We start from the raw sequence: 144,179 nt of genomic DNA on the forward strand, positions 1-144,179 counted from the left end.
CTCATTTTTCCAGCAAAAACTGACGAATTGCTACACAATCGCTAGCTTGATCTACGCGATTGCTGATGAGCTGCCTCGGATGCTTCAACACATATTACTGAATATTAATTGTACTGAATCTAAGAGGCACGAAACAAGAGACGTTTACAGCTGCGCAAAAGTGTTTTGCGTCTGTAACTATTTCCAAAACAACTGCATGAAAGTTCACGCAGTTCACGTAGATTTTACACCACAGTTTATGGGGAATAAAAATAACTAAAGCAAAAATGCATATCTGATTCACGCACACACAAACTCACACGCGCGCGTGCGCATTTGTAAAAATACATAAGTACATGTATATATGTAGGATTTTTCTGATGTGGGGAAATGTGGGGGAAAAAGCAATTCACACCTGCTCAACTTTTCTTACAACCCAGTGACTGTGAGGACAGCGCAGGTGACAGGATCGAGTTCCAGGTTAGTGAATGTAAGGATCGAGCGCAGTTACTGTGGAAGCTAAACTGGGAACATGGCTAACCGATCTCAGAGCCAGACGAGACCATAGAGCGATGTTGTTGTTCAAGATCAGTTATTTGAATAAGTAATAACTGATCTCGCAGCGGGTTAGTTATTCGAATAACCAATAACTAAACCGGCACCGGGTTAGTTATTTGAATAAATAATAACTAACCAGCAGCGGGTTAGTTATTCGAATAACCAATATCTAACCCAGCAGCGGTGTAGTAATTCAAAATCATTTACTCGAATAACTAATGGCTAACACAGCAGCGGGTTAGTCATACTAACTAGCAGCAGGTTAGTTATTCGAATAACCAATAACTAAGCTAGCACCGGGCTATTTATTTCATTTATATTTATTTATTTGATTGGTGTTTTACGCCGTATTCAAGAATATTGGTTAGTTATTTGAATAACTGATTTGGAATGACTAAAGAGCAGAGAGTTAGTTATTAGTTATTCGAATAACTAACCCGCTGCTGGTTAGTTATTAGTTATTCAAATAACTGATCTTGAACAACAACATCGCTCTATGGTCTCGTCTGGCTCTGAGATCGGTTAGCCATGTTCCTAGTTTAGCTTCCACAGTAACTGGGCTTGATCCTTACATTCACTAACCTGGAACTCGATCCTGTCACCTGCGCTGTCCTCACAGTCACTGGGTTGTAAGAAAAGTTGAGCAGGTGTGAATTGCTTTTTTCCCCACATTTCCCCACATCAGAAAAATCCTACATATAACCCGCTGCTAACTTCAGTGTGCTCCGTGTGAACATGTCTTGAGAGAGGTAGACACCATGTGTCATGTTCAAAGGAACCGTTAAGAATCATGTTATAAAGCTCGACAGGTCGGTATACTGGTACATGTATGCAACATGTCGGAAATGGCATACAGTGTCTTTAAAGGAGAAGAAAACTTAAAATTATGACACTATAGGCTGAAATGAGCGCATTTTTTCTAATTGGTGGTGCCTGCTGCATAATTTTGCGATTTTTCCTCGCCACACACGTAAAGCCTGAAAACGGCAAAGCTGGTATAAATCGCTGAGCCCATCGCGTCCTCCATCTTTAACACCCTGTAATTGGGAGGTTTCCAACGGCAATTCTCCTCCCAACACAGAAGACTTTAGGACTAGTTCTTAGGCAAAATGGAGTCGCCCACAGCGGATTTTGGCGCTGACTTTATTGATAATTTATCAACTTGAGGTACATATTAGAATTTTGTCACCTGTGAGAAAATGCATACTCTTTTCAATGGTATTTGTTTGATATTTAAGTTTTCTCCTCCTTTAGCAAATGGCGGAGAAAGGCACCTTGGCAGACCGTTTGCTGCGGGTTAAAATGTGAATCAGACTCGACTCAGTTCATCTATAAGTACTATCAGTCTGAGGGCTGTGAACTCCGGGAATACGGGCCAGGCACAATGTACCAGCGCACCGAAGATGTTTGGATTGCGCATAAACCAGGGTTCTGCTGGTGGACTAAGCATCTTCGAGGCCTTGTCCCTTTGCATTGTTATAATGTTATAGTATGCCAACAAGGCAGAGATGTTAATTGCGATTTATTCAACGACACTGGTCTAAAGTTTACTAAAATCATATTTAACAATACCACATGTCAAAGGGACCATACCCCGGTAAGACTTACTCCACCAGCAGAACTCTTTGGAGAGATTTTTGACAACTATCGATTATAATTCGATGAAGGGTTGGCTAATTTGTCTGGTGTAGTAAAAGAACTGAAACGTGTGGCTGTGTAGGTTTCTGACTTGCTCAAACGGATTTAGAAATACGGTAGAAAAAACTCATGATGAATTTTTTGGGGTAGTGGTGTGACACCAATTCTAATTCATAACCTATGTAGCATGTAGATGAGCAAGCTGTCATAACAAAACAAAAAAAAAATCCTTCGTCGTAAGAATCCATTAAAGACGGATTAAAGAGGTTTGCTGCTAAAGAAAACAGATTTTGGTGGAATCAATAATTTTAATGAGGTTTATGCCAAATACGAAACCAGCGTCTTTGACAATCGCTCTAGAAAGCAAGACTACGTCGTTCCTTAAAGCCGGAATATCAACAGCAAATACGTGCCGGCTCTGTATTTTAATTAGTTTTCGGTGTACAATAAAACCTTCAAACAGTTTTAATTTTGGTTAAATTTTTTTCTGAAATAGGAAAAAAGGCCAAACAACGGCTGGCTTGATCTATCTCCGAGCTTGTCCGTACTTCTTGGGATGCCACATGTGATTGTTTTGGGAACTGCTTCAACACACATTATCGCCTTGAATACAATCTAAGGCGAAGAAAAATGTGACGTGTACAACTGCTTGGAATTATTTAACTTTCTGAAATTATATGTCAAAACTTCAAGTAAAATTCAGACATGCACTCTTCATCATCACTGTGGGTTTTTTTTTTCATGCGGGTTGTTTTGTGCGATTAGACACTGTAGAAGGGAAGCATTCTCTCCATAGTAATCACCGAATCGCTAATAACTTTCAACGTATATCCCGAAATTAGAACATAAAATCAAACAAAGTTTTCTCATCTGACCTTTCTTGTCACACGACAACGGCTATGAAGTAAAGCGATATTACCCGTAGTAATTTACTCGAAGTCGGATTTAATCCCGGGTCTCCCGACTTCGAGGCGCATGGTCTAACCATTAGACCAAAGAGGTCTTAGTTCTTCAGCTTAGACAGAATATACATATCTGTCGGAGTTTGCCGAAACTGTACGTCTGTTGCACACGTACGATACGGTGCATGTACTTTCATTAAGGGATTTCTAAATCTCCTAAGAATGGTTACAAATTATATAACGTTTACCCTGAATTGTTCCAATCAGTTTACAATAGTAACATTTATATGAAAATGACTTCAAGCAAGGTGATTTGGTTCGGCCCTGTTAACTTATCAATGCGTCGAAACAGACATTCGTATTCCAGCCGTCAACCAATAACAACGTTCCACGGTCAGCTTTCCTCCGCTCATTCGATCCTAATCAATGGCCAGCTTGGGTCAAGCTTGACGTTAGGAGGTGTGTCAGGTATATGGGGAAATTTTGTGTCTTAGACGGGTATTCTCCGAGCTTTATTCATTCACAAATTTTGCCGTCGACGTATACATGCTAAAATAAAAAAGTCGTAATTTCCTACCGCGTTAAATACCAGTCAAACAAAAATATGGCTAGAACACAAAACACCTACAAACATGGGTTTGCTGAATTTCATAGTTACACAAGCATTCGGCTTTTTCCTCACCAGAAAAACGCGCTCTTTCACATTTCAGGTCTGTGAATTGTCTAAGATGTCTGAAGTGTATCTAAAGAATGGATTCGTTTAAAAAATGTGCACGAGGGGATTAACTATCGACTTTCTCATTTGGGGAAAGAACACTTGGGCAGTAAAGTTAAAACTGTTTTTAGGCATTTATCTCATAGATTTATTTTGTCTTTTCTGAGGAAGTATCGTTTTTTTACATTATATGTAAATTTACATATAATGTCACGTGATAGGAATCAAGAGGCCTGGGGAAATTTCAAATGAATGTGCCGTGAAAGAAACTGGCGACATACATCAGCCTCACTATAAGAATATAGAAAGTTTTCCCTCTGGATGGAATTCTGAAGAATATTATTTAAAAAAGGGCATCTGGTGTATCATGTTTTAAGTTGTATGTATATATGTATTAAACGTGTTATTGATTATCGGCCTTTGGACAAGCACACGATTTTATCACACTTGAAACCTTAAAGCCCAGAGCAAATCGGAATCACGCGTGTATTTTTCACTAGAATTTAGGCCATCCATAAAACAGAAATCAGTATTTCGATAACCTCTAATAAACTGGGTATATCAGTTTGTCTCTGCCTGAAATTTAACACTGCGTTTTGCATTATTGCGGTTATAAAGGATTGTGTTACAAAATGTTCCATGACACGCTCTATAAAGCAGCAAGGCAAATTTGAAATCACCTGCTGTTTTTCCACAAAACATTAACATATTATTATACCATTATTCCATAATGGTATACGTACATGCATATTCATTAAACCCTTATTTAAAAATGCTTGCGGAATACTACAAGGTTTTCGGACACCATCACAACATTACACGGATTCATAAATCCCACCGAACGTTTTGTCTTACAAGTTGAATGGATGATGTAAGGTATGATTTGATTTGATTGGTTATTTATTTATTTATTTGATTGGTGTTTTACGCCGTACTCAAGAATATTCCACTTATCCGACGGCGGGCAGAATTGTGGTGGGCACATTATAGTGTACGGATTGCTTTTGAAGATTATGATATTATGGTCAATCAAAGAAATAGATTACATGTACATTCTTTTTTTATTTTGGAACAAATTGGAGAGCACAAATAAAACAAAAATAATGCAATAATAATTACTTTGTTGGAATCGGAAAGTTTTTTAACCTGTCCATAATCAAAAATACTGAGGGCATGGTCAGTGGATGCCCGTATCACTGCACACTGCCCACGTTTTTCGACAATTCCCGACATTCAAGAAAATCACCATTATGATGTGCTATCACTCCCTGGGTCCATCACTCTGGCAATGCCCACCGCCCAGCCATTCTGGAAATTTTGTACATACATGCTACATGGTTTGAGCACTGAAAACTTTTAATTTTCTAAAAAATATCCTTGTAGTAACTGTCACTGACTTGTGACTAGTACGTTACCGAATGTGAATCGGTCAATAGTGTAATAAAGGCAACAAGGTACCAGTCAACATCATCGGGGATCGTTTCTTAAGCAGTTTATAAAAACATACATTAGAATATAAGTTGTCTAATACCCGTGGTGATTTCCATTGATGCGACAGATAAGTCACCGGTAAAATTCAGCCTAGTGTCTCATGGTCATGTAAAGTTTTAATCAAAATTTTCATGTATATGCTGAAAACGTAACAACGTAGCCCGCTCCCTCCACCCAAAATGGCATAAGGAGTGTTAGGTGAAAAAGGCGTTGTTAGACCTTTATTAGAATTCACCGATCGGATAACGGATAGCACCGCCACAGTGAACCACGACAACAAAAATTTTGCTAGTCTTGACTCCGGGGTATTTTTTTTTCAGCTACGATCTTAACATGCTGCGCAGACACAAGAATGACACGACTGGCTCACATAGTATAATTTCCTGCTCATAGCTGTAATCAGAATTTCCAAAGATTTAATGTTTTGCATAACTTAGACTAATAAACCGGGTTTTCAGGCTGATCCGACGCTCCACGATGTTGTCGTTGTACATGTACTGGTGGTCTCAATGGTATGCACTGGATGCACATTTCCACGTTACTGGCGGGTTCGCATAATGCAAGAAATAATACCCCATCAACTAAACATTGAATTCTCCACAGTGATGAACTGTTATTAAACGGGCTGTTTGTCGGACAGCAAAGACCTGGCGGAGTCATTGCGCTTCCCGATACGCCTGAGATAATTTAGAAAATCGGAGGTCAGTCGATGAATAGAGCAGTGAGAACCGAAGATAACTGAAAATATCCAATACCTATTTGCAACTCGCTATCAAATGTTTCCCCCAGGCACGTCGATAAAGTGACATGCAAAAAAAGTTGCACAAAACAAGAATGGCTTCTGCCTATCTTGTAGAATATTCCATGTCTCAAGATAGAAAACACATTGAACTGATCGACGATCTGGCTAAACTCTGCTGTGTTTTCTTTTTATTTCTTTCAAAACAGTGTTTTTTATTCAAGGCAACAAAACATTTGCTCTTCATAAAGTGTGAACAGGCTAGAATATTTTGTTATCAGTTTCTCTTGCTAATCTTTCTTGTTGTACAGCTTCATCTGACAACCACATTACTTCACTCAAATTTTTTAGCTTTCCGTCTGCTTTGGATACAACTTCTTTTGTTCTTGTTAGCTACTTCCACATTCCACAGATGTAGTTCTGAGATTTTCTTTTCATATGCAGTTTTCTTCAGTGCTTTAATCTTTTTCCTTGTGGTTGGCAACCCCGTCATTTTGCTCATTTTTGAGAGATAATTTTCTTGCGTTTGTCAGATATAATTGCTCGCTGATGGACATTTGGCAAATTTGCCACATGCCTTTTCAAACGGCATTAAAATAAGTTTATATAATCTGGCACGTTTGCTGGTAACCTGTTCGGAAATGCCTGCACAGGCTTCCACCTCCATGGATCAGCTATGTCATCTAGATGCTTCGATCCATCTTCTTAAAGAAGACGAGTTTGACACCAATGACTAGAACTCTATTGGCCCCGAGGCTCATGTACCTCGTGTGAAGCCTTAAAAGTCGATAACTACACAGCACCTTATTTATCTAACTGTTGGTTGACCGGTTTGTGGGCAAACCTAACACTAATGAATCCAAGCTGTAGCTGTCGTAGCTGTTGAAGGGCAAAGGCTAGCGGCTCCCTACAGTTCGTGACACAGCTTGCTGTTTCAAACAAACAAGTAACTAAATTTCTGCATACCGGGAGTGAAAATTTCATTTTCTTTTTGGGTTGGCTGTTTTTTTGTTGTTTTTTTTTTTTTTTGGGGGGGGGATGTAAAAACCTCGTCCATCGGACTTTTATTTAGTAAGCATGGCTGAATTCATTTATTTATTTCATTGGTACGCCGTACTCCAGAATATTTCACTTATACGACGGCGGCCAACATTATGGTGGGAGGAACCGGGCACAGCCCGGGGGAAACCCACGACCATCCGCAAGTTTCAACGTTTTAAACGATCGATATGGATTCAAGGAACACAAACGCATCTATATGCATTTTGGAAGGTCCATCGCCGTATTTTTTAAAAATAATTGTGCTGACGCCATGGTGCTAGGGGGCGTGTACATTGCAACTATTTATACATTTACATAAACAGTTAGAATAAAACCCTGACTGAGGTGAAGTGAAAAGACCGTATTTCACCGGTTACGTGTGACCATTTGCCAGCTATCACACTGCCCTCCCTGCTATGGTTTTACTCTCTATGCTGTACATCCTTAATTACATTAAGATCATAAACCGTACAGGTAGATTCCCATGGATCCAATGGACACAAATTGATGTAAACTGCGTTTTAGCAACAGCAATTGGACGAGAGAAATCAACAGAAAGAAATTATAGCATTCAGTTTACAGTATCAGCTGTCTTTTCGTGTGAATAAATGTAGAATATTTTGTTTTATTAGTTTGGCATTACGCGGCACACAAGGATATAGTTACGTCTTGACACAATAGGACGTGAGCAAGGTGGCAGTTTACAAATTAAAATTAAAACGAAACCAACAAAAACGATGATTCTGTAACATACTGACATAAGCATAAACTGGACAAATTTTCGGTGTTTACTGAACGTACATGGTGTCTCCTAAACTAGGATTTACAAGTAGCCTGGAACGGATTATGAAGATTCCTAAACATGGGAGAACTTTTCGGTTTGTGCATGTGTAATGCATGTTTTACATTGAGCATAACACAGATATCAGTCCTTGGGTAAAATAGGTGAATTGTTAATCGCCGGTGTGTCGTCTGGTCAGTAAACCTGCCGTCACGATGTCGACTTGATTCCGAGAAAGTGTTCACCCTGAGTTGTCTTTGAACCTCTTTCATGATCACGGGATTCCACTGTAGCGAAGGCCATATATGTGACAGATATATTCACGTTTCGGAACGATGCTAACCTATTCTGTATCCAATACTTGTGTAATCAGTCTGAGAGGCAGAATATAATTATGCCCTCGCTTCTGTTGAGAAATGAGAAATATAGCTTTTCTTGGAAAAAAAAACATTTACAGAGATGCCTGTGGCAAGTTAGCAGCCAGGTGTTATCCAACAAAGCATTGTTTCGTCTGGAAACAACAAACGAATCGAGGTATCTATAAATAAGACGACACTTTGCATTTAACACTACGTAGTTGCTACTGCTTCCGTTATATCAATATGTTTGCGTCTGTGTAGTAGTTTTTCTCATAAACAAAATACGTGTTAAAATTGGTGTACTTCTGAGTCTTGATTAGTGTAATAGAGAGTTTTTGTGACAAGGCGAATAGGTTCATATTTCACATTGTAAATTGTAATTACTTGGACAGCAAGATACATATCTCAGTTTGTAGCGTTTGTTAGATCCTATGTGCCGTGTGACAATTTCATTCAACGTCAGTAGTTGTCGCTTGAAAAGTGTAGTGTGTCAAGGCTATTCCATCAAGCTTCACTCCAAGTTTCTTAAATTTTACAATGAGTATAATTCTCTTGTAAGTAAATATGGACAGAGCGTCTCGAATCTCCAACGTTCTGCTTCAGTATTGTGTCTAATTCAGCTTAACTCGGGACAGATTGCATGGTTGGATATCTGAACAGTTGCAATCAAAACGCAACTGAGATACACCTTATACTCTATCATGGTATTCGATTTGAATTCTGAATTCACTCTGTCTGTTAGAACATATCTTGCGTCTTTCCAACATCACTGAAAACTGTTGACTGCTTCACTTTGCATGAATCCGTCGAATTTTCGTACTGTGTATACTTTCTTCGTTTCTTCGTAGGTTTGTAGCAAATACACTGATCAGGCAATCCAGTACATATTTATACATACATGCGTATTCAAGTGAGCTTTTAAAGTCAAGCTAATATCATATACCTATAAATTTTTGTCAGCTTACATACACCTAGATATTACCGAATACGGCGTAACCAACCCAATCTATAGGACTTCAGTCTCGTGACAATTGTTCAGTAACACGGCATGGTATAGTTCTCGCACGCTACGGTATCACTGAGAAGTCATCTAAAAAACACAGGGCTGGGTCATCAAAGTCTTTAAAAGTGAGATTTGTTTCTGCTTCGCTTGGCGCTCAGCGCCGAGAGGTTAACCCGAGGAAACTTGACTGAAAAAAAAGGCAAGAAAAAGGAATTTTTTCCAGTTCTCAGTGTAAATACCGTTTTGTCCGAAACCCTCTACTTGTTTAAAACATGGGGCTAGAGTCATTGTCTCTGGTCACTAGTCCGTTTTATCCATGCATACTTTATGTAATACAATGCGGTCATTCGAATTCCGTATGTTGGATCAACTCTATTGCCTACAAGTTTACCTCAGTCCAGAACCCATTCAGATGATGAAGCTAGTTTAGCTTTGAATCTGTAAGGGTACAGCATAGAGAGAGAAAAACCAGATCAGCGACGACAGATTGAATCAAATGGAATCAAACTGCTTTGACTTTCCCAATTTTCATGTTCTTTTTTTAAATTATTTTTCTTGTCTCTATAAAGACAATAAGTGTTACGAGCTCCAAGGAGCATAGGTCTGATACTGTGAGGCTCCACATACATTTAAACCGAGAAAGAATAATTTTTTGTTTAAATTACAAATAATTACTTTATAAAGAGCATTACTTGTCACCCGCAGTGTATCCCTTTGGCCGATAGTTCCTCTATAAGTTTGTTTTGTTACGGCGTAACAAGATGAAAACACATTGTTTTCAACATATCTTTTGCGATCAGTCACATAAATGCCTTTGGAAACTCTTGGTTAGTCATTTACATGAATTTTCCCCCTAAAAATAGAGAAAAATGACCAAGAAGGTGAATCTATATTTCCTTGTTAAATTGCCCCGGGGTCATGTACTGTCCTTTTATATGATGCATGACTAGCCAAGTGTTACTTCGACCTACTAAAAATGTAAGACATGTCAGCATTTCACCGTGAGGCTGTTCTGAACTCTTGGTATGTAGGCTTACAATTCTGATAGGAGACTGGTCCATTTGCCTGGTACCTATCTTCTTTGGATGTTCTACGGATATCATTTGCTAGCCAGAATTTGTAATGGAACGTCAATATGAAGCGGAAGAGAGACGGCAAGCTCCGTGATATCGCCGACAAGTGGGAACATACAGAGGATGAGGCCATGCAGAACAACGCACTAAAGGCTTTGGCAGACTATACAAAAACTTTTCCTGAGCCGTTTGAAAAAACCTGAGATTCAATCGTCCAAGAGGGAACATTGGCCATCAGCTTCTTCAAGCCGTGGTAATGAGGTCAACGGTAGATCTGAAATTTCAATACCACATCGTTTCAACCCAAGTATTCAGTTTCAAAATGAAGGAAGCAGACAAACTAAAAGGTTAGAAAGCATAATGCAGATGGAAATGACCCACTAAGATTAGAGGAGTTAATACGTGTGTTTGACCAGCACGTTGTACGCTCAGGTAAGCGTCATTTAATGTGTTCAGACAAACTTGATCATTAGAAATTACATCTTGCTTGTGTTTTAAGTCATCAACCACGTCCTCACACTGATTCCTCACACAGATTTAAATGATAGAAGGCTTGTCAACAACCTGCGGATGGTCGTGGGTTTCCTCCCAACATACTGCTGGCCGCTCGAGTATAAATGAAATATAAGTGAGTACGGCGTGAAACACCAATCAAATAATAAATAACAAATGATAGTATTTTAACACTAAATGTATCGGTGTTTAATAATACTGTTTATCGCTACATTAACGGTCAAGCCAACAAAGCCTTCAGTTCACCTACAGACAAGGGTAACCATTCATAGGATGTTTCGTTGTTCATCGAGTTGCTTGAGTTTTTCATTAATAACATCTGTGCAAAATTTGGGGAAACCATATACGAACACTGTATAGGTCTTCCAATGGGTACAAATTGCACCCCCCACCATTGCCCTATAGGTTGACCTACACCTGTTCTCGTACGTTCTCCTCACCAGACCCATTAACATTAACTAAACGGTATATAGATAATCTGATAGCTTTAAAATAAACATAAAGCTAGCCATTAAAGCAGAATTAATTCATAAAGCAGTATTCCAGAAATGTTTAAAACATTTAAACAAAATATTTTCAAAAATTCTACACTCCTTATTAACAAAATAAATAGCAAACAATCTTCAGTACCTACCCACTCGTTTGGTGACCTCATTTTGCCATGTTATATCTATCTAGAGTGACGTCACAAAAACTAAGATCTCTTCCGTAACATCGGTATTAAACAATGTGACAATGAGAAAATACAAACAAAAACGCCTGATACCCAACCAAAGTGTGTCAGCTCTGCTGCGTGTTCGAAGGGCCAGTGTTTCTTTTAGTGCGGCGCGAGGCGATGTTCGTGTTTTAGCCGTCCTGCTGCTTTTCGTCCTGCATGGGTGGAGGTATTTGGTATAGGTGGCTGTACGGACTTACGGGAATTTACTCAACATAGCAGGACCTTCTGATTGATTGAGTGAGGGTTTTGGGTTTAACGTCGCAAGTAACAATTTTTCAGTCAAATGACGACAATGGAACCCTTAGAGTACATGTAATGTTCCTCCTTGTTGCGGGACGGAGTTCCACTGCTATTTTATCTAGTGCTGCTTTACTGACACGCCTTACTTAAGGCAAGTAAGCTGCCCCACTCAAGCCATTATACTGATAAGGGTCAACCAGTCGTTGCTGAACACCAAGCCAGGAAGTGACAACTTCCTCTTTTAAGGCCTTAGGTGTGACTCGACCCTGGACTGACCCTAAATCTACTGTTCCCGAAGCGAACCCTTCTGATTGATAACAGATTTGACTCATTCATTCGGATTTTGGAAGAAATTTTAGTAATAAATCTAACTTTACTAAGGCAAAATAACGCAAAGTCATAATACTTTTCTTCAAGCAATTATTCTCTCGAGGCAGTTTTCTTGCCAGCTCACCCTGACAAGTTAAATCAGTATCCAGCCCATCTTGTACGCATTGTGGAACGGCCATCCGTTCTCAGTCCCCTGCTCATAACTGTGCATCAGCTTAACACTTAAACTAACCGCAAAATCCAATTTATTGCATGGATATCTGTCTATCCGCTATAAGAAACCATACTGACAATCGAAAGCTAATAGGTTTTTCGACGTGATAGCTAATTTTCACGTGAGGCTTTCACCGCCTTTCCTACTATTTCAGCGTTTAAGTGAACAGTTAGAAAAAAAGACTGTTGGTCAGGTAAATTAACAAAGAGGCCTTATTGCACCGATTACATGTGGCCATTTTTTAACTATCACACAGTTGACGCTATCCTGCTTCTAATTTTTATACTGTTGTTGTTTATGCTAAAGACAATTATCAGTTTGTTCTTCTTACCAGTTTTTTTGCTAAATGCTTTTGTGTCAAGGGCGTATTTAACAATCGTATCCAGAGTACGTGTGGGAGGTATTAGGTTTATGTGTGAATGAAGCTATTCCAGACCCGGGTCAACTGTTTTCAATTTGTCAAGCAGCTGGACTTGGTCTGGTCTCTCGCTTGCCCTCATTAGCTATAATTTGTCCTGGAAACCAACTTAGCGAATCAGTGTCGATCTCACTTAAGATTTCTGGCTTAAAAATTCACCTTAACTTAACCCCGCAATCGCCTCTCCGTTTTTAAGCTGAACAATAGCTCTGCCCACAAAAAGGTATATAAAGTAACAGTCCAGACTTACAACTATTTTACGTGGGAAAACTTCCGCAATGCGTATCATTCTGACCTTCCGCCTTTGTTTGTTGTAGGTGTAGATATGAGCCACCCAACCTTTTTCGGTTTAGTATCAGGATCCGGACATCTCCTCTATTCAGTTTCAGAGTATCTGGCCAGCATCGCACATATTCTACAACTAGCCCCATTTGTAAGCCCAGGTAAAACTTTCAGTCTTTTTGATTTTCTCAAAAACATGCAACAGCCTTGCATGGAAAAAAGACCGGTTTCACAAAGGGCACCTATTTGTTTTACGCTCTGGGGTCTGTTTTACAATGCAGTCGCATACGAAAATAACAAGCTGGGAGATACGTCACCATGGTAAATGCGCTGATGGCATAGTGTGCCGATAGTTTGTAAACTCGACCCCGGCTCGCAGTGTTTACTGGGGTCTTGACCACTGAGTTCACGCTCAAATGTAGTTCTCGCTGTTTCGGCTGGGGCGAAATTGTTTATCCGGTACAGCTGTATCTGGCAAATGGTCAGTGGGCTACTCCGGGCACTCCATAAATTTGACCAGTCAATCAAGTAAAAATGGCTCGATCAGTCAATTAATAGATTGTAAACAATAGAGATGTAAACCCACATATACAAATATGTTTCAATTGGTTGAATTGATTGATTGGTGTTTTACACCGTACTCAAGAATATTTCACTTATACGACGGCAGCCAGCATTATTGTGGGTGGAAACCGGACACAGCCCGGGAGAAACCAACGACCATCCACAGGTTGCTGCCAGACCTTCCCACTTACGGCCGGAGAGGAAAGCATCATGAGCTGGACTTGAACTCACAGTGACCGCATTGGTGAGAGGCTCCTGGGTCATTACGCTGCGCTAGCACGCTAACCGACTGATCCACGGAGGCCCTTCAATTGGTTGATTATTTTTCGGTATTTCGGATTCGAACATGGTTCAGTTTCGTGAAAAAGCCGACCTTTCCTCGACCGATTGACTAGAACATAAAACTGAATTAACGGGTGACATAGATATTCATCGATGCATAAATTAGCAAGGTCAGGGTAACGGTTTAATTTTTATAATGGTAGATACGGTCAGGGGTGAATGAAGCTACCGAGTTATATACAGGTACGTGGCAGTTTATTTTACCTTATTATTTACGTAGAAAATTTATCAATTTTATCAATCCCAAAGACATATATATATATCTCCCCTTTCGTGTGGTGCACTGCCATATCAGCACGCGCAGCTTGCACTTTTCCCCACAGCATATCAAAAAAGCAGCCTAGCATGACCGCCATGTGTTTTGTTTAGTTTTTGCTGCTCAAGCGAAGAATTTTGTTACTTTAAAGGGATAAATAGTTTTCAGCTCTACCCAATATAGAGAAATTTCTGATATATACTGAAACGCATTAAAACGAACAAGAGGTGAAAAGTGAAACTGACGCTGAACTAAATATGGTGTTGGCTGTGTATTACATTCACACTCATATATATCAGTTACGCACTAGTTATGACAACTGTCATTGGAAGGTACAATATTTTAATGAAGAGGAAATGGAAAACACAAGAGGTCCAAAGATAAAGTCATTACTGGTATGACCACTTCTGTCTGCATTGTAAACAATGCAAATTGCCTTTTTGCCTGAATTGTCTTAAAATTGCATTGCCTTTCTTATGGACACGATCGGTAGATAACAGTTATTCATGTTGTAGCCTATGGTAAGTGCGAGATCTGTAAAGCTGGCAATTTGGGGTCGCCGTCCCATTAGTGCTCGTCGGGCGAAAGATCGGGAAATAATATAATTAAAGACGTACAGCTTAGAGAGCAAAACTTGAGCAGCGACGACAGCGTGCTAGGTGGTAAATGGTCACACGATACCAGTGAAACAGGCGTCTTATTAGGTTATCTCAGTCGGGGTTTTATTCAAACTGTTCATGTCAAAGCATACGTAGTGGCAAATTACACGCCCCACCCCCAGCACAAAGGCTTAAGGAGAATTAGGTAAAAACATGCAGTGATGTCACCATCTCATCACATTCAATATACAATCACATTAATACAAGGCAGGTGATGGATTAAAATTTATCCCTCAGTACTCTGCTCTTCAATAGACAACAACGGGCAGGTGAGTTACAGATATTAATTACAAGGTCTCTCAGTGAAAGGATACGCAAATATATGGTGTTAATAATTGAGCGAGACCTCTTTGCAGGATAAATTCGTACGCCTCGCCCAATGTGACGATTGCTGACGCCATGTATTTGTGTATCTTATCACTGAGTCACCATGTAACGAATTTATCCTGCAAGGGCCCATCAATTCAGTGCAGAAAACCGAATTGCTTCAGCGATGTGACCATCGATGGATCGAAACAAAGGGAGATAACCTACTCAGCAGACACAATTGACGTCACCTGCAGGATTCGAGAATATGTCTGTACCCAACGTGACCTTGACTGTCCAGTGAAAAGCGGAGTATTTTGTCTGACACGGCATAAAATCTGGAATCCTGCAGACGACGTTAAATGTGTCTGCTGTGTTGGGTTCTGAATACAGTTCACACATCACTGAATCGATTCACCTATACATCCATCTTCTGCATTGAATTGACTGTGTCTTTGCAGGATAAATTCATATTGGCCCAATATGAGGATTAATGACACCATGTATTTGTGTATTTTATCACTCAGTAACCATGTAACTACAAGTACATCATTCTGTGGCAGGAAGCCCTGCTATTTGGGCTCTGATGTTGTCCTGTTAGAAAGTAAATGTATGCAACTCCTGGTGTTGTCCTGGTAGAAAGTATGCAACTCTTGGTGTTGTCCTGTTAGAAAGTATGCAACTCTTGGTGTTATCCTGTTAGAAAGTATGCAACTCTAGGTGTTGACCAAACTATGGTACAATGCGACGTTTGAAAATGACGTTCCTGTAGTAAACCGCATAACACGGCCAATACATATATGGAGATGCGTTCTGTAATGAAACCATCGCCTCAAACCATCACACTTTCGATTTCCACCCCATCGATTAGCTTGCACAACACAATTTTCAAGATAGCGTTCACCACGGCATCGCCAGAAACGCATAGGTCCGTAGGTGTTCCTGACGTGAAATTCGTAAGAGAAGAGAACGCCATGAATTGGTCGAAATAACCATAGTGTGTTCGGTCTTGTGATAATACTGTGCTGACACCCAAACCGTGCTGCTCTGCCCCTTGTAGTCAGTTCAACTTCAATCAAGGTGATGGCATCATCACTGCTGCAATAGCGATTGTGCTGACAGCCTTTGAGTGGCCTTTCACACAAAGACTATCAAACCTGACAACGTTTTTGGCGCTTCTTTAATTTCTAACCGTCAATATTTCTGTTCTTATTCTCAAATTATCATGATATTTTCATGGATTCATGTTGGTGCGTTTTTAAAGCGTGTCAGTATATTTAACCTGTCAGTAAAATAACAGTGCAGAAATTCATTTGTGTCATGTCTATCTGGCATTATTACCCAACCCATGCTCCCTCAGTTGGGAGGCAAATCTAGGGTCTAATTGCCCGTATTGCGGACTTGTATATAGCAACCTGCTTTACAACTACTCATTGTACATCTAATTTGGTACATTTGGTTGAATGTCCTCTGCAGGTGGCTGTGACATTGAACTGCGTGTACTAAGATGGGTGAGTGACATCATCGGATATCCCGAGCAAGCCCGAGGATGCACAGTCTCCGGAACCTCCATAGGGATTATAGTGGCTTTCTCCACAGCCCGCCATGTTAAACTGGCGGACAGCAGCCAGTTCCGTAGGTACGTAGTTGCAGTGAGAAATATAAGTTATTGGAGCATTTTCTGCTAAAATGGGTCTAATGGAAATGGGATGGGCTGTAAAAATTATCTCTGTGAAACTCGAATCAATTTTGCAGAATACGAAATAGTCTGTAGGCTATAGCCCACAAGTAGCATGATGCATTTTGTTGGCAATAGTCTCAACGAGCCACGTATTAGAGTTGTTGAGCACTTTTTACATAATAAATTCACCAAAGCCCTAAGCTCTATCTTACAGAACACGTTTCCAAGTAAGACGTAATTATTCTTCGTTAATAGATCGGTGGTGTACATGACAGACCTAGCACACTTTTCCCATACAAGAGCTCTGCGAGTTGTTGGCCTGGCGGACGTTATTGTAAGACACGTGCCTACCGTGAAATACAGAATGGATTCCAGAAAACTGGAAAAGCAGATAATTGAAGACCGAGAGGTACATATCACCACAAAGAAAGGAATAGCTTCAGTATGATTCTATATAGCAAAATTTCACATAGGATATAGACAAATTTAATATTTTTTATGCTAATTTATAGGTTGCTGTATTTCTTACCCAGCTAAAGTAGTAATGCAGTGAAATGTAGTATTCAGCAAGAACGTACACAAATTGGTAGATGTATATATAAAATTAGTTTTCCTACTGAAATCTTACATAATGAGTTACATCGATGTATTTTTTTATGTGTTTGGTGTTTGACGTCGTTCTCAAGAATATCTCATTTACACGATGACGTCCAAGTCTATGGTGGGAGGAAAACGCAGAATCCTGACAGATCTCCGCCCTGTATAAACGGAAACGAAGCCAGCATGAACTGGAGTTGAACTCACATCGACCACATTGGTGAGGTCCATCTGAATAATTGTGCTGCGAAATAGTGCAAACACTCGGCCCTGGTGGACCCATCAGTCACAGTTACACATACATGAATACATGGTGTTTAACGAACTAGACAACCTAATCTCGTTAACATATAACGGACACAACACTAGTTACTGACCTCAAATGCGTTCTAGCAAAACAAATGTACCTATAGCCACACCAGTAGAAACTAATGTTCAAATGTTCTGTGTTCCAGGCCGGGTTGTATGGTGGTTGGCACAGTCGGCACTACCGGCCTGGGAACGATCGACCCACTGGGAGATATCAGCGAGGTGGCCCAGAAACACGGTCTGTGGTTTCACGTGGATGCTGCTATTGGAGGGTGCCTGATGTTAGACGAGGCTGTGAAGAAGCGATGTGAAGGTGAGAATACAAAGTACTTTTGAAGGTGGATGCTATGACAGCTGAAAACAGCAGATGTGGCTATCTATACACGACGCTAAAAATCCCGCACAAATAAAAGTGAGAATGTCGACAAGATTTAAGGATACTGCCACACCTCTAATGCAAAATATAAAAAATATAAAATATAAAAAATAATTCTCACCAATCCCTTAGTCCCTTAATCCTTTAGTCACCAACTGAAGTGTAATTCCATGCACATGTGGAGCTGGGGATTCCAGGTACAGGCGTTAGCTTTCCAAGTATATAAGTAGTGTAACATTTCAAAACATTTTAAGGATCGTTAAGGAGATTAATGATCGTTTTCATTCTATTACTTCACCGTTTTGGCATTTTGGGAATTACATGTTTCTTAAAAAGCTTTCCTATGGTCAGCCTTAAAGGATACCTTGTCAAGAGTTTGAGTTTTTGTTATACAAATAAGATATAAAGATAGGGAAAAACACACTAAACGATTAAATCCCTAATGACGTCTTCTCCTCTTTCTTCAGGGATAAACATGTCCGACTCTGTGGCATTGGATTTCCACAAATCCCTCTCGACCCCATATGGATCGGCCGCCGTGCTTGTACGGGATGGGAAACTTTTGAAGTGGGCAATGGCAAGAGACAGCGCCCCGTTTATTGCAGATTCAACTGACGAGGACGGTTATTCACCGACTGACCTCGGTTTCGAGTTGACCCGGCCCTTCAGAGCATTTCCGGTGTGGTTTATGTTGAAGAGTCTGGGCACAGAGATGATTAAAACGGCGTTGCGAGAAAAAGTGCGACTAACGAAATACGCCTTCAAGTCAATTCGTGATATGGCCGATGTTGTCACGTGCACGGAGCCCGATCTGACTGTCATCGCCTTCCGGTACTTTCAACCTGGCAGTGAAGACGGAAATGACGTCACGCGCAAATGGCACGAGCTGATAGCCAAGGAGGGACAAGTCTGTATGACACCGACAACAGCAGACGGCTTGTTCTACATCCGGTTATGCATTTTGTCCTTCCGTTCCCACATCGAGGATGTTGACATCGCATTGTCCGCCATCAGGAGGAACTTAGATGTCATTTTAAGAGAAAAAGACATTTTCATTACAAGACTTTAAATGATCAAGAAGACACACAGTGGCTAAAATATTTATACATGAATTTTCTCAGTTACTTACTGCAAAAGCTTGTCTGAAAGACAGTGTAAAGACAGACAATTTTCAGAATGTACAGTTACGATTACAATTAAGCACATGTCAGCGTAACTCTGATATGATATTTATAATAAGTCGCTGTAGTGTGCTGCAGACTAACGTGTTATTTTTCTTATTTATTTGAATGGTGTTTTACGCCGTACTCAAGTATATTTCACTTATACGACGGTGGCCAGAATTATGGTGGGAGGAAGCCGGGCAGAACTCGGAATGACAACGACCATCTGCAGGTTGCTGGAAGACCATACCACGTACGCCAGGAGAGGAAGCCAGCATGTGCTGCACTTGAACTCACAACGACCGCATTGGTATTATATAATATAAATGGTAAACATTGGTAGTGTCTAGTAATGACAGTCTTATTTTGAACAGCGATATTACAAACCATTATAAACGTACAGCCTTTAAACTTTGGGTAACATACTCTATCAGTACATGTTCTCATTTGGTGCTCTCTTTATTTTGGCACCGATGATAATAATTAAAAATAAGCAAGAGCCATAAGTATATAAATTTACATAAATATAAGCATAAGATAATAGCCATGATCGATGTCACTTCAAAGGATATCGATTCCGATGTCGAACGGAAACTCCGTGATCGAAAACTATTTTGGATGGCAGAGCTTGCAGTCCAGTTTTCCCATTAATTGACAACGTCACATCTCGTCAATCACAGGATTCTAACACAATGCAATTGTTTATAGGAGTCAACGCAACAATGGTTGGAGGAAGTTTAATAAGATGTCTTAAACAAGTAATCACGCGAAAGCAGTCAAATATTTTGAGATGTGTGATTATACATCTTGTAGATACAGTTGTGATTGTGAATTGTGAGACCTCATTTACCATCCATGTCAACACGTCATGACCGGTAACCTTGATACTGTAAACAATTATGACTTACTTTGTCTGCTTTTGTGGTTTCCGAAGTATACAGAGTCCAGAAAGTTAAACATGTGAGCTAATAAAAAATATCTTTTCAGCGCTTGAAAACTTTGCCAAAGGTGGTCTAAAGCCGAGAAGGCCGAATCTTCAGGCATTGAAACTTCCCTGGAACTAGCTAAGAAAAGGGTTGTGTATGCAATCCACCATATTAATACTAATACTCATTTGAAAGTCAAACAACGTATACTCTGGAGGAACTATTTGAAAATAGACCACTTCTTTCCCAAACAGAAACGTATATCCGTACCTTCCCGTCACACCAACATACCACAACTTTACTGGATTCCAAACCATGCATAAATCATCATGCAAACATCCACTGCAGGGTCAAAAAGGTGCACAACCAAACTTGTATCGACTCTCTTAACGATGGTACTACAAGAAGAACAGTCATTTTGGGGAAAGGAAAAGTTTAAGGCGTCAACTATATGCGGATAAATAAAAACTCTAAACGCCTCACCGAAGAACTAGACGCTCAAATACCTGTACCGTACAAGGACATACCTACTTGGGATTTCTCCACTTTCTATGCTACTATTCCTCACACGGATTTTATGGATAGAATTCCGTCACTTATTCTTTCAGTATTTAATAAAACCGGCCACTACTATATTAACCTCAAAGACATCAAGGCCTTCTTCTGTTCCACTGCACACAAAAGTTACGAGTCATGGGATCAACAGTGTATATGTATTTCTATGGGTACAAAATTGGCCGGCCTATGCCTGTTCTCATATGAATTCGACTATATGTAGAAACTATATCAGATTCGATATTTCTCATTCACTGAACTGCGTATTGATGATCTGTTAGCTTTGAACAATCCGTATCTAGCAAACTCTATGAAAGATAAATACACACGCCACTGGACGGAAACCACAGATTCTGTTGATGGTACATCTTATCTGGACCTATATTTGTACAAAGTCCAAAGAGGTTTCCTTTCTCCCAAACTTTACAAAAGGGATAGTTTTAATGTTGACATTTTAAATTATCCTTACTTGAACACCAATATACCAAAGTGTTCTGGATATCGCGTGTATATATCTCGCCTTGTAGCGTTTGTTAGGTCATGTGTGTTGTGTGACGATTTCTATCAACGTTCCAAGTTATTACAACAAAAACAAGCTTGTCAAGGTTATTCCGCCAAGTGTCTTCACTCTAAGTTTCTAAAGTATCACAATTAGTATAATGTTCTTGTGAGTAAATATAAACAGACCGTCCAGAATCTCTGGCGCTCTGATTGCTGATTTTGTCTAATGTCGCTTAACCCGGGGATAGGGGAGTCTATTCAATGTGTTGAATTAGATCGCCACACTGGATATATGAACAGTTAAAATCAAAGGCGTGTTCTCCGTGGCCGAAGGGGTTCGCACGAAATGACCCAGAAGCCCCTCACCAATGTGGTCACTGTGAGTTTAAGTCAACCTCATGCTGGCCTATCATCCGGTCACACGAGGCGAAAGGTGTTTAGCAACCTGTAGATGGTCGTGGGTTTCCTCCCATCATAATGCTAGTTGTGGTATAAGTGAAATATTCTTTAGTCCGGCGTAAAACACCAATCAAATAAATAAAAAAAATATAAATGCAATCAAAGCACAACTGAGATACACATTTTGTTATCGACAACTTCTATTCTAGCATAATACACGCTTTAATCGCCTGGATAATACAGTTTAAGTAACACCAATACCTATGTACATCCACATATGTACAGACAATTGCTATAAATCAATTTGAACAGCCTGCATATATATGTGTGATATGGTTTTGCAGAAATCATTTTTAAGTTTTACAACGTGGTTATGGGAAACGTATGTGATCTCAATTTCCGTTGAAGTCCTTACATGCGAATCCGGTTCTACGCATGTTCGAAAATGTCATTTATCATGCCCTCTTTCCATTGTATTCAAGACGATCATACGTGTTAATGAAGCTTCTGTGCCGCCACACGGGACATGCAAGAGCATCTGGGACAAACGTGGAGTTCTTCCACTCATCAGCGATCGCTCAGATCCATCCAGAGGGGGCATTTCATCGACTTGCAGCACGGACAGGAAAACATATCTATCTATTAAATATATATAGGGAAGCTGGCAATGTTGTAATCATGACAAGCGTAGAAATGAGCAAGTGTGAGTCGCGACACACCGTTATCTGTGTATGTATGGGTAGGAGAAGAGTTAAATCCCTTGGATACATTTGTACAATTTGTGAAGAGTTTTTGTCTGTAAAACTTTTTGGACATGTTTTGCTGATGATCAAGTTCGTTTAGAAAACCCACGGTATTGGGGCAATTCAAACTACGCTGTGTTTGGACAGAAACGACTTTTGTGGAAATTTATTTTCCCCGCCCCTTCCCTCTGCAATAAAATGTTCTTTTAAATCTTGACCAGAGTTATGTTTCTCGATTTTCCCTTTGTTTATTATTGTCATCATTAAGTTTCATGTCCGTAATGTTTGAGTTCCGCTCTGTTGAGCAGGCTCGAATTGGTGCGAACCGTATTTCACGCGGTTTGGAATCTTAATCCATGACACTATGTGACCAGGATTCCAGTATGACGACTGGAATAAATCATGACATATGCGTACCTAATTCTGAGAGAACCTTTGCAGATGTGGACTCGGCACGAAGGTCTAGTAGGGGTGTACAGTTTCAAAACACTGGTAGGAATTGGGAAGAAGACGCTGGATGTAAAAAGTCGCAAAAGAAGCGTAGGAATATGGGCAGTGGATTAGTGTTGCTTAGCAATAGGAACCAATCGGTAGACCAACAGGTCGCCACGTGGAATGATCGGAATTCTACTGAAATGGCACAACAGCAATGTGCCTGCGAGGAGATACACAAAAGCTCCGTGTGGATCTTTCCAAAGATTGCATTAAAAATTATGTACTTGAAGTCAGTATTGGTTGAAAGGTTTGACCCACAGGAGAGGAACATGGCTCACCGGTGTTCTTTTCGGTCACAAGTGGGTTCTGCAGCAGAGCCACCAACTGCCTTTGGATATGCGCTACGACGTTTGGGATGCTTGGCATTCCCGGATATGCCCAAGGAGTATGGGGAAGAAAATGTATTGGAACAATTTTTGACTGGTATTGGAGGCACAGAAGTGATTAAGCATATTATGTTTAATCATCCAAAGACCCAAAAAGCTGCCACATCTCATGCGGTTGAGCACGAAACTGGGAAGGAACTGAACAGCTTTTTCTCAAGCCACACTTCGGCACAAAGACTGACATGGGGTGTATGAGAGCTGTGGGTTTGGATACTTGGTAGAGCAGATTCGGGAGCAAATTCGTAGGCTGACTGTTTCTATAGAGCAGCAACTTGAAAATTTGAAAAAGAATGTTAAGAAATATACCCTCTTTAGAAAAGGGAACCCTTTGATGCCAAAAACACGGGCATTTGTGGTATAATTGTGCTGACATGGTTGTTGGAGAAACACAGGTTGATCAATAAAATGATATGGGGAATACGATTTTAAACTAGATAGTGTTGTGTCGGAGGCCATTGATACAGCCCTTCTCAAATTGGCCACATGTTAGCGTTAGTGTAGTTAGGGTATCCTGTCTCTTTGGAAAGGTAGACTTGGCCGAAAGAACTGCAGAGATGTCGTTAGAGACAGGGTCTGTCGTGAGTTTAATGTCGTCCTCCACTGGACCACTTGTAGGCTTGACCAGAAAAGCAGTGAGGTTTCGATGGGACCACGACTGTCAGTTGATATTTGATAGACTGAAAGAACAATTGACATATTCCCCTATATTAGCGCACTCTTTGCTAGAGGAAGAGTTAATCTTAGATACAGATACCAGTGCTACTGGAATAGGAGCTGTACTATTGCAGGTTCAGGGTGGTAAGGAACGTGTTATATTTTACGCAGGAAAAAACACTCAATAAACATCACCGAAGGCACTACGAATAAGGAGTTGTTGGCAGTAGTTTCTTTTATCAAACACTTCCACCATTATCTTTGTGGCAGATGGTTTGTGTTAAGGACTGATCACTCCTCGTTGCGGTGGCTTAGAAATTTTATGTACCCGGCAGGGATGGTTGCTAGGTGGATTGCTGTGTTGTACACATATGACTTTTTGATCGAACATCGGAAACGTTGTATGCATGTCAATGCTGACTTCTAGGAAGTTCAAACGGGTATATTGCGACGATTATTATGCTAGTCTTAAGAGTGACAAAGATGACGTCGGTGACAATAATGTGTCCTCTGTCAATCAGGTACATGTAGTTACGAGGGTGAGCTAGTGGATTGTTCTCTACGTACTGCTGCTGATTGGTTTCGCAATTGGTCAGTGGGCGAGTTACGTATGTTGCAGGGAGGTGATCCATGTCTAGCCAAGATTCTAGAGCTTAAAGGGAAATATGGAAAAGCCACGAAAGACAGTTACAGCTGGAGAACCTGGAAGCGTAGGAACACTCTGGGCTTTGTGGGAAGTTTTAGAGATGAAATAAGGTGCACTCAACTGTCGTTGGTACGAGAAGGTGTACCCGCAAAGTAGATTCCTTCTGGTCGCAACCTAAGCCCAACGCAGCCAGCATGGCAAATGTAGACCTTTCCTCACCCCTAACCTCTTCTGTAAATGTTCCCTGGGGCATGTGGGAAGCCACATAATTGTTCTTTTAGGTCTTGACCAGAGTTATGCTATGTTTCTTAATTATCACTTCGTTTTACAAACCTGGTGTTTGAGCTCCACTCCTTGCACAAAGTTTATTTCACGCCGTTTGGAATCTTAACCTACGAACCTGGGTATTTTCCCATTACATACGTATCCTCCAAAACTTAAAATACTACGAAGGAAACAGGCACAGCTATAGCCCGGACACGAACTCCTATCTATTTACACTGTATACATAAGGAAAATGGATATCTGGTTACCATAACAACCACGGAAATTGACAACTGTGAGTTGCGACACATTCTTATCTGTCTATCTATGCATCCACTAAAAATTAAAATTTTACGTGGAAATCTGTTAGAGTAATAGCCCGGACAAGAAATCATATCTATCTGTATACTATACATTGGGAAATGGCAATCTGGTAGCCATGACAACCGCGGAAATGGCCGTATGTGCATGGACACATCGTCATCTGTGTATGTATGTACCAACCAAAAATTAAAACTGTAGATAAAAAATTGAGTTCTTGAACGGGCAGGAATTCTTATCTATTTATATAGTATACATGGGAAAAATGGCAATCTGGTAACCATGACAACCGCGGAAATAACAAAAATGAGTCGCGACATATCCCAATATGTTTATGTATGTATCCACCTAAAAGGAAATCTCTTCGCAGAAAACTGTTGGAGTTGTAATCCGGACAGGAAATCATATCTATCTGTATAGGATATATCGGGAAACTGGCGGTCTGATAACCTTGTCAACCGCGGAAATGAACAAATGAGGGTCGCGACAAATCGTCATCTGTGTATTTATGTATCCACGAAAAATAAAAACTCTACACAGAAAACAGTTGCATTTATAGCCTGGACACGAAACCATATCTATTTATATAGTATACACAGTGAAATGGCAATCTGGTAAACGTGACAATCGCGGAAATAGGCAAATGTGAGACGCGACATATCGACATCTGTGTATGTATGTATCCACCAAAATGAAAACTATACGCAGAAAACAATTGGAGATATAGCTTGGACACTAATACGAAGGGACAGAAAAACAGACGGACAAAATCGCTATGATATAATACGCTCCGCCTAATGTCGGGGCGTATAACAATAGCGAAGAAGTTGAATCTATATCTCCATTTTGAAATTGTTTACTGAATGTAATAGGAACCTCTGCCACGTAGCAGCGTCTAGAACGCTCAGCGAATCACAGTTATGCACTAAAACTTTTGACATTCTGAAAACAGTGGGTAAATATCTAGGTCACTAATTAGTTGAGAGTGATTATGTTTAGCAGAAAAAGTGAAAAATGGTTCTTCAAAGCCGGATTCGAGACCTCGCGTTCCGAGTCAAAAAGCTCCATCACAATGCCCGCGTTCTTTCTTCGCTTTGTTTCAGGGAATTCATTTGGTTCATTCAACACTATAACTGGCTAGACCCACATGGTGTTTTCTCTGACGTCCGCGACGGCTATCTCAGGAAGGAAGATTATCTTTGGGGCCAACATGGCAGAATTAACTCAGGTGATGGCGTCCTTAAAGTACACGTAAACATGTTACCTGTAATAATGATAATCTTTCATACCTATATGTTTGCTATGAGAATCTGTCATGCCCGTATGATTGCTTTAAGAATTTATCATGCACGGATGTTTGCTATAAGAATCTGTCATGCCCGCATGTTTGCTCTGGAAAACCAACGTACTTTGTTATATCTGTCACCCTTCTATGTTTGCTGCGGGTATACTCTAGTCGTAGACAGACTCAGTCGTCAACAAAAAGGGGACGTTTCAGGACAATAATTTCAATAACAACGTTCAACGCAAACCCCTTAAGATCTACGAAAGTAAATTATGGAAGAAATAATTTAAAAAAAGTGGACTGCTTGACAGTAAGAGTACTGGTCCACCTCTGTCATTTTATATGCCCGTGAACAACATTATACAAAAACTAGTCAGACTGTCGACAATGAGAGGAAACAAATTATAATTATTTTCGGATTATCTAAGTTTAAAAACACTGTAATTTTAATCTTTTATGTACAGGTGTGGATTGAGTCACCATACAACCCACGGCAATATACGAACCCTAGTGAACCTCATGTGGGTTGCGGGAAAAGCAGACTAGCAGTTATATAGATTAAATATACAGTGAATAAGTTTTCATTGTAAGTAAACATGAACCAAGTGTTGCCTAAACCGAGCGTGGTTTTGTTAAATCGTTCCAATTTTGTTTCACCACAGGTGGCGACCCGCCCCATATGTGGGTCGCAGGAAAAACAGACCAGCATATATATAGATTAAATATACAGTGAATACCACCGGCCCGCGACCCACCGCATATAGTGTGTTGTCAGTCCCTGTTTGCAATAGTCTAGTATCCCTTAATATCGTGCACGACTAGGCTATTGTTACGACGACTTTCTAAAAAGGATAAGACATGTCAGCATTTACTGACTGATGGATTGATGGGATCTATCGGTATATAGGACTACAATTCAGATAAAAGACTGGTTCCATTTTGCCTTTGGATGTTCTATGTATATCATTTGCTAGGCAGCATTTGCAATGGAGCGTCAGCACGAAACAAAAGAGAGAAGAGACAAATGGGAATGCACCGAGGTTGAGGCAGAAGAAAGAAGGCAGCTCCGTGATATCGCCGACAAGTGGGAACGTACCGAGGATGAGGCCACTCAGAACAACACACTAAAGGCTTTGGCAGACTATACAAAGCTTTTTCTCAGCCGTTTGAAGAAACCAGGAACTGAATCTTCCAAGTGGGAACATTGGCCATCAGCTAGGTCGAACCACGATAGTGAGGTCAAGTGCACATCTGATAATGCAATACCACATCGTTTTAACCCAAGCATACATTTTAAGAACAACGAAAATGAAGAAACCGGACAAACTGGAAGACTAGAAAGCATAATGCAACTAGGACATGATCCAATTAGATTAGAGGAGTTGATATGTATGTTTGACCAAGACGTTGTACGCTCAGGTAAGCGTCGTTTAATATGTTCAGATAAACTTAGTCCTTAGAATTACATCTTGTTTTCCTTTCATCAACCTCTCCCTACTCCCTACAGCTTATGCGTCGTTTTCTATACATCACTGCCCTTGTACAGAAATCAGCATACTTACGGTGATGAGGCCTAAAGGTATGTCAAATAAAGAAAAAAGTCTGTCTCAGCCTTTGTTTCTATTAACACTTGACACATACATGTGCGCATTCTCTTTACGTAAAGTGTGCACAGCATTATTCCGCGCAACATCGGAAACAGTTTAATTGATGGATGCTGATGATACTTGTAGGCCAGTGCAAAAACGTGAGGTTAAACGTTAACACCATAGAATAACACCATAACTCAAGTAAATTGACGTGACCGTATTTCACAAGTCATGTGTGACCATTTGCCAGCTATCACACTGTCGTCGCTGCTCAAGTTTTTCTCTCTATGCTGTACGTTTCAATTATATTGGTATCCGTTTATTTGTGAGCCCAACCGTTTGGGTTTGGATCTCATCAGAAATAATAAGTGTTTTAAGGCTTTAAAGGCATGGATAAAATATTACACACGAAGTTTAAAAAGCCTGATTTCTTATTTTTGTGATGCTGCGTTAAAAATGAACAAAATCGCGCCCATTGAAAAAATCGAAATGTCATCATATTATGAAATTTAACCAGTCTGACGCGAGTTAATTTATTTCTACACCCTAAGAAGACACTGTTTGTGATGACGCCACCCAACCCTCCTTTGTTATTTTGTCTTGTTATAGTCTATTTCTTTTAGCAACTCGCCTATATTCAACTCTCTGAAAAATGAGCCATACCCACTACCAAAATTACCTTTAGTCAGCGACAAGTTAACAACACGAGCTCCACACATGGATAAGTTGGAAGTCTATATTAGGAAGGAAACTGAAGCTTGAACACCTTTTCTAATTCATAATGTTAAAGTCCATAAGCATGGTTTCGACGGCAAGAACCATTGCCTTTTTTGAGGTCATAATTATTCAAAACCATGATGAATATTGGGCTGAGATTAACATTTTTTGGCGGAGGTTGACATCAGTTACAGAAACTGATATCGGTTTAACTGTAAACCCTGTTACTGACACTGCCATAATTGCAACCGTGTAGTGTATGGATCCATACGGCGGTATGGATTTAGAGATGGATGTTAGGAAACTACAACCATGTAGTCTATGAGCAGAGGCAGAAGTGTAGTCAACCGCTTGTTGGTGCAGTCATTATAAACAAATTACTCCCCAACGCCTGTTTTCTAGCATGCAAATTGTTTTTGAATAATTATGACGTTACCCGAGGCAATGAGCTCTTGGTGTCGAAACCAAGCTTGTGTAGTTTAACTTTATGAATTAGACTTATGTTATATTGACGGGAGGCAAGTGATCTTTAATGAACGTTGGATTGCACAAATTGCCACATGAGCGTCGTGGACACCCAATGAGAGAGGGATAATCTATAACTACCCTGTCTAGGGTTGGAGTTGAATCTGTACCTCGTGTGTCCTAGATAATTGAAAGATAAACAAAGCAAACCTCTACATGTAGACCACGGCCTCATTTACATGAAATAACTCTAACGACCCAAGCCCTGGGAAATCTTTGTCCACCAGCAGAATATGTTTTTTATACAGGAACAAAGCACACAAAAGAAAAACAAAGCATGGAGAATAAAAGTCAAGGAGGTGACGACAATTGGCAAAAGATCCCACATAGCTGATCAAATTCGACCTCTCTTCAGTACATCTGACTTAGGGTTTTATTTAAACTGTTCATGCAGGTGTTTAAAAAATTTGGAACTTAAAACCTTTCTAACACCACTGCTTAAGCAGAATTAGGCAAAATGATAACGAAATGATGCAGAGATGTTAATTTTAATTTATTACCCGCCGCCATGTGAATAATCAACACCCTATGTTGTCATTTAATAAACATTTGGCAACATTCCTGTATGTTGTAGGTGTGGACAGAAGTCACCCGACCTTTTTCGGGTTAATTCCAGGATCCGGTCATTTGCTGTATTCATTTGCGGAGTATCTGGCCAGCATTGCACACGTAGTGCCACTAAACAGAGACCTGAATGCAGGTAAGTTTTTTTGTTGGCTTTTCCCCGTAGAACATTCATTAGCGTTGCGTGGCAAAAGCTGGTTGGTGTCTTCGTCGTTCTGGCTTTTGACCACGAGGCAGTTTCAGATTGTGTTAACTAGAGACTAGAAGGATTCAGTGTGAAGAAGAGAACAGCCATTTTCCCAACTGCATTTACTAGAAAACGATGTTGAAGGTGTAGGCTCCACCGTTTTGGGCATGGCCGAAATGTTTAGCGTGCCAGTGTGGCGCAATGATCCAAGAGGCTCTCACTAATGCGCGTCCTGTGAGTTCACCTCCATCCTGGCTTCCAACCTGCGGATGATCGTAGGTTTCCCCCGGCTTCAGCACGGTTTCCTCTAACCAAAATGCTAGTTGCCCTCCTGTGAGTGAGATTTCCTTGAGCACATCGAAAGGCAACTATACCATAAACAAATAACCTCACACCTAGTTGTCACATAGTGGTTTTTGCGGCAGTTGACATCCTCACTGATGCGTGTTTTCTTCCTTACAATATTTTTATTTAACTCTTGTCGATAATTGGTGTATGATTACTAAATTCTGTTGGGTTTTCTCTGCAGGTGCTTGTGATATGGAAGCGAGTGTACTAAGATGGGCGAGTGACATCATCGGATATCCAGAGCAAGCCCGGGGATGCACAGTCTCCGGAACCTCCATGGGGGTGATAGTGGCTTTCTCTACTGCCCGCCATATCAAGCTCGAAAACAGTAGCCAGTTTAACAGGCAAGAAGTTGCAGTGCACAATACGTGTATAAACTTTTTTGCTCAGTATTTGCTATCACAAAACGTAAATGTCTTTCCCCTTTTACACACTTTCACATTACTTTATAATATTATTTTAGACGTGCAGCATAGAGATTAAAACCAGAACAGCGACGACAGTCTGATACTTGGCACACGTAACCGGTGAAATACGACCTTTTGTTAGTTTACCTCAGTCAGTGTTTTATTCTAACCGTTCATGTAATTTATAAAAGAACAAAATTTATACGCCCCTTTGCACCATGACTAAAGTAAAATTGAGTTAAATAATAGTCACTGATCTAGAATTCCTCGAAATGCTGTGTTGTCATCACATTTAACATACAATCACCACAAAACAATGCAAAAGGACACTTTGTTATCCGCAGGCACATGTAACAAACGGCTCATTTTTCTTGCCCTAAACTTGAATGCGCCATTATATGGTTGTTAAGCGCCCCACAGAGGTTCATATTCACATTCACGCGGTCATATTCGTAGCAATGGCCGGAGGTCAAAGTAATCCGCCGCTTTGATTGGTTTGCGATGGGGGTAGGAAGCACCCACCAGACGGTTTTTGTTTTTTTATTTCGTCTTTTGCGTTTTTGTTTTCCTTCGAAACCGTTAACATCCATGCACGGACATACTGGCGTTGGAATTTGTAGCCTTAGCTCAAAACCGCCTCACAACCGCCCCGTCTCAGCGCAACACGAAATCAAGCCATCGCACTACTTTTGTTCTTTACTAGATCTGTGGTCTACTTGACGAACGATGCACATCCTTGTCATACACGGGCTCTCCGTATTGTCGGACTGACGGACGTGGCCCAGAGGCGAGTGCCTACTAGAAATCACAGAATGGATGTCGGTAAACTTCAGGAGATGATAGCAGAAGACCAAGAGGTTCGGGGGATTGCACCAGTTTCTGTCTTCATTATCATTGTTGTATAGTATAATATAATAAAAAAAACTTAACGCATAGAAAGTAAAACGAGGACAGCGATGGAATGCGGTGTGATCACTGGCAAGTGGCAAGACGTAACCGGCAACCTCGTGTTAATTTACCTCAGTTATTTACAGACGTGTATGTCAAAATTTTAGATATAAATGTAATGCGTGCTAATGGAATAAAATACTGTAGCATTTTGGTTTATACGTGACAAGGCTTGAGATATCGACCAGGAGGTCCAAATGTGGATAATTTGTAATAAGGTCTAGATAAGCGCAACTTGTTTTATTAACCGGATGAATGTAATGCGGCTGATTATTAATAATATCTAGGTGTCTGCACCTTGAGTTAATGAAACAGAAGACCGTAATGCGAATAACGTCCAGCACCACCTGAACTTGCATAGCATGTGTTTCAAGGAAAAGGTGGTAACGTAGAGAATTTTTAGTAAAAACTAGTTTTATACGTTTTCTTATTAGACTATAGGTAGTTATAAATTTTGTTATTAAATTAAAAGTCGTAATACATATTTGTTTTGATGACTATTTTCTAACTGAGTCATACAAACCGTCATCCACAGACAGTGAATAGTTTTTAAAACATTTTTACTCATTACAAAAAAGACTAAAGTTGAAACCGGTATAAACTAGATGCAAATGCTATGTTTTCCAGGCCGGATTACGTCCATTTATGGTTGTTGGTACGGCTGGAACCATGAACCTTGGAGCGATCGATCCATTGGGAGCAATCGGCGAGGTGGCCCTGACGAATGGTCTGTGGTTTCACGTGGATGCTGCCGTTGGAGGGTTTTTAATATTGGACGATTCTGTAAAGAAAACATGTGAAGGTGAGACTATCCATCAGATATGCAGGTGTCCGGTGGAGGGGAGTGTTTGGGTAGGGTATTGAGGGGGAGGCGAGTAGATATGAGGGTGTAAATATCGACAGACAGAGCGTGAGTATTGTGGCCAGACGTAGGCCTGGAGCTTTATCATATCCCTAAAGATGAAAAAAAATGACATTTGGCATTATTTTTCAGCTTGTCGCCTTTTATTTATCTATGACGCAAATTAATAACGGCGCAAATTAATAACCCATACCTTATTAGTCAAGATCTCTTAGTGGAAAAAAATTTGCTGGAAACGAGAAAATACACTAAATTGTTAAGATCAAAATGATGTCTTCGCTGTATGCTTCAGGTATAAACATGGCCGACTCAGTTGCAATGGATTTCCACAAAGCCCTCTCAGCCCCATACGGAACTGCGGCTGTGCTCGTACGGGACGGGAGTCACCTGAAGAGTTCGATGGCGAGAGAGAGCGCCACCTACATGTCTGATGCAGCCGAGGGAGGGAAGTATTCACCAGTAGACTTCACCTTTGAATTTACTCGCCCATGCAGGACATTTCCAGTGTGGTTTATGTTAAAGATTCTTGGAGTAGATATGATTAAAGCCGCGTTAGAGGAAAAAGTGCGGCTGACGAAATATGCACTCAAGTCAATACGTGCCATAACTAATGTAGTCACTTGCATGGAACCCGATCTGACCGTTATTGCCTTCCGGTATGTCTCGCCGGATGCTAAAAACGAAAATGACGTCACACGCAAATGGCACGAGCTGATAGCCGAGGAGGGACAAGTCTGTCTGACACCAACAGAAGAAGACGGCTTGTTCTACATCCGGTTATGCATTTTGTCCTTCCGGTCCCACATAGAAGATGTAGACACCGCCCTGGCCTCTATCAAGAGGAATTTACATGCCATCATCAAACAAGACATTTGCGACTAACGTGATTTTGAAGAATGACAAGGTTATTATATGATGAGCGGCACAGTAAAATAAAGAGCAAGTAGCGTTCATTTAATTACTTATTCCCTTTTATCTGATACTTTCACATCCGCCTTTATTCTAGGCTTCTGTCAGAAAAATCACGCCGTTGATCCTTTGCAAACAACTACAGAAAGTTCGTCCTGATTTAATGAAAGTTTGTGTCCGGGTTTGTTTTGCGTAACGTCGCAGCCACTTTGATAACCTCACCAATCTGCGCATAAACTTTGCTTCCTTATCAAATTCTGTGAATCTTAATCGTGATACAAGTTATGAATGTTTGACCATTATTATTCTGGTTATTCATTAATTGTGTGTGCACTATCTGCTTCAAATATTGTACGATTTCAATAAAAAAATATTACCACATATTCTTTTTTGTGATTCAGTAAAGTCTTCCTCCACGCATAAAAATTTACAAATCTTGCTTGGGATATACATTCTCTGAGTTTGATTGTTTATTACTAAAGGATGAGGTATTTTTCAGCTTAATGCCCACTGTACATACAGGCGATTATAAATTCAGCGATAGAACAACTGTATGACGATAAAACAAATTGAAGTCAATCTACATACGAAGTTAGCCAGCTGGATGTTCAAGAGTTAAATGAAATTTGTGGCTAATCACTTGTTTACTGGGATATAATAATCAAAGTATATAGATTCGGCTAAACATTCTTTGTCCAAGTTAACAGCATTATGACGGGAAAGGCATTGTATTAGTCATGAATGAAGTCATACACCCAATTTGGGAGAACTTTGTTAATTTTATAAATATACAATACTATATTATATATATATATATATATATATAATATACATATATATATATATGAGATCATATATATATATATATACTCATTACAAAATATAAACTCACAAACAAAAATGTTATGTTAAAAGGACTTTTCATGAAACATGTCCCCAAAATGTTATTGATTTACTCGTCAGTCAGCCTGACCAGTACACGGACAGTCCATACAGTAGGGACAATAAAAGGGCACCCAAAAAGTGGGCTCTTGCCACTTGTTAACATGCCACAAATGTCCCAACTATGAGGGAGCGTACCATCGACATATGTCAAAATGTCAGTACCAGCAGTGATGGCACACTTGGATGCAAGCGCTATGCAGACATATGCCATGGATGGCGCACTCTTCTCTGTTTTATCAACGGCAAGTTGTATGGGCAGCGGTACAGTGTCGAAATCATGAGGCCCATTGTCGTGCCTTTTGTGCGCCTCCATCATGTAATATTTGAGTGTGACAATGCTCGCCCTCACATGGCCGGGATCTGCAGGGAGTACCTGGATGACGACAACATTCGACATCCTGGACTAGTCCCCTTATTCCCCCGACATGTCGCCTATGGAACTATCTGGATCGGTGTATACAGCAACGTGTTCCAGTTGTAGAGAACGTCCAGCAGCTGTGTGTGGCAATCCAGGAGGAACGGGACAACATTCCACACGCTATCATTGACAATTTGGAGATGTACCGCTCTTCGTGATGCTAACGATAGATACCCTCAGTAGTGGGTGGATTATTGCCCTAAAATGTGAACGTCTGGTGGAAATTCAAGCCACAACTGATAATCAATACTTACCCTGATTTTTAGGTATTCCATTCTTTAGTACACAATTGCTTCGTGCGTTTATATTTTTGTTGCGTGTATATATACTGAGATCATTCAGAATTGAACGCAGAGCGAGTGAGACAATTTCAGTTCAAGTGAGGAGTCATACATGTGTCCTGCGGTTAGCACATTCATGAAAATGGTAGAAAAAAGTAATTATTATCATATGGAACTATATAGTAAAATGACAAGGACAATTTCCATTAAAGCTACACTTAGAAATACCCGAAGAATGCTCAGTCCCACTATCATTCTACGCTTGAAACTGGATGAAAAGACATCAAAACTTGTGTACGTGGTTACCAAATGCTTTGGGGTACTATTTAGTAGAGGAGGTTTTCTTCTTTTATGGATAAATGTAGGACGTTTCCAGGTAAATCAAAAAAAAAAAAACATTTTACCATACCACAACTGCTTCTCTGTTTTGTCCTTTTGGAATAGCGTAGAATGCATAGAGACCAGTATGGCCTCCATCAAGATAGATTTGAAAGTCATCTTGGAAGAGTTTTTGTCATTTGTTGCTAAAATTATTCAATTATGATTTCTTCAGTCAAAATATGTTAAAACACATTGCCAACATACATGTGAGGGCAGGTGTGAATACGAATGAAAATTCAAAAAATAATGTTAGAAGTGAACTTTCACAATATTTTTTCTTTACTGTGTACACGTACTGCTTTCATAAGTTACAAACCAGATTTACAATTAAGAATACAACAGACTTATGTATCTGTACATTATAAGTCACTTAATATTTATTTATTTATTTGATTTGTGTTTTACGCCGTACTCAAGAATATTTCACTTATAAGACGCCGGCCAGCATTATGGTGGGTGGAAACCGGGCACAGCCCAGGGAAAACACACAACCATCCGCAGGTTGCTGACAAACCTTCCCACGTACGGCCGGAGAGGAAGGCAACATGAGCTGGACTTGAACACACAGCGACCGCATTGGTGAGAGACTCCTAGGTCATGACGCTGCGCTAGCGCGCTAACCAACTGAGCCACGGATGCCCCAAAATCACTTAATATAAACCACACTAAACAGAAATTTAGAATATTCGGTCAGTAATAATTTCATTTAAACAGAATTTTCTACACATGAAACGTATAAGAGAGCACTGCTTTGATGTTCGCGACGAATTCGACATTTGTATACCATTTTCCAAAACAACCAGAACACAAGTTTCTAAATATGTAATATGTAAAGAAATCATATATCAATGAATAAAGCTGATATCATGTTAGAGAGAGGCAGTCATTGGTTGTCAGTGCTGCAGGCAAGACAGTTCCTGTTCTACGAAACTATTTCAATTCCAATTTCATACTACACTGTTGACCATAAAGTTGGAATAAAATATTTTAGCCACAATCCCAGAAGTTTAATATTATTTTTCGCCTCAAAAATAATATAAGCCGACACGAATTGATGCATAATCTCTCTCTACCACGTGTACAAAAATGTTTTATTCTATGCTAATATGAGAATTACATAAGAGGCTCTGACGGTAGTGATAAAAAGCCCTGTGCCTGGTGCTTCTCCAGTGATCTTCATTCAGAGAGAGGTCAAATTACCTCGCGCATAACGGAGTTCTCGGTTTCGCATGGAACAAAAAGTAGTGTAGCGGGGATTCCGGCTATGCCTCGTGCTAAATACGCCGTAGAGTGATTGCCCTCCATCAAGAAGGCTACAAACAGTCCGATGTTGCCGATTTTGTAGGCATATCGCAAAGTACAGTCAGCAAAATCATCAGACGTCATCGAGACGTGGGTCATTTGCGGCCACGTCAAACTCCAGGACGACCACGACTGACTACGAGACGGGATGACCGCCGACTGCTCAATCTCTCTCACACAAACCTGAAAATGTCTGCGAACCATCTTCGCCGTTTGTGGCGGAGGCATTACGGAATCAATGTTTCCCGAACAACGGTGAATCGCAGATTACTTCAGCATGGTTATCGAGCAAGACGTATGACCAAATGTCCCCGCCTAACCGCCCAACATAGTCCAAAGGCTTCGCTGGGCTAGGGGGCACAGACAATTGCAGTTAGGGCATTGGCGACATGTGGTCTTCACGGATGAGAGTCGCTTCTTCCTGAAACCTGTGGACGGAAGGCAAAGGGTTCGTCGTTTGCGAGGAGAAAGCCTTCGAGATAACTGTGTGCAGGAAAACAATCAAGGGGGTGGCGGTTCAGTAATGGTTTGGGCCGGTATTCACTATGGTGGAAAAACGCCGTTGGTGGTGCCCGACGAAAACGTCAACGCCCTCGTGTACATTGATTTCCTTGAAAACCATTGCCTTCCATACGCACGAAGGGTTTATGGAGACAATTTTCGTTTGCAAGACGACAACGTTACAATACACAGGGCCGCTGCAACACGAGAATTTCTTCGGGCACAATTGGTGGAGCAGTTACCTTGGCTATCGTGTTCCCCTGATATGAACCCAACAGAACATGCCTGGTTCAAGTTAGGGCGAGCCATCAACGCACGTGACAATATTGCTGAAAATCTGCAAGAACTGGCACAGGCTCTGATCAATGAGTGGAACGTTCTGCCCACTGAATTCATTAACAATCTGGTCGACAGCATGCAACGACGTCTTGACGCATTGATTCGTGTCAGGGGTGGTCATACGAGATATTAATGACTGTTTCTCTTACAAACTGTATTGTCTGTAACTTATAATACGAAGGGAAGAAATACGTTTATGTTTGTGATATGGAGACATTGCAGTAAAGCCTTCAATCCTTACGCCTTGAAATGCCAGTTTTTGTTTTTACGCCGTTCTACAGCCTATAATCGATCCATTAAAGATTACAATAGGCTGATATGTGTAGAAAAGACCAACATTTGGCGTTATGCTGATATCTACGCCATAATCAAGCATTCAATACCGCGTACAATTAGAATAACTCCGAATTCAGTCGTCGAATTAATTTTTTCCAACTTTATGGTCAACAGTGTATCAGTATGTTAATAACCTCTAGGTGGATTACAAATATATGTCTGTTTCCGTGTTACCATGAAGCGGTAGAAGAACAAAACGAAAACAGTTAATTAAGCCTCTTGTAACCTGTGACGTATTTCCTACATATGACTTACATTCATGGTTGGGACCCTCGTGCCCGAGTGGGATAGCGCGCCAGCACGGCGCGATGGCCCAGGTGCCTCCCGCCATTGCGTTCACTGTGAGTTCAAGCCCAGTTCACGTTGGCTTTCTCTCCGGTCGTAAGTGGGAAGTCCTGCAGCAACTTGCGGACGGGCTTTGCCCAGTTTTTTCCCACCATAATACTGGCCACCGTCGTGTAAGTGAAATATTCTTGAGTACGCCATCAAACACCGATCAAATAAATACACTAATGACCTAGCTTTAAACAATCCATATAAAGCAAAGCTTGTGAAAGATATATATCCGCCTTTGCTAGATTGAAAGAAAATTACTCTTTCCAGATTGCACATCCTACTTGGATCAATATTTGTACAAAGACCGAAACGGTCTTATTTCTCATACGCTTTAGCGCAAGATGGATGGTTTCAATTTCAACATTGTAATCTATCCTTTCTTGGACAGCAATGTACCGAAGGATCCTGCATATGACGTGTACATATCTCTCCTTGTAGCATTTGTTACATCCTGTGTTTTATATGACGATTTCGTATATCAACGTCAGAGGTTACTACTGCAAAAAAAAAAAAAATAAAAAATAAGATAGGGTGCCAAGGTTATTCCGTCAAACGCCTTTACTGTGAGTTTCTCTAAATCCTCTAAAGCCTCTAGCAGTAGCTTGTAATTGTTTTCAGAACTGTTATAACGTGGTGCAGGATAAGGGATGTGTAAATAAAGCAGGCATTTTGTTTCCAAGGGAAGGCAAATCAGTAATATTGTTCATCCCAAACTAGATTTTTCTCACACCGTACACAAACCCTTTCTTCTTTTGGTACATTTGCCCATTTATACATTTAATGTTGGGTGAGGTGTCCGTCACGTTAAACTCAGACCAAACCGCCGGTATAGTTGATAAGGTTTGGTTTCCTCCGCTACATCTAACAATCCGTGCTTCCATTGAATAAAGCATTCTGACGGATAGTGCCGTGGCCAGTGGTTAAACGTTCTTGCCTTTCAAAAAGTAGGATATCTGAACATCTATCCTTGGAAAGTTGCTTACGTTGTGTGGTTTGTCCCGGGCACTCCTGTTTAACTCGCCCGTAAAACTGATCGTATTTCGGTCAAAATTTATAAACTATAGCTTTAAAAATAATATATAAATAAATAGAAACCATTTATACCACAGTATAGATCTGTTTTTCATAAATTTTCATGTCTGGTGATTTGGCCATGATACTTCAGTAGCGGCAGCACTTTGGCGGCATGGACTCGTTTTATACATACGTGTATAGTATATAACCAATGGCAGTCACCCACCGTTGCTCAAGCATTTAAATGAGAGTCAACGTATTTCGGAAAAACGAAGAGATACCAGTATAGAAGAAAAATAACAAAATATAATGTAAAATCAGAGTGGAGGGGAGTGTGAAATAGTTAAAAATTGTCAGACGTAATTGGTAAAAACTCTTTTTTTCGGTTTAATGCTTGAAGGCTGCAGCTTAACACACTGCCTAGCACCATAGGTTAAGCATAACGAGCTTTAAAAAGAGCAATTTCTAAAACATGGTAGAGTTGTTATTATTGAGAGGAATCTGTAACTGAGGGCTATATTGATTCATAAGTATATAGCTGACCTGTTTGCGAAAACGAGGTTATCATAATTTAAAGGAGAGATTTGCCAATAGCCAACAAGAAAGCTACCCCGGAAGCAATGGCGGAAAAGTGTGCTTGACCCTACATGTCTACCGGGTCAAGCGTCAAGACTAGTGCTTTTCGCATCTCGTTCCCGGCCGGAGAAATGAATGAGTGAAAATCCCGTGATACATTTTGACAATGAAAACCTCGTTCTCGTGTGGGAACAGCAATTCGAATACGCCCAATGGTGATAAAACGCTAAAACTGTGGTCAAAGTCAAAGGTAAATCCGACAAAACGCGTACAACCAAACAAATCGTGCAGGATTACCTCCCTTTATAATTATCGGCACAGCAGGCATCAGGAGAGCGATCGACCCCATCCGATTCCAGGCGGATGCTAATGTTAGAGCCTTCCTGCCGTTAAACGATAGTGTGAATTATGGATGAACAGTGTGGATGAACATTAAGAGTGCTGAGGGATAATATTAATTTTCTTCATTTTCTTCAACATTTCAGAATATTTCCGGCCATTGGTGGAGAATGTGCATAAAACAGATCGGTTATTAAAAAATATAAAATTTGTCTTAAAAATAAAAGTTTTGTTTTTTGTTATGTTCCTTGAATCCATATACCCTTTGATTTATAGTACCTTTTTTGTGTCCTTTAAATCGAAACGTTAAATCCATCATTTGCGGACTGTTCTTTAACGATGAATGGGCGCTGCAAGCGATTCCATTGGCTTGTTACTGGGAGCAACGCATGAGATAAAGAAAACGTATCAACTGCTTTACATGCAAGTGAACAGTATAAATTTAGTAATTTTTAATTACAATGAATGTCATATATGTAACAGATTCGTCACGGTCTGTGTATTAAACTATATCAGGAAAACTACAGCGCACTCATATGCTCCATATTCAGTTTGATCTTCTCTGCAGTTAACATTGTCTACAGAACTGAAGCATTTGCTATTGCATACACAGTGGTTTGCCATGGATTGTCAGCTCGAAGAAGAGGAAAAAAAGCAGCTGACTTATATCGCAGAGCAATGAAGACAGACGGAGAACGAGGTTACCCAGAACATCATGCTACAGTGTCTAACAGATTATGCACAACTCTTTCACAGCCGTCTGGAAAAAACAGAAAGTGTTTTGGACAAGGACGGTCGTGAGTTTATGTCTCACACCAACGGCAAAGTGAAGCCTGAAATGACCAAGTTGGAGAAGAGAACACGCCTGGATGAAGAAAACCTTTCCGCACCTCGAGTTTTAAGGCCACATGCGTTTAATCCATCTATTGACTTTAAAAAGGTCGAAACCGAACAAATTACACTTAGTGGGGAAAAGGAAGAAAACCTGAAAAAGATACTGCATATAGAAAAAAAACACTGTCAGACCAGAGGAGCTGATACGTGTTTTTGACAGAGACGTTGTACGTTCAGGTAAGCGTTATGTAAAGAATGATCTCAAATTTTCGGAATAATCAATTCGCGCTTACTTTTCCACTTGTCCACCTATGCGCATTCAGGAATTGTTTACTTCGGCATCTTGAAATTTTCTTTTCTTTTTTTCTTCTTAGTAGTTACATTTCGACACAAACACTTAAAGTTAATGTATACACGGAACTTAATCGGCCTTACCATATGCGGAACGCAACTGGGCAAAATTCGTGCAAAATGGAGATTTCACATTGTGACATTTCATTTCATTCTCGGCGAACGCAATTTTCACTTCATATCACCTAAAGACTGAACAGGTGTCACCTATACGTGCAACATCCGGTAGACTAACAATATTGAATGTTCTCTTTGCATGAACCTATGGTGGCTGATAGCATTCATTTAGACCGCGAACTTACCGATCCAGCGAATAGCGCGAAAAACACGAAACAAGGAGAATGGTGTTAAATTAAAGGTCCCTCAGGTCGCGATCAAAAATGGACGCTATCAGACACTACATAAACCAGTCCTATTTTTATATTTGCATACGTTCTTGGTACTTTAAGTGTTTGTGTTGGAATATTGTTTCGGAAATCGGCCTCGGGATCATTTACCCTTAAGATCCATTTTCGTGAACGGCAGGTATACTAATATAATCAAAGGCGCACAACATAGAGAGTAAAACCAGAGCGGCAACGACAGTGTGATATTATCACGCGTAACCCGAAAAATAGGGCAACCTGTCAGTTTACCTCAGTCAGGCATTTATTCTACTTATGTAAATGTAAAAATAGTAGCAATTCACGCATCTAGCACCATGCCTTAGGCGGAATTAGTTAACAAAAAATGCAATGTTGTTAAGTGCAATTTATTAGATGTGACTCCGGGCGAACGAAGTCAGCTTCTTTACATAATTCATCTTCAAATACTGAATACTACAACATACAAAACCACTGTATTAATATAAGATACACATGTATAAACGTCACGATACATAAATTATCCGGTATATTCTCTCTATGGGAAACAATCACGACACGAAACGTCAGGTAAAACTGTGCCAAAAAAATTTTATGTACGTTTTAAGAAAGCTTAATAATTTGGATAAAACAAGGTAGATTTTCCCGACTAAAAGAGGACGTCAGATAAATTACTTGGCCATGACTTCGACGTATAACATATTTGGTGATTTTTTACTAATCACCTGTGTGGCAAAAGCTATTATTGTCGCAAAGTAGACTCCGGCAACATTTTCGAATATAAGTAGTGACAAAAGATGTCTGTCGAGCATACCACTTAAACTTTGAGCATTTTCGTTGAAAATATTTCTTCGCAGGTCATCCTTGACCCTTATTTTTCTCAACAGTAACTACCATTCAACTTTAATCACAAGTTTTCGGCTCCACATTCTTTCACAAGTCCACCCGCTTCAAAGTGAACGGCCTATATGCCAGTGAGGATGCGCGTCACACTGTGACATCACAGCTCGCCTGAGCTATAAATACACTTCATTCGTATCGGGTGGGTGTGAGACATCTGAATTGTATAAGAAAACACTAACCATCGGTTTAGTCATACATTTGAAGCTCTTTGGGACAATACATTCATTATCATGTGCGGCCTCCGTGGCTCAGTTGGTTAGCGCGCTAGCGCAGCGTAATGACCCAGGAGTCTCTCACCAATGCGGTCGCTGTGAGTTCAAGTCCAGCTCATGCTGTCTTCCTCTCCGGCCGTACGTGGAAAGGTCTGCCAGCAACCTGCGGATGGTCGTGGGTTTCAACCGGGCTGTGCCCGGTTTCCACCCACCATAATGCTGGCCTGCGTCTTATAAGTGAAATATTCTTGAGTACGGCGTAAAACATCAATCAAATAAATAAATAAATCATTATCATGGTTGGTTGAGCGGAGATTCGAAATACTTACATTGGGAATGTGAAAATTAAAAGCGGTGGAGTCGACAGGCAATTTCCACGCTCACCATGTAAATACTACGTATCACCACTCAACCAACCATGATAATAAATATTGAGCCTCTTCTTCGTAAGGAAAAAAAGTAAAACTAAATGGGATTGAGACACAATGTCTGATCAAAATTCTCCACTACCTTTCTCTCAGAAACAGGTATATGAAGACTTCAATGTTTTCATAAAAGCTCATTTTTATGACCAGAGTTACGTCTTGTTTTCATGCAGAGTCCCTCAACTCCATTGATTTATATTATAGTCGATGGACCCAACTCGTAGATAACTGCGTTTTAATGACACATGACTTACACGGTGTTGGGGGGTGGGGGTGGAGATGGCGTGTCTTTTCCTTCTATTTCAGCACTTGCTTTTGAGCAGTTAAAAAAATGCTGTAACTCAGGTAAATCAACAAGACGCCTGATTGCACCGATTACGTGTGGCCATTTGTTAACTATGACACAGTTGCCGCTTTCCTGCTTAAAATCTTAATGCTGCTGTTTTTTATGCTAAAGACAATTATGAGTTTATTCTTCTTACCAGTTTTTGCTAAATACTTCTGTGTCAACAGCGTATTTAACAATCGTATCCAGAGTACGTGTGGGAGGTTTTAGATTTATGTGTGAATGAAGCTATTCCAGACCCGGGTCAACTGTTTTCAATTTGTCAAGCAGCTGGACTTGGTCTGGTCTCTCGCTTGCCCTCATTAGCTATAATTTGTTCTGGAAACCAACTTGGTGAATCATTGTCGATCTCACTTAAGATTTCTGGCTTAAAAATTCACCTTAACTTAACCCCGCAATCGCCTCTCCGTTTTTAAGCTGAACTATTGTTCTCACCCAACGGATGAGTATATACCTTACCGCTCTGCAGACGTCTGCAGTTAGGGTATAGTTCAGCTCCAGACTGATTAGCGGTCGTAAATCGACTATTTCCCGAAGTATGCCCGTGACCGTAACCGCCAATGGTGTTTAACAAAGTTTAACTTGTCAGGTACATTTTGTTCATCCTGAATTTAAAATCTTAATTATCTATTAAAAGCTATGTAATATGAAATGAGAATTGCATTAGGGTTAAAGGCCCACAGCTTTAATATGTTGAGGGCAGCACTTTGTAAAAGAGTTCCAGGTTTATAAATGGAAGAGTACAGATTTGCATTTCTGAAAAGCAGGCTAAGAAGAATGAAGCAAATTACAGATCTAGATAATGTGGAACCCTGAAGCCAGGATGCCGTAAGAAGACACGCGTTGACTTTCTATTTTGCATTATTTTTCCGTGGATCATAAAGCCTTCAAACAGATTAGATTTCAGTCTCAATTTTCCAGCAAAAACTGACGAATTGCTACACAATCGCTAGCTTGATCTACGCGATTGCTGATGAGCTGCCTCGGATGCTTCAACACATATTATTGCCTTGTACTGAATCTAAGAGGAACGAAACAAGAGACGTTTACAGCTGCGCAAAAATGTTTTGCATCTGTAACTATTTCCAAAACAACTGCATAAAAGTTCACGCAGTTCACGTAGATTTTACACCACAGTTTTATGGGGAATAAAAATAACTAAAGCAAAAATGCATATCTGATTCACGCACACACAAACTCACGCGTGCGCGTGCGCATTTGTAAAAATACATATGTACATGTATATATGTAGGATTTTTCTGATGTGGGGAAATGTGGGGAAAAAAGCAATTCACACCTGCTCAACTTTTCCTACAACCCCGTGACTGTGAGGACAGCGCAGGTGACAGGATCGAGTTCCGGGTTAGTTATTCGAATAACCAATAACTAAACCGGCACCGGGTTAGTTATTTGAATAAATAATAACTAACCAGCAGCGGGTTAGTTATTGGAATAACCAATATCTAACCCAGCAGCGGTGTAGTAATTCAAAATCATTTACTCGAATAACTAATGGCTAACACAGCAGCGGGTTAGTCATACTAACTAGCAGCAGGTTAGTTTTTCGAATAACCAATAACTAAGCTAGCACCGGGTTATTTATTTCATTAATATTTATTTATTTGATTGGTGTTTTACGCCGTATTCAAGAATATTGGTTAGTTATTTGAATAACTAATTTGGAATGACTAAAGAGCAGAGAGTTAGTTATTAGTTATTCGAATAACTAACCCGCTGCTGGTTAGTTATTAGTTATTCAAATAACTAACCCGCTGCTAACTTCAGTGTGCTCCGTGTGAACGTGTCTTGAGAGAGGTAGACACCATGTGTCATGTTCAAAGGAACCGTTAAGAATCATGCTATAAAGCTCGACAGGTCGGTGTACTGGTACATGTATGCAATATGTCGGAAATGGCATACAGTGTCTTTAAAGGAGAAGAAAACTTAAAATTATGGCACTATAGGCTGAAATGAGCGCATATTTTCTATTTGGTGGTGCCTGCTGCATAATTTTGCGATTTTTCCTCGCCACACACGTAAAGCCTGAAAACGGCAAAGCTGGTATAAATCGCTGAGCCTATCGCGTCCTCCATCTTTAACACCCTGTAATTCGGCGGTTTCCCACGGCAATTCTCCTCCTAACACAGAAGACTTCAGGACTAGTTCTTAGTCAAAATGGAGTCGCCCACAGCGGATTTTGGCGCTGACTTTATTGATAATTTATCAACTTGAGGTACATATTAGAATTTTGTCACCTGTGTGAAAATGCATACTCTTTTCAATGGTATTTGTTTGATATTTAAGTTTTCTTCTGCTTTAGCAAATGGCGGAGAAAGGCACCTTGGCAGACAGTTTGCTGCGGGTTAAAATGCGAATCAGACTCGACTATAAGTACTACTAGTTCATCTATAAGTACTATCAGTCTGAGGGCTGTGAACTCCGGGAATACGGGCCAGGCACAATGTACCAGCGCACCGGAGATGTTTGTATTGCGCATAAACCAGGGTTCTGCTGGTGGACTAAGCTTCTTCGAGGCCTTGTCCCTTTGCATTGTTATAATGTTATAGTATGCCAACAAGGCAGAGATGTTAATTGCGATTTATTCAACGACACTGGTCTAAAGTTTACTAAAATCATATTTAACCATACCACATGTCAAAGGGACCATACCCCGGTAAGGCTTACTCCACCAGCAGAACTCTTTGGAGAGATTTTTGACAACTATCGATTATAATTCGATGAAGGGTTGGCTAATTTGTCTGGTGTAGTAAAAGAACTGAAACGTGTCGCTGTGTAGGTTTCTGACTTGCTCAAACGGATTTAGAAATATGGTAGAAAAAACTCATGATAAATTTTTTGGGGTAGTGGTGTGACACCAATTCTAATTCATAACCCATGTAGCATGTAGATGAGCAAGCTGTCATAACAAAACAAAAAAAAATCCTTCGTCGTAAAAATCCATTAAAGACGGATTGAAGAGGTTTGCTGCTAAAGAAAACAGATTTTGGTGGAATCAATAATTTTAATGAGGTTTATGCCAAATACGAAACCGGCGTCCCTGACAATCGCTGTAGAAAGCAAGACTACGTCGTTCCTTAAAGCCGGAATATCAACAGCAAATACGTGCCGGCTCTGTATTTTAATTCGTTTTCGGTGCACAATAAAACCTTCAAACAGTTTTGATTTTGGTTAAATTTTTTTCTGAAATAGGTAAAATGCCAAACAACGGCTGGCTTGATCTATCTCCGAGCTTGTCCGAGCTTCTTGGGATGCCACATGTGATTGTTTTGGGAACTGCTTCAACACACATTATCGCCTTGAATGCAATCTAAGGCGAAGAAAAATGTGACGTGTACAACTGCTTGGAATTATTTAACTTTCTGAAATTATATGTCAAAACTTCAAGTAAAATTCAGACATGCACTCTTCAGCATCACTGTGGGTTTTTTTTTCATGCAGGTTGTTTTGTGCGATTAGACACTGTAGAAGGGAAGCACTCTCCATAGTAATCACCGAATCGCTAATAACTTTCAACGTATATCCCGAAAATAGAACATAAAATCAAAGAAAGTTTTCTCATCTGACCTTCCTTGTCACACGACAACGGCTATGAAGTAAAGCGATATTACCCGTAGTAATTTACTCGAAGTCGGATTTAATCCCGGGTCTCCCGACTTCGAGGCGCATGCTCTAACCATTAGACCAAAGAGGTCTTAGTTCTTCAGCTTAGACAGAATACACATATCTGTCGGAGTTTGCCGAAACTGTACGTCTGTTGCACACGTACGATACGGTGCATGTATTTTCATTAAGGGATTTCTAAATCTCCTAAGAATGGTTACAAATTATATAACGTTTACCCTGAGCTGTTCCAATCAGTTTACAAAAGTAACATTTATATGAAAATGACTTCTAGCAAGGTGGTTTGGTTCGGCCCTGTTAACTTATCAATGCGTCGAAACAGACATTCGTATTCCAGCTGACGTTCCACTGTCAGCTTTCCTCCGCTCATTCGATCATAATCAATGGCCAGCTTGGGCCAGGCTTGACGTTAGGAGGTGTGTCAGGTATATGGGGAAAGGTTGTGTCTTAGACGGGTATTCTCCGAGCTTTATTCATTCACAAATTTTGCCGTCGACGTATACATGCTAAAATAAAAAAAAAGTCGTAATTTCCTACCGCGTTAAATACCAGTCAAACAAAAATGTGGCTAGAACACAAAACACCTACAAACATGGGTTTGCTGAATTTCATAGTTACACAAGCATTCGGCTTTTTCCTCACCAGAAAAACGCGCTCTTTCACATTTCAGGTCTGTGAATTGTCTAAGATGTCTGAAGTGTATCTAAAGAATGGATTCGTTTAAAAAATGTGCACGAGGGGATTAACTATCGACTTTCTCATCTGGGGAAAGAACACTTGGGCAGTAAAGTTAAAACTGTTTTTAGGCATTTATCTCATAGATTTATTTTGTCTTTTCTGAGGAAGTATCGTTTTTTTACATTATATGTAAATTTACATATAATGTCACGTGATAGGAATCAAGAGGCCTGGGGAAATTTCAAATGAATGTGCCGTGAAAGAAACTGGCGACATACATCAGCCTTACTATAAGAATATAGAAAGTTTTCCCTCTGGATGGAATTCTGAAGAACATTATTTAAAAAAGGGCATCTGGTGTATCATGTTTTAAGTTGTATGTATATATGTATTAAACGTCTTATTGATTATCGGCCTTTGGACAAACACACGATTTTATCACACCTGAAACCTTAAAGCACAGAGCAAATCGGAATCACGCGTGTATTTTTCACTAGAATTTAGGCCATCCATAAAACAGAAATCAGTATTTCGATAACCTCTAATAAACTGGGTGTATCAGTTTGTCTCTGCCTGAAATTTAACACTCCGTTTTGCATTATTGCGGTCATAAAGGATTGTGTTACAAAATGTTCCATGACACGCTCTATAAAGCAGCAAGGCAAATTTAAAATCACCTGCTGTTTTTCCACAAAACATTAACATATTATTATCCAATTATTCCATAATGGTATACGTACATGCATATTCCTTAAACTCTTATTTAAAAATGCTTGGGGAATACTACAAGGTTTTCGGACACCATCACAACATTACACGGATTCATAAATCCCACCGAACGTTTTGTCTTACAAGTTGAATGGATGATGTAAGGTATGATTTGATTTGATTGGTTATTTATTTATTTATTTGATTGGTGTTTTACGCCGTACTCAAGAATATTCCACTTATCCAACGGCGGGCAGAATTGTGGTGGGCACATTATAGTGTACGGATTGCTTTTGAAGATTATGATATTATGGTCAATCAAAGAAATAGATTACATTTACATTCTTTTCTTTATTTTGGAACAAATTGGAGAGCACAAATAAAACAAAAATAATGCAATAATAATTACTTTGTTGGAATCGGAAAGTTTTTTGATTGTCCATGATCAAAAAGTACTGAGGGCATGGTCAGTGGATGCCCGTATCACTGCACACTGCCCACGGTTTTCGACAATTCCCGACATTCAAGGAAATCACCATTATGATGTGTTATCACTCCCTGGGTCCATCACTCTGGCAATGCCCACCGCCCAGGCATTCTGGAAATTTTGGACATACATGCTACATATTTTGAGCACAGAAAACTTTTAATTTTCTAAAAAATATCCTTGCAGTAACTGTCACTGACTTGTGACTAGTACGTTACCGAATGTGAATCGGTCAATAGTGTAATAAAGGCAACAAGGTACCAGTCAACATCATCGGAGATCGTTTCTTAAGCAATTTATAACAACATACATTAGAATATAAGTTGTCTAATATCCGTGGTGATTTCCATTGATACGACAGATAAGTCACCGGTAAAATTCAGCCTAGTGTCTCATGGTCATGTAAAGTTTTAATCAAAATTTTCATGTATATGCTTAAAACGTAACAACGTAGCCCGCTCCCTCCACGCAAAATGGCATAAGGAGTGTTAGGTGAAAAAGGTGATGTTAGACCTTTATTAGAATTCACCGATCGGATAACGGATAGCACCGCCACAGTGAACCACAACAACAAAAATTTTGCTAGTCTTGACTCCGGGCTATTTTTTTTTCAGCTACGATCTTAACATGCTGCGCAGACACAAGAATGACACGACTGGCTCACATAGTATAATTTCTAGCTGTAATCACAATTTCCAAAGGTTTAATGTTTTGCATAACTTAGACTAATAAACCGGGTTTTCAGGCTGACCCGACACTCCACGATGTTGTCGTTGTACATGTACTGGTGGTCTCAATGGTATACACTGGATGCACATTTCCACGTTAGTGGCGGGTTCGCATAATGCAAGAAATAATACCCCATCAACTAAGCATTCAATTCTCCATAGTGATGAACTGTTATTAAACGGGCTGTTTGTCGGACAGCAAAGACCTGGCGGAGTCATTGCGCTTCCTGATACGCCTGAGATAATTTAGAAAATCGGAGGTCAGTCGATGAATAGAGCAGTGAGAACCGAAGATAACTGAAAATATCCAATACCTATTTGCAACTCGCGATCAAATCTTTCCCCCAGGCACGTCGATAAAGTGACATGCAAAAAAGTTGCACAAAACAAGAATGGCTTCTGCCTATCTTGTAGAATATTCCATGTCTCAAGATAGAAAACACATTGAACTGATCGACGATCTGGCTAAACTCTGCTGTGTGTTCTTTTTTTTCTCTTTCAAAACAGTGTTTTTTATTCAAGGCAACAAAACATTTGCTCTTCATAAAGTGTGAACAGACGAGAATATTTTGTTATCAGTTTCTCTTGCTAATCTTTCTTGTTGTACAGCTTCATCTGACAACCATATTACTTCACTCAAATTTTTTAGCTTTCCATCTGCTTTGGATACAACTTCTTTTGTTCTTGTTAGCTACTTCCACATTCCACAGATGTAGTCCTGAGATTTTCTTTTCATAGGCAATTTTCTTCAGTGCTTTAATCTTTTTCCTTGTGGTTGGCAACCCCGTCATTTTGCTCATTTTTGAGAGATAATTTACTTGCGTTTGTTAGATGTAATTGCTCGCTGATGGACATTTGGCAAATTTGCCACATGCCTTTTTAAACGGCATTAAAATAAGTTTGTATAACCTGGCACGTTTGCTGGTAACCTGTTCGGAAATGCCTGCACAGGCTTCCACCTCCATGGATCAGCTATGTCATCTAGATGGTTCGATCCATCTTCTTAAAGAAGACGAGTTTGACACCAATGACTAGAACTCTATTGGCCCCGAGGCTCATGTACCTCGTGTGAAGCCTTGCTGTTTCAAACAAACAAGTAACTAAATTTCTGCCTACCGGGAGTGAAAATCTTATTTTCTTTTTGGTTGGTTGGTTTTTTTTTTTTGGGGGGGGGGGTAAAAACCTCGTCTATCGGACTTTTATTTTAGTAAGCATGGCTGAATTTATTTATTCATTTGATTGGTACGCCATACTCCAGAATATTTCACTTATACGACGGCGGCCAACATTATGGTGGGGGGAACCGGGCACAACCCCGGGGAAACCCACGACCATCCGCAAGTTGCTGCAAGACCTTCCCACTTACGGACGGAGAGGAAACCAGCATGAGCTGGACATGAACTCACAGCTAGCACACTAACCAACTGAGCGAAGGAGGCCACGAGTGTTTTTGATGAGATCCAGTCAATATTTTCTCAGCGTGTGGCATTTTCAGGAAATGTATGTAACTTTACAGTACCCTGCATTGAGTTACTGCAGTCGCAAAGCCACACTTGGGCATGGAATAATCTCGAAATTGGCTGTAAAAGTATAGCGATTGTCTCTTATGGTCTGTGTTGTACACATAAAGAAGGCTCACAAGCCTGCTGGAAAAGTATCTCCATGACGTCAGGTAGTCAATGGTGACTCTATTGTAGTGAAGTAGATTTTCTGATGTTTGATCACCAAATTCTTCCGTTTTTCTTAAGATTTCGACGTTTTAAACGATCGGTATGGATTCAGTGAACACAAACGTATCTATATGCATTTTGGAAGGTCCATTGCCGTATTTTTTAAAAATAATTGTGCTTACGCCATGGTGCTAGGGGGCGTGTACATTGCAACTATTTATACATTTACATAAACAGTTAGAATAAAACCCTGACTGAGGTGAAGTGAAAAGACCGTATTTCACCGGTTACGTGTGACCATTTGCCAGCTATCACACTGCCCTCCCTGCTATGGTTTTACTCTCTATGCTGTACATCCTTAATTATATTAAGATCATAAACCGTACAGGTAGATTCCCATGGATCCAATGGACACAAATTGATGTAAACTGCGTTTTAGCAACAGCAATTGGACGAGAGAAATCAACAGAAAGAAATTATAGCATTCAGTTTACAGTATCAGCTGTCTTTTCGTGTGAATAAATGTAGAATATTTTGTTATATTAGTTTGGCATAACGCGGCACACAAGGATATAGTTACGTCTTGACACAATAGGACGTGAGCAAGGTGGCAGTTTACAAATTAAAATTAAAACGAAACCAACAAAAACGATGATTCTGTAACATACTGACATAAGCATAAACTGGACAGATTTTCGGTGTTTACTGAACGCACATGGTGTCTCCTAAACTAGGATTTACAAGTAGCCTGGAACGGATTATGAAGATTCCCAAACATGGGGAACTTTTTCTCTATTGCTGTTTATCTGCGACTTTAAGTCGCTGTACATTCGGTTTGTGTATGTGTAATGCATGTTCTACATTGAACATAACACAGATATCAGTCCTTGGGTAAAATAGGTGAATTGTTAATCGCGGGTGTGTCGTCTGGCCAGTAAACCTGCCGTCATGATGCCGACTTGATTCCGAGAAAGTGTTGACCCTGAGTTGTCTTTCATGATCACGGGATTCCACTGTAGCGAAGGCCATATATGTGACAGATATATTCACGTTTCAGAACGTTGATAACCTATGCTGTATCCAATACTTGTGTAATCAGTCTGAGAACCAGAATGTTATTATGCCCTCGCTTCTGTTGAGAAATGAGAAATATAGCTTTTCTTGAAAAAAAAAAAACATTTACAGAGATGCCTGTGGCAAGTTAGCAGCCAGGTGTTATCCAACAAAGCGTTGTTTCGTCTGGAAACAACAAACGAATCGAGGTATCTATAAATAAGAGGACACTTTGCATTTAACACTACGTAGTTGCTACTGCTTGCGTTATATCAATATGTTTGAGTCTGTGTAGTAGTTTTTCTCATAAACAAAATACGTGTTAAAATTGGTGTACTTCTGAGTCTTGATTAGTGTAATAGAGAGTTTTTGTGACAGGGCGAATAGGTTCATATTTCACATTGTAAATTGTAATTACTTGGACAGCAAGATACATATCTCAGTTTGTAGCGTTTGTTAGATCCTATGTGCTGTGTGACAATGTCATTCAACGTCAGTAGTTATCACTTGAAAAGTCTAGTGTGTCAAGGCTATTCCATCAAGCTTCACTCCAAGTTTCTTAAATTTTACAATGAGTATAATTCTCTTGTAAGTAAATATGGACAGAGCGTCTCGAATCTCCAACGTTCTGCCTCAGTATTGTGTCTAATTCAGCTTAACTCGGGACAGATCGCATGGTTGGATATCTGAACAGTTGCAATCAAAACGCAACTGAGATACACCTTATACTCTATCATGGTATTCGATTTGAATTCTGAATTCACTCTGTCTGTTAGAACATATCTTGCGTCTTTCCAACATCACTAAAAACTGTTGACTGCTTCACTTTGCATGAATCCGTCGAATTTTCGTACTGTGTATACTTTCTTCGTTTCTTCGTAGGTTTGTAGCAAATACACTGATGAGGCAATTCAGTACATATTTATACATACATGCGTATTCAAGTGAGCTTTTAAAGTCAAGCTAATATCATATACCTATAAATTTTTGTCAGCTTACATACACCTAGATATTACCGAATACGGCGTAACCAACCCAATCTATAGGACTTCAGTCTCATGACAATTGTTCAGTAACGCGGCAGGATATAGTTCTCGCAGGGTTGGGTCATCAAAGTCTTTAAAAGTGAGATTTGTTTCTGCTTCGCTTGGCGCTCAGCGCCGAGAGGTTAACCCAAGGAAACTTGACTGAAAAAAAGGCAAGAAAAAGGGAATTTTTTCCAGTTCTCAATGTAAATACCGTTTTGTCCGAAACCCTCTACTTGTATAAAACATGGGGCTAGAGTCATTGTCTCTGGTCACTAGTCCGTTTTATCCATGCATACTTTATGTAATACAATGCGGTCATTCGAATTCCCGTATGTTGGATCAACTCTATTGCCTACAAGTTTACCTCAGTCCAGAACCCATTCTGATGATGAAGCTAGTTTAGCTTTGAATCCGTAAGGGTACAGCATAGAGAGAGAAAAACCAGATCAGCGACGACAGATTGAATCAAATGGAATCAAACTGCTTTGACTTTCCCAATTTTCATGTTCTTTTTTAAAATTATTTTTCTTGTCTCTATAAAGACAATAAGTGTCATGAGCTCCAAGGAGCATAGGTCTGATACTGTGAGGCTCCACATACATTTAAACCGAGAAAGAATAATTTTTTGTTTAAATTACAAATAATTACGTTATAAAGAGCATTACTTGTCACCCGCAGTGTATCCCTTTGGCCGATAGTTCCTCTATAAGTTTGTTTTGCTACGGCGTAACAAGATGAAAACAGATTGTTTTCAACATATCTTTTGCGATCAGTCACATAAATGCCTTTTGCTCTTGGTTAGTCATTTACATGAATTTTTCCCCTAAAAATAGAGAAAAATGACCAAGAAGGTGAATCTATATTTCCTTGTTAAATTGCCCCGGGGTCATGTACTGTCCTTTTATATGATGCATGACTAGCCAAGTGTTACTTCGACCTACTAAAAATGTAAGACATGTCAGCATTTTCGTCGTGAGGCTGTTCTGAACTCTTGGTATGTAGGCTTACAATTCTGATAGGAGACTGGTCCATTTGCCTGGTACATATCTTCTTTGGATGTTCTACGGATATCATTTGCTAGCCAGAATTTGTAATGGAACGTCAATATGAAGCGGAAGAGAGACGGCAGCTCCGTGATATCGCCGACAAGTGGGAATATACAGAGGATGAGGCCATGCAGAACAACGCACTAAAAGCTTTGGCAGACTATACAAAACTTTTCCTGAGCCGTATGAAAAACCCTGAGATTCAATCGTCCAAGAGGGAACATTGGCCATCAGCTACTTCAAACCGTGGTAATGAGGTCAACGGTACATCTGAAATTTCAATACCACATCGTTTCAACCCAAGTATTCAGTTTCAAAATGAAGGAAGCAGACAAACTAAAAGGCTAGAAAGTATAATGCAGATTGGAAATGACCCACTAAGATTAGAGGAGTTGATACGTGTGTTTGACCAGCACGTTGTACGCTCAGGTAAGCGTCATTTAATATGTTCAGACAAACTTGATCATTAGAAATTACATCTTGCTTTTAAGTCATCAACCACGTTCTACCCACGACAGCTTATGCTGAGCCAAACGTCTCACTGAAGAACAAGACGCTAATATACACGTACAGTATAAGGACATCTCTACTTGACATTTCTCCACTATCTATACTACAAGTCCTCACACAGATTTAAATGATAGAAGGTCTGTCAACAACCTGCGGATGGTCGTGGGTTTCCTCCCAACATACTGATGGCCGCTCGAATATAAATGAAATATAAGTGAGTACGGCGTGAAACACCAATCAAATAATAAATAACAAATTATAGTATTTTAACACTAAATGTATCGGTGTTTAATAATACTGGTTATCGCTACATTAACGGTCAAGCCAACAAAGCCTTCAGTTCACCTACAGACAAGGGTAACCATTCATGGGATGTTTCGTTGTTCATCGAGTTGCTTGAGGTTCTCATTAATAACATCTGTGCAAAATTTGGGGAAACCATATACGAACACTGTATAGGTCTTCCAATGGGTACAAATTGCACCCCCCACCATTGGCCTATAAGTTGACCTACACCTGTTCTCGTACGTTCTCCTCACCAGACCCATTAACATTAACTAAACGGTATATAGATAATCTGATGGCTTTAAAATAAACATAAAGCTAGCCATTCAAGCAGAATTAATTCATAAAGCAGTATTCCAGAAATGTTTAAAACATTTAAACAAAATATTTAAAAAAAATTCTACACTCCTTATTAACAAAATAAATAGCAAACAATCTTCAGTACCTACCCACTAGTTTGGTGACCTCATTTTGCCATGTGACGTCACAAAAACTAAGATCTCTTCCGTAACATCGGTATTAAACAATGTGACAATGAGAAAATACAAACAAAAACCCAACCAAAGAGTAATACCCAACCAAAGAGTGTCAGCTCTGCTGTGTGTTCGAAGGGCAAGTGTTTCTTTTAGTGCGGCGCGAGGCGATGTTTGTGTTTTAGCCGTCCTGCTGCTTTTCATCCTGCATGGGTGGAGGTATTTGGTATAGGTGGCTGTTACGGACTTACGGGAATTTACTCAACATAGCAGGACCTTCTGATTGATTGAGTGAGGGCTTTGGGTTTAACGTCGCAAGTAACAATTTTTCAGTCATATGACGACTATGGAACCCTTAGAGTACATGTAATGTTCCTCCTTGTTGCGGGACGGAGTTCCACTGCTATTTTATCTAGTGCTGCTTTACTGACACGCCTTACTTAAGGCAAGTAAGCTGCCCCACTCAAGCCATTATACTGATAAGGGTCAACCAGTCGTTGCTGAACACCAAGCCAGGAAGTGACAACTTCCTCTTTTAAGGCCTTAGGTGTGACTCGACCCTGGACTGACCCTAAATCTACTGTTCCCGAAGCGAACCCTTCTGACTGATAACAGATTTGACTCTTTCATTCGATTTTGGGAAGAAATTTTCGTAATAAATCTAACTTTACTAAGGAATAATAAGGCAAAGTCACAATACTTTTCTTCAAGCAATTATTCTCTCGAGACAGTTTTCTTGCCAGCTCACCCTGACAAGTTAAATCAGTATCCAGCCCATCTTGTACGCATTGTGGAACGGCCATCCGTTCTCAGTCCCCTGCTCATAACTGTGCATCAGCTTAACACTTAAACTAACCGCAAAATCCAATTTATTGCATCGATATCTGTCTATCCACTATAAGAAACCATACTGACAATCGAAAGCTAATAGGTTTTTCGACGTGATAGCTAATTTTCACGTGAGGCTTTCACCGCTTTTCCTATTATTTCAGCGTTTAAGTGAACAGTTAGAAAAAAAGACTGTTGCTCAGGTAAATTAACAAAGAGGCCTTATTGCACCGGTTACATGTGGCCATTTTTTAACTATCACACAGTTGACGCTATCCTGCTTCTAATTTTTATACTGTTGTTGTTTATGGTAAAGACAATTATCAGTTTGTTCTTCTTACGAGTTTTTTTGCTAAATGCTTTTGTGTCAAGGGCGTATTTAACAATCGTATCCAGAGTACGTGTGGGAGGTATTAGGTTTATGTGTGAATGAAGCTATTCCAGACCCGGGTCAACTGTTTTCAATTTGTCAAGCAGCTGGACTTGGTCTGGTCTCTCGCTTGCCCTCATTAGCTATAATTTGTCCTGGAAACCAACTGAGCGAATCAGTGTCGATCTCACTTAAGACTTCTGGCTTAAAAATTCACCTTAACTTAACCCCGCAATCGCCTCTCCGTTTTTAAGCTGAATTATTGTTCTCATCCAACGGATGAGTATATACCTTACCGCTCTGCCCACAAAAAGGTATATAAAGTAAAAGTCCAGACTTACAACTATTTTACGTGGGAAAACTTCCGCAATGCGTATCATTCTGACCTTCCGCCTTTGTTTGTTGTAGGTGTAGATATGAGCCACCCAACCTTTTTCGGTTTAGTACCAGGATCCGGTCATCTCCTCTATTCAGTTTCAGAGTATCTGGCCAGCATCGCACATACTCTACCACTAGCCCCATTTGTAAGCCCAGGTAAAACTTTCAGTCTTTTTGATTTTCTCAAAAACATGCAACAGCCTTGCATGGAAAAAAACACCGGTTTCACAAAGGGCACCTATTTGTTTTATGCTCTGGGGTCTGTTTTACAATGCAGTCGCATACGAAAATAACAAGCTGGGAGATACGTCACCATGGTAAATACGCTGATGGCATAGTGTGCCGATAGTTTGTAAACTCGACCCCGGCTCGCAGTGTTTACTGGGGTCTTGACCACTGAGTTCACGCTCAAATGTAGTTCTCGCTGTTTCGGCTGGGGCGAAGTTGATTATCCGGTACAGCTGTATCTGGCAAATGGTCAGTGGGCTACTCCGGGCAGTCCATAAATTTGACCAGTCAATCAAGTAAAAATGGCTCGAGGACTGTACAGCAGTACATTAGTCAATTAATAGATTGTAAACAATAGAGATGTAAACCCACATATACAAATATGTTTCAGTTGGTTGATTTGATTGCTTGGTGTTTTACGCCGTACTCAGGAATATTTCACTTATACGACAGCGGCCAGCATTATGGTGGGTGGAAACCGGGCACAGCCCGGGAGAAACCCACGACCATCCGCAGGTTGCTGGCAGACCTTCCCACTTACGGCCGGAGAGGAAGGCATCATGAGCTGGACTTGAACTCACAGCGACCGCATTGGTGAGAAGCTCCTGGGTCATTACGCTGCGCTAGGGCGCTAACCGACTGATCCACGGAGGCCCCTCAATTGGTTGATTATTTTTCGGTATTTCGGATTCGAACATGGTTCACTTTCGTGAAAAAGCCGGCCTTTCCTCGACCGATTGACTTGAACATAGAACTGAATTAACGGGTGACATAGATATCATCGATGCATAAATTAGCAAGGTCAGGGTAACGGTTTAATTTTTATAATGCTAGATACGGTCAGGGGTGAATGAAGCTACCGAGTCATATACAGGTACGTGGCAAAAATTTATCAATTTTATCAATCCGAAAGACACACACACACATATATATATATATATATATATATATATATATATATATATATATATATATATATATATATATATATATATATATATATATATATATATATATATCCCCTTTTGTGTGGTGCACTGCCATATCAGAACGCGCAGCTTACACTTTTCCCCACAGCATATCAAAAAAGCAGCCTAGCATGACCGCCATCTGTTTTGTTTAGTTTTTGCTGCCCAAGCGAAGAATTTTCTTACCTTGGTAAACTTTAAAGGGATAAATAGTTTTCAGCTCTACCCAATATAGAGAAATTTCTGATATATACTGAAACGCATTAAAAACGAACAAGAGGTGAAAAGTGGAACTGACGCTAAACTAAATATGGTGTTGGCTGTGTATTACATTCACACTCATATAAATCAGATACGCACTAGTTATGACAACTGTCATTGGAAAGTACAATATTTTAATGAAGAGGGAATGGAAAACACAAGAGGTCCAAAGATAAAGTCATTACTGGTATGACCACCTCTGTCTGCATTGTAAACAATGCAAATTGCCTTTTTGCCTAAATTGTCTTAAAATTGCATTGCCTTTCTTATGGACACGATCGGTAGATAACAGTTTATGGTATCTTATGCCATTTATGTTGTAGCCTATGGTAAGTGCGAGATCTGTACAGCTGGCAATTTGGGGTCGCCGTCCCATTAGTGCTTGTCGGGCGATAGATCGGGAAATAATATGATTAAAGACGTACAGCTTAGAGAGCAAAACTTGAGCAGCGACGACAGCGTGCTAGGTGGTAAATGGTCACACGATACCAGTGAAACAGGCGTCTTATTAGGTTATCTCGGTCGGGGTTTTATTCAAACTGTTCATGTCAAAGCATACGTAGTGGCAAATTACACGCCCCACCCCCAGCACAAAGGCTTAAGGAGAATTAGGTAAAAACATGCAGTGATGTCACCATCTCATCGCATTCAATATACAATCACATTAATACAAGGCAGGTGATGGATTAAAATTTATCCCTCAGTACTCTGCTCTTCAATAGACAACAACGGGCAGGTGAGTTACAGATATTATTAATTACAAGATCTCTCAGTGAAAGGATACGCAAATATATGGTGTTAATAATTGAGCGAGACCTCTTTGCAGGATAAATTCGTACGCCTCGCCCAATGTGACGATTGCTGACGCCATGTATTTGTGTATCTTATCACTGGGTCACCATGTAACGAATTTATCTAGCAAGGGTCCATCAATTCAGTGCAGAAAACCGAACTTGCTTCAGCGATGTGACCATCGATGGACCGAAACAAAGGGAGATAACCTACTCAGCAGACACAATTGACGTCGTCTGCAGGATTCGAGAATATGTCTGTACCCAACGTGACCTTGACTGTCTGGAATCCTGCAGACGACGTTAAATGTGTCTGCTGTGTTGTGTTGTGAATGCAGTTCACACATCACTGAATCGATTCACCTATACACCCATCTTCTGCATTGAATTGACTGTGTCTTTGCAGGATAAATTCCTGCGCTTGGCCCAATATGAGGATTAATGACACCATGTATTTGTGTATTTTATCACTCAGTAACCATGTAACTACAAGTACATCATTCTGTGGCAGGAAGCCCTGCTATTTGTGCTCTGGTGTTGTCCTGTTAGAAAGTAAATGTATGCAACTCCTGTTGTTGTCCTGTTAGAAAGCATGCAACTCTTGGTGTTGTCCTGTTAGAAAGTATGCAACTCTTGGTGTTGACCAAACTATGGTACAACGCGACGTTTGAAAATGACGTTCCTGTAGTAAACCGCATAACACGACCAGTACATATATGGAGATGCGTTCTGTGATGAAACCATCGCCTCAAACCATCACACTTTCGCCACCCCATTGATTAGCTTGCATAACACAATTTTCAAGATAACCTTCACCACGGCAACGCCGGAAACGCATAGGTCCGTAGGTGTTCCTGAGGTGAAATTCGTAAGAGAAGAGAACGCCATGCCTTGGTCGAAATAACCATAGTTTGTTCGGTCTTGTGATAATACTGTGCTGACACCCAAACCGTGCTGCTCTGCCCCCTGTAGTCAGTTCAACTTCAATCAAGGTGATGGCATCATTACTGCTGCAATAGCGATTGTGCTGACAGCCTTTGAGTGGCCTTTCACACAAAGACTATCAAACCTGACAACGTTTTTGGCCCTTCTTTAATTTCTAACCGTCAATATTTCTGTTCTTATTCTCAAATTATCATGATATTTTCATGGATTCATGTTGGTGCGTTTTTAAAGCGTGTCAGTATATTCAACCTGTCAGTAAAATAACAGTGCAGAAATTCATTTGTGTCTCAACAGCCTGTCATGTCTATCTGGCATTATTACCCAACCCATGCTCCTTCAGTTGGGAGGCAAATCTAGGATCTAATTGCCCGTATTGCGGACATGTATATAGTAACCTGCTTTATAACTACTCACTGTACATCTGATTTGGTACATTTGGTTGAATGTCCTCTGCAGGTAGCTGTGACATTGAATTGAGTGTACTAAGATGGGTGAATGACATCATCGGATATCCCGAGCAAGCCCGAGGATGCACAGTCTCCGGAACCTCCATGGGGGCTATAGTGGCTTTCTCCACAGCCCGCCATGTTAAACTGGCGGACAGCAGCCAGTTCCGTAGGTACGTAGTTGCAGTGAGAAATATAAGTTATTTGAGCATTTTCTACTAAAATGGGTCTAAGGGAAATGGGATGGGCTGTAAAAATTGTCTCTATGAAACTCGAATCAGTTTTGCAGAATACGAAATAGTCTGTAGGCTATAGCTCACACGTAGCATGATGCATTTTGTTGGCGGTAGTCTCAACGAGCCACGTATTAGAGTTGTTGAGCACTTTTTACATAATAAATTCACCAAAGCTCTATCTTACAGAACACGTTTCCAAGTAAGACGTAATTATTCTTCGTTAATAGATCGGTGGTGTACATGACAGACCTAGCACACTTTTCCCATACAAGAGCTCTGCGAGTTGTTGGCCTGGCGGACGTTATTGTAAGACATGTGCCTACCGTGAAATACAGAATGGATTCCAGAAAACTGGAAAAGCAGATAATGGAAGACCGAGAGGTACATATCACCACAAAGAAAGGAATAGCTTCAGTATGATTCTGTATAGCAAAATTTCACATAGGATATAGACAAATTTAATATTTTTTATGCTAATTTATAGGTTGCTGTATTTCTTACCCAGCTAAAATAGTAATGCAGTGAAATGTAGTATTCAGCAAGAACGTACACAAATTGGTAGATGTATATATAAAATTAGTTTTGCTACTGAAATCTTACATAATGAGTTACATAATAAAGTTATTTATTTATGTGTTTGGTGTTTGACGTCGTTCTCAAGAATATCTCATTTACACGATGACGTCCAAGTCTATGGTGGGAGGAAAACGCAGAATCCTGACAGATCTCCGCCCTGTATAAACGGAAACGAAACCAGCATGAACTGGAGTGGAACTCACATCGACCACATTGGTGAGGTCCATCTGAATAATTGTGCTGCGAAATAGTGCAAACACTCGGCCCTGGTGGACCATCAGTCACAGTTACACATACATGAATACATGGTGTTTAACGAACTAGACAACCTAATCTCGTTAACATATAACGGACACAACACTAGTTACTGACCTCAAATACGTTCCAGCAAAACAAATGTACCTATAGCCACACTAGTATAAACTAATGTTCAAATGTTCTGTGTTCCAGGCCGGGTTGTATCCCTTTATGGTGGTTGGCACAGTCGGCACTACCGGCCTGGGAACGATCGACCCACTGGGAGATATCAGCGAGGTGGCCCAGAAACACGGTCTGTGGTTTCACGTGGATGCTGCTATTGGAGGGTGCCTGATGTTAGACGAGGCTGTGAAGAAGCGATGTGAAGGTGAGAATACAAAGGTACTTTTGAAGGTGGGATGCTATGACAGCTGAAAACAGCAGATGTGGCTATCTATACACGACGATAAAAATCCCACACAAATAAAAGTGAGAATGTCGACAAGATTTAAGGATACTGCAACACCTCTAATGCAAAATATAAAAAATTCTTCTCACCAATTTCTCCAAAAATATTTAAAACATTTAGTCACCAACTGAAGTGTAATTCCATGTACATGTGGAGCTGGGGATTCCAGGTACAGGCGTTAGCTTTCCAGTATATAAGTAGTTAACATTTCAAAACATTTTAAGGATCGTTAAGGAGATTAAGGATCGTTTTCATTCTATTACTTCACCGTTTTGGCATTTTGGGAATTACATGTTTCTTAAAAAGCTTTCCTATGGTCAGCCTTAAAGGATACCTTGTCAAGAGTTTGAGTTTTTGTTATACAAATAAGGTATAAAGATAGGGAAAAACACACTAAACGATTAAGTCCCTAATGACGTCTTCTCCTCTTGCTTCAGGGATAAACATGTCCGACTCTGTGGCATTGGATTTTCACAAATCCCTCTCGGCCCCATATGGATCGGCCGCCGTGCTTGTACGGGATGGGAAACTTTTGAAGTGGGCAATGGCAAGAGACAGCGCCCCGTTTATTTCAGATTCAACTGACGAGGACGGTTATTCACCGACTGACTTCGGTTTCGAGTTGACCCGACCCTTCAGAGCATTTCCGGTGTGGTTTATGTTGAAGAGTCTGGGCACAGAGATGATTAAAACGGCGTTGCGAGAAAAAGTGCGACTAACGAAATACGCCTTCAAATCAATTCGTGATATGGCCGATGTTGTCACGTGCACGGAGCCCGATCTGACTGTCATCGCCTTCCGGTACTTTCAACCTGGCAGTGAAGACGGAAATGACGTCACGCGCAAATGGCACGAGCTGATAGCCAAGGAGGGACAAGTCTGTATGACACCGACAACAGCAGACGGCTTGTTCTACATCCGGTTATGCATTTTGTCCTTCCGTTCCCACATCGAGGATGTTGACATCGCATTGTCCGCCATCAGGAGGAACTTAGATGTCATTTTAAGAGAAAAAGACATTTTCGTTACAAGACTTTAAATGATCAAGAAGACACACAGTGGCTAAAATATTTATACATGAATTTTCTCAGTTACTTACTGCAAAAGCTCGTCTAAAAGACAGTGTAAAGACAGACAATTTTTAGAATGTACAGTTACGATTACAATTAAGCACATGTCAGCGTAATTCTGATATGATATTTATAATAAGTCGCTGTAGTGTGCTGCAGACTAACGTGTTATTTTTCTTATTTATTTGAATGGTGTTTTACGCCGTACTCAAGTATATTTCACTTATACGACAGTGGCCAGAATTATGGTGGGAGGATGCCGGTCAGAACTCGGAATGACAACGACCATCTGCAGGTTGCTGGCAGACTATACCACGTACGCCAGGAGAGGAAGCCAGCGTGTGCTGCACTTGAACTCACAACGACCGCATTGGTATTATACATGTATAATACAAAAGGTAAACATTGGTAGTGTCTAGTAATGATAGTTTTATTTTGAACAGCGATATTACAAACCATTATAAACGTACAGCCTTTAAACTTTGGGTAAGATACTCTTTCAATACATGTACTCATTTGGTGCTCTCTTTATTTTGACACCGATGCTAATAATTAATAATAAGCAAGAGCCATAAGTATATAAATTTACATAAATATAAGCATAAGATAATAGTCATGATCGATGTCACTTCAAAGGATATCGATTCCGATGTCGAACGGAAACTCCGTGATCGAAAACTATTTTGGATGGCAGAGCTTGCAGTCCAGTTTTCCCATTAATTGACAACGTCACATCTCGTCAATCACAGGATTCTAACACAATGCAATTGTTTATAGGAGTCAACGCAACAATGGTTGGAGGAAGTTTAATAAGATGTCTTAAACAAGTAATCACGCGAAAGCAGTCAAATATTTTGAGATGTGTGATTATACATCTTGTAGATACAGTTGTGATTGTGAATTGTGAGACCTCATTTACCATCCATGTCAACACGTCATGACCGGTAACCTTGATATTGTAAACAATTATGACTTACTTTGTCTGCTTTTGTGGTTTCCGAGTCCAGAAAGTTAAACATGTGAGCTAATAAAAAATAATCTTTTCAGCATTTGAAAACTTTGCCAAAGGTGGTCTAAAACCGAGAAGTCCGAATCTTCAGGCTTTGAAACTTCGCTGGAACTAGCTAAGAAAAGGGTTGTGTATGCAATCCACCATATTAATACTAATACTCATTTGAAAGTCAAACAACGTATACTCTGAAGGAACTATTTGAAAATAGACCAGTTCTTTCCCAAACTGAAACGTATATCCGTACCTTCCCCTCACACCAACATACCACAACTTTACTGGATTCCAAACCATGCATAAATCATCATGCAAACATCCACTGCAGGGTCAAAAAGGTGCACAACCAAACTTGTATCGACTCTCTTAACGATGGTACTACAAGAAGAACAGTCATTCTGGGGAAAGGAAATGTTTTAGGCGTCAACTATATGCGGATAAATAAAAACTCTAAACGCCTCACTGAAGAACTAGACGCTCAAATACCTGTACCGTACAAGGACATACCTACTTGGGATTTCTCCACTTTCTATGCTACTATTCCTCACACGGATTTTATGGATAGAATTCCATCACTTATTCTTTCAGTATTTAATAAAACCGGCCACTACTATATTAACGTCAAAGACATCAAGGCCTTCTTCAGTTCCACTGCACACAAAAGTTACGAGTCATGGGATCAACAGTGTATAAGTATTCCTATGGGTACAAAATTGGCCGGCCTATACCCGTTCTCATATGAATTCGACTATATGTAGAAACTATATCAGCTTCGATCTTTCTCATTCACTGAATTGCGTATTGATGATCTGTTAGCTTTGAACAATCCGTATCTAGCAAACTCTATGAAAGATAAATACACACACCACTGGATTTGACGGAAACCACAGATTCTCTTGATGGTACATCTTATCTGGACCTATATTTGTACAAAGTCCAAAGAGGTTTCCTTTCTCCCAAACTTTACAAAAGGGATAGTTTTAATGCTGACATTGTAAATTATTCGTACTTGAACAGCAATATACCAAAGTGTTCTGGATATCGCGTGTATATATCTCGCCTTGTAGCGTTTGTTAGGTCATGTGTGTTGTGTGACGATTTCTATCAACGTTCCAAGTTATTACAACAAAAACAAGCTTGTCAAGGTTATTCCGCCAAGTGTCTTCACTCTAAGTTTCTAAAGTATCACAATTAGTATAATGTTCTTGTGAGTAAATATAAACAGACCGTCCAGAATCTCTGGCGCTCTGATTGATGATTTTGTCTAATGTCGCTTAACCCGGGGATAGGGGAGTCTATTCAATGTGTTGAATTAGATCGCCACACTGGATATATGAACAGTTAAAATCAAAGGCGTGTTCTCCGTGGCCGAAGGGGTTCGCACGAAATGACCCAGAAGCCCCTCACCAATGTGGTCACTGTGAGTTTAAGTCAACCTCATGCTGGCCTATCATCCGGTCACACGAGGCGAAAGGTGTTTAGCAACCTGTAGATGGTCGTGGGTTTCCTCCCATCATAATGCTAGTTGTGGTATAAGTGAAATATTCTTTAGTCCGGCGTAAAACACCAATCAAATAAATAAAAAAAATATAAATGCAATCAAAGCACAACTGAGATACACATTTTGTTATCGACAACTTCTATTCTAGCATAATACACGCTTTAATCGCCTGGATAATACAGTTTAAGTAACACCAATGCCTATGTACATCCACATATGTACAGACAATTGCTATAAATCAATTTGAACAGCCTGCATATATATATGTGTGATATGATTTTGCAGAAATCATTTTTAAGTTTTACAACGTGGTTATGGGAAACGTATGTGATCTCAATTTCCGTTGAAGTCCTTACATGCGAATCCGGTTCTACGCATGTTCAAAAATGTCATTTATCATGCCCTTTTTCCATTGCATTCAAGACGATCATACGTGTTAATGAAGCTTCTGTGCCCCCACATGGGACATGCAAGAGCATCTGGGACAAACGTGGAGTTCTTCCACTCATCACCGATCGCTCAGATCCATCCAGAGGGGGCATTTCATCGACTTGCAGCACGGACAGGGAAACATATCTATCTATTAAATATATATAGGGAAGCTGGCAATGTGGTAATCATGACAAGCGTAGAAATGAGCAAGTGTGAGTCGCGACACACCGTTATCTGTGTATGTATGGGTAGGAGAAGAGTTAATTCCCTTGGATACATTTGTACAATTTGTGAAGAGTTTTCGTCTGTAAAACTTTTTGGACATGTTTTGCTGATGATCAAGTTCGTTTAGAAAACCCACGGTATTGGGGCAATTCAAACTACGCTGTGTTTGGACAGAAACGACTTTTGTGGAAATTTATTTTCCCCGCCCCTTCCCTCTGCAATAAAATGTTCTTTTAAATCTTGACCAGAGTTATGTTTCTTGATTTTCCCTTTGTTTATTATTGTCATCATTAAGTTTCATGTCCGTAATGTTTGAGTTCCGCTCTGTTGAGCAGGCTCGAATTGGTGCGAAGCGTATTTCACGCGGTTTGGAATCTTAATCCATGACACTATGTGACCAGGATTCCAGTATGACGACTGGAATAAATCATGACCTATGCGTACCTAATTCTGAGAGCAGCTTTGCAGATGTGGACTCGGCACGAAGGTCTAGTAGGGGTGTACAGTTTCAAAACACTGGTAGGAATTGGGAAGAAGACGCTGGATGTAAAAATTCGCAAAAGAAGCGTAGGAATATGGGCAGTGGATTAGTGTTGCTTAGCAATGCGAACCAATCGGTAGACCAACAGGTCGCCACGTGGAATGATCGGAATTCTACTGAAATGGCACAACATCAATGTGCCTGCGAGGAGATACACAAAAGCTCCTTGGGGATCTTTCCAAAGATTGTATTAAAAATTATGTACTTGAAGTCAGTATTGGTTAAAAGGTTTGACCCGCAGGAGAGGAACATGGCTCACCGGTGTTCTTTTCGGTCACAAGTGGGTTCTGCAGCAGAGCCACCAACTGCCTTTGGATATGCGCTACGACGTTTGGGATGCTTGACATTCCCAAATATGCCCAAGGAGTATGAGGAAGAAAATGTATTGGAGCAATTTCTGACAGGTATTGGAGGCACAGAAGTGAGTAAGCATATTATGCTTAATCATCTAAAGACCCAAAAAGCTGCCACAGCTCATGCGGTTGAGCACGAAACTGGGAAGGAACTGAATAGCCTTTTCTCAAGCCACACTTCGGCACAAAGACTGACATGGGGTGTATGAGAGCTGTGGGTTTGGATATTTGGTAGAGCAGATTCGGGAGCAAATTCGTAGGCTGACTGTTTCTATAGAGCAGCAACTTGAAGGTTTGAAAAAGGAAGTTAAGAAATATACCAGCTTTAGAAAAGGTAGCCCTAAAATGCCACAAACGCGGGCATTTGTGGTGTAATTGTGCTGACAAGGTTGTTGGAGAAACACAGGTTGATCAATAAAATGATATGGGGAATACGATTTTAAACTAGATAGTATTGTGTCGGAGGGCATTGGTACAGCCCTCCTCAAATTGGCCACATGTTAGCGTTAGTGCAGTTAGGGTGTCCTGTCTCTTTGGAAAGGTAGACTTGGCCGAAAGAACTGCAGAGATGTTGATAGACACAGGGTCTGTCGTGAGTTTAATGTCGTCGTCCACTAGACCACTTGTAGGATTGACTAGAAAAGCAGTGAAGTTTCGATGGGACCACGACTGTCAGTTGGTATTTGATGGACTGAAAGAACAATTGACATCTTCCCCTATATTAGCGCACTCTTTGCAAGAGGAAGAGTTAATCTTAGATACAGATACCAGTGCTACTGGAATAGGAGCGGTGCTATTGCAGGTTCAGGGTGGTAAGGAATGTGTTATATCTTACGCAGGAAAAACACTCAATAAACATCAGAGAAGGCACTACGAATAGGGAGTTGTTGGCAGTAGTTTCTTTTATCAAACACTTCCACCATTATCTTTGTGGCAGATGGCTTGTGTTAAGGACTGATCACACCTTGTTGCGGTGGCTAAGAAATTTTATGTGCCCGGAAGGGATGGTTGGTAGGTGGATTGCTGTGTTGTAGACATATGACTTTTTGATCGAACATGTGTCCTCTGTCAATCAGGTACATGTAGTTACGAGTCCGAGGGTGAGATAGTGGATTGTTCTCTAGGTTCTGCTGTTGATTTGTTTCGCAATTGGTCAGTGGGCGAGTTACGTAGGCTACAGGGAAGTGATCCATGTCTAGCCAAGATTCTAGAGCTTAAAGGGAAATATGGAAAAGCCACGAAAGATAGTTACAGCTGGAGAACCTCGAAGCGTAGGAACACTCTGGGCTTTGTGGGAAGTTTTAGAGATGAAATAAGGTGCACTCAACTGTCGTTGGTACAAGAAGGTGTACCCGCAAAGTAGATTCCTTCTGGTCGCAACCTAAGCCCAACGCAGCCAGCATGGCAAAATCTAGACCTTTCCTCACCCCTAACCTCTTCTGTAAATGTTCCCTGGGGCAGATCGGAAGCCACGTAATTGTTCTTTTAGGTCTTGACCAGAGTTATGCTATGTTTCTTAATTATCACTTCGTTTCACAAACCTGGTGTTTGAGCTCCACTCCTCGCACGAAGTTTATTTCACGCCGTTTGGAATCTTAACCTACGAACCTGGGTAGGCTCCCTTTACATACGTATCCTCCAAAACTTAAAATACTACGAAGGAAACAGGCACAGCTATAGCCCGGACACGAACCCCTATCTATTTACACTGTATACATAAGGAAAATGGATATCTGGCTACCGTGACAACCACGGAAATTGACAAATGTGAGTCGCGACACATTCTCATCTGTCTAATAACCATGGGCAAACACCCCTGATGGAAGCCACTAAAAATTAAAATTTTACGTGGAAATCTGTTAGAGTAATAGCCCGGACAAGAAATCAAATCTATCTGTATACTATACATTGGGAAATGGCAATCTGGTAGCCATGACAACCGCGGAAATGGCCATACGTGCATGGACACATCGTCATCTGTGTATGTATGTACCAACCAAAAATTAAAACTGTAGATAAAAAATTGAGTTATTGCACGGGCAGGAATTCTTATCTATTTATATAGTATACATGGGAAAAATGGCAATCTGGTAACCATGACAACCGCGGAAATAACAAAAGTGAGTCGCGACATATCCCCAATATGTTTATGTATGTATCCACCTAAAAGGAAATCTCTTCGCAGAAAACTGTTGGAGTTGTAATCCGGACAGGAAATTATATCTATCTGTATAGGATATATCGTGAAACTGGCGGTCTGATAATCTTGTCAACCGCGGAAATGAACAAATGAGAGTCGCGACAAATCGTCATCTGTGTATTTATGTATCCACGAAAAATAAAAACTCTACACAGAAAACAGTTGCATTTATAGCCTGGTCACGAAACCATATCTATTTATATAGTATAAACAGTGAAATGGCAATCTGGCAAACGTGACAATCGCGGAAATAGGCAAATGTGAGACGCGACATATCGACATCTGTGTATGTATGTATCCACCAAAATGAAAACTATACGCAGAAAACAATTGGAGATATAGCTTGGACACTAATACGAAGGGACAGAAAAACAGACGGACAAAATCGCTATGATATAATACGCTCCGCCTAATGTCGGGGCGTATAACAATAGCGAAGAAGTTGAATCTATATCTCCATTTTGAAATTGTTTAATGAATGTAATAGGAACGTCTGCCACGTAGTAGCGTCTAGAACGCTCAGCGAATCACAGTTATGCACTAAAACTTTTGACATTCTGAAAACAGTGGGTAAATATCTAGGTCATTAATTAGTTGAGAGTGATTATGTTCAGCAGAAAAAGTGAAAAATGGTTCTTCAAAGCCGGATTCGAGACCTCGCGTTCCGAGTCAAAAAGCTCCATCACAATGCCCGCGTTCTTTCTTCGCTTTGTTTCAGGGAATTCATTTGGTTCATTCAACACTATAACTGGCTAGACCCACATGGTGTTTTCTCTGACGTCCGCGACGGCTATCTCAGGAAGGAAGATTATCTTTGGGGCCAACATGGCAGAATTAACTCAGGTGATGGCGTCCTTAAAGTACACGTAAACATGTTACCTGTAATAATGATCATCTTTCATACCTATATGTTTGCTATGAGAATCTGTCATGCCCGTATGATTGCTTTAAGAATTTATCATGCACGGATGTTTGCTATAAGAATCTGTCATGCCCGCATGTTTGCTCTGGAAAACGAACGTACTTTGTTATATCTGTCACCCTTCTATGTTTGCTGCGGGTATACTCTAGTCGTAGACAGACTCAGTCGTCAACAAAAAGGGGACGTTCCAGGACAATAATTTCAATAACAACGTTCAACGCAAACCCCTTAAGATCTACGAAAGTAAATTATGGAAGAAATAATTTTAAAAAAGTGGACTGCTTGACAGTAAGAGTACTGGTCCACCTCTGTCATTTTATATGCCCTTGAACAACATTATACAAAAACTAGTCAGACTGTCGACAATGAGAGGAAACAAATTATAATTATTTTCGGATAATCTAAGTTTAAAAACACTGTAATTTTAATCTTTTATGTACAGGTGTGGATTGAGTCACCATACAACCCACGGCAATATACGAACCCTAGTGAACCTAATGTGGGTCACGGGAAAAGCAGACTAGCAGTTATATAGATTAAATACACAGTGAATATGTTTTCATTGTAAGTAAACATGAACCAAGTGTTGCCTAAACCGAGCGCGGTTTTGTTAAATCGTTCCAATTTTGTTTCACCACAGGTGGCGACCCGCCCCATATGTGGGTCGCAGGAAAAACAGACCAGCATATATACAGATTAAATATACAGTGAATACCACAGGCCAGCGACCCACCCCATATAGTGTGTTGTCAGTCACAGTTTGCAATAGTCTAGTATCCCTTAATATCGTGCATGACTAGGCTATTGTTACGACGACTTTCTAAAAAGGATAAGACATGTCAGCATTTACTGACTGATGGATTGATGGGATCTGTCGGTATATAGGACTACAATTCAGATAGAAGACTGGTTCCATTTTGCCTTTGGATGTTCTATGTATATCATTTGCTAGGCAGCATTTGCAATGGAGCGTCAGTACGAAACAAAAGAGAGAAGAGACAAATGGGAATGCACCGAGGTTGAGGCAGAAGAAAAAAGGCAGCTCCGTGATATCGCCGACAAGTGGGAACGTACCGAGGATGAGGCCACTCAGAACAACACACTAAAGGCTTTGGCAGACTATACAAAGCTTTTTCTCAGCCGTTTGAAGAAACCAGGAACTGAATCTTCCAAGTGGGAACATTGGCCATCAGCTAGGTCGAACCACGATAGTGAGGTCAAGTGCACATCTGATAATGCAATACCACATCGTTTTAACCCAAGCATACATTTTAAGAACAACGAAAATGAAGAAACCGGACAAACTGGAAGACTAGAAAGCATAATGCAACTAGGACATGATCCAATCAGATTAGAGGAGTTGATACGTATGTTTGACCAAGACGTTGTACGCTCAGGTAAGCGTCGTTTAATATGTTCAGATAAACTTAGTCCTTAGAATTACATCTTGTTTTCCTTTCATCAACCTCTCCCTACTCCCTACAGCTTATGCGTCGTTTTCTATACATCACTGCCCTTGTACAGAAATCAGCATACTTACGGTGATGAGGCCTAAAGGTATGTCAAATAGAGAAAAAAGTCTGTCTCAGCCTTTGTTTCTATTAACACTTGACACATACATGTGCGCATTCTCTTTACGTAAAGTGTGCACAGCATTATTCCGCGCAACATCGGAAACAGTTTAATTGATGGATGCTGATGATACTTGTAGGCCAGTGCAAAAACGTGAGGTTAAACGTAAACAACCGAATGTATGCATGGTTTTGAACGTCGTAGGCGCACTTAAAAAATTCTAGTCATATGACGACGAGGAGTCATTAGGTGTAAATCTTTTCCAGTAGTGACAGTGGCGTTAAGGAGAACTACATAGGAAACCAATGGTTACTAGAGCACAGTTCCCAGGTGTGTTGTTGATTGTCTTTACCGAATGATTTTCAGTGCAATTTTACTGAATAATTTTTACTTTGTATGTGACAGGAGTTTGCAGTTAACATCATTGCATTTTTTACACCTAACTCTGCTTAAGCCATTGTGCTAGGGGGCGTGTAATTTGCTATTATTTATGCATTTTCATGAACAGTTAGAATAACACCATAACTGAAGTAAATTGACGTGACCGTATTTGACAAGTCATGTGTGACCATTTGCCAGCTATCACACTGTCGTCGCTGCTCAAGTTTTTCTCTCTATGCTGTACGTTTCAATTATATTGGTATCCGTTTATTTGTGAGCCCAGCCGTTTGGGTTTGGATCTCATCAGAAATAATAAGTGTTTTAAGGCTTTAAAGGCATGGATAAAATATTACACACGAAGTTTAAAAAGCCTGATTTCTTATTTTTGTGATGCTGCGTTAAAAATGAACAAAATCGCGCCCATTGAAAAAATCGAAAGGTCATCATATTGTGAAATTTAACCAGTCTGACGCGAGTTAATTTATTTCTACACCCTGAGAAGACACTGTTTGTGATGACGCCACCCCAACCCTCCTTTGTTATTTTGTCTTGTTATAGTCTATTTCTTTTAGCAACTCGCCTATATTCAACTCTCTGAAAAATGAGCCATACCCACTACCAAAATTACCTTTAGTCAGCGACAAGTTAACAACACGAGCTCCACACATGGATAAGTTGGAAGTCTATATTATTGCAAGGAAACTGAAGTTTGAACACCTTTTCTAATTCATAATGTTAAAGTCCATAAGCATGGTTTCGACGGCAAGAACCATTGCCTTTTTTGAGGTCATAATTATTCAAAACCATGATGAATATTGGGCTGAGATCAACATTTTTTGACGGAGGTTGACATCAGTTACCTAAACTGATATCGGTTTAACTGTAAACCCTGTTACTGACACTGCCATAATTGCAACCGTGTAGTGTATGTATCCATACGGCGGTATGGATTTAGAGATGGATGTTAGGAAACTACAACCATGTAGTCTATGAGCAGAGGCAGAAGTGTAGTCAACCGCTTGTTGGTGCAGTCATTATAAACAAATTACTCCCCAACGCCTGTTTTATAGCATGCAAATTGTTTTTGAATAATTATGACGTTACCCGAGGCAATGAGCTCTTGGTGTCGAAACCAAGCTTGTGTAGTTTATCATTATGAATTAGACTTATGTTATATTGACGGGAGGCAAGTGATCTTTAATGAACGTTGGAATGCACAAATTGCCACATGAGCGCCGTGGACACCCAATGAGAGAGGGATAATCTATAACTACCCTGTCTAGGGCTGGAGTTGAATCTGTACCTCGTGTGTCCTAGATAATTGAAAGATAAACAAAGCAAACCACTACATGTAGACCACGGCCTCATTTACATGAAATAACTCTAACGACCCAAGCCCTGGGAAATCTTTGTCCACCAGCAGAATATGTTTTTTATACAGGAACAAAGCACACAAAAGAAAAACAAAGCATGGAGAATAAAAGTCAAGGAGGTGACGACAATTGGCAAAAGATCCCACATAGCTGATCAAATTCGACCTCTCTTCAGTACATCTGACTTAGGGTTTTATTTAAACTGTTCATGCAGGTGTTTAAAAAATTTAAAACCTTTCTAACACCACGGCTTAAGCAGAATTAGGCAAAAAGATAACGAAATGATGTAGAGATGTTAATTTTAATTTATTACCCGCCGCCATGTCAATAATCAACACCCTATGTTGTCATTTAATAAACATTTGGCAACATTCCTGTATGTTGTAGGTGTGGACAGAAGTCACCCGACCTTTTTCGGGTTAATTCCAGGGTCCGGTCATTTGCTGTATTCATTTGCGGAGTATCTGGCAAGCATTGCACACGTCGTGCCACTAAACAGGGACCTGAATGCAGGTAAATTTTTTGTTGGCTTTCCCACGTAGAACATTCATTAGCGTTGCGTGGGAAAAGCTGGTTGGTGTCTTCGTCGTTCTGGCTTTTGACCACGAAGGCAGTTTCAGATTGTGTTAACTAGAGACGAGAAGGATTCAGTGTGAAGAAGAGAACCGCCATTTTCCCAAGAGCCTCTCACTAATGCGGTTGCTATGAGTTCACCTCCATCCTGGCTTCCAACCTGCGGATGATCGTAGGTTTCCCCCGGCTTCAGCACGGTTTCCTCTAACCATAATGCTAGTTGCCGTCCTGTGAGTGAGATTTCCTTGAGCACATCGAAAGGCAACTATACCATAAACAAATAACCCCACACCTAGTTGTCACATAGTGGTCTTTGCTGCAGTTGACATCCTCACTGATGCGTGTTTTCTTCCTTACAATATTTTTATTTAACACTTGTCGATAATTTGTGTATGATTACTAAATTCTGTTGGGTTTTCTCTGCAGGTGCTTGTGATATGGAAGCGAGTGTACTAAGATGGGCGAGTGACATCATCGGATATCCCGAGCAAGCCCGGGGATGCACAGTCTCCGGAACCTCCATGGGGGTGATAGTGGCTTTCTCTACTGCCCGCCATATCAAGCTCGAAAACAGTAGCCAGTTTAACAGGCAAGAAGTTGCAGTGTACAATACGTGTATAAACTTTTTTGCTCAGTATTTGCTATCACAAAACGTAAATGTCTTTCCCCTCTTACACACTTTCACATTACTTTATAATATGATTTTAGACGTGCAGCATAGAGATTAAAACCAGAATAGCGACGACAGTGATAGTTGGCACACGTAACCGGTGAAATACGACCTCTTGTTAGTTTACCTCAGTCAGTGTTTTATTCTAACCGTTCATGTAATTTATAAAAGAACAAAATTTATACGCCCCTTTGCACCATGACTAAAGTAAAATTGAGTTAAATAATAGTCACTGATCTAGAATCCCTCGAAATGCTGTGTTGTCATCACATTTAACATACAATCACCTCAAAACAATGCAAAAGGACACTTTATTATCCGCAGGCACATGAAACAAACGGCACATTTTTCTTGCCCTAAACTTGAATGCGCCATTATATGGTTGTTCAGCGCCTCACAGAGGTTCATATTCCCATTTACGCGGTCATATTCGTAGCAATGGCCGGAGGTCAAAGTAATCCGCCGCTTTGATTGGTCTGCGATGGGGGTAGAAAGCACCCACCAGCCGGTTTTTGTTTCTTTATTTCGTCTTTCGCGTTTTTGTTTTCCTTCGAAACCGTTAACATCCATGCACGGACATACTGGCGTTGGAATTTGTAGCCTCAACTCAAAACCGCCTCACAACCGCCCCGTCTCAGCGCAACACGAAATCAAGCCATCGCACTACTTTTGTTCTTTACTAGATCTGTGGTCTACTTGACGAACGATGCACATCCTTGTCATACACGGGCTCTCCGTATTGTCGGACTGACGGACGTGGTCCAGAGGCGAGTGCCTACTAGAAATCACAGAATGGATGTCGGTAAACTTCAGGAGATGATAACAGAAGACCAAGAGGTTCGTGGGATTGCACCAGTTTCTGTCTTCGTTATCATTTTTGTATAGTATAATATAATAAAAAAACATAACGCATAGAAAGTAAAACGAGGACAGCGATGGAATGCGGTGTGATCACTGGCAAGTGGCAAGACGTAACCGGTAACCTCGTGTTAATTTACCTCAGTTATTTACAGACGTGTATGTCAACATTTTCGATATAAATGGAATAAAATTGCGTGCTAATGGAATAAAATACTGTAGCATTTGGATTTATACGTGACAAGGCTTGAGGTATCGACCAGGAGGTCCAAATGTGGATAATTTGTAATAAAGTCTAGATAAGCGCAACTTGTTTTATCAACCGGATGAATGTAATGCGGGTGATTATTAATAATATCTAGGTGTCTGCACCTTGAGTTAATGAAACAGAAGACCGTAATGCGAATAACGTCTAGCACCACCTGAACTTGCATAGCATGTGTTTCAAGGAAAAGGTGGTAACGTAGAGAATATTTAGTAAAAACTAGTTTTATACGTTTTCTTATTAGACTATAGATAGTTATAAGTTTTGTTATTAAATTGAAAGTCGTAATACATATTTGTTTTGATGACTATTTCCTAACTGAGTCATACAAACCGTCATCCACAGACAGTGAATATTTTTTGAAACATTTTTACTCATTACAAAAAAAACTAAAGTTGAAACCTGTATAAACTAGATGCAAATGCTATGTTTTCCAGGCCGGATTACGTCCATTTATGGTTGTTGGTACGGCCGGAACCATGAGCCTTGGAGCGATCGATCCATTGGGAGCAATCGGCGAGGTGGCCCTGACGAATGGTCTGTGGTTTCACGTGGATGCTGCCGTTGGAGGGTTTTTAATATTGGACGATTCTGTAAAGAAAACATGTGAAGGTGAGACTATCCATCAGATATGCAGGTGCCCGGTGGAGGGGAATGGTGGGGTAGGGTATTGAGGGGGAGGCGAGTAGATATCAGGGTGTAAATATTAACAGACAGCGCGTGAGTATTGTGGCCAGACGTAGGCCTGGAGCTTTATCATATCCCTAAAGATAAAAAAAAATGACATTTGGCATTATTTTTCAGCTTGTCGCCTTTTATTTATCTATGGAACCCTTTGCTACGGCGCAAATTAATAACCCATACCTTATTAGTCAAGATCTATTAGTGAAAAAAAAATATGCTGGAAACGAGAAAATACACTAAATTGTTAAGATCAAAATGATGTCTTCGCTGTATGCTTCAGGTATAAACATGGCCGACTCAGTTGCAATGGATTTCCACAAAGCCCTCTCAGCCCCATACGGAACTGCGGCTGTGCTCGTACGGGACGGGAGTCACCTGCAGAGTTCGATGGCGAGAGAAAGCGCCACCTACATGTCTGACGCAGCCGAGGGAGGGAAGTATTCACCAGTAGACTTCACCTTTGAATTTACGCGCCCATGCAGGACATTTCCAGTGTGGTTTATGTTAAAGATTCTTGGAGTAGATATGATTAAAGCCGCGTTAGAGGAAAAAGTGCGGCTGACGAAATATGCTCTCAAGTCAATACGTGCCATAACTAATGTAGTCACTTGCATGGAACCCGATCTGACCGTTATTGCCTTCCGGTATGTTCCGCCGGATGCTAAAAACGAAAATGACGTCACACGCAAATGGCACGAGTTGATAGCCGAGGAGGGACAAGTCTGTCTGACACCAACAGAAGAAGACGGCTTGTTCTACATCCGGTTGTGCATTTTGTCCTTCCGGTCCCACATAGAGCATGTAGACACCGCCCTGGCCTCTATCAAGAGGAATTTACATGCCATCATCAAACAAGACATTTGCGACTAACGTGATTTTGAAGAATGACAAGGTTATTATATGATTAGCGGCACAGTAAAATAAAGAGCAAGTAGCGTTCATTTAATTACTTATTCCCTTTCATCTGACACTTTCACATCCGCGTTTATTCTTGGCGTCTGTCAGAAAAATCACGCCGTTGATCCTTTGCAAACAACTACAGAAAGTTCGTCCTGATTTAATGAAAGTTTGTGTCCGGGTTTGTTTTGCGTAACGTCGCAGCCACTTTGATAACCTCACCAATCTGCGCATAAACTTTGCTTCCTTATCAAATTCTGTGAATCTTAGTCGTGATAGAAGTTATGAATGTTTGACCATTGTTATTCTGGTTATTCATTAATTGTGTGTGCACTATCTGCTTCAAATATTGTACGATTTCAATAAAAAAATATTACCACATATTCTTTTTTGTGATTCAGTAAAGTCTTCCTACACGCAGAAAAATTTACAAGTCTTGCTTGGGATATACATTCTCTGAGTTTGATTGTTTATTACTAAAGGATGAGGTATTTTTCAGCTGAATGCCCACTGTACATACAGGCGATTATAAATTCAGCGATAGAACAACTGTATGACGATAAAACAAATTGAAGTAAATCTACATACGAAGTTAGCCAGCCAGATGTTCAAGAGTTAAATGAAATTTGTGGCTAATCACTTGTTTACTGGGATATAATAATCAACGTACATAGATTCGGCTAAACATTCTTTGTCCAAGTCAACAGCATTATGATGGGAAAGGCATTGTATTCGTCATGAATGAAGTCATACACCCAATTTGAGAGAACTTTGTTGTATATATATATATATATATATATATATATATATATATATATATATATATATATATATATATATATATATATATATATATATATATATATATATATATATATATATATATATATATTATATATTGGCACATATATTATATATTGGCACACTTGGATGCAAGCGCTATGCAGACATATGCCATGGATGGCGCACTCTTCTCTATTTTATCAACGGCAAGTTGTATGGGCAGCGGTACAGTGTCGAAATTATGAGGCCCATTGTCGTGCCTTTTGTGCGCCTCCATCATGTAATATTTGAGTGTGACAATGCTCGCCCTCACATGGCCGGGATCTGCAGGGAGATCCTGGACTAGTCACCTTATTCCCCGGCATGTCGCCTATGGGACGTTCTGGATCGGTGTGTGCAGCAACGTGTTCCAGTTCCAGAGAACGTCCAGCAGCTGTGTGTGGCAATCCAAGAGGAACGGGACAACATTCCACACGCTATCATTGACAATTTGGAGATGTACCGCTCCTCGTGATGATAACGATGGACACACTCAGTAGTGAGTGGATTATTGCCCTAAAATGTGAACGTCTGGTGGAAATTCAAGCCACAACTGATAATCAATACTTACCCTGATTTTTAGGTATTCCATTCTTTAGTACACAATTGCTTCGTGCGTTTATATTTTTGTTGCGTGTATATATACTGAGATCATTCAAAATTGAACGTAATTATTATCATATGGAACTATATAGTAAAATGACAAGGACAATTTCCATTAAAGCTACACTTAGAAATACCCGAAGAATGCTCAGTCCCACTATCATTCTACGCTTGAAACTGGATGAAAAGACATCAAAACTTGTGTACGTGGTTACCAAATGCTTTGGGGTACTATTTAGTAGAGGAGGTTTTCTTCTTTTATGGATAAATGTAGGACGTTTCCAGGTAAATCAAAAAAAAAAAACATTTTACCGTACCACAACTGCTTCTCTGTTTTGTCCTTTTGGAATAGCGTAGAATACATAGAGACCAGTATGGCCTCCATCAAGATAGATTTGAATGTCATCTTGGAAGAGTTTTTGTCATTTGTTGCTAAAATTATTCAATTATGATTTCTTCAGTCAAAATATGTTAAAACACATTGCCAACATACATGTGAGGGCAGGTGTGAATACGAATGAAAATTCAAAAAATAATGTTAGAAGTGAACTTTCACAATATTTTTTCTTTACTGTGTACACGTACTGCTTTCATAAGTTACAAACCAGATTTACAATTAAGAATACAACAGACTTATGTATCTGTACATTATAAGTCACTTAATATTTATTTATTTATTTATTTATTTATTTGATTTGTGTTTTACGCCGTACTCAAGAATATTTCACTTATAAGACGCCGGCCAGCATTATGGTGGGTGGAAATCGGGCAGAGCCCAGGGAAAACACACAACCATCCGCAGGTTGCTGACAAACCTTCCCACGTACGGCCGGAGAGGAAGGCAACATGAGCTGGACTTGAACACACAGCGACCGCATTGGTGAGAGACTCCTAGGTCATGACGCTGCGCTAGCGCGCTAACCAACTGAGCCACGGAGGCCCCAAAAATCACTTAATATAAACCACACTAAACAGAAATTTAGAATATTCGGTCAGTAATAATTTCATTTAAACAGAATTTTCTACACATGAAACGTATAAGAGAGCACTGCTTTGATGTTCGCGACGAATTCGACATTTGTATACCATTTTCCAAAACAACCAGAACACAAATTTCTAAATATGTAATATGTAAAGAAATCATATATCAATGAATAAAGCTGATATCATGTTAGAGAGAGGCAGTCATTGGTTGTCAGTGCTGTAGGCAAGACAGTTCCTGTTCTACGAAACTATTTCAATTCCAATTTCATACTACACTGTTGACCATAAAGTTGGAATAAAATATTTTAGCCACAATCCCAGAAGTTTAATATTATTTTTCGCCTCAAAAATAATATAAGCCGACACGAATTGATGCATAATCTCTCTCTACTACGTGTACAAAAATGTTTTATTCTATGCTAATATGAGAATTACATAAGAGGCTCTGACGGTAGTGATAAAAAGCCCTGTGCCTGGTGCTTCTCCAGTGATCTTCATTCAGAGAGAGGTCAAATTACCTCGCGCATAACGGAGTTCTCGGTTTCGCATGGAACAAAAAGTAGTGTAGCGGGGATTCCGGCTATGCCTCGTGCTAAATACGCCGGAGAGTGATTGCCCTCCATCAAGAAGGCTACAAACAGTCCGATGTTGCCGATTTTGTAGGCATATCGCAAAGTACAGTCAGCAAAGTCATCAGACGTCATCGAGACGTGGGTCATTTGTGGCCACGTCAAACTCCAGGACGACCACGACTGACTACGAGACGGGATGACCGCCGACTGCTCAATCTCTCTCACACAAACCGGAAAATGTCTGCGAACCATCTTCGCCGTTTGTGGCGGAGGCATTACGGAATCAATGTTTCCCGAACAACGGTGAATCGCAGATTACTTCAGCATGGTTATCGAGCAAGACGTATGACCAAATGTCCCCGCCTAACCGCCCAACATAGAGTCCAAAGGCTTCGCTGGGCTAGGGGGCACAGACAATTGCAGTTAGGGCATTGGCGACATGTGCTCTTCACGGATGAGAGTCGCTTCTTCCTGAAACCTGTGGACGGAAGGCAAAGGGTTCGTCGTTTGCGAGGAGAAAGCCTTCGAGATAACTGTGTGCAGGAAAACAATCAAGGGGGTGGCGGTTCAGTAATGGTTTGGGCCGGTATTCACTATGGTGGAAAAACGCCGTTGGTGGTGCCCGACGAAAACGTCAACGCCCTCGTGTACATTGATATCCTTGAAAACCATTGCCTTCCATACGCACGAAGGGTTTATGGAGACAATTTTCGTTTGCAAGACGACAACGCTACAATACACAGGGCCGCTGTGTGTGACAATATTGCTGAAAATCTGCAAGAACTGGCACAGGCTCTGATCAATGAGTGGAACGTTCTGCCCACTGAATTCATTAACAATCTGGTCGACAGCATGCAACGACGTCTTGACGCATTGATTCGTGTCAGGGGTGGTCATACGAGATATTAATGACTGTTTCTCTTACAAACTGTATTGTCTGTAACTTATAATACGAAGGGAAGAAATACGTTTATGTTTGTGATATGGAGACATTGCAGTAAAGCCTTCAATCCTTTCGCCTTGAAATGCCAGTTTTTGTTTTTACGCCGTTCTACAGCCTATAATCGATCCATTAAAGATTACAATAGGCTGATATGTGTAGAAAAGACCAACATTTGGCGTTATGCTGATATCTACGCCATAATCAAGCATTCAATACCGCGTACAATTAGAATAACTCCGAATTCAGTCGTCGAATTAATTTATTCCAACTTTATGGTCAACAGTGTATCAGTATGTTAATAATCTCTAGGTGGATTACAAATATATGTCTGTTTCCGTGTTACCATGAAGCGGTAGAAGAACAAAACGAAAACAGTTAATTAAGCCTCTTGTAACCTGTGACGTATTTCCTACATATGACTTACATTCATGGTTGGGACCCTCGTGCCCGAGTGGGATAGCGCGCCAGCACGGCGCGATGGCCCAGGTGCCTCCCGCCATTGCGTTCACTGTGAGTTCAAGCCCAGTTCACGTTGGCTTTCTCTCCGGTCGTAAGTGGGAAGTCCTGCAGCAACTTGCGGACGGGCTTTGCCCAGTTTTTTCCCACCATAATACTGGCCACCGTCGTGTAAGTGAAATATTCTTGAGTACGCCATCAAACACCGATCAAATAAATACACTAATGACCTAGCTTTAAACAATCCATATAAAGCAAAGCTTGTGAAAGATATATATCCGCCTTCGCTAGATTGAAAGAAAATTACTCTTTCCAGATAGCACATCTTACTTGGATCAATATTTGTACAAAGACCGAAACGGTCTTATTTCTCATACGCTTTAGCGCAAGATGGATGGTTTCAATTTCAACATTGTAATCTATCCTTTCTTGGACAGCAATGTACCGAAGAATCCTGCATATGACGTGTACATATCTCTCCTTGTAGCATTTGTTACATCCTGTCTTTTATATGACGATTTCGTATATCAACGTCAGAGGTTACTACTGCAAAAAAAAAATATATATATATAGGGTGCCAAGGTTATTCCGTCAAACGCCTTTACTGTGAGTTTCTCTAAATCCTCTAAAGCCTCTAGCAGTAGCTTGTAATTGTTTTCAGAACTGTTATAACGTGGTGCAGGATAAGGGATGTGTAAATAAAGCAGGCATTTTGTTTCCAAGGGAAGGCAAATCAGTAATATTGTTCATCCCAAACTGGATTTTTCTCACACCGTACACAAACCCTTTCTTTTTTTGGTACATTTGCCCATTTATACATTTAATGTTGGGTGAGGTGCCCGTCACGTTAAACTCTGATCAAACCGCCGGTATAGTTGATAAGGTTTGGTTTCCTCCGCTACATCTAACAATCCGTGCTTCCATTGAATAAAGCATTCTGACGGATAGTGCCGTGGCCAGTGGTTAAACGTTCTTGCCTCTCAAAAAGTAGGATATCTGAACATCTATCCTTGGAAAGTTGCTTACGTTGTGTGGTTTGTCCCGGGCACTCCTGTTTAACTCGCCCGTAAAACTGATCGTATTTCGGTCAAAATTTATAAACTATAGCTTTAAAAATATATATATAAATAAATAAAAACCATTTATACCACAGTATAGATCTGTTTTTCATAAATTTTCATGTCTGGTGATTTGGCCATGATACTTCAGTAGCGGCAGCACTTTGGCGGCATGGACTCGTTTTATACATACGTGTATAGTATATAACCAATGGCAGTCACCCACCGTTGCTCAAGCATTTAAATGAGAGTCAACGTATTTCGGAAAAACGGAGAGATACCAGTATAGAAGAAAAATAACAAAATATAATGTAAAATCAGAGCGGAGGGGAGTGTGAAATAGTTAAAAATGGTCAGACGTAATTGGTAAAAACTCTTTTTTTCGGTTTAATGCTTGAAGGCTGCAGCTTAACACACTGCCTAGCACCATAGGTTAAGCATAACGAGCTTTAAAAAGAGCAATTTCTAAAACATGGTAGAATTGTTATTATTGAGTGGAATCTGTAACTGAGGGCTATATTGATTCATAAGTATATAGCTGACCTGTTTGCGAAAACGAGGTTATCATAATTTAAAGAGAGATTTGCCAATAGCCAACAAGAAAGCTACCCCGGAAGCAATGGCGGAAAAGTGTGCTTGACCCTACATGTCTACCGGGTCAAGCGTCAAGACTAGTACTTTTCGCATCCCGTTCCCGGCCGGAGAAATGAATGAGTGAAAATCCCGTGTTACATTTTTACAATGAAAACCTCGTTCTCGTGTGGGAACAGCAATTCGAATACGCCCAATGGTGATAAAACGCTAAAACTGTGGTCAAAGTCAAAGGTAAATCCGACAAAACGCGTACAACCAAACAAATCGTGCAGGATTACCTCCCTTTATAGTTATCGGCACAGCAGGCATCAGGAGAGCGATCGACCCCATCCGATTCCAGGCGGATGCTAATGTTAGAGCCTTCCTGCCGTTAAACGATAGTGTGAATAATGAAAAAGAAACATTAGATAAGAACACACTGTGGATGAACATTGAGAATGCTGAGGGATAATATTAATTTTCTTCATTTTCTTCAACATTTCAGAATATTTCCGGCCATTGGTGGAGAATGTGCATAAAACAGATCGGTTATTAAAAAATATAAAATTTGTCTTAAAAATGAAAGTTTTGTTTTTTGTTATGTTCCTTGAATCCATATACCCTTTGATTTATAGTACCCTTTTGTGTCCTTTAATCCATCATTTGCGGACTGTTCTTTAACGATGAATGGGCGCTGAAAGCGATTCCATTGGCTTGTTACTGGGAGCAACGCATGAGATAAAGAAAACGTATCAACTGCTTTACATGCAAGTGAACAGTATAAATTTAGTCATTTTTAATTACAATGAATGTCATATATGTAACAGATTCGTCACGGTCTGTGTATTAAACTATATCAGGAAAACTACAGCGCACTCATATGCTCCATATTCAGTTTGAGCTTCTCTGCAGTTAACATTGTCTACAGAACTGAAGCATTTGCTATTGCATACACAGTGGTTTGCCATGGATTGTCAGCTCGAAGAAGAGGAAAAAAAGCAGCTGACTTATATCGCAGAGCAATGAAGATAGACGGAGAACGAGGTTACCCAGAACATCATGCTACAGTGTCTAACAGATTATGCACAACTCTTTCTCAGCCGTCTGGAAAAAACAGAAAGTGTTTTGGACAAGGACGGTCGTGAGTTTATGTCTCACACCAACGGCAAAGTGAAGCCTGAAATCACCAAGTTGGAGAAGAGAACACGCCTTGATGAAGAAAACCTTTCCGCACCTCGAGTTTTAAGGCCACATGCGTTTAATCCATCTATTGACTTTAAAAAGGTCGAAACCGAACAAATTACACTTAGTGGGGAAAAGGAAGAAAACCTGAAAAAGATACTGCATATAGAAAAAAACACTGTCAGACCAGAGGAGCTGATACGTGTTTTTGACAAAGACGTTGTACGTTCAGGTAAGCGTTATGTAAAGAATGATCTCAAATTTTCGGAATAATCAATTCGCGCTTACTTTTCCACTTGTCCACCTATGCGCATTCAAGAATTGTTTACTTCGGCATCTTGAAATTTTCTTTTCTTTTTTTTCTTCTTAGTAGTTACATTTCGACACAAACACTTAAAGTTAACGGAAATTAATCGGCCTTACCATATGCGGAACGCAACTGGGCAAAATTCGTGCAAAATGGAGATTTCACATTGTGACATTTCATTTCATTCTCGGCGAACGCAATTTTCACTTCATATCACCTAAAGACTGAACAGGTGTCATCTATACGTGCAACATCCGGTAGACTAACAATATTGAATGTTCTCTTTGCATGAACCTATGGTGGCTGATAGCATTCATTTAGACCGCGAACTTACCGATCCAGCGAATAGCGCGAAAAACACGAAACACGGAGAATGGTGTTAAATTAAAGGTCCCTCAGGTCGCGATCAAAAATGGACGCTATCAGACACTACATAAACCAGTCCTATTTTTATATTTGCATACGTTCTTGGTACTTTAAGTGTTTGTGTTGGAATATTGTTTCGGAAATCGGCCTCGGGATCATTTACCCTTAAGATCCATTTTCGTGAACGGCAGGTATACTAATATAATTAAAGGCGCACAACATAGAGAGTAAAACCAGAGCGGCAACGACAGTGTGATATTATCACGCGTAACCCGTAAAATACGGCAACCTGTCAGTTTACCTCAGTCAGGCATTTATTCTACTTATGTAAATGTAAAAATAGTAGCAATTTACGCATCTAGCACCATGCCTTAGGCGGAATTAGTTAACAAAAAATGCAATGTTGTTAAGTGCAATTTATTAGATGTGACTCCGGGCGAACGAAGTTAGCTTCTTTACATAATTCATCTTCAAATACTGAATACTACAACATACAAAACCACTGTATTAATATAAGATACACATGTATAAACGTCACGATACATAAATTATCCGGTATATTCTCTCTATGGGAAACAATCACGACACGAAACGTCAGGTAAAACTGTGCCAAAAAAATTTTATGTACGTTTTAAGAAAGCTTAATAATTTGGATAAAACAAGGTAGATTTTTCCGACTAAAAGAGGACGTCAGATAAATTACTTGGCCATGACTTCGACGTATAACATATTTGGTGATTTTTTACTAATCACCTGTGTGGCAAAAGCTATTATTGTCGCAAAGTAGACTCCGGCAACATTTTCGAATATAAGTAGTGACAAAAGATGTCTGTCGAGCATACCACTTAAACTTTGAGCATTTTCGTTGAAAATATTTCTTCGCAGGTCATCCTTGACCCTTATTTTTCTCAACAGTAACTACCATTCAACTTTAATCACAAGTTTTCGGCTCCACATTCTTTCACAAGTCCACCCGCTTCAAAGTGAACGGCCTATATGCCAGTGAGGATGCGCGTCACACTGTGACGTCACAGCTCGCCTGAGCTATAAATACACTTCATTCGTATCGGGTGGGTGTGAGACATCTGAATTGTATAAGAAAGCACTAACCATCGGTTTAGTCATACATTTGAAGCTCTTTGGGACAATAAATTCATTATCATGTGCGGCCTCCGTGGCTCAGTTGGTTAGCGCGCTAGCGCAGCGTAATGACCCAGGAGTCTCTCACCAATGCGGTCGCTGTGAGTTCAAGTCCAGCTCATGCTGTCTTCCTCTCCGGCCGTACGTGGAAAGGTTTGCCAGCAACCTGCGGATGGTCGTGGGTTTCAACCGGGCTGTGCCCGGTTTCCACCCACCATAATGCTGGCCTGCGTCTTATAAGTGAAATATTTGTAATACAAGTGAAGTAATTGTTGTCAATACTACGTATTACCACTCAACCAACCATGATAATAAATATTGAGCCTCTTCTTCGTAAGGAAAAAAGTAAAACTAAATGGGATTGAGACACAATGTCTGATCAAAATTCTCCACTACCTTTCTCTCAGAAACAGGTATATGAAGACTTCAATGTTTTCATAAAAGCTCATTTTTATGATCAGAGTTACGTCTTGTTTTCATGCAGAGTCCCTCAACTCCATTGATTTATATTATATTCGATGGACCCAACTCGTAGATAACTGCGTTTTAATGACAAATGACTTACACGGTGTTGGGGGGTGGGGGTGGAGATGGCGTGTCTTTTCCTTCTATTTCAGCACTTGCTTTTGAGCAGTTAAAAAAATGCTGTAACTCAGGTAAATCAACAAGACGCCTGATTGCACCGATTACGTGTGGCCATTTGTTAACTATGACACAGTTGCCGCTTTCCTGCTTAAAATCTTAATGCTGCTGTTTTTTCTGCTAAAGAAAATTATGAGTTTATTCTTCTTGCCAGTTTTTGCTAAATACTTCTGTGTCAACAGTTTTATTTAACAATCGTATCCAGAGTACGTGTGGGAGGTTTTAGATTTATGTGTGAATGAAGCTATTCCAGACCCGGGTCAACTGTTTTCAATTTGTCAAGCAGCTGGACTTGGTCTGGTCTCTCGCTTGCCCTCATTAGCTATAATTTGTCCTGGAAACCAACTTGGTGAATCATTGTCGATCTCACTTAAGATCTCTGGCTTAAAAAATTCACCTTAACTTAACCCCGCAATCGCCTCTCCGTTTTTAAGCTGAACTATTGTTCTCATCCAACGGATGAGTATATACCTTACCGCTCTGCAGACGTCTGCAGTTAGGGTATAGTTCAGCTCCAGACTGATTAGCGGTCGTAAATCGACTATTTCCCGAAGTATGCCCGTGACCGTAACCGCCAATGGTGTTTAAAAAAGTTTAACTTGTCAGGTACATTTTGTTCATCCTGAATTTAAAATCTTAATTATCTATTAATAGCTATGTAATATGAAATGAGAATTGCATTAGGGTTAAAGGCCCACAGCTTTAATATGTTGAGGGCAGCACTTTGTAAAAGAGTTCCAGGTTTATAAATGGAAGAGTACAGATTTGCATTTCTGAAAAGCAGGCTACGAAGAATGAAGCAAATTACAGATCTAGATAATGTGGAACCCTGAAGCCAGGATGCCGTAAGAAGGCACGCGTTGACTTTCTATTTTGCATTATTTTTCCGTGTATCATAAAGCCTTCAAACAGATTAGATGTCAGTCTCAATTTTCCAGCAAAAACTGACGAATTGCTACACAATCGCGAGCTTAATCTACGAAATTGCTGATGTGCTGCCTTGGATGCTTCAACACATATTATTGCCTTGTACTGAATCTAAGAGGAACGAAACAAGAGACGTTTACAGCTGCGCAAAAGTGTTTTGCGTCTGTAACTATTTCCAAAACAACTGCATGAAAGCTCTCGCAGTTCACGTAGATTTTACACCACAGTTTTATGGGGAATAAAAATAACTAAAGCAAAAATGCATATCTGATTCACGCACACACAAACTCCCACGCGCGCGTGCGCATTTGTAAAAATACATATGTACATGGATATATGTAGGATTTTTCTGATGTGGGGAAATGTGGGGAAAAAAGCAATTCACACCTGCTCAACTTTTCCTACAACCCCGTGACTGTGAGTTCCAGCGCAGGGTCGAGTTCCAGGTTAGTGAATGTAAGGATCAAGCGCAGTTACTGTGGAAGCTAAACTGGGAACATGGCTAACCGATCTCAGAGCCAGACGAGGCCATAGAGCGGTGTTGTTATTCAAAATCAGTTATTCGAATAAGTAATAACTAATCTTGCAGCGGGTTAGTTATTCGAATAACCAATAAGTAAACCGGCACCGGGTTAGTTATTTGAATAAATAATAACTAACCAGCAGCGGGTTAGTTATTGGAATAACCAATATCTAACCCAGCAGCGGTGTAGTAATTCAAAATCATTTACTCGAATAACTAATGGCTAACACAGCAGCGGGTTAGTCATACTAACTAGCAGCAGGTTAGTTATTCGAATAACCAATAACTAAGCTAGCACCGGGTTATTTATTTCATTTATATTTATTTATTTGATTGGTGTTTACGCCGTATTCAAGAATATTGGTTAGTTATTTGAATAACTGATTTGGAATGACTAAAGAGCAGAGAGTTAGTTATTAGTTATTCGAATAACTAACCCGCTGCTGGTTAGTTATTAGTTTATTCAAATAACTAACCCGCTGCTAACTTCAGTGTGCTCCGTGTGAACGTGTCTTGAGAGAGGTAGACACCATGTTCAAAGGAACCGTTAAGAATCATGCTATAAAGCTCGACAGGTCGGTGTACTGGTACATGTATGCAATATGTCGGAAATGGCATACAGTGTATTTAAATGAGAAGAAAACTTAAAATTATGACACTATAGGCTGAAATGAGCACATTTTTTCTAATTGGTGGTGTCTGCTGCATAATTTGCGATTTTTCCTCGCCACACACGTAAAGCCTGAAAACGGCAAAGCTGGTATAAATCGTTGAGCCCATCGCGTCCTTCATCTTTAACACCCTGTAATTCGGCGATTTCCCACGGCAATTCTCCTCCTAACACAGAAGACTTCAGGACTAGTTCTTAGGCAAAATGGAGTCGCCCACAGCGGATTTTGGCGCTGACTTTATTGATAATTTATCAACTTGAGGTACATATTAGAATTTTGTCACCTGTGAGAAAATGCATACTCTTTTCAATGGTATTTGTTTGATATTTAAGTTTTCTTCTCCTTTAGCAAATGGCGGAGAAAGGCACCTTGGCAGACAGTTTACTGCGGGTTAAAATGTTAATCAGACTCGACTATAAGTACTACTAGTTCATCTATAAGTACTATCAGTCTGAGGGCTGTGAACTCCTGGAATACGGACCAGGCACAATGTACCAGCGCACCGGAGATGTTTGTATTGCGTATAAACCAGGGTTCTGCTGGTGGACTAAGCTTCTTCGAGGCCTTGTCCCTTTGCATTGTTATAATGTTATAGTATGCCAACAAGGCAGAGATGTTAATTGCGATTTATTCAACGACACTGGTCTAAAGTTTACTAAAATCATATTTAACAATACCACATGTCAAAGGGACCATACCCCGGTAAGACTTACTCCACCAGCAGAACTCTTTGGAGAGATTTTTGACAACTATTGATTATAATTCGATGAAGGGTTGGCTAATTTGTCTGGTGTAGTAAAAGAACTGAAACGTGTCGCTGTGTAGGTTTCTGACTAGCTCAAACGGATTTAGAAATACGGTAAAAAAAACTCATGATAAATTTTTTGGGGTAGTGGTGTGACACCAATTCTAATTCATAACCCATGTAGCATGTAGATGAGCAAGCTGTCATAACAAAGCAAAAAAAAATCCTTCGTCGTAAAAATCCATTAAAGACGGATTGAAGAGGTTTGCTGCTAAAGAAAACAGATTTTGGTGGAATCAATAATTTTAATGAGGTTTATGCCAAATACGAAACCGGCGTCCCTGACAATCGCTCTAGAAAGCAAGACTACGTCGTTCCTTAAAGCCGGAATATCAACAACAAATACGTGCCGGCTCTGTATTTTAATTCGTTTTCGGTGTACAACAAAACCTTCAAACAGTTTTAATTTTGGTTAAATTTTTTTCTGAAATAGGTAAAATGCCAAACAACGGCGGGCTTGATCTATCTCCGAGGTTGTCCGAGCTTCTTGGGATGCCACATGTGATTGTTTTGGGAACTGCTTCAACACACATTACCGGCCCGGATAGCACAGTTGGTAGAGCGTCCGCTTCGGGACCGGTAGATCCAGGATCAATCCTTGGTCGAGTCACACCTAAGACTTTAAAAGAGGAAGTTGTAACTTCCTCGCTTGGCGTTCAGCATGAAGGAGATAGTGCAACGACTGGTTGACCCGTATCAGTATAATGGCTCGGGCGAGACGGCTTACTTGCCTTCGATAAGTCGTCTAATTTTTTGCACCCTAATGATTCCTTCGTCGTCATATGACTGAAAATTGTTGAGTACGACGTTAAACCCCAAGCACTCACTCACTTACTCAACACACATTATCGCCTTGAATACAATCTAAGGCGAAGAAAAACCAGTGGTACAACTGCTTGGAATTATTTAACTTTCTGAAATTATATGTCAAAACTTCAAGTAAAATTCAGACATGCACTCTTCATCATCAGTGTGGGTTTTTTTTTTCATGCAGGTTGTTTTGTGCGATTAGACACTGTAGAAGGGAAGCATTCTCTCCATAGTAATCACCGAATCGCCAATAACTTTCAACGTATATCCCGAAAATAGAACATAAAATCAAGAAAGTTTTCTTCATCTGACCTTCCTTGTCACACGACAACGGCTATGAAGTAAAGCGATATTACCCGTAGTAATTTTACTCGAAGTCGGATTTAATCCCGGGTCTCCCGACTTCGAGGCGCATGATCTAACCATTAGACCAAAGAGGTCTTAGTTCTTCAGCTTAGACAGAATATACATATCCTGTCGGAGTTGCCGAAACTGTACGTCTGTTGCACACGTACGATACGGTGCATGTGTTTTCATTAAGGATTTCTAAATCTCCTAAGAATGGTTACAAATTATATAACGTTTACCCTGAGCTGTTCCAATCAGTTTACAAAAGTAACATTTATATGAAAATGACTTTAAGCAAGGTGGTTTGGTTCGGCCCTGTTAACTTATCAATGCCGTCGAAACAGACATTCGTATTCCAGCCGTCAACCAATAACAACGTTCCACGGTCAGCTTTCCTCCGCTCATTCGATCCTAATCAATGGCCAGCTTGGGTCAGGCTTTACACATTAGGAGGGTGTGTTAGGTAAGGTTGTGTCTTAGACAGGTATTCTCCGAACTTTATTAATTCACAATTTTGCCGTCGACGTATACATGCTAAAATAAAAAAAAATCGTAATTTTCTACCGCGTTAAATACCAGTCAAACAAAAATGTGGCTAGAACACAAAAAACACCTACAAACATGGGTTTGCTGAATTCATAGTTACACAAGCATTCGGCTTTTTCCTCACCAGAAAAAACGCACTCTTTCACATTTCAGGTCTGTGAATTGTCTAAGATGTCTGAAGTGTATCTAAAGAATGGATTCGTTTAAAAATGTGCACGAGGGGATTAACTATCGACTTTCTCATTTGGGGAAAGAACACTTGGGCAGTAAAGTTAAAACTGTTTTTAGGCATTTATCTCAAAGATTTATTTTGTCCTTTCTGAGGAAGTGTCGTTTTTTTTTTACATATGTAAATTTACATATAATGTCACGTGATAGGAATCAAGAGGCCTGGGGAAATTTCAAATGAATGTGCCGTGAAAGAAACTGGCGACATACATCAGCCTCACTATAAGAATATAGAAAGTTTTCCCTCTGGATGGATTCTGAAGAATATTATTTTAAAAAAGGGCATCTGGTGTATCATGTTTTAAGCTGTATGTATTTATGTATTAAAGGTATTATTGATTACCGGTCTTTGGACAAACACACGATTTTACCACACTTGAAACCTTAAAGCCCAGGGCAAATCGGAATTACGCGTGTATTTTTCACTAGAATTTAGGCCATCCATAAAAAAGAAATCAGTATTTTCGATAACCTCTAATAAACTGGGTATATCAGTTTGTCTGCGTTTTGCATTATTGCGGTCATAAAGGATTGTGTTACAAAATGTGCCATGACACGCTCTATAAAGCAGCAAGGCAAATTTGAAATCACCTGCTGTTTTTCCACAAAACAATTAACATATTATTATCCAATTATTCCATAATGGTATACGTACATGCATATTCCTTAAACCCTTGTTAAAAAATGCTTGGGGAATACTACAAGGTTTTTCGTACACCATCACAACATTACACGAGATTCATAAATCCCACCGAACGTTTTGTCTTACAAGTTGAATGGATGATGTAAGGTATGATTTGATTTGATTGGTTATTTATTTATTTATTTGATTGGTGTTTTACGCCGTACTCAAGATATTCCACTTATCCGACGGCGGGCAGAATTGTGGTGGGCACATTATAGTGTTACGGATTGCTTTTGAAGATATGATATTATGGTCAATCAAAGAAATAGATTACATTTACATTCTTTTTTTTTATTTTGGAACAAATTGGAGAGCACAAATGAAACAAAAGTAATACAATAAGAATTACTTTGTTGGAATCGGAAAGTTTTTAACCTGTCCATAATCAAAAAGTACTGAGTGCATGGTCAGTGGATGCCCGTATCACTGCACACTGCCACGTTTTTCGACAATTCCCGACATTCAAGGAAATCACCATTATGATGTGTTCTCACTCCCTGCGTCCATCACTCTGGCAATGCCCACCTCCCAGGCATTCTGGAAATTTTGGACATACATACTACTTATTTTGAGCACAGAAAACTTTTAATTTTCTAAAAAATATCCTTGCAGTAACTGTCACTGACTTGTGACTAGTACGTTACGAACGTGAATCGGTCAATAGTGTAATAAAGGCAACAAGGTACCAGTCAACATCATCGGGATCGTTTCTTAAGCAATTTATAAAAACATACATTAGAATATAAGTTGTCTAATACCCGTGGTGATTTCCATTGATACGAATACCGTAAAATTCAGCCTAGTGTCTCATGGTCATGTAAAGTTTTAATCAAAATTTTCATGTATATGCTTAAAACGTAACAACGTAGCCCGCTCCCTCCACGCAAAATGGCATAAGGAGTGTTAGGTGAAAAAGGTGATGTTAGACCTTTATTAGAATTCACCGATCGGATAACGGATAGCACCGCCACAGTGAACCACAACAACAAAAATTTTGCTAGTCTTGACTCCGGGCTATTTTTTTTTCAGCTACGATCTTAACATGCTGCGCAGACACAAGAATGACACGACTGGCTCACATAGTATAATTTCTAGCTGTAATCACAATTTCCAAAGGTTTAATGTTTTGCATAACTTAGACTAATAAACCGGGTTTTCAGGCTGACCCGACACTCCACGATGTTGTCGTTTGTACATGTCTGGTGGTCTCAATGGTATACACTGGATGCACATTTCCACGTTAGTGGCGGGTTCGCATAATGCAAGAAATAATACCCCATCAACTAAGCATTCAATTCTCCATAGTGATGAACTGTTATTAACGGGCTGTTTAGTCGGACAGCAAAGACCTGGCGGAGTCATTGCGCTTCCTGATACGCCTGAGATAATTTAGAAAATCGGAGGTCAGTCGATGAATAGAGCAGTGAGAAACCGAAGATAACTGAAAATATCCAATACCTATTTGCATCTCGCGATCAAATCTTTCCCCCAGGCACGTCGATAAAGTGACATGCAAAAAAGTGCACAAAACAATAATGGCTTCTGCCTATCTTTGTAGAATATTCCATGTCTCAAGATAGAAAACACATTGAACTGATCGACGATCTGGCTAAACTCTGCTGTGTGTTCTTTTTTTTCTCTTTCAAAACAGTGTTTTTTATTCAAGGCAACAAAACATTGCTCTCATTAAAGTGTGAACAGACGAGAATATTTTGTTATCAGTTTCTCTTGCTATCTTTTCTTGTTGTACAGCTTCATCTGACAACCATATTACTTCACTCAATTTTTAGCTTTCCATCTGCTTTGGATACAACTTCTTTTGTTCTTGTTAGCTACTTCCACATTCCACAGATGTAGTCCTGAGATTTTCTTTTCATAGGCAATTTTCTTCAGTGCTTTAATCTTTTTTCCTTGTGGTTTGGCAACCCCGTCATTTTGCCTCATTTTTTGAGAGATAATTTACTTGCGTTTGTTAGATGTAATTGCTCGCTGATGGACATTTGGCAAATTTGCCACATGCCTTTTTAAACGGCATTAAAATAAGTTTGTATAACCTGGCACGTTTGCTGGTAACCTGTTCGGAAATGCCTGCACAGGCTTCCACCTCCATGGATCAGCTATGTCATCTAGATGGTTCGATCCATCTTCTTAAAGAAGACGAGTTTGACACCAATGACTAGAACTCTATTGGCCCCGAGGCTCATGTACCTCGTGTGAAGCCTTGCTGTTTCAAACAAACAAGTAACTAAATTTCTGCCTACCGGGAGTGAAAATCTTATTTTCTTTTTGGTTGGTTGGTTTTTTTTTGGGGGGTGGGGGTGGTAAAAACCTCGTCTATCGGACTTTTATTTTAGTAAGCATGGCTGAATTTATTTATTCATTTGATTGGTACGCCATACTCCAGAATATTTCACTTATACGACGGCGGCCAACATTATGGTGGGGGGAACCGGGCACAACCCCGGGGAAACCCACGACCATCCGCAAGTTGCTGCAAGACCTTCCCACTTACGGACGGAGAGGAAACCAGCATGAGCTGGACATGAACTCACAGCTAGCATACTAACCAACTGAGCGAAGGAGGCCACGAGTGTTTTTGATGAGATCCAGTCAATATTTTCTCAGCGTGTGGCATTTTCAGGAAATGTATGTAACTTTACAGTACCCTGCATTGAGTTACTGCAGTCGCAAAGCCACACTTGGGCATGGAATAATCTCGAAATTGGCTGTAAAAGTATAGCGATTGTCTCTTATGGTCTGTGTTGTACACATAAAGAAGGCTCACAAGCCTGCTGGAAAAGTATCTCCATGACGTCAGGTAGTCAATGGTGACTCTATTGTAGTGAAGTAGATTTTCTGATGTTTGATCACCAAATTCTTCCGTTTTTCTTCAGATTTCGACGTTTTAAACGATCGGTATGGATTCAGTGAACACAAACGTATCTATATGCATTTTGGAAGGTCCATTGCCGTATTTTTTAAAAATAATTGTGCTTACGCCATGGTGCTAGGGGGCGTCTACATTGCAACTATTTATACATTTACATAAACAGTTAGAATAAAACCCTGACTGAGGTGAAGTGAAAAGACCGTATTTCACCGGTTACGTGTGACCATTTGCCAGCTATCACACTGCCCTCCCTGCTATGGTTTTACTCTCTATGCTGTACATCCTTAATTATATTAAGATCATAAACCGTACAGGTAGATTCCCATGGATCCAATGGACACAAATTGATGTAAACTGCGTTTTAGCAACAGCAATTGGACGAGAGAAATCAACAGAAAGAAATTATAGCATTCAGTTTACAGTATCAGCTGTCTTTTCGTGTGAATAAATGTAGAATATTTTGTTATATTAGTTTGGCATAACGCGGCACACAAGGATATAGTTACGTCTTGACACAATAGGACGTGAGCAAGGTGGCAGTTTACAAATTAAAATTAAAACGAAACCAACAAAAACGATGATTCTGTAACATACTGACATAAGCATAAACTGGACAGATTTTCGGTGTTTACTGAACGCACATGGTGTCTCCTAAACTAGGATTTACAAGTAGCCTGGAACGGATTATGAAGATTCCCAAACATGGGGGAACTTTTTCTCTATTGCTGTTTATCTGCGACTTTAAGTCGCTGTACATTCGGTTTGTGTATGTGTAATGCATGTTCTACATTGAACATAACACAGATATCAGTCCTTGGGTAAAATAGGTGAATTGTTGATCGCGGGTGTGTCGTCTGGCCAGTAAACCAGCCGTCACGATGCCAACTTGATTCCGACAAAGTGTTGACCCTGAGTTGTCTTTGAACCTCTTTCATGATCACGGGATTCCACTGTAGCGAAGGCCATATATGTGACAGATATATTCACGTTTCAGAACGATGATAACCTATTCTGTATCCAATACTTGTGTAATCAGTCTGAGAGACAGAATGTAATTATGCCCTCGCTTCTGTTGAGAAATGAGAAATATAGCTTTTCTTGGAAAAAAAAACATTTACAGAGATGCCTGTGGCAAGTTTGCAGCCAGGTGTTATCCAACAAAGCGTTGTTTCGTCTGGAAACAACAAACGAATCGAGGTATTTATAAATAAGACGACACTTTGCATTTAACACTACGTAGTTGCTACTGCTTGCGTTATATCAATATGTTTGAGTCTGTGTAGTAGTTTTTCTCATAAACAAAATACGTGTTAAAATTGGTGTACTTCTGAGTCTTGATTAGTGTAATAGAGAGTTTTTGTGACAAGGCGAATAGGTTCATATTTCACATTGTAAATTGTAATTACTTGGACAGCAAGATACATATCTCAGTTTGTAGCGTTTGTTAGACCCTATGTGCTGTGTGGCAATTTCATTCAACGTCAGTAGTTATCGCTTGAAAAGTCTAGTGTGTCAAGGCTATTCCATCAAGCTTCACTCCAAGTTTCTTAAATTTTACAATGAGTATAATTCTCTTGTAAGTAAATATGGACAGAGCGTCTCGAATCTCCGACGTTCTGCTTCAGTATTGTGTCTAATTCAGCTTAACTCGGGACAGATCGCATGGTTGGATATCTGAACAGTTGCAATCAAAACGCAACTGAGACACACCTTATACTCTATCATGGTATTCGATTTGAATTCTGAATTCACTCTGTCTATTAGAACATATCTTGCGTCTTTCCAACATCACTGAAAACTGTTGACTGCTTCACTTTGCATGAATCCGTCGAATTTTCGTACTGTGTATACTTTCTTCGTTTCTTCGTAGGTTTGTAGCAAATACACTGATGAGGCAATTCAGTACATATTTATACATACATGCGTATTCAAGTGAGCTATTAAAGTCAAGCTAATATCATATACCTATAAATTTTTGTCAGCTTACATACACCTAGATATTACCGAATACGGCGTAACCAACCCAATCTATAGGACTTCAGTCTCGTGACAATTGTTCAGTAACGCGGCATAGTATAGTTCTCGCACGCTACGGTATCACTGAGAAGTCATCTAAATAACACAGGGCTGGGTCATCAAAGTCTTTAAAAGTGAGATTTGTTTCTGCTTCGCTTGGCGCTCAGCGCCGAGAGGTTAACCCAAGGAAACTTGACTGAAAAAAAGGCAAGAAAAAGGGAATTTTTTCCAGTTCTCAATGTAAATACCGTTTTGTCCGAAACCTTCTACTTGTTTAAAACATGGGGCTAGAGTCATAGTCTCTGGTCACTAGTCCGTTTTATCCACGCATACTTTATGTAATACAATGCGGTCATTCGAATTCGAAGCCTACAAGTTTATCTCAGTCCAGAACCCATTCTGATGATGAAGCTAGTTTAGCTTTGAATCCGTAAGGGTACAGCATAGAGAGAGAAAAACCAGATCAGCGACGACAGATTGAATCAAATGGAATCAAACTGCTTTTTTCATGTTCTTTTTTTAAATTATTTTTCTTGTCTCTATAAAGACAATAAGTGACACGAGCTCCTATAGCATAGGTCTGATACTGTGAGGCTCCACATACATTTAAACCGAGAAAGAAAAATTTTTTGTTTAAATTACAAATAATTACTTTATAAAGAGCATTACTTGTCACCCGCAGTGTATCCCTTTGGCCGATAGTTCCTCTATAAGTTTGTTTTGCTACGGCGTAACAAGATGAAAACAGATTGTTTTCAACATATCTTTTGCGATCAGTCACATAAATGCCTTTTGCAAACTCTTGGTTAGTCATTTACATGAATTTTTCCCCTAAAAATAGAGAAAAATGACCAAGAAGGTGAATCTATATTTCCTTGTTAAATTGCCCCGGGGTCATGTACTGTCCTTTTATATGATGCATGACTAGCCAAGTGTTACTTCGACCTACTAAAAATGTAAGACATGTCAGCATTTTCACCGTGAGGCTGTTCTGAACTCTTGGTATGTAGGCTTACAACTCTGATAGGAGACCGGTCCATTTGCCTGGTACATATCTTCTTGGGATGTTCTACGGATATCATTTGCCAGCCAGAATTTGTAATGGAACGTCAATATGAAGCGGAAGAGAGACGGCAGCTCCGTGATATCGCCGACAAGTGGGAACATACAGAGGATGAGACCATGCAGAACAACGCACTAAAGGCTTTGGCAGACTATACAAAACTTTTCCTGAGCCGTTTGAAAAAACCTGAGATTCAATCGTCCAAGAGGGAACATTGGTCATCAGCTACTTCAAACCGCGGTAATGAGGTCAACGGTACATCTGAAATTTCAATACCACATCTTTTCAACCCAAGTATTCAGTTTCAAAATGAAGGAAGCAGACAAACTAAAAGGTTAGAAAGCATAATGCAGATTGGAAATGACCCACTAAGATTAGAGGAGTTGATACGTGTGTTTGACCAGCACGTTGTACGCTCAGGTAAGCGTCATTTAATATGTTCAGACAAACTTGATCATTAGAAATTACATCTTGCTTGTGTTTTAAGTCATCAACCACTTCCTCACACAGATTCTTCACACAGATTTAAATGATAGAAGGCCTGTCAACAACCTGCGGATGGTCGTGGGTTTCCTCCCAACATACTGCTGGCCGCTCGAGTATAAACGAAATATCAGTGAGTACGGCGTGAAACACCAATCAAATAATAAATAACAAATGATAGCATTTTAACACTAAATGTATCGGTGTTTAATAATACTGGTTATCGCTACATTAACGGTCAAGCCAACAAAGCCTTCAGTTCACCTAGACAAGGGTAACCATTCATGGGATGTTTCGTTGTTCATCGAGTTGCTTGAGTTTCTCATTAATAACATCTGTGCGAAATTCGGGGAAACCATAAACGAACACTGTATAGGTCTTCCAATGGGTACAAATTGCACCCCCCCACCATTGCCCTATAGGTTGACCTACACCTGTTCTCGTACGTTCTCCTCACCAGACCCATTAACATTAACTAAACGGTATATAGATAATCTGATAGCTTTAAAATAAACATAAAGCTAGCCATTAAAGCAGAATTAATTCATAAAGCAGTATTCCAGAAATGTTTAAAACATTTAAACAAAATATTTTCAAAAATTCTACACTCCTTATTAACAAAATAAATAGCAAACAATCTTCAGTACCTACCCACTCGTTTGGTGACCTCATTTTGCCATGTTATATCTATCTAGAGTGACGTCACAAAAACTAAGATCTCTTCCGTAACATCGGTATTAAACAATGTGACAATGAGAAAATACAAACAAAAACCCAACCAAAGAGTGATACCCAACCAAAGAGTGTCAGCTCTGCTGCGTGTTCGAAGGGCCAGTGTTTCTTTTAGTGCGGCCCGAGGCGATGTTTGTGTTTTAGCCGTCCTGCTGCTTTTCGTCCTGCATGGGTGGAGGTATTTGGTATAGGTGGCTGTTACGGACTTACGGGAATTTACTCAACATAGCAGGACCTTCTGATTGATTGAGTGAGGGCTTTGGGTTTAACGTCGCAAGTAACAATTTTTCAGTCATATGACGACTATGGAACCCTTAGAGTACATGTAATGTTCCTCCTTGTTGCGGGACGGAGTTCCACTGCTATTTTATCTAGTGCTGCTTTACTGACACGCCTTACTTAAGGCAAGTAAGCTGCCCCACTCAAGCCATTATACTGATAAGGGTCAACCAGTCGTTGCTGAACACCAAGCCAGGAAGTGACAACTTCCTCTTTTAAGGCCTTAGGTGTGACTCGACCCTGGACTGACCCTAAATCTACTGTTCCCGAAGCGAACCCTTCTGACTGATAACAGATTTGACTCTTTCATTCGATTTTGGGAAGAAATTTTCGTAATAAATCTAACTTTACTAAGGAATAATAAGGCAAAGTCACAATACTTTTCTTCAAGCAATTATTCTCTCGAGACAGTTTTCTTGCCAGCTCACCCTGACAAGTTAAATCAGTATCCAGCCCATCTTGTACGCATTGTGGAACGGCCATCCGTTCTCAGTCCCCTGCTCATAAATGTGCATCAGCTTAACACTTAAACTAACGGCAAAATCCAATTTATTGCATCGATATCTGTCTATCCACTATAAGAAACCATACTGACAACCGAAAGCTAATAGGTTTTTCGACGTGATAGCTAATTTTCACATGAGGCTTTCACCGCTTTTCCTACTATTTCAGCGTTTAAGTGAACAGTTAGAAAAAAAGACTGTTGCTCAGGTAAATTAACAAAGAGGCCTTATTGCACCGGTTACATGTGGCCATTTTTTAACTATCACACAGTTGACGCTATCCTGCTTCTAATTTTTATACTGTTGTTGTTTATGCTAAAGACAATTATCAGTTTGTTCTTCTTACTAGTTTTTTTGCTAAATGCTTTTGTGTCAAGGGCGTATTTAACAATCGTATCCAGAGTACGTGTGGGAGGTATTAGGTTTATGTGTGAATGAAGCTATTCCAGACCCGGGTCAACTGTTTTCAATTTGTCAAGCAGCTGGACTTGGTCTGGTCTATCGCTTGCCCTCATTAGCTATAATTTGTCCTGGAAACCAACTTAGCGAATCAGTGTCGATCTCACTTAAGATTTCTGGCTTAAAAATTCACCTTAACTTAACCCCGCAATCGCCTCTCCTTTTTAAGCTGAACTATTGTTCTCACCCAACGGATGAGTATATACCTTACCGCTCTGCCCACAAAAAGGTATATAAAGTAACAGTCCAGACTTACAACTATTTTACGTGGGAAAACTTCCGCAATGCGTATCATTCTGACCTTCCGCCTTTGTTTGTTGTAGGTGTAGATATGAGCCACCCAACCTTTTTCGGTTTAGTATCAGGATCCGGACATCTCCTCTATTCAGTTTCAGAGTATCTGGCCAGCATCGCACATATTCTACCACTAGCCCCATTTGTAAGCCCAGGTAAAACTTTCAGTCTTCTTGATTTTCTCAAAAACATGCAACAGCCTTGCATAGAAAAAAGACCGGTTTCACAAAGGGCACCTATTTGTTTTACGCTCTGGGGTCTGTTTTACAATGCAGTCGCATACGAAAATAACAAGCTGGGAGATACGTCACCATGGTAAATGCGCTGATGGCATAGTGTGCCGATAGTTTGTAAACTCGACCCCGGCTCGCAGTGTTTACTGGGGTCTTGACCACTGAGTTCACGCTCAAATGTAGTTCTCGCTATTTCGGCTGGGGCGAAATTGTTTATCCGCTACAGCTGTATCTGGCAAATGGTCAGTGGGCTACTCCGGGCACTCCATAAATTTGACCAGTCAATCAAGTAAAAATGGCTCGAGGACCGTACAGCAGTAAATCAGTCAATTAATAGATTGTAAACAATAGAGATGTAAACCCACATATACAAATATGTTTCAATTGGTTGAATTGATTGATTGGTGTTTTGCGCCGTACTCAAGCATATTTCACTTATACGACGGCGGCCAGCATTATGGTGGGTGGAAACCGGACACAGCCCGGGAGAAACCAACGACCATCCACAGGTTGCTGCCAGACCTTCCCACTTACGGCCGGAGAGGAAAGCATCATGAGCTGGACTTGAACTCACAGTGACCGCATTGGTGAGAGGCTTCTGGGTCATTACGCTGCGCTAGCGCGCTAACCGACTGATCCACGGGGGCCCTTCAATTGGTTGATTATTTTTCGGTATTTCGGATTCGAACATGGTTCACTTTCGTGAAAAAGCAGGCCTTTCCTCGACCGATTGACTAGAACATAGAACTGAATTAACGGGTGATATAGATATTCATCGATGCATAAATTAGCAAGGTCAGGGTAACGGTTTAATTTTTATAATGGTAGATACGGTCAGGGGTGAATGAAGCTACCGAGTTATATACAGGTACGTGGCAGTTTATTTTACCTTATTATTTACGTAGTAAATTTATCAATTTTATCAATCCCAAACACACACACACATATATATATATATATATATATATATATATATAATATATATATATATATATATATATATATATATATATATATATATATCTCCCCTTTCGTGTGGTGCACTGCCATATCAGCACGCGCAGCTTGCACTTTTCCCCACAGCATATCAAAAAAGCAGCCTAGCATGACCGCCATGTGTTTTGATTAGTTTTTGCTGCTCAAGCGAAGAATTTTGTTACTTTAAAGGGATAAATAGTTTTCAGCACTACCCAATATAGAGAAATTTCTGATATATACTGAAACGCATTAAAAACGAACAAGAGGTGAAAAGTGGAACTGACGCTAAACTAAATATGGTGTTGGCTGTGTATTACATTCACACTCATATAAATCAGTTACGCACTAGTTATGACAACTGTCATTGGAAAGTACAATATTTTAATGAAGAGGAAATGGAAAACACAAGAGGTCCAAAGATAAAGTCATTACTGGTATGACCACTTCTGTCTGCATTGTAAACAATGCAAATTGCCTTTTTGCCTGAATTGTCTTAAAATTGCATTGCCTTTCTTATGGACACGATCGGTAGATAACAGTTATTCATGTTGTAGCCTATGGTAAGTGCGAGATCTGTAAAGCTGGCAATTTGGGGTCGCCGTCCCATTAGTGCTCGTCGGGCGATAGATCGGGAAATAATATAATTAAAGACGTACAGCTTAGAGAGCAAAACTTGAGTAGCGACGACAGCGTGCTAGGTGGTAAATGGTCACACGATACCAGTGAAACAGGCGTCTTATTAGGATATCTCAGTCGGGGTTTTATTCAAACTGTTCATGTCAAAGCATACGTAGTGGCAAATTACACGCCCCACCCCCAGCACAAAGGCTTAAGGAGAATTAGGTAAAAACATGCAGTGATGTCACCATCTCATCACATTCAATAAACAATCACATTAATACAAGGCATGTGATGGATTAAAATTTATCCCTCAGTACTCTGCTCTTCAATAGACAACAACGGGCAGGTGAGTTACAGATATTATTAATTACAAAGTCACTCAGTGAAAGGATACGCAAATATATAGTGTTAATAATTGAGCGAGACCTCTTTGCAGGATAAATTCGTACGCCTCGCCCAATGTGACGATTGCTGACGCCATGTATTTGTGTATCTTATCACTGAGTCACCATGTAACGAATTTATCCTGCAAGGGCCCATCAATTCAGTGCAGAAAACCGAATTGCTTCAGCGATGTGACCATCGATGGATCGAAACAAAGGGAGATAACCTACTCAGCAGACACAATTGACGTCGTCTGCAGGATTCGAGAATATGTCTGTACCCAACGTGACCTTGACTGTCCAGTGAAAAGCGGAGCATTTTGTCTGACACGGGATAAAATCTGGAATCCTGCAGACGACGTTAAGTGTGTCTGCTGTGTTGGGTTGTGAATGCAGTTCACACATCACTGAATCGATTCACCTCTACATCCATCTTCTGCATTGAATTGACTGTGTCTTTGCAGGATAAATTCGTGCGCTTGGCCCAATATGAGGATTAATGACACCATGTATTTGTGTATTTTATCACTCAGTAACCATGTAACGACAAGTACATCATTCTGTGGCAGGAAGCCCTGCTATTTGTGCTCTGGTGTTGTCCTGTTAGAAAGTAAATGTATGCAATTCCTGGTGTTGTCCTGTTAGAAAGTATGCAACTCTTGGTGTTGACCAAACTATGGTATAATGCGACGTTTGAAAATGACGTTCCTGTAGTAAACTGCATAACACGACCAATACATATATGGAGATGCGTTCTGTGATGAAACCATCGCCTCAAACCATCACACTTTCGCCACCCCATTGATTAGCTTGCGCAACACAATTTTCAAGATGACGTTCACCACGGCAACGCCAGAAACGCATAGGTCCGTAGGTGTTCCTGACTTGAAATTCGTAAAAAAAGAGAACGCCATGAATTGGTCGAAATAACCATAGTGTGTTCGGTCTTGTGATAATACTGTGCTGAAACCCAAACCGTGCTGCTCTGCCCCTTGTAGTCAGTCCAACTTCAATCAAGGTGATGGCATCATCACTGCTGCAATAGCGATTGTGCTGACAGCCTTTAAGTGGCCTTTCACACAAAGACTATCAAACCTGACAACGTTTTTGACCCTTCTTTAATTTCTAACCGTCAATATTTCTGTTCTTATTCTCAAATTATTATGATATTTTCATGGATTCATGTTGGTGCGTTTTTGAAGCGTGTCAGTATATTTAACCTGTCAGTAAAATAACAGTGCAGAAATTCATTTGTGTCTCAACAGCCTGTCATGTCTATCTGGCATTATTACCCAACCCATGCTCCTTCAGTTGGGAGGCAAATCTAGGATCTAATTGCCCGTTTTGCAGACTTGTATATAGCAACTTGCTTTACAACTACTCATTGTACATCTAATTTGGTACATTTGATTGAATGTCCTCTGCAGGTAGCTGTGACATTGAATTGAGTGTACTGAGATGGGTGAGTGACATTATCGGATATCCCGAGCAAGCCCGAGGATGCACAGTCTCCGGAACCTCCATGGGGGTTATAGTGGCTTTCTCTACAGCCCGCCATGTTAAACTGGCGGACAGCAGCCAGTTCCGTAGGTACGTAGTTGCAGTATGAAATATAAGTTATTTGATCATTTTCTGCTAAAATGGGTCTAAGGGAAATGGGATGGGCTGTAAAAATTATCTCTATGAAACTCGAATCAGTTTTGCAGAATATGAAATAGTCTGTAGGCTATAGCCCACACGTAGCATGATGCATTTTGTTGGCGGTAGTCTCAACGAGCCACGTATTAGAGTTGATGAGCACTTTTTACATAATAAATTCACCAAAGCCCTATCTTACAGAACACGTTTCCAAGTAAGACGTAATTATTCTTCGTTAATAGATCGGTGGTGTACATGACAGACCTAGCACACTTTTCCCATACAAGAGCTCTGCGAGTTGTTGGCCTGGCGGACGTTATTGTAAGACACGTGCCTACCGTGAAATACAGAATGGATTCCAGAAAACTGGAAAAGCTGATAATGGAAGACCGAGAGGTACATATCACCACAAAGAAAAGAATAGCTTCAGTATGATTCTATATAGCAAAATTTCACATAGGATATAGACAAATTTAATATTGTTTATGCTAATTTATAGGTTGCTGTATTTCTTACCCAGCTAAAGTAGTAATGCAGTGGAATGTTGTATTCAGCAAGAACGTACACAAATTGGTAGATGTATATATAAAATTAGTTTTCCTACTGAAATCTTACATGCGTTACATCGATGTATTTATTTACGTGTTTGGTGTTTGACGTCGTTCTCAAGAATATCTCATTTACACGATGACGTCCAAGTCTATGGTGGGAGGAAAACGCAGAATCCTGACAGATCTCCATCCCCTGTATGAACGGAAACGAAGCCAGCATGAACTGGAGTTGAACTCACATCGACCACATTGGTGAGGTCCATCTGAATAATTGTGCTGCGAAATAGTGCAAACACTCGACCCTGGTTGACCCATCAGTCACAGTTACACATACATGAATACATGGCGTTTAACGAACTAGACAACCTAATCTCGTTAACATATAACGGACACAACACTAGTTACTGACTCAGATACGTTCCAGCAAAACAAATGTACCTATAGCCACACCAGTAGAAACTAATGTTCAAATGTTTTGTGTTCCAGGCCGGGTTGTATCCCTTTATGGTGGTTGGCACAGTCGGCACTACCGGCCTGGGAACGATTGACCCACTGGGAGATATCAGCGAGGTGGCCCAGAAACACGGTCTGTGGTTTCACGTGGATGCTGCTATTGGAGGGTGCCTGATGTTAGACGAGGCTGTGAAGAAGCGATGTGAAGGTGAGAATACAAAGTACTTTTGAAGGTGGATGCTATGACAGCTGAAAACAGCAGATGTGGCTATTTATACACGACGCCAAAAATCCCGCACAAATAAAAGTGAGAATGTCGACAAAGTTTAAGGATACTGCAACACCTCTAATGCAAAATATAAAAAATATAAAATATAAAAAATAATTCTCACCAATAATACTTTAGTCACCAACTGAAGTGTAATTCCATGTACATGTGGAGCTGGGGATTCCAGGTACAGGCGTTAGCTTTCCAAGTATATAAGTAGTTTAACATTTCAAAACATTTTAAGGATCGTTAAGGAGATTAAGGATCGTTTTCATTCTATTACTTCACCGTTTTGGCATTTTGGGAATTACATGTTTCTTAAAAAGCTTTCCTATGGTCAGCCTTAAAGGATACCTTGTCAAGAGTTTGAGTTTTTGTTATACAAATAAGATATAAAGATAGGGAAAAACACACTAAACGATTAAGTCCCTAATGACGTCTTCTCCTCTTGCTTCAGGGATAAACATGTCCGACTCTGTGGCATTGGATTTCCACAAATCCCTCTCGACCCCATATGGATCGGCCGCCGTGCTTGTTCGGGATGGGAAACTTTTGAAGTGGGCAATGGCAAGAGACAGCGCCCCGTTTATTGCAGATTCAACTGACGAGGACGGTTATTCACCGACTGACTTCGGTTTTGAGTTGACCCGACCCTTCAGAGCATTTCCGGTGTGGTTTATGTTGAAGAGTCTGGGCACAGAGATGATTAAAACGGCGTTGCGAGAAAAAGTGCGACTAACGAAATACGCCTTCAAGTCAATTCGTGATATGGCCGATGTTGTCACGTGCACGGAGCCCGATCTGACTGTCATCGCCTTCCGGTACTTTCAACCTGGCAGTGAAGACGGAAATGACGTCACGCGCAAATGGCACGAGCTGATAGCCAAGGAGGGACAAGTCTGTATGACACCGACAACAGCAGACGGCTTGTTCTACATCCGGTTATGCATTTTGTCCTTCCGTTCCCACATCGAGGATGTTGACATCGCATTGTCCGCCATCAGGAGGAACTTAGATGTCATTTTAAGAGAAAAAGACATTTTCATTACAAGACTTTAAATGATCAAGAAGACACACAGTGGCTAAAATATTTATACATGAATTTTCTCAGTTACTTACTGCAAGAGCTCGTCTGAAAGACAGTGTAAAGACAGACAATTTTTAGAATGTACAGTTACGATTACAATTAAGCACATGTCAGCGTAACTCTGATATGATATTTATAATAAGTCGCTGTAGTGTGCTGCAGACTAACGTGTTATTTTTCTTATTTATTTGAATGGTGTTTTACGCCGTACTCAAGTATATTTCACTTATACGACGGTGGCCAGAATTATGGTGGGAGGAAGCCGGGCAGAACTCGGAATGACAACGACCATATGCAGGTTGCTGCCAGACCATACCACGTACGCCAGGAGAGGAAGCCAGCATGTGCTGCACTTGAACTCACAACGACCGCATTGGTATTATATAATATAAAAGGTAAACATTGGTAGTGTCTAGTAATGATATTCTTATTTTGAACAGCGATATTACAAACCATTATAAACGTACAGCCTTTAAACTTTGGGTAAGATACTCTATCCATACATGTACTCATTTGGTGCTCTCTTTATTTCGACACGGATGATAATAATTAATAATAAGCAAGAGCCATAAGTATATAAATTTACATAAATATAAGCATAAGATAATAGCCATGATCGATGTCACTTCAAAGGATATCGATTCCGATGTCGAACGGAAACTCCGTGATCGAAAACTATTTTGGATGGCGGAGCTTGCAGTACAGTTTTCCCATTAATTGACAACTTCACATCCCGTCAATCACAGGATTCTAACAAAATACAATTGTTTATAGGAGTCAACGCAACAATGGTTGGAGGAAGTTTAATAAGATGTCTTAAAGAAGTAATCACGCGAAAGCAGCCAAATATTTTGAGATTTGTGATTATACATCTTGTAGATACAGTTGTGACTGTGAATTGTGAGACCTCATTTACCATCCATGTCAACACGTCATGACCGGTAACCTTGATACTGTAAACAATTATGACTTACGTTGTCTGCTTTTGTGGTTTCCGAGTCCAGAAAGTTAAACATGTGAGCTAATAAAAAATAATCTTTTCAGCATTTGAAAACTTTGCCAAAGGTGGTCTAAAACCGAGAAGGCCGAATCTTCAGGCTTTGAAACTTCGCTGGAACTAGCTAAGAAAAGGGTTGTGTATGCAATCCACCATATTAATACTAATACTCATTTGAAAGTCAAACAACGTATACTCTGGAGGAACTATTTGAAAATAGACCACTTCTTTCCCAAACAGAAACGTATATCCGTACCTTCCCGTCACACCAACATACCACAACTTTACTGGATTCCAAACCATGCATAAATCATCATGCAAACAACCACTGCAGGGTCAAAAAGGCGCACAACCAAACTTGTATCGACTCTCTTAACGATGGTACTACAAGAAGAACAGTCATTTTGGGGAAAGGAAAAGTTTAAGGCGTCAACTATATGCGGATAAATAAAAACTCTAAACGCCTCACTGAAGAACTAGACGCTCAAATACCTGTACCGTACAAGGACATACCTACTTGGGATTTCTCCACTTTCTATGCTACTATTCCTCACACGGATTTTATGGATAGAATTCCATCACTTATTCTTTCAGTATTTAATAAAACCGGCCACTACTATATTAACGTCAAAGACATCAAGGCCTTCTTCTGTTCCACTGCACACAAAAGTTACGAGTCATGGGATCAACAGTGTATATGTATTTCTATGGGTACAAAATTGGCCGGCCTATGCCTGTTCTCATATGAATTCGACTATATGTAGAAACTATATCAGAATTCGATATTTCTCATTCACTGAACTGCGTATTGATGATCTGTTAGCTTTGAACAATCCGTATCTAGCAAACTCTATGAAAGATAAATACACACGCCACTGGACGGAAACCACAGATTCTCTTGATGGTACATCTTATCTAGACCTATATTTGTACAAAGTCCAAAGAGGTTTCCTTTCTCCCAAACTTTACAAAAGGGATATTTTTAATGTTGACATTTTAAATTATCCGTACTTGAACAGCAATATACCAAAGTGTTCTGGATATCGCGTGTATATCTCTCGCCTTGTAGCGTTTGTTAGGTCATGTGTGTTGTGTGACGATTTCTATCAACGTTCCAAGTTATTACAACAAAAACAAGCTTGTCAAGGTTATTCCGCCAAGCGTCTTCACTCTAAGTTTCTAAAGAATCACAATTAGTATAATGTTCTTGTGAGTAAATATGAACAGACCGTCCAGAATCTCTGGCGCTCTGATTGATGATTTTGTCTAATGTCGCTTAACCCGGGGATAGGGAGTCTATTCATCGTGTTGAATTAGATCGCCACACTGGATATATGAACAGTTAAAATCAAAGGCGTGTTCTCCGTGGCCGAAGGGCTTTGCACAAAATGACCCAGAAGCCCCTCACCAATGTGGTCACTGTGAGTTTAAGTCAACCTCATGCTGCCTTCCCATCCGGTCAAAAGAGGGGAAAGGTGTTTAGCAACCTTTAGATGGTCGTGGGTTTCCTCCCATCAAAATGCTAGTTGTGGTACAGTCTCGGCCATAATGGTTGGTGCATTGCGTTGACCTATAATATAATGGCATTTGCATAATAATGGTATCCACTACAACCTAATTTGGATGTCGTCTTTCCAAATCACTATAAGTTGCATCTGAAAGGAGCGGCAAACCCAATTAAACACGTTCCGTCTACTACTGGCGGGACTATATAAGAACGTCATACCATTGAGCTATCATTCGTAGACCAGATAAGTTGGCATTGCAGACGGGTTTGTTTGATACAGCCAGACAACAAAAAACGTCATTCGGTATTCTCGGTATGTTATAAGCATGCCGGGTCCCTGTAGTGCAAAAACAAGATGGCAGATAGTGACCTTGGACGAAGAGGGTTATTCTAAATTGGACATTGCCAGAAGAGCCAGGATAGGGCGTAACACTGTTACCAGAGTGTTAGCTTTGTACCGAACGACTGGTCAAATGGCACCTGGCAAAAGTACAGGTCCGCGGCGCAGAACGACTGCACGTGACGACCGTCATTTGCTGCAAATAACTAGACGGAACCGGAAAAAACCGGCGACATGGCTACGTGATCAAAGGGTCCAGGCGACCAATGTGCCAGTTTCCGTACGAACGACGAGACGGAGGTTGATTAAACGTGGCTACAGGGCAAGACGACTTCTCAGGAAGCCCCTTCTAACACGACGCCATCGCCTCCAACGTCTAGCATGGGCAAGACAATGGCGACATTTGACAGTCGGTCACTGGCGACATGTGGTGTTTGCCGATGAATCAAATTATCTCATCCATAAATGTGATGGGAGGGTGCGAGTTCGTCGACTGGTAGGAGAAAGGTTCAATGATGACTGTGTGCAGGAAACAGTGGCACGAGGAGGCGGGCCCGTCCACGTGTGGGGAGGAATGCACTCCAGAGGGAAATCAGCTCTTATCGTGTTGAGAGAAAACTTAAATGGGGTGCGCTACAGGGATATCCTTGAGCGTAACATGATACCGTGGGCTCGGGCAGAGTTCCAAGACAATTATGCGTTCCCAGACGACAATGCCACTCCACATAGGGCCCGCGTAGTTCGCGATTTCTTGCAAAATCATAACGTCAATGTCAGACCCCAGCCTTCTAAATCTCCGGATCTGAACCCGATGGAGCACATGTGGGAGGAGTTAGACCGCGCAGTAAGGTCAAACCCAATGGCAGTTGGAAACAGCACTTTTAGAAGAGTGGGACAATATCCCTGATGTTCGGCTGGAGAACCTTGTTGCGAGTATGCCACTTCGTCTACAGGCCATAATGGACGTCCGAGGTGGTCACACCAAATACTGAGATGCTGGAACTGGCAAAGATAAGCATTGACATTGTAGCCAATCAATTGTACCGTAAAAGACCGGCTGGATTTGAAATGATTTAGGCTTTGATTTGTCTCATGGTTTTCAATGAATTTCCTTTATTCTGAGTAGTCCCATCTAAATTAATTCACTAACTGTCTACGAATTGCTCTAGGATGTCGGTAGTAGATTTGATAAATGTCAAAGTCCATACAGATGACAAGAATTCTTTATAACTAGTTATGGGTTGTACAAAACAAGTTTTATTCTAAGTTTATTCGTCAAGATTCAAGCAAATTACCCATGCACCAACCATTGTGGCCGAGACTGTATAAGTGAAATATTCTTTAGTCCGGCATAAAACACCAATCAAATAAATAAAAAAAATGCAATCAAAGCACAACTGAGATACATATTTTGTTATCGACAACTTCTATTCTAGCATAATACACGCTTTAATCGCCTGGATAATACAGTTTAAGTAACACCAATGCCTATGTACATTCACTTATGTACAGACAATTGCTATAAATCAATTTGAACAGCCTGCATATATATGTGTGATATGATTTTGGACAAATCATTTTTAAGTCTCACAAAGTGGTTGTGGGAAAGGTATGTGATCTCAATTTCCGTTGAAGTCCTTACATGCGAATCCGGTTCTACGCATGTTCAAAAACGTCATTTATCATGCCCTCTTTCCATTGTATTCAAGACGATCATACGTGTTAGTGAAGCTTCTGTGCCCCCACAGGGGACATGCAAGAGCATCTGGGACAAGCGTGGAGTTCTTCCACTCATCAGCGATAGCTCAGATCCATCCGGAGGAGGCATTTCATCGACTTGCAGCACGGACAGGAAAACACATCTGTCTATTAAATATATATATATAGGGAAGCTGGCAATGTGGTAATCATGACAAGCGTAGAAATGAACAAATGTGAGTCGCGACACACTGTTATCTGTGTATGTATGTTTAAGAGAAGAGTTAATTCCCTGGGATACATTTGTGCAATTTGTGAGGAGTTTTCGTCTGTAAAACTTTTTGGACATGTTTTACTGATGATCAAGTTCGTTTAGAAAACCCACGGTATTGGGGTAATTCAAACTACGCTGTGTTTGGACAGAAACGACTTTTGCGGTAATTTATTTTCCCCGCCCCTTCCCTCTGCAATAAAATGTTCTTTTAAATCTTGACCAGAGTTATGTTTCTTGATTTTCCCTTTGTTTATTATAGTCATCATTAAGTTTCATGCCCGTAATGTTTGAGTTCCGTTCTGTTGAGTAGGCTCGAATTGGTACGAACTTTATTTCACGCGGTTTGGAATCTTAACCTACAAATCTACGCCAAGGTAGGCAACTCAGTTACCTTTTTCGCACTGTGACCAGGATTCCAGTATGACGACTGGAATAAATCATGACCTATGCGTACCTAATTCTTAGAGCAGCTTTGCAGATGTGGACTCGGCACGAGGGTCTAGAAGGGGTGTACATTTTCAAAACACTGGTAGGAATAGAGAAGAGGACGCTGGATGTAAAAATTCGGAAAAGAAGCGTAGGAATATGGCTTAGTGTTGCTTAGCAATGCGAACCAATCGGTAGACCAACAGGTCGCCACGTGGAATGATCGGAATTCTACTGAAATGGCACAACAGCAATGTGCCTGCGAGGAGATACACAAAAGCTTTTTGGGGATCTTTCCAAAGATTGCATTAAAAATTATGTACTTGAAGTCAGTATTAGTTAAAAGGTTTGACCCGCAGGAGAGGAACATGGCTCACCGGTGTTCTTTTCGGTCACAAGTGCGTTCTGCAGCAGAGCCACCAACTGCCTTTGGATATGCGCTACGACGTTTGGGATGCTTGGCATTCCCGGATATGCCCAAGGAGTATGGGGAAGAAAATGTATTGGAACAATTTTTGACTGGTATTGGAGGCACAGAAGTGAGGAAGCATATTATGCTTAATCATCTAAAGACCCAAAAAGCTGCCACATCTCATGCGGTTGAGCACGAAACTGGGAAGGAACTGAATAGCCTTTTCTCAAGCCACACTTCGGCACAAAGACTGACATGGGGTGTATGAGAGCTGTGGGTTTGGATATTTGGTAGAGCAGATTCGGGAGCAAATTCATAGACTGACTGTTTCTATAGAGCAGCAACTTGAAGGTTTGAAAAAGGAAGTTAAAAAATATAGCAGCTTTAGAAAAGGGAACCCTAAAATGCCACAAACGCGGGCATTTGTGGTGTAATTGTGCTGACAAGGTTGTTGTAGAAACACAGGTTGATCAATAAAATGATATGGGGAATGCGATTTTAAACTAGATAGTGTTGTGTCGGAGGGCATTGATACAGCCCTCCTCAAATTGGCCACATGTTAGCGTTAGTGCAGTTAGGGTGTCCTGTCTCTTTGGAAAGGTAGACTTGGCTGAAAGAACTGCAGAGATGTTGATAGAGACAGGGTCTGTCGTGAGTTTAATGTCGTCGTCCACTGGACCACTTGTAGGCTTGACTAGAAAAGCAGTGAAGTTTCGATGGGACCACGACTGTCAGTTGGTATTTGATAGACTGAAAGAACAATTGACATCTTCCCGTATATTAGCGCACTCTTTGCCAGAGGAAGAGTTAATCTTAGATACAGATACCAGTGCTACTGGAATAGGAGCTGTACTATTCCAGGTTCAGGGTGGTAAGGAACGTGTTATATCTTACGCAGGTAAAACACTCAATAAACATCAAAGAAGGCACTACGAATAGGTAATTGTTGGCAGTAGTTTCTTTTATCAAACACTTCCACCATTATCTTTGTGGCAGATGGTTTGTGTTAAGGACTGATCACACCTCGTTGCGGTGGCTTAGAAACTTTATGTACTAGGAAGGGATGGTTGCTAGGTGGATTGCTGTGTTGTACACATATGACCTTTTGATCGAACATCGGAAACGTTGTAAGCATATCAATGCTGACTTCTAGGAAGTTCAAACGGGTATATTGCGACGATTGTTATGCTAGTCTTACGAGTGACAAAAATGACGTCGGTGACAATAATGTGCCCTCTGTCAATCAGGTACATGTAGTTACGAGTCCGAGGGTGAGCTAATGGATTGTTCTCTACGTACTGCTGCTGATTTGTTTCGCAATTTGTCAGTAGGCGAGTTACGTAGGCCGCAGGGAAGTGATCTATGTCTAGCCAAGATTCTAGAGCTTAAAAGGAAATATGGAAAAGCCACCAAAGACAGTTACAGCTGGAGAACCTGGAAGCGAAGGAACACTCTGGGCTTTGTGGGAAGTTTTAGAGATGAAATAAGGCGCACTCAATTGTCGCTGGTACGAGAAGGAGTACCTGCAAAGTAGGTTCCTTCTGGTCGCACCCTAAGCCCAACGCAGCCAGCATGGCAAAATGCAGACCTTTCCCCACCCCTAACCTCTTCTATAAATGTTCCCTGGGGCAGGTGGGAAGCCACGTAATTGTTCTTTCAGGTCTTGACCAGAGTTATGCTATGTTTCTTAATTATCACTTCGTTTCACAAACCTGGTGTTTGAGCTCCACTCCTCGCACGAAGTGTATTTCACGCCGTTTGGAATGTTAACCTACGAACCTGGGTAGGCTCCCCTTACATACGTATCCTCCAAAACTTAAAATACTACGAAGGAAACAGGCACAGCTATAGCCAGGACACGAACTCCTATCTATTTACACTGTATACATAAGGAAAATGGATATCTGGTTACCGTGACAACCACGGAAATTGACAAATGTGAGTCGCGACACATTCTCATCTGTCTATCTATGCATCCACTAAAAATTAAAATTTTACGTGGAAATCTGTTAGAGTAATAGCCCGGACAAGAAATCATATCTATCTGTATACTGTACATTGGGAAATGGCAATCTGGTAGTAATGACAACCGCGGAAATGGCCATACGTGCATGGACTCATCGTCATTTGTGTATGTATGCACCAACCAAAAATTAAAACTGTAGATAAAAAATTGAGTTCTTGAACGGGCAGGAATTCTTATCTATTTATATAGTATACATGGGAAAAATGGCAATCTGGTAACCATGACAACCGCGGAAATAACAAAAGTGAGTCGCGACATATCCCAATATGTTTATGTATGTATCCACCTAAAAGGAAATCTCTTCGCAGAAAACTGTTGGGGTTGTAATCCGGACAGGAAATCATATCTATCTGTATAGGATATATCGGGAAACTGGCGGTCTGATAACCTTGTCAACCGCGGAAATGAACAAATGAGGGTCGCGACAAATCGTCATCTGTGTATTTATGTATCCACGAAAAATAAAAACTCTACACAGAAAACAGTTGCATTTATAGTCTGGACATGAAACCATATCTATTTATATAGTATATACAATGAAATGGCAATCTGGTAAACGTGACAATCGCGGTAATAGGCAAATGTAAGACGCGACATATCGACATCTGTGTATGTATGTATCCACCAAAATGAAAACTATACGCAGAAAACAATTGGAGACATAGCTTGGACACTAATACGAAGGGACAGAAAAACAGACGGACAAAATCGCTATGATATAATACGCTCCGCCTAATGTCGGGGCGTATAACAATAGCGAAGAAGTTGAATCTATATCTCCATTTTGAAATTGTTTAATGCATGTAATAGGAGCGTCTGCCACGTAGCAGCGTCTAGAACGCTCAGCGAATCACAGTTATGCACTAAAACTTTTGACATTCTGAAAACAGTGGGTAAGTATCTAGGTCACTAATTAGTTGAGAGTGATTATGTTTAGCAGAAAAAGTGAAAAATGGTTCTTCAAAGCCGGATTCGAGACCTCGCGTTCCGAGTCAAAAAGCTCCATCACAATGCCCGCTTTCTTTCTTCGCTTCGTTTCAGGGAATTCATTTGGTTTATTCAACACTATAACTGGCTAGACCCACATGGTGTTTTCTCTGACATCCGCGACGGCTATCTCAGGAAGGAAGATTATCTTTGGGGCCAACATGGCAGAATTAACTCAGGTGATGGCGTCCTTAAAGTACACGTAAACATGTTACCTGTAATAATGATAATCTTTCATACCTATATGTTTGCTATGAGAATCTGTCATGCCCGTATGATTGCTTTAAGAATTTATCATGCACGGATGTTTGCTATAAGAATCTGTCATGCCCGCATGTTTGCTCTGGAAAATTAACGTACTTTGTTATATCTGTCACCCTTCTATGTTTGCTGCGGGTATACTCTAGTCGTAGACAGACTCAGTCGTCAACAAAAAGTGGACGTTCCAGAACAATAATTTCAATAACAACGTTCAACGCAAACCCCTTAAGATCTACGAAAGTAAATTATGGAAGAAGTAATTTTAAAAAAGTGGACTGCTTGACAGTAAGAGTACTGGTCCACCTCTGTCATTTTATATGCCCGTGAACAACATTCGTGTAGACAGATGTTACTCTGTCATTTTATATGCCCGTGAACAACATTATACAAAAACTAGTGAGACTGTCGACAATGACAGGAAACGAATTATAATTATTTTCAACTTATCTAAGTTTAAAAACACTGTAATTTTAATCTTTTATGTACAGGTGTGGATTGAGTCACCATACAACCCACGGCAATATACGAACCCTAGTGAACCTCATATGGGTCACGGGAAAAGCAGACTAGCAGTTATATAGATTAAATACACAGTGAATATGTTTTCATTGTAAGTAAACATGAAGCAAGTGTTGCCTAAACCGAGCGTGGTTTTGTTAAATCGTTCCAATTTTGTTTCACCACAGGTGGCGACCCGCCCCATATGTGGGTCGCAGGAAAAACAGACCAGCATATATACAGATTAAATATACAGTGAATACCGAAGGCCAGCGACCCACCCCATATAGTGTGTTGTCAGTCCCAGTTTGCAATAGTCTAGTATCCCTTAATATCGTGCATGACTAGGCTATTGTTACGGCGACTTTCTAAAAAGGATAAGACATGTCAGCATTTACTGACTGATGGATTGATGAGATCTTTCGGTATATAGGACTACAATTCAAATGGAAGACTGGTTTCATTTTGCCTTTGGATGTTCTATGTATATCATTTGCTAGGCCGCATTTGCAATGGAGCGTCAGCACGAAACAAAAGAGAGAAGAGACAAGTGGGAATGCACCGAGGATGAGGCAGAAGAAAGAAGGCAGCTCCGTGATATTGCCGACAAGTGGGAACGTACCGAGGATGAGGCCACTCAGAACAACACACTAAAGGCTTTGGCAGACTATACAAAGCTTTTTCTCAGCCGTTTAAAGAAACCAGGAACTGAATCTTCCAAGTGGGAACATTGGCCATCAGCTAGGTCGAACCACGATAGTGAGGTCAAGTGCACATCTGATAATGCAATACCACATCGTTTTAACCCAAGCATACATTTTAAGAACAACGAAAATGAAGAAACCGGACAAACTGGAAGACTAGAAAGCATAATGCAATTAGGACATGATCCAATCAGATTAGAGGAGTTGATACGTATGTTTGACCAAGACGTTGTACGCTCAGGTAAGCGTCGTTTAATATGTTCAGATAAACTTAGTCCTTAGAATTACATCTTGTTTTCCTTTCATCAACCTCTCCCTACTCCCTACAGCTTATGCGTCGTTCTCTATACATCACTGCCCTTGTACAGAAATCAGCATACTTACGGTGATGAGGCCTAAAGGTATGTCAAATAAAGAAAAAGTCTGTCTCAGCCTTTGTTTCTATTAACACTTGACACATACATGTGCGCATTCTCTTTACGTAAAGTGTGTACAGCATTATTCCGCGCGGCATCGGAAACAGTTAAATTGATGGATGCTGATAATACTTGTAGGCCAGTGCAAAAACGTGAGGTTAAACGTAAACAACCGAATGTATGCATGGTTTTGAACGTCGTAGGCGCACTTAAAAAATTCTAGCCATATGACGACGAGGAGTCATTAGGTGTAAATCTTTTCCAGTAGTGACAGTGGCGTTAAGGAGAACTACATAGGAAACCAATGGTTACTAGAGCACAGTTCTCAGGTGTGTTGTTGGTTGTCTTTACCGAATGATTTTCAGTGCAATTTTACTGAATAATTTTTGTATGTGACAGGAGTTTGCAGTTAACATCATTGTATTTTTTACACCTAACTCTGCTTAAGCCGTTGTGTTAGGGGGCGTGTAATTTGCTATTATTTATGCGTTTTCATGAACAGTTAGAATAACACCATAACTGAAGTAAATTGACGTGACCGTATTTGACAAGTCATGTGTGACCATTTGCCAGCTATCACACTGTCGTCGCTGCTCAAGTTTTTCTCTCTATACTGTACGTTTCAATTATATTGGTATCCGTTTATTTGTGAGCTCAGCCGTTTGGGTTTGGATCTCATCAGAAATAATAAGTGTTTTAAGGCTTTAAAGGCATGGATAAAATATTACACATGAAGTTTAAAAAGCATGATTTCTTATTTTTGTGATGTTGCGTTAAAAATGAACAAAATCGCGCCCATTGAAAAAATCGAAAGGGCCGTCATATTATGAAATTTAACCAGACTGAGGCGAGTTAATTTATTTCTACACCCTGAGAAGACACCCTGTTTGTGATGACGCCACCCCAACCCTCCTTTGTTTTTTTGTCTTGTTATAGTCTTTTTCTTTTAGCAACTCGCCTATATTCAACTCTCTGAAATATGAGCCATACTCACTACCAAAATTACCTTTAGTCAGCGACAAGTTAACAACACGAGCTCCACGCATGGATAAGTTGGAAGTCTATATCATTGCAAGAAAAGTGAAGTTTGAACACCTTTTCTAATTCATAATGTTAAAGTCCATAAGCATGGTTTCGACGGCAAGAACCATTGCCTTTTTTGAGGTCATAATTATTCAAAACCATGATGAATATTGGGCTGAGATTAACATTTTTTGACGGAGGTTGACATCAGTTACCTAAACTGATATCGGTTTAACTGTAAACCCTGTTACTGACACTGCCATAATTGCAACCGTGTAGTGTATGGATCCATACGGCGGTATGGATTTAGAGATGGATGTTAGGAAACTACAACTATGTAGTCTATGAGCAGAGGCAGAAGTGTAGTCAACCGCTTGTTGGTGCAGTCATTATAAACAAATTACTCCCCAACGCCTGTTTTATAGCATGCAAATTGTTTTTGAATAATTATGACGTTACCCGAGGCAATGAGCTCTTGGTGTCGAAACCAAGCTTGTGTAGTTTATCATTATGAATTAGACTTATGTTATATTGACGGGAGGCAAGTGATCTTTAATGAACGTTGGAATGCACAAATTGCCACATGAGCGCCGTGGACACCCAATGAGAGAGGGATAATCTATAACTACCCTGTCTAGGGTTGGAGTTGAATCTGTACCTCGTGTGTCCTAGATAATTGAAAGATAAACAAAGCAAACCACTACATGTAGACCACGGCCTCATTTACATGAAATAACTCTAACGACCCAAGCCCTGGGAAATCTTTGTCCACCAGCAGAATATGTTTTTTATACAGGAACAAAGCACACAAAAGAAAAACAAAGCATGGAGAATAAAAGTCAAGGAGGTGACGACAATTGGCAAAAGATCCCACATAGCTGATCAAATTCGACCTCTCTTCAGTACATCTGACTTAGGGTTTTATTTAAACTGTTCATGCAGGTGTTTAAAAAATTTGGAACTTAAAACCTTTCTAACACCACGGCTTAAGCAGAATTAGGCAAAATGATAACGAAATGATGCAGAGATGTTAATTTTAATTTATTACCCGCCGCCATGTCAATAATCAACACCCTATGTTGTCATTTAATAAACATTTGGCAACATTCCTGTATGTTGTAGGTGTGGACAGAAGTCACCCGACCTTTTTCGGGTTAATTCCAGGATCCGGTCATTTGCTGTATTCATTTGCGGAGTATCTGGCCAGCATTGCACACGTAGTGCCACTAAACAGAGACCTGAATGCAGGTAAGTTTTTTTGTTGGCTTTTCCCCGTAGAACATTCATTAGCGTTGCGTGGCAAAAGCTGGTTGGTGTCTTCGTCGTTCTGGCTTTTGACCACGAGGCAGTTTCAGATTGTGTTAACTACAGACTAGAAGGATTCAGTGTGAAGAAGAGAACAGCCATTTTCCCAACTGCATTTACTAGAAAACGATGTTGAAGGTGTAGGCTCCACCGTTTTGGGCATGGCCGAAGTGTTTAGCGTGCCAGTGTGGCGCAATGATCCAAGAGGCTCTCACTAATGCGCTTGCTGTGAGTTCACCTCCATCCTGGCTTCCAACCTGCGGATGATCGTAGGTTTCCCCCGGCTTCACCACGGTTTCCTCTAACCATAATGCTAGTTGCCCTCCTGTCAGTGAGATTTCCTTGAGCACATCGAAAGGCAACTATACCATAAACAAATAACCTCACACCTAGTTGTCACATAGTGGTCTTTGCGGCAGTTGACATCCTCACTGATGCGTGTTTTCTTCCTTGCAATATTTTTATTTAACTCTTGTCGATAATTGGTGTATGATTACTAAATTCTGTTGGGTTTTCTCTGCAGGTGCTTGTGATATGGAAGCGAGTGTACTAAGATGGGCGAGTGACATCATCGGATATCCAGAGCAAGCCCGGGGATGCACAGTCTCCGGAACCTCCATGGGGGTGATAGTGGCTTTCTCTACTGCCCGCCATATCAAGCTCAAAAACAGTAGCCAGTTTAACAGGCAAGAAGTTGCAGTGTACAATACGCGTATAAACTTTATTTGCGTAAACTTTATTTCAGTATTTGCTGTCACAAAACGTAAATGTCTTTCCCCTCTTACACACTTTCACATTACTTTATAATATTATTTTAGACGTGCAGCATAGAGATTAAAACCAGAACAGCGACGACAGTCTGATACTTGGCACACGTAACCGGTGAAATACGACCTCTTGTTACTTTACCTCAGTCAGTGTTTTATTCTAACCGTTCATGTAATTTATAAAAGAGCAAAGTTTATACGCCCCTTTGCACCATGACTAAAGTAAAATTGAGTTAAACAATAGTCACTGATCTAGAATTCCTCGATATGCTGTGTTGTCATCACATTTAACATACAATCACCACAAAACAATGCAAAAGGACACTTTGTTATCCGCAGGCACATGTAACAAACGGCTCATTTTTCTTGCCCTAGACTTGAATGCGCCATTATATGGTTGTTCAGCGCCTCACAGAGGTTCATATTCAAATTCACGCGGTCATATTCGTAGCAATGACCGGAGGTCAAAGTAATCCGCCGCTTTGATTGGTCTGCGATGGGGGTAGACAGCACCCACCAGCCGGTTTTTGTTTCTTTATTTCGTCTTTTGCGTTTTTGTTTTCCTTCGAAACCGTTAACATCCATGCATCGGACATACTGGCGTTGGAATTTATAGCCTCAACTCAAAACCGCCCCACAACCGCCCCGTCTCAGCGCAACACGAAATCAAGCCATCACACTACTTTTGTTCTTTATTAGATCTGTGGTATATTTGACGAATGATGCACATCCTTGTCATACACGGGCTCTCCGTATTGTCGGACTGACGGACGTGGTGCAGAGGCGAGTGCCTACTAGAAATCACAGAATGGATGTCGGTAAACTTCAGGAGATGATAGCAGAAGACCAAGAGGTTCGTGGGATTGCACCAGTTTCTGTCTTCATTATCATTTTTGTATAGTATAATATAATAAAAAAACTTAACGCATATAAAGTAAAACGAGGACAGCGAAGGAATGCGGTGTGATCACTGGCAAGTGGCAAGACGTAACCGGTAACCTCGTGTTAATTTACCTCAGTTATTTACAGACGTGTATGTCAACATTTTCGATATAAATGTAATGCGTGCTAATGGAATAAAATACTGTAGCATTTTGGTTTATACGTGACAAGGCTTGAGGTATCGACCAGGAGGTCCAAATGTGGATAATTTGTAATAAGGTCTAGATAAGCGCAACTTGTTTTATTAACCGGATGAATGTAATGCGGCTGATTATTAATAATATCTAGGTGTCTGCACCTTGAGTTAATGAAACAGAAGACCGTAATGCGAATAACGTCTAGCACCACCTGAACTTGCATAGCATGTGTTTCAAGGAAAAGGTGGTAACGTAGAGAATATTTAGTAACAACTAGTTTTATACGTTTTCTTATTAGACTATAGGTAGTTATAAATTTTGTTATTAAATTGAAAGTCGTAATACATATTTGTTTTGATGACTATTTCCTAACTGAGTCATACAAACCGTCATCCACAGACAGTGAATAGTTTTTGAAACATTTTTACTCATTACAAAAAAAAACTAAAGTTGAAACCGGTATAAACTAGATGCAAATGCTATGTTTTCCAGGCCGGATTACGTCCATTTATGGTTGTTGGTACGGCTGGAACCATGAGCCTTGGAGCGATCGATCCATTGGGAGCAATCGGCGAGGTGGCCCTGACGAATGGTCTGTGGTTTCACGTGGATGCTGCCGTTGGAGGGTTTTTAATATTGGACGATTCTGTAAAGAAAACATGTGAAGGTGAGACTATCCATCAGATATGCAGGTGCCCGGTGGAGGGGAGTGGTGGGGTAGGGTATTGAGGGGGAGGCGAGTAGATATGAGGGTGTAAATATCGACAGACAGAGCGTGAGTATTGTGGCCAGACGTAGGCCTGGAGCTTTATCATATCCCTAAAGATAAAAAAAAATGACATTTGGCATTATTTTTCAGCTTGTCGCCTTTTATTTATCTATGGAACCCTTTGTTACGGCGCAAATTAATAACCCATACCTTATTAGTCAAGATCTCTTAGTGAAAAAAAATTTGCTGGAAACGAGAATATACACTAAATTGTTAAGATCAAAATGATGTCTTCGCTGTATGCTTCAGGTATAAACATGGCCGACTCAGTTGCAATGGATTTCCACAAAGCCCCCTCAGCCCCATACGGAACTGCGGCTGTGTTCGTACGGGACGGGAGTCACCTGAAGAGTTCGATGGCGAGAGAGAGCGCCACCTACATGTCTGACGCAGCCGAGGGAGGGAAGTATTCACCAGTAGACTTCACCTTTGAATTTACGCGCCCATGCAGGACATTTCCAGTGTGGTTTATGTTAAAGATTCTTGGAGTAGATATGATTAAAGCCGCGATAGAGGAAAAAGTGTGGCTGACGAAATATGCACTGAAGTCAATACGTGCCATAACTAATGTAGTCACTTGCATGGAACCCGATCTGACCGTTATTGCCTTCCGGTATGTCCCGCCGGACGCTAAAAACGAAAATGACGTCACACGCAAATGGCACGAGTTGATAGCCGAGGAGGGACAAGTCTGCCTGACACCAACAGAAGAAGACGGCTTGTTCTACATCCGGTTATGCATTTTGTCCTTCCGGTCCCACATAGAGGATGTAGACACTGCGCTGGCCTCTATCAAGAGGAATTTACATGCCATCATCAAACAAGACATTTGCGACTAACGTGATTTTGAAGAATGACAAGTTTATGATCCGTCGATTAGCGGCACAGTAAAATAAAGAGCAAGTAGCGTTCATTTAATTACTTATTCCCTTTCATCTGACACTTTCACATCCGCGTTTATTCTAGGCGTCTGTCAGAAAAATCACGCCGTTGATCCTTTGCAAACAACTACAGAGAGTTCGTCCTGATTTAATGAAAGTTTGTGTCCGGGTTTGTTTTGTGTAACGTCGCAGTCACTTTGATAACCTCACCAATCCGCGCATAAACTTTGCTTCTTTATCAAATTCTGTGAATCTTAGCCGTGATAGAAGTTATGAATGTTTGACCATTGTTATTCTGGTTATTCATTAATTGTGTGTGCACTATCTGCTTCAAATATTGTACGATTTCAATAAAAAAGTATTACCACATATTCTTTTTGTCATTCAGTAAAGTCTTCCTCCACGCATAAAAATTTACAAATCTTGCTTGGGATATACATTCTCTGAGTTTGATTGTTTATTACTAAAGGATGAGGTATTTTTCAGCTGAATGCCCACTGTACATACAGGCGATTATAAATTCAGCGATAGAACAACTGTATGACGATGAAACAAATTGAAGTAAATCTACATACGAAGTTAGCCAGCTGGATGTTCAAGAGTTAAATGAAATTTGTGGCTAATCACTTGTTTACTGGGATATAATAATCAAAGTATATATATAGATTCGGCTAAACATTCTTTGTCCAAGTCAACAGCATTATGACGGGAAAGGCATTGTATTCGTCATGAATGAAGTCATACACCCAATTTGGGAGAACTTTGTTAATTTTATAAATATACAATACTATATTATATATATATATATATATATATATATATATATATATAATATACACACACATATATATATGTATATATATATATATATATATATATATATACTCATTACAAAATATAAACTCACAAACAAAAATGTTAAGTTAAAAGGACTTTTCATGAAACATGTCCCCAAAATGTTATTGATTTACTCGTCAGTCAGCCTGACCAGTACACGGACACTCCATACAGTAGGGACAATAAAAGGGCACCCAAAAAAGTGGGCTCTTGCCACTTGTTAACATGCCACAAATGTCCCAACTATGAGGGAGCGTACCATCGACATATGTCAAAATGTCAGTACCAGCAGTGATGGCACACTTGGATGCAAGCGCTATGCAGACATATGCCATGGATGGCGCACTCTTCTCTGTTTTATCAACGGCAAGTTGTATGGGCAGCGGTACAGTGTCGAAATCATGAGGCCCATTGTCGTGCCTTTTGTGCGCCTCCATCGTGTAATATTTGAGTGTGACAATGCTCGCCCTCACATGGCCGGGATCTGCAGGGAGTACCTGGATGACGACAACATTCGACATCCTGGACTAGTCACCTTATTCCCCCGACATGTCGCCTATGGGACGTTCTGGATCGGTGTGTGCAGCAACGTGTTCCAGTTCCAGAGAACGTCCAGCAGCTGTGTGTGGCAATCCAAGAGGAACGGGACAACATTCCACATGCTATCATTGACAATTTCGAGATGTACCGCTCTTCGTGATGCTAACGATAGATACCCTCAGTAGTGGGTGGATTATTGCCCTAAAATGTGAACGTCTGGTGGAAATTGAAGCCACAACTGATAATCAATACTTACCCTGATTTTTAGGTATTCCATTCTTTAGTACACAATTGCTTCGTGCGTTTATATTTTTGTTGCGTGTATATATACTGAGATCATTCAGAATTAATCGCAGAGCGAGTGAGACAATTTCAGTTCAAGTGAGGAGTCATACATGTGTCCTGCGGTTAGCACATTCATGAAAATGGTAGAAAAATGTAATTATTATCATATGGAACTATATAGTAAAATGACAAGGACAATTTCCATTAAAGCTACACTTAGAAATACCCGAAGAATGCTCAGTCCCACTATCATTCTACGCTTGAAACTGGATGAAAAGACATCAAAACTTGTGTACGTGGTTACCAAATGCTTTGGGGTACTATTTAGTAGAGGAGGTTTTCTTCTTTTATGGATAAATGTAGGACGTTTCCAGGTAAATGAAAAAAAAAAAAAAACATTTTACCGTACCACAACTGCTTCTCTGTTTTGTCCTTTCGGAATAGCGTAGAATACATAGAGACCAGTATGGCCTCCATCAAGATAGATTTAAATGTCATCTTGGAAGAGTTTTTGTCATTTGTTGCTAAAATTATTCAATTATGATTTCTTCAGTCAAAATATGTTAAAACACATTGCCAACATACATGTGAGGGCAAGTGTGAATACGAATGAAAATTCAAAAAATAATGTTAGAAGTGAACTTTCACAATATTTTTTCTTTACTGTGTACACGTACTGCTTTCATAAGTTACAAACCATATTTACAATTAAGAATACAACAGACTTATGTATCTGTACATTATAAGTCACTTAATATTTATTTATTTATTTATTTATTTATTTGATTTGTGTTTTACGCCGTACTCAAGAATATTTCACTTATAAGACGCCGGCCAGCATTATGGTGGGTGGAAATCGGGCAGAGCCCAGGGAAAACCCACAACCATCCGCAGGTTGCTGACAAAACCTTCCCACGTACGGCCGGAGAGGAAGGCAACATGAGCTGGACTTGAACTCACAGCGTCCGCATTGGTGAGAGACTCCTCATCACGTTGCGCTAGCGCGCTAACCAACTGAGCCACGGAGGCCCCAAAATCACTTAATATAAACCACACTAAACAGAAATTTAGAATATTCGGTCAGTAATAATTTCATTTAAACAGAATTTTCTACACATGAAAAGTATAAGAGAGCACTGCTTTGATGTTCGCGACGAATTCGACATTTGTATACCATTTTCCAAAACAACCAGAGCACAAGTTTCGAAATATGTAATATGTAAAGAAATCATATGTCAATGAATAAAGCTGATATCATGTTAGAGAGAGGCAGTCATTGATTGTCAGTGCTGTAGGCAAGACAGTTCCTGTTCTATGAAACTATTTCAATTCCAATTTCATACTATCAGTATGTTAATAATCTCTAGGTGGATTACAAATACTGTATATGTCTGTTTCCGTGTTACCATGAAGCGGTAGAAGAACAAAACGAAAACAGTTAATTAAGCCTCTTGTAACCTGTGACGTATTTCCTACATATGACTTACATTCATGATTGGGACCCTCGTGCCCGAGTGGGATAGCGCGCCAGCACGGCGCGATGGCCCAGGTGCCTCCCGCCAATGCGTTCACTGTGAGTTCAAGCCCAGTTCACGTTGGCTTTCTCTATGGCCGTAAGTGGGAAGTCCTGCAGCAACTTGCGGAGGGGCTTTGCCCAGTTTTTTCCCACCATAATACTGGCCACCGTCGTGTAAGTGAAATATTCTTGAGTACGACATCAAAGTGCGGTCCTATTTCCCATACACTTTAGCACAAGATGGATGTTTCAATTTCAACATTGTAATCTATCCTTTCTTGGACGGCAATGTACCGAAGGATCTTGCATATGACGTGTACATATCTCTCCTTGTAGCATTTGTTACATCCTGTGTTTTATATGACGATTTCGTATAACAACGTCAGAGGTTACTACTGTAAAAAAAAAAAAAAAAAATGATAGGGTGCCAAGGTTATTCCGTCAAACGCCTTCACTGTGAGTTTCTCTAAATCCTCTAAAGCCTCTAGCAGTAGCTTGTAATTGTTTTCAGAACTGTTATAACGTGGTGCAGGATAAGGGATGTGTAAATAAAGCAGGCATTTTGTTTCCAAGGGAAGGCAAATCAGTAATATTGTTCATCCCAAACTGGATTTTTCTCACACCGTACACAAACCCTTTCTTCTTTTGGTACATTTGCCCATTTATACATTTAATGTTTGGTGAGGTGTCCGTCACGTTAAACTCGGATCAAACCGCCGGTATAGTTGATAAGGTTTGGTTTCCTCCGCTACATCTAACAATCCGTGCTTCCACTGAATAAAGCATTCTGACGGATAGTGCCGTGGCCAGTGGTTAAAGGTTCTTGCCTCTCAAAAAGTAGGATATCTGAACATCTATCCTTGGAAAGTTTCTTACGTTGTGTGGTTTGTCCCGGGAACTCCTGTTTAACTCGCCCGTAAAACTGATCGTATTTCGGTCAAAATTTATAAACTATAGCTTTAAAAAAAATATATAAATTAATAGAAACCATTTATACCACAGTATAGATCTGTTTTTCATAAATTTTCATGTCTGGTGATTTGGCCATGATACTTCAGTAGCGGCAGCACTTTGGCGGCATGGACTCGCCCTGTCACAAAAAAAGACACAATCGTCCAACTTCTCGTCTACATATGACGACCTCAATAATGCATACACACATATTCAATGTACATTGTAACAAACCAACATGTACTCAGCATTCCTTATACACATGCGTATTATGAGAAAAATGATATATGCATGCACCTCCGGCATTGCATATTTACGCTTACATGTAGTCCGCACCCATTCTAGTATAAAATAGAAAAAAAACATGCAATTCGTTTTATACATACATGTATAGTATATAACCAATGGCAGTCACCCACCGTTGCTCAAGCATTTAAATGAGAGTCAACGTAGTTCGGAAAAACAAAGAGATACCAGTATAGAAGAAAAATAACAAAATATAATGTAAAATCAGAGTGGAGGGGAGTGTGAAATATACTATCCAAAAAAAGAAACGCATAGGTGTTTTGTTTTATTTTAAAATGAAATAAATACATTTTGTCTTCATTTCATGAGCAAAATGTGTTTTAATATTGTTAATAGTCACAGTTAGCACACATTTTATTCCTCAAAACATTTCTTGGTTGAAAATGTTGAGTTTGGAGGCCGTTTTGGAAGAAGTAAAAAATACAGCACCACACTGCATCACGTGCAGTCTTACACGCCGAACTTACGCATGGAAAGCATGCAGTGTGTGACTATAAAACCGCAACTTCGGGCCGGAAATCGGCGTCTTTCAAGTGGTGTTTTCAAGCTGATTCAACATGCTACATCTTGACACTGTCACAAGAAATATTGCCATTGGAAGACTTCAAGCTGGAGAGTCCCAATCGTCCATTTCTAGGCGTCTACACGTCAGCCAGAGCACGATTTCACGGCTTGCTGCCCGCTACAACAATACTGGGGCAACAAATGACCATTTTCAGGTCGACCACCTGTCACTACAGCAGCCCAAGATCGCTACATAAGGGTCCTCCATTTGCGTGACCGTTGTGCTACAGCTGAAAGCACAGCAGCCAGCATACCGGGACTGAGGAGGATATCAGGTCAGACAGTGCGGAACAGGCTGAGGGAACATGGACTAAGAGCCAGGAGGCCCTATGTTGGGATCGTGCTGCGTCCTCACCATCGCACCAATCGCCTCCGATGGTGTAACAACGTGACTGCATGGAATCTACGCAACTGGCGACGCATTTGGTTCAGTGATGAGTCCAGATTCCTATTGCAGAGACGTGATGGTAGAAACCGGGTTTACAGACGTGCTCACGAACGTTATGCCCCTAACTGCGTACGCCAAGTGGACAGATTTGGTGGAGGGAGTGTGATGATGTGGGCAGCAATATCGCATACTGGTCGTACAAATCTTGTCCACGTTCAGGGAAATCTTACGGCCGTACGTTACCGAGACACCATCCTGCAGCCACACCTCATTGACGTTCAGCGGGAGTTGTTCCAGCAGGACAACGCCGGACCGCAACACGGCACGTGTCACAAGGGACTTCCTCGCCGAAAACAATGTAAATGTGCTACCCTGGCCGTCCCGTTCCCCGGATCTTAACCCAATTGAACACCTGTGGGATGAACTTGATCGACGTCTACGCCAACGTCAACCTCAACCCCAAACGCTTCAAGAGCAAGTTGCATGTTGGCAGGAGGAGTGGCAGAACATTCCCCAGGCCTCTATCCAGCGTCTCATCCAGTCCATGACAAGGCGTGTCAGAACTGTTATTCGTGCCCGTGGTGGTCACAACAGACACTGACATTCCACTCAAGTGGGAGACTCATTGTGAGTGTCTTACCTCAAGTTGATGGCCTTGTTGTTTAGATATGGACCCTTCCTTAATCTGTGTAAAACAATATTTGCAGAATAGCAATTCTTATTTAGTTATGCATAATTGAAAAGACTGCATCACCTCCGCAAAAAAACCGGGTTATGCGTTTCTTTTTTTGGATAGTATAGTTAAAAATGGCCAGACGTAATTGGTAAAAACTCTTTTTTTCGGTTTAATGCTTAAAGGCTGCAGCTTAACACACTGCCTAGCACCATAGGTTAAGCATAACGAGCTTTAAAAAGAGCAGTTTCTAAAACATGGTAGAGTTGTTATTATTGAGTGGAATCTGTAACTGAGGGCTATATTGATTCATAAGTATATAGCTGACCTGTTTGCGAAAACGAGGTTATCATAATTTAAAGAGGGATTTGCCAATAGCCAACAAGAAAGCTACCCTGGAAGCAATGGCGGTAAATTGTGCTTGACCCTACATGTCTACCGGGTCAAGCGTCAAGACTAGTACTTTTCGCACCCCGTTCTCGGCCGGAGAAATGAATGAGTGAAAATCCCGTGTTACATTTTCACAATGAAAACCTCGTTCTCGTGTGGGAACAGCAATTCGAATACGCCCAATGGTGATAAAACGCTAAAACTGTGGTCAAAGTCAAAGGTAAATCCGACAAAACGCGTACAACCAAACAAATCGTGCAGGATTACCTCCCTTTAAAGTTATCGGCACAGCAGGCATCAGGAGAGCGATCGACCCCATCCGATTCCAGGCGGATGCTAATGTTAGGGCCTTCCTGCCGTTAAACGATAGTGTGAATTGTGGATGAACAGTGTGGATGAACATTAAGAATGCTGAGTGATAATGTTAATTTTCTTCATTTTCTTCAACATTTCAGAATATTTCCGGCCATTGGTGGAGAATGTGCATTCTCACATTAACAGATCGGTTATTAAAAAATATAAAATTTGTCTTAAAAATAAAAGTTTTGTTTTTTGTTATGTTCCTTGAATCCATATACCCTTTGATTTATAGTACCTTTTTTGTGTCCTTTAAATCGAAACGTTAAATCCATCATTTGCGGACTGTTCTTTAACGATGAATGGGCGCTGCAAGCGATTCCATTGGCTTGTTACTGGGAGCAACGCATGAGATAAAGAAAACGTATCAACTGCTTTACATGCAAGTGAACAGTATAAATTTAGTCATTTTTAATTACAATGAATGTCATATATGTAACAGATTCGTCACGGTCTGTGTATTAAACTATATCAGGAAAACTACAGCGCACTCATATGCTCCATATTCAGTTTGAGCTTCTCTGCAGTTAACATTGTCTACAGAACTGAAGCATTTGCTATTGCATACACAGTGGTTTGCCATGGATTGTCAGCTCGAAGAAGAGGAAAAAAAGCAGCTGACTTATATCGCAGAGCAATGAAGACAGACGGAGAACGAGGTTACCCAGAACATCATGCTACAGTGTCTAACAGATTATGCACAACTCTTTCACAGCCGTCTGGAAAAAACAGAAAGTGTTTTGGACAAGGACGGTCGTGAGTTTATGTCTCACACCAACGGCAAAGTGAAGCCTGAAATCACCAAGTTGGAGAAGAGAACACGCCTGGAGGAAGAAAACCTTTCCGCACCTCGAGTTTTAAGGCCACATGCGTTTAATCCATCTATTGACTTTAAAAAGGTCGAAACCGAACAAATTACACTTAGTGGGGAAAAGGAAGAAAACCTGAAAAAGATACTGCATATAGAAAAAAACACTGTCAGACTAGAGGAGCTGATACGTGTTTTTGACAGAGACGTTGTACGTTCAGGTAAGCGTTATGTAAAGAATGATCTCAAATTTTCGGAATAATCAATTCGCGCTTACTTTTCCACTTGTCCACCTATGCGCATTCAGGAATTGTTTACTTCGGCATCTTGAAATTTTCTTTTCTTTTTTTCTTCTTAGTAGTTACATTTCGACACAAACACTTAAAGTTAATGTATACACGGAACTTAATCGGCCTTACCATATGCGGAACGCAATTGGGCAAAATTCGTGCAAAATGGAGATTTCACATTGTGACATTTCATTTCATTCTCGGCGAACGCAATTTTCACTTCATATCACCTAAAGACTGAACAGGTGTCATCTATACGTGCAACATCCGGTAGACTAACAATATTGAATGTTCTCTTTGCATGAACCTATGGTGGCTGATAGCATTCATTTAGACCGCGAACTTATAGCGCGAAAAACACGAAACACGGAGAATGGTGTTAAATTAAAGGTCCCTCAGGTCGCGATCAAAAATGGACGCTATCAGACACTACATAAACCAGTCCTATTTTTATATTTGCATACGTTCTTGGTACTTTAAGTGTGTGTGTTGGAATATTGTTTCGGGAATCGGCCTCGGGATCATTTACCCTTAAGATCCATTTTCGTGAACGGCAGGTATACTAATATAATTAAAGGCGCACAGCATAGAGAGTAAAACCAGAGCGGCAACGACAGTGTGATATTATCACGCGTAACCCGTAAAATACGGCAACCTGTCAGTTTACCTCAGTCAGGCATTTATTCTACTTATGTAAATGTAAAAATAGTAGCAATTCACGCATCTAGCACCATGCCTTAGGCGGAATTAGTTAACAAAAAATGCAATGCTGTTAAGTGCAATTTATTAGATGTGACTCCGGGCGAACGAAGTCAGCTTCTTTACATAATTCATCTTCAAATACTGAATACTACAACATACAAAACCACTGTATTAATATAAGATACACATGTATAAACGTCACGATACATAAATTATCCGGTATATTCTCTCTATGGGAAACAATCACGACACGAAACGTCAGGTAAAACTGTGCCAAAAAAATTTTATGTACGTTTTAAGAAAGCTTAATAATTTGGATAAAACAAGGTAGATTTTTTCGACTAAAAGAGGACGTCAGATAAATTACTTGGCCATGACTTCGACGTATAACATATTTGGTGATTTTTTACTAATCACCTGTGTGGCAAAAGCTATTATTGTCGCAAAGTAGACTCCGGCAACATTTTCGAATATAAGTAGTGACAAAAGATGTCTGTCGAGCATACCACTTAAACTTTGAGCATTTTCGTTGAAAATATTTCTTCGCAGGTCATCCTTGACCCTTATTTTTCTCAACAGTAACTACCATTCAACTTTAATCACAAGTTTTCGGCTCCACATTCTTTCACAAGTCCACCCGCTTCAAAGTGAACGGCCTATATGCCAGTGAGTATGCGCGTCACACTGTGACGTCACAGCTCGCCTGCGCTATAAATACACTTCATTCGTATCGGGTGGGTGTGAGACATCTGAATTGTATAAGAAAACACTAACCATCGGTTTAGTCATACATTTGAAGCTCTTTGGGACAATAAATTCATTATCATGTGCGGCCTCCGTGGCTCAGTTGGTTAGCGCGCTAGCGCAACGTAATGACCCAGGAGTCTCTCACCAATGCGGTCGCTGTGAGTTCAAGTCCAGCTCATGCTGTCTTCCTCTCCGGCCGTACGTGGAAAGGTCTGCCAGCAACCTGCGGATGGTCGTGGGTTTCAACCGGGCTGTGCTCGGTTTCCACCCACCATAATGCTGGCCTGCGTCTTATAAGTGAAATATTCTTGAGTACGGCGTAAAACACAAATCAAATAAATAAATAAATCATTATCATGGTTGGTTGAGCGGAGATTTGAAATACTTACATTGGGAATGTGAAAATTGAAAGCGGTGGAGTCGACAGGCAATTTCCACGCTCAATATGTAAATACTACGTATCACCACTCAACCAACCATGATAATAAATATTGAGTCTCTTCTTCGTAAGGAAAAAAAGTAAAACTAAATGGGATTGAGACACAATGTCTGATCAAAATTCTCCACTACCTTTCTCTCAGAAACAGGTATATGAAGACTTCAATGTTTTCATAAAAGCTCATTTTTATGACCAGAGTTACGTCTTGTTTTCATGCAGAGTCCCTCAACTCCATTGATTTATATTATAGTCGATGGACCCAACTCGTAGATAACTGCGTTTTAATGACACATGACTTACACGATGTTGGGGGTGGGGGGGTGGGGTGGGGTGGGGGGGTGGGGGTGGAGATGGCGTGTCTTTTCCTTCTATTTCAGCACTTGCTTTTGAGCAGTTAAAAAAATGCTGTAACTCAGGTAAATCAACAAGACGCCTGATTGCACCGATTACGTGTGGCCATTTGTTAACTATGACACAGTTGCCGCTTTCCTGCTTAAAATCTTAATGCTGCTGTTTTTTATGCTAAAGACAATTATGAGTTTATTCTTCTTGCCAGTTTTTGCTAAATACTTCTGTGTCAACAGTTTTATTTAACAATCGTATCCAGAGTACATGTGGGAGGTTTTAGATTTATGTGTGAATGAAGCTATTCCAGACCCGGGTCAACTGTTTTCAATTTGTCAAGCAGCTGGACTTGGTCTGGTCTCTCGCTTGCCCTCATTAGCTATAATTTGTCCTGGAAACCAACTTGGTGAATCATTGTCGATCTCACTTAAGATTTCTGGCTTAAAAAGTTCACCTTAACTTAACCCCGCAATCGCCTCCCCGTTTTTAAGCTGAACTATTGTTCTCACCCAACGGATGAGTATATACCTTACCGCTCTGCAGACGTCTGCAGTTAGGGTATAGTTCAGCTCCAGACTGATTAGCGGTCGTAAATCGACTATTTCCCGAAGTATGCCCGTGACCGTAACCGCCAATGGTGTTAAACAAAGTTTAACTTGTTAGGTACATTTTGTTCATCCTGAATTTAAAATCTTAATTATCTATTAATAGCTATGTAATATGAAATGAGATTTGCATTAGGGTTAAAGGCCCACAGCTTTAATATGTTGAGGGCAGCACTTTGTAAAAGAGTTGCAGGTTTATAAATGGAAGAGTACAGATTTGCATTTCTGAAAAGCAGGCTAAGAAGAATGAAGCAAATTACAGATCTAGATAATGTGGAACCCTGAAGCCAGGATGCCGTAAGAAGACACGCGTTGACTTTCTATTTTGCATTATTTTTCCGTGGATCATAAAGCCTTCAAACAGATTAGATTTCAGTCTCAATTTTCCAGCAAAAACTGACGAATTGCTACACAATCGCTAGCTTGATCTACGAGATTGCTGATGTGCTGCCTCGGATGCTTCAACACATATTATTGCCTTGTACTGAATCTAAGAGGAACGAAACAAGAGACGTTTACAGCTGCGCAAAAGTGTTTTGCGTCTGTAACTATTTCCAAAACAACTGCATGAAAGCTCTCGCAGTTCACGTAGATTTTACACCACAGTTTTATGGGGAATAAAAATAACTAAAGCAAAAATGCATATCTGATTCACGCACACACAAACTCACACGCGCGCGTGCGCATTTGTAAAAATACATATGTACATGTATATATGTAGGATTTTTCTGATGTGGGGAAATGTGGGGAAGAAAGCAATTCACACCTGCTCAACTTTTCCTACAACCCCGTGACTGTGAGGACAGCGCAGGTGACAGGGTCGAGTTCCAGGTTAGTGAATGTAAGGATCAAGCCCAGTTACTGTGGAAGCTAAACTGGGAACATGGCTAACCGATCTCAGAGCCAGACGAGACCATAGAGCGATGTTGTTATTCAAAATCAGTTATTTGAATAAGTAATAACTAATCTTGCAGCGGGTTAGTTATTCGAATAACCAATAACTAAACCGGCACCGGGTTAGTTATTTGAATAAATAATAACTAACCAGCAGCGGGTTAGTTATTGGAATAACCAATATCTAACCCAGCAGCGGTGTAGTAATTCAAAATCATTTACTCGAATAACTAATGGCTAACACAGCAGCGGGTTAGTCATACTAACTAGCAGCAGGTTAGTTATTCGAATAACCAATAACTAAGCTAGCACCGGGTTATTTATTTCATTTATATTTATTGATTTGATTGGTGTTTACGCCGTATTCAAGAATATTGGTTAGTTATTTCAATAACTAATTTGGAATGACTAAAGAGCAGAGAGTTAGTTATTAGTTATTCGAATAACTAACCCGCTGCTGGTTAGTTATTAGTTATTCAAATAACTAACCCGCTGCTAACTTCAGTGTGCTCCGTGTGAACGTGTCTTGAGAGAGGTAGACACCATGTGTCATGTTCAAAGGAACCGTTAAGAATCATGCTATAAAGCTCGACAGGTCGGTGTACTGGTACATGTATGCAATATGTCGGAAATGGCATACAGTGTCTTTAAATGAGAAGAAAACTTAAAATTATGACACTATAGGCTAAAATGAGCACATTTTTCTAATTGGTGGTGTCTGCTGCATAATTTTGCGATTTTTCCTCGCCACACACGTAAAGCCTGAAAACGGCAAAGCTGGTATAAATCGTTGAGCCCATCGCGTCCTCCATCTTTAACACCCTGTAATTCGGCGATTTCCCACGGCAATTCTCCTCCTAACACAGAAGACTTCAGGACTAGTTCTTAGGCAAAATGGAGTCGCCCACAGCGGATTTTGGCGCTGACTTTATTGATAATTTATCAACTTGAGGTACATATTAGAATTTTGTCACCTGTGAGAAAATGCATACTCTTTTCAATGGTATTTGGTTGATATTTAAGTTTTCTTCTCCTTTAGCAAATGGCGGAGAAAGACACCTTGGCAGACAGTTTGCTGCGGGTTAAAATGTGAATCAGACTGGACTATAAGTACTACTAGTTCATCTATAAGTACTATCAGTCTGAGGGCTGTGAACTCCGGGAATACGGGCCAGGCACAATGTACCAGCGCACCGAAGATGTTTGGATTGCGCATAAACCAGGGTTCTGCTGGTGGACTAAGCTTCTTCTAGGCCTTGTCCCTTTGCATTGTTATAATGTTATAGTATGCCAACAAGGCAGAGATGTTAATTGCGATTTATTCAACGACACTGGTCTAAAGTTTACTAAAATCATATTTAACAATACCACATGTCAAAGGGACCATACTCCGGTAAGACTTACTCCACCAGCAGAACTCTTTGGAGAGATTTTTGACAACTATTGATTATAATTCGATGAAGGGTTGGCTAATTTGTCTGGTGTAGTAAAAGAACTGAAACGTGTCGCTGTGTAGGTTTCTGACTTGCTCAAACGGATTTAGAAATACGGTAGAAAAAACTCATGATAATTTTTTGGGGTAGTGGTGTGACACCAATTCTAATTCATAACCCATGTAGCATGTAGATGAGCAAGCTGTCATAACAAAGCAAAAAAAATCCTTCGTCGTAAGAATCCATTAAAGACGGATTGAAGAGGTTTGCTGCTAAAGAAAACAGATTTTGGTGGAATCAATAATTTTAATGAGGTTTATGCCAAATACGAAACCGGCGTCCCTGACAATCGCTCTAGAAAGCAAGACTACGTCGTTCCTTAAAGCCGGAATATCAACAGCAAATACGTGCCGGCTCTGTATTTTAATAGTTTTCGGTGTACAATAAAACCTTCAAACAGTTTTAATTTCGGTTAAATGTTTTTCTGAAATAGGTAAAATGCCAAACAACGGCTGGCTTGATCTATCTCCGAGCTTGTCCGTACTTCTTGGGATGCCACATGTGATTGTTTTGGGAACTGCTTCAACACACATTATCGCCTTGAATTCAATCTAAGGCGGATAAAAACCAGTGTACAACTGCTTGGAATTATTTAACTTTCTGAAATTATATGTCAAAACTTCAAGTAAAATTCAGACATGCACTCTTCATCATCATTGTGGGGTTTTTTTTTTCATGCAGGTTGTTTTGTGCGATTAGACACTGTAGAAGGGAAGCATTCTCTCCATAGTAATCACCGAATCGCCAATAACTTTCAACGTATATCCCGAAAATAGAACATAAAATCAAAGAAAGTTTTCTCATCTGACCTTCCTTGTCACACGACAACGGCTATGAAGTAAAGCGATATTACCCGTAGTAATTTACTCGAAGTCGGATTTAATCCCGGGTCTCCCGACTTCGAGGCGCATGATCTAACCATTAGACCAAAGAGGTCTTAGTTCTTCAGCTTAGACAAAATATACATATCTGTCGGAGTTTGCCGAAACTGTACGTCTGTTGCACACGTACGATACGGTGCATGTATTTTCATTAAGGGATTTCTAAATCTCCTAAGAATGGTTACAAATTATATAACGTTTACCCTGAGCTGTTCCAATCAGTTTACAAAAGTAACATTTATATGAAAATGACTTCAAGCAAGGTGGTTTGGTTCGGCCCTGTTAACTTATCAATGCGTCGAAAGAGACATTCGTATTCCAGCCGTCAACCAATAACAACGTTCCACGGTCAGCTTTCCTCCGCTCATTCGATCCTAATCAATGGCCAGCTTGGGTCAGGCTTTACGTTAGGAGGTGTGTCAGGTAAGGTTGTGTCTTAGACGGGTATTCTCCGAACTTTATTCATTCACAAATTTTGCCGTCGACGTATACATGCTAAAATAAAAAAAATCGTAATTTTCTACCGCGTTAAATACCAGTCAAACAAAAATGTGGCTAGAACACAAAACACCTACAAACATGGGTTTGCTGAATTTCATAGTTACACAAGCATTCGGCTTTTTCCTCACCAGAAAAACGCACTCTTTCACATTTCAGGTCTGTGAATTGTCTAAGATGTCTGAAGTGTATCTAAAGAATGGATTCGTTTAAAAAATGTGCACGAGGGGATTAACTATCGACTTTCTCATTTGGGGAAAGAACACTTGGGCAGTAAAGTTAAAACTGTTTTTAGGCATTTATCTCAAAGATTTATTTTGTCTTTTCTGAGGAAGTGTCGTTTTTTTTTTTACATATGTAAATTTACATATAATGTCACGTGATAGGAATCAAGAGGCCTGGGGAAATTTCAAATGAATGTGCCGTGAAAGAAACTGGCGACATACATCAGCCTCACTATAAGAATATAGAAAGATTTCCCTCTGGATGGAATTCTGAAGAATATTATTTAAAAAAAGGGCATCTGGTGTATCATGTTTTAAGCTGTATGTATATATGTATTAAACGTCTTATTGATTACCGGCCTTTGGACAAACACACGATTTTACCACACTTGAAACCTTAAAGCCCAGGGCAAATTTTAATTACGCGTGTATTTTTCACTAAAATTTAGGCCATCCATAAAACAGAAATCAGTATTTCGATAACCTCTAATAAACTGGGTGTATCAGTTTGTCTCTGCCTGAAATTTAACACTCCGTTTTGCATTATTGCGGTCATAAAGGATTGTGTTACAAAATGTTCCATGACACGCTCTATAAAGCAGCAAGGCAAATTTGAAATCACCTGCTGTTTTTCCACAAAACATTAACATATTATTATCCAATTATTCCATAATGGTATACGTACATGCATATTCCTTAAACTCTTATTTAAAAATGCTTGGGGAATACTACAAGGTTTTCGGACACCATCACAACATTACACGGATTCATAAATCCCACCGAACGTTTTGTCTTACAAGTTGAATGGATGATGTAAGGTATGATTTGATTTGATTGGTTATTTATTTATTTATTTGATTGGTGTTTTACGCCGTACTCAAGAATATTCCACTTATCCAACGGCGGGCAGAATTGTGGTGGGCACATTATAGTGTACGGATTGCTTTTGAAGATTATGATATTATGGTCAATCAAAGAAATAGATTACATTTACATTCTTTTCTTTATTTTGGAACAAATTGGAGAGCACAAACAAAACAAAAATAATGCAATAATAATTACTTTGTTGGAATCGGAAAGTTTTTTAACCTGTCCATAATCAAAAAGTACTGAGGGCATGGTCAGTGGATGCCCGTATCACTGCACACTGCCCACGGTTTTCGACAATTCCCGACATTCAAGGAAATCACCATTATGATGTGTTATCACTCCCTGGGTCCATAACTCTGGCAATGCCCACCGCCCAGGCATTCTGGAAATTTTGGACATACATGCTACATATTTTGAGCACAGAAAACTTTTAATTTTCTAAAAAATATCCTTGCAGTAACTGTCACTGACTTGTGACTAGTACGTTACCGAATGTGAATCGGTCAATAGTGTAATAAAGGCAACAAGGTACCAGTCAACATCATCGGAGATCGTTTCTTAAGCAATTTATAACAACATACATTAGAATATAAGTTGTCTAATATCCGTGGTGATTTCCATTGATACGACAGATAAGTCACCGGTAAAATTCAGCCTAGTGTCTCATGGTCATGTAAAGTTTTAATCAAAATTTTCATGTATATGCTTAAAACGTAACAACGCAGCCCGCTCCCTCCACGCAAAATGGCATAAGGAGTGTTAGGTGAAAAAGGTGATGTTAGACCTTTATTAGAATTCACCGATCGGATAACGGATAGCACCGCCACAGTGAACCACAACAACAAAAATTTTGCTAGTCTTGACTCCGGGCTATTTTTTTTTCAGCTACGATCTTAACATGCTGCGCAGACACAAGAATGACACGACTGGCTCACATAGTATAATTTCTAGCTGTAATCACAATTTCCAAAGGTTTAATGTTTTGCATAACTTAGACTAATAAACCGGGTTTTCAGGCTGACCCGACACTCCACGATGTTGTCGTTGTACATGTACTGGTGGTCTCAATGGTATACACTGGATGCACATTTCCACGTTAGTGGCGGGTTCGCATAATGCAAGAAATAATACCCCATCAACTAAGCATTCAATTCTCCATAGTGATGAACTGTTATTAAACGGGCTGTTTGTCGGACAGCAAAGACCTGGGGGAGTCATTGCGCTTCCTGATACGCCTGAGATAATTTAGAAAATCGGAGGTCAGTCGATGAATAGAGCAGTGAGAACCGAAGATAACTGAAAATATCCAATACCTATTTGCAACTCGCGATCAAATCTTTCCCCCAGGCACGTCGATAAAGTGACATGCAAAAAAGTTGCACTAAACAAGAATGGCTTCTGCCTATCTTGTAGAATATTCCATGTCTCAAGATAGAAAACACATTGAACTGATCGACGATCTGGCTAAACTCTGCTGTGTGTTCTTTTTTTCTCTTTCAAAACAGTGTTTTTTATTCAAGGCAACAAAACATTTGCTCTTCATAAAGTGTGAACAGACGAGAATATTTTGTTATCAGTTTCTCTTGCTAATCTTTCTTGTTGTACAGCTTCATCTGACAACCATATTACTTCACTCAAATTTTTTAGCTTTCCATCTGCTTTGGATACAACTTCTTTTGTTCTTGTTAGCTACTTCCACATTCCACAGATGTAGTCCTGAGATTTTCTTTTCATAGGCAATTTTCTTCAGTGCTTTAATCTTTTTCCTTGTGGTTGGCAACCCCGTCATTTTGCTCATTTTTGAGAGATAATTTACTTGCGTTTGTTAGATGTAATTGCTCGCTGATGGACATTTGGCAAATTTGCCACATGCCTTTTTAAACGGCATTAAAATAAGTTTGTATAACCTGGCACGTTTGCTGGTAACCTGTTCGGAAATGCCTGCACAGGCTTCCACCTCCATGGATCAGCTATGTCATCTAGATGGTTCGATCCATCTTCTTAAAGAAGACGAGTTTGACACCAATGACTAGAACTCTATTGGCCCCGAGGCTCATGTACCTCGTGTGAAGCCTTGCTGTTTCAAACAAACAAGTAACTAAATTTCTGCCTACCGGGAGTGAAAATCTTATTTTCTTTTTGGTTGGTTGGTTTTTTTTTTTTTTTTTGGGGGGGGGGGGGGTAAAAACCTCGTCTATCGGACTTTTATTTTAGTAAGCATGGCTGAATTTATTTATTCATTTGATTGGTAAGCCATACTCCAGAATATTTCACTTATACGACGGCGGCCAACATTATGGTGGGGGGAACCGGGCACAACCCCGGGGAAACCCACGACCATCCGCAAGTTGCTTGCAAGAACTTCCCACTTACGGACGGAGAGGAAACCAGCATGAGCTGGACATGAACTCACAGCTAGCACACTAACCAACTGAGCGAAGGAGGCCACGAGTGTTTTTGATGAGATCCAGTCAATATTTTCTCAGCGTGTGGCATTTTCAGGAAATGTATGTAACTTTACAGTACCCTGCATTGAGTTACTGCAGTCGCAAAGCCACACTTGGGCATGGAATAATCTCGAAATTGGCTGTAAAAGTATAGCGATTGTCTCTTATGGTCTGTGTTGTACACATAAAGAAGGCTCACAAGCCTGCTGGAAAAGTATCTCCATGACGTCAGGTAGTCAATGGTGACTCTATTGTAGTGAAGTAGATTTTCTGATGTTTGATCACCAAATTCTTCCGTTTTTCTTAAGATTTCGACGTTTTAAACGATCGGTATGGATTCAGTGAACACAAACGTATCTATATGCATTTTGGAAGGTCCATTGCCGTATTTTTTAAAAATAATTGTGCTTACGCCATGGTGCTAGGGGGCGTCTACATTGCAACTATTTATACATTTACATAAACAGTTAGAATAAAACCCTGACTGAGGTGAAGTGAAAAGACCGTATTTCACCGGTTACGTGTGACCATTTGCCAGCTATCACACTGCCCTCCCTGCTATGGTTTTACTCTCTATGCTGTACATCCTTAATTATATTAAGATCATAAACCGTACAGGTAGATTCCCATGGATCCAATGGACACAAATTGATGTAAACTGCGTTTTAGCAACAGCAATTGGACGAGAGAAATCAACAGAAAGAAATTATAGCATTCAGTTTACAGTATCAGCTGTCTTTTCGTGTGAATAAATGTAGAATATTTTGTTATATTAGTTTGGCATAACGCGGCACACAAGGATATAGTTACGTCTTGACACAATAGGACGTGAGCAAGGTGGCAGTTTACAAATTAAAATTAAAACGAAACCAACAAAAACGATGATTCTGTAACATACTGACATAAGCATAAACTGGACAGATTTTCGGTGTTTACTGAACGTACATGGTGTCTCCTAAACTAGGATTTACAAGTAGCCTGGAACGGATTATGAAGATTCCCAAACATGGGGGAACTTTTTCTCTATTGCTGTTTATCTGCGACTTTAAGTCGCTGTACATTCGGTTTGTGTATGTGTAATGCATGTTCTACATTGAACATAACACAGATATCAGTCCTTGGGTAAAATAGGTGAATTGCTAATCGCGGGTGTGTCGTCTGGCCAGTAAACCTGCCGTCACGATGCCGACTTGATTCCGAGAAAGTGTTGACCCTGAGTTGTCTTTGAACCTCTTTCATGATCACGGGATTCCACTGTAGCGAAGGCCATATATGTGACAGATATATTCACGTTTCAGAACGTTGATAACCTATGCTGTATCCAATACTTGTGTAATCAGTCTGAGAACCAGAATGTTATTATGCCCTCGCTTCTGTCGAGAAATGAGAAATAT

General features: G+C 40.3%; 7 protein-coding genes across 7 annotated transcripts in view; all 7 read left to right on the top strand.

Annotated features, from left to right (window-relative positions):
* The first annotated feature begins 369 nt into the window (after positions 1–369).
* Positions 370–19,153, top strand: LOC135476982 (tryptophan decarboxylase-like). The gene is made up of 4 exons (XM_064757130.1): positions 370–469; positions 16,598–16,760; positions 17,855–18,021; positions 18,552–19,153. The coding sequence occupies exons 1-4, from the start codon at positions 370–372 to the stop codon at positions 19,151–19,153; spliced, it is 1,032 nt and encodes a 343-aa protein (XP_064613200.1).
* An 8,255-nt stretch (positions 19,154–27,408) lies between these two features.
* Positions 27,409–33,451, top strand: LOC135476983 (tryptophan decarboxylase-like). Its single transcript, XM_064757131.1, has 6 exons — positions 27,409–27,841; positions 29,828–29,953; positions 30,534–30,696; positions 31,463–31,616; positions 32,335–32,509; positions 32,862–33,451. The coding sequence occupies exons 1-6, from the start codon at positions 27,409–27,411 to the stop codon at positions 33,449–33,451; spliced, it is 1,641 nt and encodes a 546-aa protein (XP_064613201.1).
* Positions 33,452–54,766: 21,315 nt separating this feature from the next.
* LOC135476984 (tryptophan decarboxylase-like) lies at positions 54,767–63,759 on the top strand. Its single transcript, XM_064757132.1, has 5 exons — positions 54,767–55,148; positions 61,213–61,375; positions 61,666–61,819; positions 62,465–62,639; positions 63,158–63,759. The coding sequence occupies exons 1-5, from the start codon at positions 54,767–54,769 to the stop codon at positions 63,757–63,759; spliced, it is 1,476 nt and encodes a 491-aa protein (XP_064613202.1).
* An 8,175-nt stretch (positions 63,760–71,934) lies between these two features.
* Positions 71,935–78,216, top strand: LOC135476985 (tryptophan decarboxylase-like). Its single transcript, XM_064757133.1, has 6 exons — positions 71,935–72,367; positions 74,684–74,809; positions 75,296–75,458; positions 76,223–76,376; positions 77,100–77,274; positions 77,627–78,216. Exons 1-6 carry the CDS (start codon positions 71,935–71,937, stop codon positions 78,214–78,216), a joined length of 1,641 nt encoding a protein of 546 aa, XP_064613203.1.
* Positions 78,217–85,313: 7,097 nt separating this feature from the next.
* Positions 85,314–108,337, top strand: LOC135476986 (tryptophan decarboxylase-like). The gene is made up of 5 exons (XM_064757134.1): positions 85,314–85,668; positions 105,796–105,958; positions 106,249–106,402; positions 107,044–107,218; positions 107,736–108,337. The coding sequence occupies exons 1-5, from the start codon at positions 85,314–85,316 to the stop codon at positions 108,335–108,337; spliced, it is 1,449 nt and encodes a 482-aa protein (XP_064613204.1).
* A 9,966-nt stretch (positions 108,338–118,303) lies between these two features.
* LOC135476988 (tryptophan decarboxylase-like) lies at positions 118,304–124,693 on the top strand. The gene is made up of 6 exons (XM_064757135.1): positions 118,304–118,736; positions 121,057–121,182; positions 121,763–121,925; positions 122,706–122,859; positions 123,578–123,752; positions 124,104–124,693. The coding sequence occupies exons 1-6, from the start codon at positions 118,304–118,306 to the stop codon at positions 124,691–124,693; spliced, it is 1,641 nt and encodes a 546-aa protein (XP_064613205.1).
* A 7,523-nt stretch (positions 124,694–132,216) lies between these two features.
* LOC135476989 (tryptophan decarboxylase-like) overlaps positions 132,217–144,179 on the top strand; it is a 22,918-nt gene continuing 10,955 nt past the window's right edge. The window contains exon 1 of the mRNA XM_064757136.1: positions 132,217–132,571. Coding sequence (XP_064613206.1) covers positions 132,217–132,571 — 355 coding nt within the window. The remainder of the gene's footprint in view (positions 132,572–144,179) is intronic.

Source organism: Liolophura sinensis, chromosome 10 (genome assembly GCF_032854445.1).
Source record: "Liolophura sinensis isolate JHLJ2023 chromosome 10, CUHK_Ljap_v2, whole genome shotgun sequence".
Taxonomy (NCBI): domain Eukaryota; kingdom Metazoa; phylum Mollusca; class Polyplacophora; order Chitonida; family Chitonidae; genus Liolophura; species Liolophura sinensis.

Bases quoted from the DNA above. Each gene is read 5' to 3' on its own strand.
- LOC135476983 (XM_064757131.1), top strand. From the start codon at position 27,409: ATGGAGCGTCAGCACGAAACAAAAGAGAGAAGAGACAAATGGGAATGC. The intron at 29,954-30,533 runs GTAAGTTTTTTT...TTTTCTCTGCAG, and splicing joins AAACAGAGACCTGAATGCAG to GTGCTTGTGATATGGAAGCG. The intron at 31,617-32,334 runs GTTCGGGGGATT...TATGTTTTCCAG, and splicing joins TGATAGCAGAAGACCAAGAG to GCCGGATTACGTCCATTTAT.
- LOC135476982 (XM_064757130.1), top strand. From the start codon at position 370: ATGTGGGGGAAAAAGCAATTCACACCTGCTCAACTTTTCTTACAACCC. The intron at 470-16,597 runs GTAAGGATCGAG...TGTCCTCTGCAG, and splicing joins CGAGTTCCAGGTTAGTGAAT to GTGGCTGTGACATTGAACTG. The intron at 16,761-17,854 runs GTACGTAGTTGC...TCTGTGTTCCAG, and splicing joins GACAGCAGCCAGTTCCGTAG to GCCGGGTTGTATGGTGGTTG.
- LOC135476985 (XM_064757133.1), top strand. From the start codon at position 71,935: ATGGAGCGTCAGTACGAAACAAAAGAGAGAAGAGACAAATGGGAATGC. The intron at 74,810-75,295 runs GTAAATTTTTTG...TTTTCTCTGCAG, and splicing joins AAACAGGGACCTGAATGCAG to GTGCTTGTGATATGGAAGCG. The intron at 77,275-77,626 runs GTGAGACTATCC...TGTATGCTTCAG, and splicing joins TGTAAAGAAAACATGTGAAG to GTATAAACATGGCCGACTCA.
- LOC135476984 (XM_064757132.1), top strand. From the start codon at position 54,767: ATGGAACGTCAATATGAAGCGGAAGAGAGACGGCAGCTCCGTGATATC. The intron at 55,149-61,212 runs GTAAGCGTCATT...TGTCCTCTGCAG, and splicing joins CCAGCACGTTGTACGCTCAG to GTAGCTGTGACATTGAATTG. The intron at 61,376-61,665 runs GTACGTAGTTGC...CTTCGTTAATAG, and splicing joins GACAGCAGCCAGTTCCGTAG to ATCGGTGGTGTACATGACAG.
- LOC135476988 (XM_064757135.1), top strand. From the start codon at position 118,304: ATGGAGCGTCAGCACGAAACAAAAGAGAGAAGAGACAAGTGGGAATGC. The intron at 118,737-121,056 runs GTAAGCGTCGTT...TGTATGTTGTAG, and splicing joins CCAAGACGTTGTACGCTCAG to GTGTGGACAGAAGTCACCCG. The intron at 121,926-122,705 runs GCAAGAAGTTGC...GTTCTTTATTAG, and splicing joins AACAGTAGCCAGTTTAACAG to ATCTGTGGTATATTTGACGA.
- LOC135476986 (XM_064757134.1), top strand. From the start codon at position 85,314: ATGCTACAGTGTCTAACAGATTATGCACAACTCTTTCTCAGCCGTCTG. The intron at 105,959-106,248 runs GTACGTAGTTGC...CTTCGTTAATAG, and splicing joins GACAGCAGCCAGTTCCGTAG to ATCGGTGGTGTACATGACAG. The intron at 106,403-107,043 runs GTACATATCACC...TTTGTGTTCCAG, and splicing joins TGATAATGGAAGACCGAGAG to GCCGGGTTGTATCCCTTTAT.